This window comes from Dreissena polymorpha, chromosome 5 (genome assembly GCF_020536995.1).
Source record: "Dreissena polymorpha isolate Duluth1 chromosome 5, UMN_Dpol_1.0, whole genome shotgun sequence".
Lineage (NCBI taxonomy): Eukaryota > Metazoa > Mollusca > Bivalvia > Myida > Dreissenidae > Dreissena > Dreissena polymorpha.
The window spans coordinates 111531650-111650664 of record NC_068359.1 but is presented as its reverse complement, the minus strand read 5'-3'; the positions used below and the strand labels follow the sequence as shown (position 1 = coordinate 111650664).

The 119015-nt window shown below is 36.0% G+C and overlaps 1 protein-coding gene across 2 annotated transcripts; it reads left to right on the top strand.

The window, feature by feature from the left end:
- Positions 1 to 11794: 11794 nt before the first annotated feature.
- Positions 11795 to 110550, top strand: LOC127882247 (filamin-A-like). Of its 2 annotated transcripts, XM_052430785.1 has the most exons (32): positions 11795 to 12706; positions 23929 to 24118; positions 30524 to 30589; positions 33519 to 33732; positions 34454 to 34562; positions 37627 to 37787; positions 44741 to 44880; positions 49598 to 49727; positions 51684 to 51801; positions 53848 to 53979; positions 56957 to 57130; positions 61230 to 61331; positions 62806 to 62832; positions 63891 to 64010; positions 67159 to 67235; positions 67558 to 67657; positions 70022 to 70165; positions 71900 to 72025; positions 72668 to 72808; positions 75135 to 75239; positions 79231 to 79357; positions 80743 to 80887; positions 81641 to 81770; positions 84176 to 84409; positions 85586 to 85684; positions 88612 to 88708; positions 89646 to 89770; positions 91016 to 91072; positions 98396 to 98548; positions 102188 to 102355; positions 107584 to 107776; positions 108335 to 110550. In XM_052430785.1, exons 1-32 carry the CDS (start codon positions 12358 to 12360, stop codon positions 108402 to 108404), a joined length of 4323 nt encoding a protein of 1440 aa, XP_052286745.1. In that variant the 5' UTR covers positions 11795 to 12357; the 3' UTR covers positions 108405 to 110550. The 2 variants fall into 2 exon arrangements, with proteins under 2 accessions (XP_052286745.1, XP_052286746.1); XM_052430786.1 differs by lacking the exon at positions 62806 to 62832 and having other exon boundaries at positions 11796 to 12706.
- The last annotated feature ends 8465 nt before the right edge of the window (positions 110551 to 119015 follow it).

Sequence of the window (119015 nt, the reverse complement as noted above, 5' to 3'; positions counted from 1 at the left end):
AAAACCCTTACCCGTCTACATAATCTCTATTGGTTTGCTTAGAGGTCATAATATACTAAATAGTTTCCCTTTATAATAACAACTTTAATCGAAAATAAATGCAGCATTTTGCACATAAAACCCCCATAGCCATACCTTTTCTTAAAGGCCATTCTAAGCAGAATCTATTTATGCAAAAAAAAAAGATATGCCATGTTCAAACGAAGACATAAACTTCTTCATTTCTACACCGATTCACTTCCAATTGATACTGAATATCTCTTATGACGATACGGTCAATCTCAACTACGTATGGCCCCCATTACCAACGCTGGGGTGCCCCCTGGGTCAAACATGCGGTGTGGGGATACGCGTCGGCCTCTGACGCGCCATTTCTAGTTGTTGTTGAATTCAATATGAATTGCTTTGAATGGAATAGTGAGAACTGTCTGTGCTTCCTTAGTATGGTATTTTTTTTTATCAATAATACCAGTTTAATTTATCATCTAGTGTGAATAGCTTTTACACGAAATGCCAATTGTGTTTTGTTGTTGTTGTTTTTGAAAGATAATTGCATCTTGTTGTAAATAATGAATAAATCTTTTTTAATTGAACAATTATGAGATTTTCAATAAATAGCAAACCACTATTTTGTCATTGGATATATTTCTTAATTTAACGGGCATTGCTTTAACATTTGAGTCTGGCTCTGGGAGAATTGGACCCAATGCATGTGCCCAAAATGTTGTCTCAGATTAGCCTGTGCCGTCAGCACAAGCTAATCAGGGACAACACTTTCCGGCAGAGACTTTTTTATCGAAAAATTCCATTAAGCAAAAATTTCATGACTGATTTGCCCTGATTAATACTTGACACACATGCATTAAGATCCATTTTCACAGACCGAGGTTCAATTATGTTGTTGTTGTGTGTCGTGTGATGACTGTGGATGAAACCATCCATCAAGAAATAGCGTGTCAAAATAATCTAAATACTGAATAACCTTTTTTACAATTTTATTAGAAAATATATGTATTACATGGCATACTGGTTAAATAAATATTAGGATGAAACACACAATACATAAACATCATCTGATAACAAAATGATCCCTCCGGTCCTGTTGCTAGTGTATCCCACACATACTGCTTATGACTAGACGTATATAACTTTACCATGATCATACAATTGTTTTCAAAACAGTCTATAAACTGGTGCAAAATAAGTTAAAAACCTACATATACATGCGAGATTGCACTACTGTTATATGTAAATGCCTGGATGCACAATAAATTTAAACTGTTCGCTACCTGTCAGTTTGTTTGCCAAACTTTTTCTTACACATGTTAACTTCTTTCTTGTAAAAAAATAATATATGGAAAACATTTTTGGTAGCAAATTATATTGTTGCTAGTGTTCACCTTTTACTTATAAAAGACATAGCATAAGTGCGGAAAATCACATAACCTCATTAAATGCTAGAATTCAGGGTCCTGTCTTAACAAAGATCTTATGACACTTTTTGGTTATGACTGAATATTCAGCTTACAATAAATAGGCATTTAGAATCTGTATGATCCTAAAATAAAGGGGATGTGAATATTGAAAGGAAATAAATACAATTGACCCTTGCTCTGGGACAATGGGGTTTTATACATGTTCCTAAAGTGTGGTCGCAGATTAACTTGTACGGTCCGCACAGGCTAATCAGGGAAGACACTTTCTGGTTTTATGAGATTTTTCGTTTAAAGAAAGTATTTAAAAAAAAATCCAGTCTAGGCAGAAAGTGTTGTCTCCGATAATTGGGTGGACAACATAAGCTAATCAGGGACGACACTTCACACACATGCATAAAGCCTTATTTTTTTCTAAATCTTAATAAAATACCACTTCGGATAGTGGATACAGAGCAGCCAAATTCATAGCAATAAAACACAAAGCACACTCTATTATCATTATCAGAACATTTAGACTGGTCTCTGAAGGTTGTTCTTGAGCTGCTTGTAGCTCCACTTAATCTGATTCACCTCTGTACTGGTGTCTCTCCCGGGTCTCATCTAGCTCCTTTAACAGGTGGTCATAAGTTGTAACCAAGGACCTGCATTTACAGTAGGGAAGTGAATGCAAAACATTTGTCTTGTTAAGGTTGAAATCATCTAATATTTAGCTTGACTTATGCAAGAGCTTAGGCCTTATTAAGAAACATGAAGTATATGCAATTATATAACTGATAACTTATTATAGTTATTGGCCTTGTATTTAGGGGCAAAAACATTTTAATTCTATGACTGATACCATCAGAGTTACCGGTATAACCTTTGCAGTTTGAATCTGACTCAACTCGATACACATGATTTTCTATATTGCAGCAATGGACGGGTACATTTGGAATTTATTTTTTTAATTCGAAATTGTTTTAAATATCCTAAACTATGGAACTCAAACCATAAACCTCTTTAGAGTCAACTGCTAAAAGCATTTTTCCTCATCATTATTTATGAAGGGGGGTTTCCAGAAAAAAATTGAAAGTACAGGAAGGTCTTGTAAACAATAATTAGGAAGTATTCAATAATAAATGGCTTCTTTAAGTTTACACAGTAAAATAAGATGTATATGCATGAATATTATGAAACAATAGACATCTTTACATTATAAAAGATTTAGTGTGGTATAAACTGTAGTTCCAAAATATCTAGCACAGGCCAGGGCCTCTTTAGTGATGCCTACCTTATTACACCTGGGTATAATAGTCCAGTTCTGGCACTGCCACAGTTACTGTATTTGCTTGTCCATGCCTCCTTCTTTTACTGTCGGGTGCAAAAATTGTCTTAGCAGCACTAGTGCTACTGACAGAGGATACTGATGCAGGTGCTGGTATTGTGTACTCCTGTCACTTGTGTTGACATTCAACAATTCTGCTGCCTGCCTTAAAAGAGCAGCTGCTCTTTGCTGTTCGCTCATATCTGAAAATGTATTCATGTGCATTATTTTTTATTTATAAAAACAAGTAACCATTATGTAGAATAATGATAGATTCGAGAGATAATAACTGTTACGTAGTGAGATATTACACTTGCTGATCTAAGTTTCTACACTATTTTTCACAGAAATATGATCTTATCTGCTTTGCATCTTTATGGGAAATCTTCACTATTTTCCTACATGTACTAACATCTGTATGTGTTTGTTTGTATGGTGTTTATGCCCGTGTATTTAACTTACATTACTGCAAAGATTCACTTAATTATGCTTCCTGGGTTTCACTAGTACTAGGCTAGGGCTCTGCAGTCTCGCCAGAGGAAACTCCTATGAAAAAAATCAGCATCGCATGTGAGAATCGAACCCAGGACCCCTGAGTTACAAACCGTAAACATTAACTGGGTCACTGAGCTACACATTTTAGATGCAAAGAAAAACAAGATCGATCTGCCATTTAAGTGTATAAAAGAATTTCATTAAATGTGTCTTTTTGAAGACACCTGTTAGGTAACTGTTCAACCCGTACTGTGGTCAACTCAAACCGATTTTGGTCAACTTATACCCATTTTTTGGTCAACTTGTACCTATCCAAAGTCATCGCTTACCCAATATACAGAAATAGGTGTAAGATGGTCAACATATATTGATAATAATATAAAACAGTATGAGAAATATAATCATTTGAAATGAAAAAGAGAAACCATTTATTTCAAAAATACATAATTATTTATGTTCGTTAATGAGGTAACTGTGCATACTTATTTTCTCACGTTGCTTTCCATTTTAAGGTAGTGCACCTCTAATGGGCACATATCCAAATATAATCTAATTAATTATTTTCTTAATCAGCATCATTTCACTGAACTACATGCAAATTTGTAGGTAGGCTTTCCATGCTTTTTAAAAAAATATACCGATTTTTTCAAAACCACCCCCACGCTCGGCTTTTGTCCAGTTTATTTTCACCCCTGGGGTATATAAAAGTTCCATAATTCATTCAAATTTCCAAATATGGGCATGCAGTTGGTGTGTACAGATGCTGTAAAGGTGTTTAAAGTTTAAACAAGATGAAATAAGTATTCTTTTACAGACATTTATTTTTTACAAATTTTTATCTATGGAAGAGCACCATGGAATGTAAGTGATTTCAGCCAAGTAAAAATTGGGTCGGTTAAAAACAAAGTGTCATAAAATTCAAAATAGTATCATTTAAGTCATATTTTAAACTTAGTTTTTATAGAAACACTATATACAGCAAAAATACCAAGAACTAGACAGATTTACCGTTTACTTTTTGAAATAAAAATAAAAATGCAACATGCATGGTTCGTATTTTCAACAGTAAATCACCCAATTTCGCCATAACGTTGTTTTAATTTTAATAATTGAAAAATGTGCATAAAAATTGCAACATATTTAACAATAAATATAGCTTATATGCCATATTAAATCAAATTACGTTAGAAAATAAATAAAACGCGTCGCAAAAAAGTATGCGTCGTCGGCAGGATTCGAACCTGCGCGGGAATATCCCAAAAGATTTCTAGTCTATCGCCTTAACCACTAGGCTACGGCACCTAATAGTTGGCTCTTCAACCTTCGAAGAAATCGCGGGAAATCATTAGAGGTGCACTACCTTAATGAGCTCTATATATGAATTTCCATGCCGTATTGGGGATAAACTAGTAAAAAAAACAATTAAAATGAATAATTTGAATAAGATACAATTTTACCAACCTAGGTAAGATTTGATTAGATAAAGACAGTGTTACGAAGATATGCGATGAAAATAGTATGAAATAAATAGTTAAATTCAAACAAGCTAACAGTAAGACGTTTTGATCATCGTAACCCACCTTCGTTACAATGATACTATATGGGACGTTTGACGAGTAATTGAAAACAATATTACGTCCATTAACTTCAAATAGACCTTAATCACAAACCAAATGACAACTCAACTTTCGAAATGGGGGTTACTTGTAATCGTATGCAATTAACCTAATAAAACAGTACAATAAACAAGTAAACTTTACCTGAATAAGAACAGTGGAAAATACGTTCGAAACGACGCGGTAGAGTAATTCATCTGGTAGATCTTCCACTTCCATGTGATGTACTAATCTCACTCTGGAGCATACTCGTACATTTGTTAAATACAAGGTGATCGTGAGAGTGCAGTTAAGAGACTAAAACATTTAATATTTATAATATGTACAGTCAGGAAAGCTCAATGTTTGAATTGGAGGCCGGCCAGTCCTTCTCTGAATGACTCTGGGGTCTGTAGAACTGTGAGGAGCTTTGGTAGCTGGTTCCTTAATCGAGCTCCAGAGATAAAGAAGGAGTGGCGGTAGGTGTCTGTTCTGCAGTAAGGTATCCAGTAACGGACCACTGCACCATCCATATCTTCGAGACCACGTCCTCTTGTAGATGTGATGGATCGCCGGAAAGGATCGGTGGCTGGATTGTCGAGAAGACCGTTTGTGATCCGATACATCATCAGAAGTTTAGAGTGCTGGCGGCGGAGTTCTAGGGTAGGTAGCCCAAGGTTTGCGATCATCTGGCTAGTGCTGCTTGTAGTCCTGTAGTTGCCTGTGATGAATCGCGCTGCTCTTCGCTGTACAGCCTCTAACTCTTGAATACATGCCTGTGTGTGAGGGTCACAAGCTGCTGATGCGTAGTCGAGGACAGGTCTGACTAGTGACTTATAGCACTGCAACTTTATGTCTTTTGGGTAGCTTGAGAGGTTTCTACGGAGGAAGGCGAGAGAGTTATTGGCAGACTTAGTGCGGCTGTCCACGTGTGGTCTCCAGGAAAGATCACTGGCAAGTGTCACGCCTAAGTACTTTCCTGTCTTGACTAAGGCCAGCTGGTGCCCGTGGATGCTGTAGTCTGCTTGTGTCGGGGTTCGCTTTCTTGTGATCCTCAGTACCTCACATTTGTCTGGGTTGAAGGACATCTTCCAAGTTGTTTCCCACTCCTGGAGGGCATTGAGGTCATTCTGCAGTATCTGTGCATCCTCCAGAGACTTAATCTTTCTGTACAGAAGACTGTCATCCGCGAATAACCTTGTTGTGGATTGAACTTTGGAGGGAATGTCGTTGATGTACACCAGAAAGAGCAAGGGTCCTAACACCGAGCTTTGAGGGACACCTGATGTTACTGGTGCTGGTTTTGACTGTACACCCTCGACCTGTACCTGTTGACTTCGGTTTGAAAGGAAGCTTTTAATCCAGGTGAGAACGTTTCCACTGATGCCGTAGTGCTTTAGTTTCACAACAAGGTGTTCATGCGGAACCTTGTCGAACGCCTTACTGAAGTCCAGTAAGATGGCGTCTATCTGCTCACCGTAGTCAAGAGCTGACGAGAGGTCTTGTAGGGTCAGGAGTTGTTGCGTCTCACATGACCGGCGCTTCCTGAACCAATGCTGTGCGTCTGACAGAATGTTCAGGTCTTCCATATGCTGCATTATCTGGCTGTGCATGATGTGCTCCATGATTTTGCAGCAGACGAAGGTTAGGGAGATAGGCCTGTTGTTGGCAGGTGTGCTTTTGTCGCCCTTCTTGAATATTGGAGCCACCAATGCTTGCTTCCAGTCATCAGGCACACAGGCTTGTGACAGAGAGGCCTGAAAGATGAGGGTCAACATAGGTGAGAGTTCACTTGCCAATTCTTGAAGGAACCTTGTAGGGATGGCATCAAGTCCTGTTGCCTTGTGTGGGTTCAGATTCCGCAAGAGTTTGTGTACACCCTCATTTCCAATGTTGAAGGTTGTCATTGAAGGGTATGGTGTACCGCTCATCTTTGGGATGTTACTTGGGTCCTCTTCTGTAAACACACTTGTAAATTGCTTATTCAAGATTGCAGCCTTAGACATTGGGTCGTTATACAAGAGTTCATCATGTTTCAGGGGGGCAATACCACTGCTGTCACATCTTCTTGTTTTGATGAAGGAATACAGCATCTTATGGTTGCGATCTTCAGATACGGTATCGCTGATGTAAGTGTTGTATGCCCTTCTACACTAGTATTGGACTGTCTTTTGCAGCTGTTTATATCGAGTGAGGTCTTCTTGTTTTCCTGTATGTTTGGATCTCCAGAGGGCCCTCTTCTTTTGTCTTGATATGCGCTTGATCTTTCGATTCACCCAGGGTTGGTTGAAACGTTCAGTTGCGAGTTTGGATGGAACATGTTCTTCTATGGTGTTGATACAGAACTGCTTAAATTCATGTCAAAGAGTGCTGATGTCTGTATCCAAGTTATGTCTGTTGAGAAAGATGTCGCGAAATTTGTCAATAGTTGTTCGGGTGGTAGCAAGGTCAGCATGTTTCCAACGCAGAATCTTTCTCTGAGGTGGTTTTGCTCTGGGAACACGTGTTGAGGCCTGCACAAATACAATGCCATGATCACTGACGCCTTGGACTGTCTTGATCTTCTCTACCAGTGATGGCCTATTTGTTATGAAGAGGTCAAGGATGTTGTTACCTCTTGTTGGAAATGTTACGCACTGTTCTGCCCCCAAGTCAGCAACCATGTCAAGAAAAGTTTGGTTAATCTTGCTGGAGTACGAATAACCGTTGGTGGTATTGGTATTCCAATTGATGTCAGGCAGATTGGCGTCACCAGCAATCCATATTGTAGTGTCCGAGTTATGTTGATGTAGGTTGCTGATTACAGTTCTCATTTCTTCCATGTATGTGTGATCGCTGTTAGGTGGTCTGTATAGTGATCCGATGATCAGGGTTTGCTTGCCTGGGCATTCGAAACGTGAAGCACAGAATTCAGTCTGAGTTGTCAGTGCCATGTCAGTTCCAACTATGCTGTCCTTGACTGCTATCATCACTCCGCCATAGTGGTTGTTTGGTCTGTCACGTCTGGCAACGAAGTGGTACCCTACAGGGAGAACTTCTCTTTCAAAATAGCCGTTGTGCAATGGGCATGTTCAGGCATTTGGTATGGAACCAGGTATCACATGAGTCACAACATACAGCATTCTGGTTGTATTTGCAAGGTTTTTGGCACTCACCACAGGGGAATCTGTATGTTGGGCCTGGGTTAGGGTGGCAGTCATTAGATTGTGTGATCCTGTTGTGGAAGTAAGATTTAAGACATGGATATGCCGAATCAGCTGGTGGTCTTAGCTGGACAAGGAATAAGAAATAAGAACATGTATGAAGATTCATTTCAGGAGATGTGCTTCTTTCTCAGATTAATGTATCAATCGATGATGTCCGAAATGTTCGTCCGAAATATGTGATACTATTGACAAGACCGTTTTTTTCAGATGTTAAGCTGGTCAGAGTTATGCTTCGCTTCGTGGAACAGATGGGTGGTAGAAGTGGATGCTATCTGGTGACAAACAAATGAGTACCTGACTGAGACCCCCCCCCCCCGCTAAAATAAACCCTATTCGTTAACAGAATAGTAGATTGCGCCTCACGATCACATTGACCCTATGATATATAATACAACACCGTTATAAATATTAATCTTTTACGAAAACTACCGAAAACTACTGAAAACTCGGGTTCTCCGTCGTGTATGAATTCAGTATTACTAATGCATTCGTCTTAATGCATTCGGCTTACTTCACGTGAGCTGCTGCCTTGTGCGTATTCATTTCGCTTAGTAGAACTTACAATCAATATGCCATTTTCTAGCATTACTAAGTATTGAAATGATAATAGTTCAGGAACAAGAAGATAGCCACATGAACATTTTTACAGAAATAATGCATTTGTCATTTATTCGCAAGAATACATGATTAACATACATCGAGTAAACCATAAAAAGAAGTATGCAAGCAATATTTCACTAACTGATAGAAACAAGCATAAACACGCAAGGAAGACGCAGTTATTTTGTAACAAATAAAATAAAGCAAAATGCAATTGTCATTTAGCAGTATGCAATTGTCATTTAGCAATATGTAATTGTCATTTGGCAACATGAATGGGCTGGCAGATATTCCCTTCCATAAGGTTAGCTGTGCAGCACGTATATACAGGGGAGGCAACCATACAGATAACCAAACAACTGTAGTAATACAAGTCACCTCCCTTGATCGTTCACATGCAGTTTAATATCAACTATTTAAAAACACGTTTTTCGCATCAAATATATTTACGAGTAAATAACTGCAGATTATTGTCTTCAAAATTATCTGTTATAACATACAGTGTTAGATTTACTAAGCATTTCTTCTGGACTGCTCATATATATGTTAGTTTTTTAATTATATTATTGAAGTCGTTTGTCATTTAGTCCAATGATTTTTCGGGGAGTTGATTTGTTCTTTTATAAAAAATATTTTTTTTTCTTGCTTTTTAAGATATCGGAAAAGTATCCGTGAATACAAATTATATGTTTATTCAGCTTCACTATAAGAGTTCAAGCGCATATTGCCGCGTTTTATGATGTAATTGTTCACGGTCGCCTTTACGCATATCATCTGATATAACGCCCCAAGATGGATATTGGTAGGGCACGACGTATGTTAGTTCTTGATAGGTCACCCTGGGGTCTAACTGAAAATGCACACTATTTCAACGCTCATAGATGTCTGAATTTAATACCGTAAAAATATACATTTGTATATACAGGTATCTACTAAGAGTTAGAGTAATGTGGGTACTTATAATCAAGTCTATTATTTATACTGTTTTAAATATATACCGGTCGCCGTGGCCTAGTGGATAAGGCGTCCGCCTCGGAATCGGGGGGTCGAAGGTTCGAGCCCCATGGGGAGCGTTTGTCGAAGGATAGATGTTTGTCATGGGACTTGTTCCGAAGTGGCCGGTTCGTAAGCCGCGAGCTAGTTGAAATGAATGGTTACCAACTTCTATCCGCCTGGCGCCTGGCATTGTGATAGGAGTTGGGAGGTACATGGTATACACACAGAGGTGTCTCATAAGCCAAATTGGCTGGCCCTTTCAATAAGGGTGACACTATAATAAAAAAAGACCTTTACCTTTTTATATGGTTGAACTTTATTTACACGCCTTATGTGCATCTTAATTGAACATTTAAAAAAAAATATATTTTCCTTTGCGACAAATTTATACGCCCCGCTTTAATTATTTGATTTTTTTTTATCGAAAAGACTTTTTTATTTTCCAAACCATATTAAGCTCGATGCTGTAAGTACACTTACTGAGTTCATGCATTCCGTGTATAGTAATGTTAAATGCTAATGTTGAATTATCAATTTTATTGAAAAATAATGGAATTACTCTATACATAATTATTTAAAAAAGACATTCATGAAGTTAGTCAGCAGGAATCGCCATGTAGCATCGTTGAAATGTTTTTATTTTATAAGTTTAAACATATTAATTGCTTTTGGCAAATACAGTGTTTATACATCAAGCCCAATTCAATCAGTATTAGAAAAGGATTCAAAAGAAATAAACAATTCTTATTGAGTTTCTCTTCTTGTAGTAAAAAGTGCAATACCTTTACCTAAGATATGCCACAGTCACAACTTTACTGGACGGAAGTGAAAAATGTTGGAAGAAGATTAAGGATTGTTAATGCAAGGTACATGTGGAAGCATCTAGCATTTACTGAGCCAGTAACAGACTGACAGCCAATTCGTTGATATATTTGGTAAGATTCGTAGAAATATTTGAGGATTTTTTTCCGTCCAGAAACGCACTGACAAAAAGAAGTTATCAACGTTTAAATCGCTAGTTATACTAGAATTGTTTTTTACTTAATGTAGTGCGAAATTCATTCTCCCAAAAAAGCAGTGGTTTTAGATACAATGGATCTCACGAAGAAAAAGGCGACATCACTATTTATTTTTTCTCATAAATGTGTTCACTAAAGGGATTTTTCACAGAATTTGGCTTCATGTTTGTCATTAAATTCTTTGTTAAATGTAAACATGGGAACTAAATTTCTCAAGTAAAAAAAACAGAATAAAATTAAAGAAAGAAAATAAAGTAATCCTCAACTGGGCTCGAACCACTGATCCATGGAGTCTAGCTGTTAAACCACTCGGTGTGCACACATAGAAAATCGTGTATTTAATACTTTATATAACCAATCCTCGTAAAAACATATAATATAACGCTAAAAACAGAACTCTCCAAATAATTATTCAATCGTTTCGCGATTGTAACGCATTATAATTCTCGGGTTTTTAAATCGCCAAAAGGTGCATATAATTGATATTTTAGAGCATAAGTAATGTTCAGTATTACTGTTTCCTCGCAAATATCATAACTACAACGCAAATGTGCCAATCCGAAACAAATTTGTTTCAATTTTGTCAATTTACCAAAACATGAAACGGTCCCTTTAATTTATCAGGTCCTTGACAGCGTGAAAAAATTAAGTAAGGTGGTGTTTTTACTAAGCTTAAGTTTCAACGATTTTATGACCTCGCATGAACGAAATTTGGTATACTGTGACTTGAAGACATCAAACTGTGTTAGATGTGGGAGATACGTTTATATATACATAGTTGGGGATTTTCTGTTAAATGGGCATTGAGTTTATGGTTTCCGGTTGGCTGACCTTTGGATTTCAATACAAGTTGTTTTTAATTTATTTTTCAATCTCCTTTAACGATAAAACGAGAACGGTGGCGTTAATAATTTTGTGAAAATATCGAGGAGTTAAAAATAACCGAATACCACAGTGGAGTTAATGTGTTAGTTGTGCACATGTGTGAAAAAATATACTGCATAGATCATTAGAGGTTATTTAATTTACATCACGTAAATCTGTTCTTTAATTATAATTATAAAAAGAAATGCGTTATAATTAAAAAAATATGTTTGAACGTTACGATAAGTAAATTGGAGCAGCGCGAAAAATGTTATTTTATGAACAGTATTTTCTTAAAGAAAACGCATTTACATAAGGCTTGGTACAAATGCAAATTTAAATATCAAAAGAGCATTAAAACAACACTTTATGGCGATTAACTAGTTCTACGGCGATACCAAAGCGAACAATATAACATGTTGGGAAGTATTCAATCGGTAAAACATGTATGAATGTTTTCGATGGATTAAGTTGCAAGGTTGAAGTAGTGGTGATAAAGGGTTAGCTTTAACAACATCGACAGTTACGCTACTCCGACTCGACCGTCTTTGGATAATTGAAAGTGTTTCTTCGTTGTGGAGACTTTATCAAGGTAGATCTTGTATTTTCGGCCGGCTCAAACGCGACCGCAACCCGTCAATTAACTTCTGGATTTCTGGTGTCTAAGTGCACACTCGAAAATAATGTTTTCGACTAGTGGGCGTTTTAATTGAAAATCGCCGATCCTGTGGATCGAAATTATGAAGTGAACAGGTAAAACAGCAACGGCAGCCTAGCTGTGCATGACTAGGAACTTGTATTACTGTCTGTGATATATATAGCTTCATACAGAGCCCTTACAAAATGGACACGAGACTGATGACTTACGAGTATAGCCAAGTGCGGAAACTTCACCCCTCGAGTAACTCCGAGTGGAAACTTCATCCCTCGAGTAACTCCGAATGGGTAGAGATACAGCTTAACACGTTCAAGAACTGGGTCAATGAGAACCTTAAAGGCACCGGGCTGTCGGTGTTCGACCTGCGAACCGACTTTGGGGACGGCGTCCTCCTTGTGACGTTGGTGGAATCGCTGCAGCGCCGGAAGTTACCCGGATGTGTTCGCACGCCGCTTCATAACCACGAGAAGCTGCATAACATCACCCTGGCTCTGGACGCTATTGCCAATGATGACGTCACACTAATTAATATAGGTAAGACGTGATCACGTCACACTAATTAATATACGTCAGGCGTGGGTCATGTTTAAAGAAGCGTTTGTCGCAACAACATATTCGAAAACCGTGCAGTCAAAAGTCGTCCCAATTCTATAAGCATCTCCTTTCCAAAATTTAGAAAGCGCATGGGTTATTAAGTCTTTATTCAACGAATACTGATATCTTAGCAGTTGCTTGTTTCTAAATAAAGAACCAAACAAAACACTTGCAATGGGTAATTTGGAATTTTGATGACTTTTATAAACGAGAAATCGGACAATGTTATGTTTTCCGTTCACGGTGTTAGCAGGTGATAGGTTGTGCGATACGCTTATATATGACTATGAGTATGACAAGAATTTGACACTGAAATCTATATCTATAAAAACTATTCAACTGCGTGAAATTGGCCATTAATTAAACGTACTTTGACAGTGGTAAGTTAGTCCACTAAAACCAATCTATAGTATGAAATGCTTTTTTACAACAACAAAGATTATCAAAAAATGTTGACACAAATCATTTAAATGACTTTATTTACCATACCTGCTAAATGCTAAAAGGCTATTAATGTTTTATCAAACAATGAACGTGAAACTTCTGATCCCACCAACATCAAGTTCAATATCGATTTTGGTTATCATCAATAGCATTTGGGTTTCTTAACAGCAAAACAGTTCAACAAATGAAATAAAATACATAACACAATGTACTGCTGATTTAAAGTTAACGCTATTATAACTCATCATGTCTTGATTATAATTTAAAGTCGTTAATATGTCTGTATATAGCACGACTTTAGCAATGTCGTCTAACATGTTTTAATACAAATATGCAAATCATTCCGAAAACCAGTTTCTGGGCGCATTCGTGCATCAGATTTTCACGGTCCAGATATCGAAATAAAAAAGAAAGAAGAGAATATTTAAAGGTAAATGCAAAGAAGCGTTTGAACATTACCATGGTAGGGGGGGGGGGGGGGGGGGGGGGTGGGGGGTAGAACGGGTGGGAGTGAATGTATTTCCTGTACAGGCATAATAGTAGATCAAGATGAACAGTTGTTTATTTTGCATTTCTCAAGACATTCACTGAGATGTATGAATTTTTGTAACCCATTTATGCCTAGCGTCTAGAAAAAAGGCCTTGGCAAACAGCATTGCGCTGTTTGCTTAAAGGAATTTCTGTAAAAAAATATTCTAAATATAGAAATGAATATACTAGACATCCCTAATTTTGGAAATAAATTGATCCAATTTAGAAGGATGGGAGAGTCCACTAGGCATAAATGGGTTAAAAGGTAAATGAAACATTATCGTGGTAGGAGGGTAGAACGGGTGGGAGTGATAACCTGTACAGACATAAAAGCAGATCCAGATGAATAGTTGTTTGTTTTGCATTTCTCAAGACATTTACTGAGATGTATGAATTTTCGTTTTTAATTAATAAAAACGAACAATTTAAAACGCGTTAGAATTACCATATCTAAAGCAGTTTTCGAGTCATAACGCCTTAATTTATACGTATCAGTGGCAACATTTTCTTATTTATACCACGGCGATATCGTTACGTATACGGCGTGAGAGTGCTCACGCAGTGCATTAAGCCCGTGCTTAAAGCGAGAAATGCAAGATTGATTGATTAAAGGGACATTCATCGCACGTTATTTATGAAAGCAAAATAGTTAATCATTGCGTCAATAAATCATGTTAAATATTGTTAATGAGAAAACTCTGCGTGTGAACGTCTACACATGGCGTATTCTGGTGGTCAAAAAGGAGTTGTTTGTCGAAATAAGTCCTAAGCTTCGGATTCGGTCCATATATACATAGGGACTGAATTGGCTGGTCACTATCTTGTCGCAGGGCCCTACGTGGGTCAAAAATTTGTTTTTTACTACAAAGCAGCTACATGCCATTATATGAGTCGTGTTCTGAGAAAACTGGGCATAATGCATGTGCGTTAAGTGTCATCCCAGATTAGCCTGTGCAGTCCGCACAGGCTTATCAGGGACGACACTTTCCGCTGTTATGGTATTTTTAGTTTTAATGAAGTCCCTCCTTACCGAAAATCAAGTTTAGGCTGAACGTGTCGTCCCTGAATAGCCTGTGTGGACTGCACAGGCTAATCTGGGACGACACTTTACGCACATGCAAGTATGCCCAGTTTTCTCAGAACACGACTCATATGATCCTTGAAAAATGTTTGACTTCATTCCAAAAACATGTTAATTTTCGTCACAGTGTTTATTGAATAACGATTTTAAATAACAGTCTTTTAGAAAATGAGCTTTGATTCAGTTTCAAAAAGGTTTTCGTTTGCAACAAGAAAACTATATATCGGACAAACCACCCTTTTTGACGCAAAGCTCATTTCAAAAGTATTATTATGGAAGTATTTATCAAACCTCTTGGGGACATAAAAAATGTCAACACACGCTTTCATGAGGGTTTTATATATAAAGTGCGAGTGTTATAAAGATACATTCGAATTCAATAAACGCATATCAAAAAGAGTTCAAATGTACTTTTTGTGTCCAAAACTAACAAATCAAAAACATAAAACACACATAAAGATACATATAATTTTCATCATTTAGTTTTTTTTTCTTTTGAAAAAAAAATCACCACAATAATTGGCAATTAACGCTTGTTTGGCCGAATTGGGTATACTTATAAATATAGACATTAAATTGTTAATGTCAGTGATTTTTTTAAATAATGGAATACAGTATAGGTTTTATGGAAAATAACAATTCGAAAGATCATTGACCTTGTATTAATTCGTGATGAGTATGATTGCATTTTATGCTCATATTTTTCGTTACAGTGTACTAGTATCATAATTTTAAAATTCACGAGTTACTTGTTTCCTGTACAATTTTATGTATTTTTGTGGATACACCGTTCGTGCTTCATACACTGGCGTGCACTTTTATAAATTCTTTATAGGCCGCTTTAAACAACATGATATTTTTGCTGTGTTTTATACACGGTTGAAATTAATACAAATTAAATATTTTGTTTTCGTTGATCGCAGCCTTGTCAAGTTTCTATCGGAGCATATTTTATACGATACAAATTGCTTACCAAACCGTGTAACAGCCACTTAAATGTTCAAGGTTGATATACTTTTTAAGTATAAAACTATTGATTTGTTTGCTAGCATGTTTAAGATAGGACCTATATCTTACGTGTTGTTGTTGTTTGTTACGATTTTGCTTGTTGAAAAGAGAGATGCAAATAGACGCGATGTACTGCAATAAAATACAAATCGCTCGACTACGAACAAGCCTTTGATACAATACAGTACGATCACACACTTTCAGTATTGGCTTTGTGTTGGTGAGTGTTTATGATAATACATTATTTAAATGCACGAAACCTGTGTTTTCTTATCGGAAATCAATTAAATAATATAATAATATTAACAATCACAACATTGACTCCAGTTCGAAGTATAATATAATTTATATTAGGCTTTTATGTCATGCTTATAATCATGTATTTAGAAAAAAAGCTAAATAGTTATTTGAGGTATCTGTCTTATTCTTTGAACACTGTGTGTGAAACCAGACACAGCTACAGAACGGACCACGAAGAGGGCATATATAATCTAAAGCGTTTCACGAACAATTTATTACTCAAATGGTAACAATTTATATGAATGCGTTTATGGTAAACGTATGACCACAACTCGATATAACCCGCGTCATGCAAAAATAGGTTTTTATGTCATATGCGGCTAACGTAGCTCCAGGCTAGCCTGCTTCAGGAGCTACACTGTCCGCCAATGAGACCATGAAATATCGCATAAGTTTATACCGGACATTGTAGCTCATGATCATGACTTCGCGAAAATGCAAGCTGGTCTAGAGCTACTACGCTGGTCGCCGATGGCATAAGACCCATTTTCGCATGACGCGTCTCGTGTGTTTACAGCTTTTTCATGGAATGATATCTAAAACCGTCTTTTACACATATCTTGTCAAGTATAAACATGGTAAATAATATATCGTCATATGACTCAAAACGCATATGTCCGATCAATGCTTTTATTGTTTGCAAGACATTTCCGTCTTTTCATAAAAGATGTCGAATCTTGAAATACACAGTTTGTTATTGAGTTTATTGACATGCGCTTGTGCCGCATATATCTATTTTATAATTCCATTTGAAACGACTGATTGATAGACATGCGATTGATCAAGCCTTTTAATACAGTGTAACAGTACATACGTGGCATTAACTGCTTACATGTCTACACTTTTTGGCATACATATGTACTATGACCGATAATTATACCTTACATAATAAAAAATATAAATAAAGTGTACTTCCAATGTAAACAGAGTTATTCACAGTTTGGTAAAATGGCGATTTTCAAAATAATTATCATAGATTTAAAAAATAATGTACTTTTTAAAAGCAGTATTACACTCCTGACAAAAAGGATACACATATTGGTGTATTAGTTGATGAATATCATTCGAAATAGGTAAAATAATGAAGCGTTTGTAACGCTTTTTCTGGATAATGCATTAAGTACTGAGATAACGTAATGTTTCACATATAGTGTCACATATAGTGTGTAAAGCCTGCGTTGCGCGGTGCTAGCGCGTTGGCTTTTGCTTCCAGAGTTCCCGGGCGATTCACAGAGAAGGGATTGTTTTCTTCTTATATTATTTTCTTAGGACAATTAAAACATTTTAGAGTTATTAATTTACATATTTATTATAGATATGTAAGTGAACATATTTAATGACATAATTGAAAAAATACGAAAATATTTTAACAAGTATCATTATTAAAAACATACGAAAAGTTTTTAACAAGTATTTACATATTTGAAGACGGCACAGTGTCCTAGGCTTCATTCTTTTCCTTCAGTCTCATCTTAAACCGTGGTGTTTAACAAGTAATCACGTAAGAAAAATATTTTAAAACGGGTACTTAACAATTAAATGTCCATCTGTTCGAAAGATAAGCTTATTTTCTTTACGTCCTGAAACTACCCTGGGGGCGATGAACGGTAAAGAATGTAATGGACGAATTGTTATTACATGTAGTACTTTGACATACATGTAGAACCAAATCAGAATTTAATTGCGATCTTTCCGATCAGACGATTTTGCGTTGGTTTTGTTGTTTCAATAATTGTTATTATAGGTAGCTATAACAAAAGTGTTTTTTTAAAGCAGTTTTGCTAACAATTTTAAGTTGGTGTTTTTTTTACATCTGCTTAAAAATAAAAGAACCTCCATTTTCGTGCAGGGGTTTTGGTTTTGGTGTCTGTTCCTTTTTCGATCTTAATATTGTAACTTCGAAGCTTTACAGATGTTTAAAAAATTGAAACGATTTGAAGAAATAAGTATTAAACGACTGGTCAATGGTACTGTTCTTCAAGTTTTAAAAGTTTTAAATGAGCTACGCCAAAACGAACAAAGCAAACTACACTAAATTATGATAGTCAAGTACGGTATTAAAGTATTAAAGTATCAGCGGTCAATGATTATTAGGAGGATCCCATAAATACCAGTATAGTTGGGGGGATATGGGTTGATCTTAATCCGGCATTAAAATGTAATACATTATAAATGTCAACGCATTGACTGGAGTTACGACCTCGCTGAATAGTTGCAATAATATTGACACGATCTTAGACACTTCTTATCTTGCTTGTTTATATTGTTCATGTAGTAGTTATTTCAAATTGTCGATTATTATTCCTTTCTATGTCATAAATCACTGTTGTAGTAAACTCTGCTACGAAATACGAACATCGAGACAATATGAATAAAACTTCAGAGACGAAATTAAACACGCACAGGTTACTCCTGACCGGAACACATTTTTTAAGCTGGACGGACGGATGTACTAAATTATGAAAGATGCGATTATTTGATGACCAAAGTTTTAGTCTCAATCCGTGTAATACCAAGTGAGACTTCACAACTTATTTGATAAATTAAAAAAAGCGATAGAAACCGGCTCTCAGATATTTAGATAAGCGTTTGATAAACAGATGGCGATTTGTCAATTATACCAGTCGATAATTATAATTGTTATGCTATTTTACATTGTGCAATCGGAAAGTGCGTGACTAGAGTAACTGCAAATATCTTATGCATGATAACGCTCATTGTTTTACATTAAATCGTTTCTAAATATGAGTATATATTTGTAGGCCCGTATGCCCAATTCTGACACCAAATCATGTATCCACGCCTGGAAACATGTTACATGCTGTAAAGTACGCTTAGCCCTTAAAGAATGCAAAGGTTGGAATACCTCTTCTGAGCGTGTGAAAATTAAATAAAGTATTCGTTATACATGACACAGGGACGTAGCTTAGAGTTTATATGAAACAACATTTCTCTCTCCGCGTCTGCCAATGGATGTCATTTTAAGTAATCGTATGTTTTTGAGACAGTTGCAGTTTCTGGGTTGAATTTTCTTTTAAACAAAGTTTATTAAACTTAACTGCCTGTGCCTATCTAAATTGGGTCCACAGTTATTTAGACTTCGGCCTAAGAATTTAGATTATGAAAACACCGTCATTCTTGTTTGTTAATCAATAACATTCAGTTAAGCATTAATTCTCATTATATTAAAATGTGTAAATTCCAGTGGTGCAATTTTGGTTCTCTGTCTATTTGCAAACACAGGAACACAGTCATGTGTGCATGGATCTGAAGTATTATTTTTCAATTGAAAATCTATGAATGCGTTCGTCAACATTGGAAACAAAGCGCACAGTCTGCTTAACTATGCCCCTAAATATACAAGCCTACATTAAAAAGCACCGCTTGTTTTAAACCGTTTTTCAAACGGTATAATCGGTCGTAACTATTTTAGCAAAACTGCCAACAAAGCACAGCTCCTTGCATCTGTTAAAGTCCGTTAATGGCAATTGTCATCATAAAACTCCATTCCATTCGCCCGAGATACGGTTTTGACCAAACATTGAATGGACACACCAGTCAAGAAACTGAATTTGTAACTCCCTTTCAATGCCTTCTTCCCACTAAGCTGATAGATATAAAGTGTATCATGCGTGGTTTATAACTATCGACCTAAGAGATATACACCTTCTTTATACTTACTTTATGTTTGACTCACTCAATTTCGTTTGGGCAATTAACTTCACGCCCAACACCCAGCGAGTCGCTCAACACCCAGCGAGTGGGTTTGTGGGTGTAAAATATGTGACCAAATATTTAAAAAAAAATTGAATTTACGTCTTACCCAGGTCAAATAATGACATGTTTGTGATATTGTGTATTAAGGTTCATTGCACACAAACAGAACGAAACAAAGTTGCTTTTTGTCAAACAAAAGTGATTTGTTCAAAATAAATTTTTTTAATTTGTTATTTATCTGTTTACATGTGCTTTTGTTATGTCCGTGATCAGAGAAAGAAGCTTCATTTTAGCGTTGTTAAGAATTACATGAAATAGTTTAATTAGTTGTCAAAGAAACGTAAATATGTGTTCATGCTTTGTTAAAAAAATCTGTATTTATTCGTGTTTTGGTGTATAATCTCCTCAGTACTTGTTTATTAGTCAGTCCACAAAATCATCAACACATGTCTATTCGTTCTCTGATTTACAAACTGCAACATAGTTTGTCCGAGGGATAACCTAAAATGTATCCACGATTTGGGCATGTTTTACAAACTACACTAGTCTGTTTCATTTCATGACCAGTGTAAGAAAGTTACCAGTTTTTGCTGCAGTATTTTGAAAACTGACCGTGAAATAACCGATGTCAACGGCCGGTGGCCGCTCAATTCTTTTAAACTTGTTAATGTCTTTTAACTTCACCGTAAACACTTCGTCGCTAACTTGGCTACCGCGGTAATCATCGAAATTTAGTAAGGTAAAATAAAAATGTGAAAACTTGCCTTCTCGTATTGCCAAAATCATGGTTCGTACACATGGTATACAGACTACAACAAGATCAGTGCGATTCAGAAACATATCTTCCGTTAATATTATATACTAATTAATTGCAGTTACTATACCAATTAATTGCAGTTACCTACATGTATTTATGTTTTATAATAGCGGGCGAATCGCCATATTATGCATATAATTATGCATGCACTACGATAAAGAGCATCAACGCACTAAGAGATTCAATATAACGAGACTTGTTTTGACAAACTTAATTCGTTATAAAAGTTATTTAGTTCTTTCTTTTTTCGCTGTTGATGTTAATAATTTAGTCGAATTTAAACATCAAAGATATGCAAAAGGTGTATCTCATATCTCAACCATCGCTCTGTTTTCGTCACCTCGAATATCAAACTCATTTTTGTTGTAAATGATAGAGCTATTATCAAAACCAGTCATATTTCTACTCGAACGTCTGATGAATTTTAAGTCGCAGTATTAACTCACGGGATACACGGGCAGTTTCGCATGCCTCTTCCTTTAACGGGTCAAATTCACAAATCTATAACAAGATTCAAGACGCTCGACTAACTAAAATTATGTCAGCAATTGTCATATTGCGCTAGTTATATGCGATTGAAAATATATTTTAGGGATATATGACAATATTGTTTAACCTATGGACAATGTCTCACTATACATGACCATGTCTTTTTAAGAAATGACCATGTCTTTTTAAGAAAGGAAACACGAGATTCGCTGTGGGACAAGAATCATATTCTCTGTCCGGCCTTTTAAAGCCCATTAACAAAGTTGATGTCGCTGCCCCAGGCGGAAAATAACTAAAATTCCCAACACCGTGTGATCAGTGCATCAATCGGGGGTGATAAGCAGAGGTTGCCGTGACAATAAATGTTTACAAATTACTTCGTTAAGTATGGGTTTCTTTTTCGGTTGATGTGTGAAGCCAAGCGAAAATTTATGTAACATCATATGGTCTGTTTTAAGAAGTGGGCGTACTTAATTGTGCAGAAGAGAATGTGTTAAGCGACTATAAGTGTTCGTATCGTATTGTCTGTGCAAGCTAGGTTCTTGGCAGGTTTAACCGATATTCCCCCAAAAATGAAATGAAAACATAACTTTTGTTGTAAATAGAGAATATAAATTCAGGACATTTTGCATTGCAACACGTGTATGTGTATAGACAAAAATTCCTTAAAAAACAGGGGTTTTGAATGCGGTGTTATACTAACTGTGATCCCAATAAAATTCATCTTAAGTTGACCCGCCTTATAACAATTAGTTTAGTGTTTACCACCAAAGGAATTCACACCGAACTTCATAGTCTAGTATTGAATCTGAATGTATCACTTAATTCAAAGGTCAAAAGCACTGTGATAACAAAATCTAAGGCGGAATTTGAAATTTTGTCCAGCGCCTTGGTCACTGTCCCGAACTTAAGCGGGATCGGAGATTATCGGTAGCTAAGCAAGCGGTCCGGTTAGATCATTAGAACAGGAATATAACAGGAAGCCCCGGGTTCGAGTCCCGGACTAAATACACATTGTGCGCTACAGAGCGATTCTTACAAATATAAGGAAACTGTAATCATCATTTCGCTCCTTAACGAAAATAAAATAATAATATTTGCGTTCACGTGTTTAACATATTTTTGATTCCAATAATGTTTAATCTCGATAACATACATGATCTTATGATTTGTATCTAACTTGCTTTCATAAGAGTCGATGTTTAATCAAACAAATTGGATTTTGTTTAATGCTACAGTTTTTATTTTAAACATCGTATATTATTATGTACAAAAATCTGAGTGTTTTGTGACCTATATGATCAGTAAATAAATTACCTCCCTTGATTTTAAATTCACCATTGACAATGTAAGGGCTGTTGTCTCTTTTTTCAGAATATCAATGTGTTGAAACAGTCTCGTGAAAGCAGAATTCGATTTACGATTTAAAACTCAACATAATATTACACATAAACACCATGTAGCGTTTGGGACTGAATATGAGTTCGTTGACACAAGTTTTTCTATAAAGTTTAAAGGAAGTGCTTGTGCAATATCAATCATAAACTTGACTTTTTAACTCAAAATCAAATGATGAACATCGTCTTAAATTAATACTTTTCTCCAAGGAATAGTGGCGGTGATTATTTAGGGCTCATTTCTGGCCAAAGCTTGGCCCCTGTCCACTTCTCAAATGGTCTATATTCAGAGCGTATTTCTTTAGCAAGGGCCTATATAGGCCCCTACTACTACGAGAAAGGCCCCTTCCCCTAAGCGGATGAAGCAATTTTCCCCAAATGTCAAGCTTATTTTTCAGTTTTTTAATATTTTTTCCTCTAAAATGGAAGGCCAGGCCCTTTATCCAAATCGAGGAAAAAAGCCCTGATAGTCCTCTTTAATAACTTTAAAATTCCCGTTTCTTTGTAAGCTCTTTTTAAAAAAAGACTGCATTTTGTTAAACATGGGTACAAAATTAGAGGTATCTTTTTATATGTTCCCAGCTATTTAATCAAACCAAGTTTGATAAAAAACAATGTATTATTTGAAGCCAAATATTTGATTAATATATGAATAAGTAAAATTTAAACATAAAATCATGCTTATCAACAAAAGTTTATTTCCCCTGTCATCTTCAAATTCCTAATCTGAGGGGTCTTGCAACCTATCTACCAAAATTGGAAAAAATCGCACTGAATGATGCTGGTTGAAACCTGACTCCAATGAAAATGGTTTTGGGATTTTGAGTCAATGCACATACATGGTCATTCATTCTGCAATTATAAAATAATATAAAGTATTATACTATATGCATTGTAAATGTTACAGAAAGTGTTTTTAGGTTCTTATCTTTTTGTGTAAATTAATGTGTATTATATTCACATAATGATATATGTAGTGAGTGATAACAAATTAGTTTTGTTCATTACGATATTCTTTAATATTTATAAATTAGTTTCTGTCATTATTTGTCTAGTGTAAATTATCTTGGAAAAAAAGCAATATTCATGTTTGATTTCACTCATGTAATTTGTTTTCACCCATGTACAGTGTAACAAAATGTTTTAAAGCAACTTCTGACTGTTATATACAACTATAAGGTTACTTGTTTCCATATTCGACAAGACATTAAGTTTCGGGGAAAAAAGTTAATTTCTTAAATTAAAGCCATGATTAATTGATACAATTTGTACTGCACATGAAAAAGCAAGAAAAACTGTTTCTCTCTAAGACGCAAAATGGTAAGTTTTCCGTTATTGGTGACTCGATTGTATATTATTAATTCCTGATCATTTTTAGATAGCAGTGAGATAACCGCAGGCAACACAAAACTGATCCTGGGGTTGCTATGGCAGCTAGTGCTTCGTTACCAGATTGGGCTCACCAACTTCCAGCACAAGTCCTGGCTGTTGGCCTGGGTACAGGCAGTTATTCCTGACTGCCATGTGACCAACCTCACCACAGACTGGAACTCTGGCATCGCACTGCAGTAAGTGAGCTATGGAGCCTGGATCTGGGAAAACTGGACTTTATGCAAGTGCTTAAAGTGTCATCTCGGATTATCCTGTGCAGTCCGCACAGGCAAATAAGGACGACACTTTTTGAATACACTGGATTTTCTTTTAGAAGAGACTTCCTTCAAATGAAGAATTCCATAAAAGCTAAAAGTTTTGTCCCTGATAAGCCTGTGCTGACTGCAATTGCTTTCTAGTTTTGAGCTCATCTATTTGAAAAAAAATTATGAGCTATTGTCATCACCTTGGCGTCGGCGTCCGGTTAAGTTTCGCGTTTAGGTCCACTTTTATCATAAAGTATCAATGCTATTGCATTCAAACTTGGTACACTTACTTACTGTCATATGGGGACTGGGCAGGCAAAGTTAGATAACTCTGGCGTGCATTTTGACAGAATTATGTGCCATTTTTATACTTAGAAAATTGGAAATTTTGGTAAAGTTTTGTGTTTAGGTCCATTTTATTCCTTAAGTATCAAAGCTTTTGCTTTCATACTTGCAACACTTACTAACTATCATAAGGGGACTGTGCAGGCAAAGTTATGTAACTCTGACTGGCATTTTGACAGAATTATGTGCCCTTTTTATACTAAGAAAATTGAAAATTTTGGTTAAGTTTTGTGTTTAGGTCCATTTTAATCCTTAAGTATCAAAGCTATTGCTTTCATACTTGCAACATTTACTAACTACCATATGGGGACTGTGCAGGCAGCAACACTTACTAACTATTATATGGGGACTCTGCAGGCAATGTTATTTAACTCTGACTGGCATTTTGACAGAATTATGTGCCCTTTTTATACTTAGAAAAATTGAAAATTTGGTTTAGTTTTGTGTTTAGGTCCACTTTATTCCTAAAGTATCAAAGCTTTTGCTTTCATACTTTCAACACTTGCTAACTATCATAAGGGGACTGTGCAGGCAAAGTTATGTAATTCTGACTGGCATTTTGACAGAATTATGTGCCCTTTTTATACTAAGAAAATTGAAAATTTTGGTTAAGTTTTGTGTTTAGGTCCATTTTATTCCTTAAGTATCAAAGCTATTGCTTTCATACTTGCAACATTGACTAACTATCATATGGGGACTGTGCAGGCAGCAACACTTACTAACTATCATATGGGGACTGTGCAAACAATGTAATGTAACTCTGACTGGCATTTTGACAGAATTATGTGCCCTTTTTATACTTAGAAAATTGAAAATTTGGTTTAGTTTTGTGTTTAGGTCCACTTTATTCCTAAAGTATCAAAGCTATTGCTTTCATACTTTCAACACTTACTAACTATCATAAGGGGACTGTGCAGGCAAAGTTATGTAACTCTGACTGGCATTTTGACGGAATTATGGGCCCTTTATACTTAGAAAATTGAAAATTTGGTTAAGTTTTGTGTTTGGTCCACTTTACCCCTAAAGTATCATAGATATTGCTTTCATACTTGGAACACTCGCAAACTATCATAAGGGGACAGTAAAGGACAAGTTGCATAACTCTGGTTTTCATTTATACGGAATTATGGCCCTTTTTTGACTTAGTAACTTTGAATATGTGGTTAAATTTTGTGTTTAGATCCACTTTACTTCTAAAGTATCAAGGCTATTGCTTTTAAACTTCAAATACTTTCATGCTATCATGAGGGTACTGTACCTGGCAAGTTGAATTTCACCTAGACCTTTGAATGACCTTGACTCTCAAGCTCAAATTATTAAATTTTGCTAAAATTGCCATAACTTCTTTATTTATGATTAGATTTGATTGATACTTTGACAAAACAACTCTTACCTGACATACCACAATAAACTCCACCCAAACCATCCCCCAAGCCCCCCCCCCACCCCGAATCCCCCCCCCAAAAAAGTTTTTTTTTCTTCTTAAAGATCATCTAATAAATGACCACCACACCCTAACACTATACCCCCCCCCCCAAACCCCCCCCATTTTTTTTAAAACATGGTTAAAAAACACAAATATTTTTTTGTATTATTTTATTTTTGAAATACTGTCCAACCAGCCCACCCAAGAACCCCCCCCCCCAAAAAAAAAAAAATGCATTTTTGGAAGAAAATGTAATAAATGACCACACCCCCACACTATACACCCCCCTCCACTTCAACCCTCCTTCCTTTGTGATTGAAATTGAGATAGGTCCCTTCACCTTTAAAAAGAAAAATAGATGAGCGGTCTGCACCCGCAAGGTGGTGCTCTTGTTATGATTAGGCTTTGTGTACTCTTAAGTTTTCAGACACTCTTAAATTTTGGACACCCCAGTTTTAAGCCAAAAAAATAATTTTTAAGTGACTTTAAATTTTCTTACTGACGGGTTTTTCCCAATAATTAATACATGTAGCTCTACATTTTTTATCAGTTTATTATTCAATCCAGTATTTTATCAGAATTCTTCCATGTTGTACTTATCTGGTGACTCTGCAATAATGTGTTTTTACAACAGGATTAAGGTCATATAACATGGCAGATGAATGCCTTAAGGACCATTTTATTTGTGTTGTTGTGTAAATAGCTATGTATACCACTTACAGACAATGGTTTAGCCCAATAGCTTCAAGTGAAACAAATATAAAAGTACTGTATACATAACATCATTGTATTATAAAGGCGCTTGCAATTACTGTTTAAACAAAAGACGCTATACAGATGGCATACCATATCTGATCATCAATTCAATATATATTGTTCTAAATTATCACCTTTATTTTAAGCTCGACTATTATATATGAAATATATATAGTGGAGCTATCCTACTCACCCCGGCGTCGGCGTGAGCGTGAGTGTGAGCGTGCAAATGTTAAAGTTTGCGTAACACCTCAAATATTTCCTATGTCCCTTGACATATTGCTTAAATATTTTGCATACTTCTTGACAAACATGACCCCATCCTATAAACAAGAGCAGACAACTGTATCAAGCATTTTGTAAGAATTATGGCCCTTTTTCACTTAGAATATGCATATTATTGATAAATCTATGTTAAATTTTGCGTTACACCTCAAATATTTTCAATGTCCCTTGACATATTGCTTAAATATTTTGCATACTTCTTTACCAACATGACCCCAACCTATAAACAAGAGCAGACAACTTTATCAAGCATTTTGTAAGAATACCGGTAATGGCCCTTTTTATGTCCCCCACTATAGTAGTGGGGGACATATTGTTTTTGCCCTGTCTGTTGGTCTGTTGGTCCGTTGGTCTGTTGGTCTGTTGGTCTGTTTGCGCCAACTTTAACATTTTGCAATAACTTTTGCTATATTGAAGATAGCAACTTCATATTTGGCATGCATGTGAATCTCATAAAGCTGCACATTTTGAGTGGTGAAAGGTCAAGGTCATCATTCAAGGTCAGAGGTCAAATATATGTGGCCAAAATCACTCATTTTATGAATACTTTTGCAATATTGAAGATAGCAACTTGATATTTGGCATGCATGTGCATCTCATGGAGCTGCACATTTTGAGTGCTGATAAGTCAAGGTCAAGGTCATCCTTCAAGGTCAGAGGTCAAATATATGTGGCCCAAATCGCTTATTTCATGAATACTTTTGCAATATTGAAGATAGCAACTTGATATTTCGCATGCATGTGTATCTCATAAAGCTGCACATTTTGAGTGGTGAAAGGTCAAGGTAAAGGTCATCCTTCACAAGGTCAAGGTCATCCTTCAAGGTCAAACATCATATAGTGGGACATTGTGTTTCACAAACACATCTTGTTTCACTTAGAATATGCATATTATTGATAAATCTATGTTAAAGTTTGCGTACCACCTCAAATATTTCCAATGACCCTCGACATATTGCTTTCATATTTTGCAAACTTCTTTACCAACATGACCTCAATCTATAAACAAGAGCAGACAATTGTATCAAGCATTTTGTAGTAATTATGGCCCTTTTTTGTCTTAGTAACTGAATATTTTGTTAAATTTTGTGTTTAGATCCACTTGACTTTAAAAGTATCAAAGCTATTGCTTTCAAACTTCAAATATTTTCTTACTACCATGAGGGTACTGTACCTGGCAAGTTAATTTGACCTTGACCTTTGAATGACCTTGACTGTCAATGTCAAAAGAATAAATTTTAGTTAAATTGCCAAAACTTCTTTATTTATGATCAGATTTTATTAATACTTTGACAAAACAACACTTACCTGAATACCACAATTGATTCCACCCAAACAATGCCCCATGCCCTAACCCAGAATCCCTGCCCCCCCCCCCCAAAAAATAAATTAAAATAATAAAAAAACATTTTTTTTTCCCCTATTTTTATTTTTGATAGATCATCTAATAAATGACCCCACCCCACATTATACCCCCCTTTCCTCTCAACCCCCCCACCCAACCCAAAAGAATATTATTTCTTTGAAACATGGTTAAAAAAAAAACAATCAAATATTTATTTACTTTATTTTTGAAGGACCGTCCAAACTTCCCACCCAAGCTATTGCTATCAAACTTGAAATAAAATCTTATTAGTTTGTTTTATGTCTTTACAAATATTCAATAAATTGTGGAAAATATACCTGAACTATTACCTTCACCTTATTGAATAATTTGAACAATTTCCCCATGATGGCTTATGTTATACTGTCAAGCACTCGAATAGTCGAGCGCGCTGTCCTCTGACAGCTCTTGTTTGTCTCAAAATTTACGGACATCGTTTTTTTATGTTTCTTAATCTAAATTTTAGGACACAATTTGTATGCCCCCTTCAAAGAATTAGGACTATTTTGTTTTGCTGGATAGTAGATGACCCCTATTGATATTAGGGTATTTAGGTCCAAGGTCATTGCCACAATAAGTGTGAAAATTGTTTCTGATCAATAACTCGTAAAAGAATTGACCGATTGGCTTGATATGTCACAAGTTCATTGGCCTTGGAAAAAGATGACCCCAATTGAAATTGGGGTAACAAGTTCAAAGGTCAAGGTCACTGTGGTATTAAGTGTTAGATTGGTTTCCGTTGGATATGTCATTAAATGATTGAGTGGTTGAACTCATACTTTGCAGATGCATTGACCTTGAACTGTAGATAATCCCTATTATAATTTAGGTCAATGATCAAAGTCACTGTGACATTGAATGTGAAACTCATGTCCGATTGATAACTCGTGAGCGGATCGACTGATGGACCTGATTTAGGATTCTAACCACTGACTGCCGTCTGAGTTTATCTCAATTTCAGTCTTTTCAATAATTTTCTACTCAATGATCAACAGAAAGAGAAAGAAAGAAAATCGATTATTGCTGACTTTCAACAACGACTTATAGATTTTATTCGATCATCGTGAAATCACTAGTTATAATATTTTCATATTCTCAACCCATGTACTATAACAACAATTTAACAAAAGTGCATAATTCTGTGTCAACTAAAAACTTATTTAAGTGGCTAAGGCACACTTATTTGATAAGATTCACTCTTATGGTGAATTTTGTTGCAAAAAATCCTTCAGAAAAGCCCTGTTAGGGGGTGTGTGTATGTAGGCATCTGTAAACCAACTGCGGAGCTTTTGTTTAAATTATTTTTAAATATTTGAAAACTTAAGAGTAATTACAGTATATCAGGATTTTTTATTATGACGCAGTATTTATAACAAATAGGAATAGGGGAAATTCGAAATCTAATCAGGGCTTTTTTGGCTAATTTAATAGCAACTATTCAGTTTTATTCCAAATAACAAATGGTATCTTTTTTCCTGAATCCATTCCTAAAATTGCCATTTGATAGTTTGACATTCTGATGAAAGAGCTGTTAAGTGTAGAACTAAAGGGCTTTGAGGATGTAATGTCTATTTTACTGATATGTTTATGGATAGAATATTCTTGTGTGTTTTTAAAGTTTTATCAGTAATTATTCAAATATAATAAATTAAACAATAATCGATTTTCCCATGATCTTAAAGTAAATTGATGCTAAAATTCATAATTTGATGGATATATGTAATTTTCACAACCAAATGGGGATAAAAAGCCCTGCTACTAGTTAAAAAGTATAAACTAATATTACAGTTGACTTAATGGAAATAGCATATGATTACAAAGGCTACCAGAATGCACCTGCTTTTTTGTGTAAAATAATATAAATTATGTGTGAACTTCTAGATGAACTGTCTTCTTTGACTTTTACCATGAGAAGAATGATGGCTGTGAATTACAAAACATGTATGGATACAGTAATAATGCTGGAGGTCTTGAAACATTGGAACTTATGGTTGGAAAATAAACCATTTATTTCATTTTGATGATTACTTTATTGTGAAACTGTTTAGCAAGTTTGCTTGATACAATAATACTGATTATTCTCATTTCAGTTCCCTACAAAGTGTTCTTTATGGATTCATACTGATAATTTTCTTTTCAGTGCTCTGCTAGATTTCTGCAAAGGGGGTCTCAGTCCAGGCTGGAAGAATCTTAATCCACTGGACCGGTAAACAGTTGGTCATTAACTTCTTTTTAACCCTCTCCCCCTCAGAATCAAAGTGAAAATGGCTATGTGCAAACAGCACAAAACCAGAACAGCCTGCTAGTAACTCGTAGCCTGTTCAGGTTTTATGCTGTTTGCTGCTCATCAGTATCAGTATCTAACGGTTAGAAATGAAGCCTTTTAAACTTGACTTTAGTAAGAAAGATCTTAAATTAAATCTAACTTTCTAAGGGACTACAAATGCATCAAAATACGTATCTAAGTGGTAAAGGGTTAAATTATCATAAGGTCATGTACTAACATTGTGTACCGTAATTTAGATGGGTAGCTTTTCATGTTAGGTAAGTAACATTCAAATACGACACAGATGTTAACAAGACGACTTTATATATATATAGGATCTGGCATGAGTTGTTATATCATACCATATTTTATTAAACGAGTTCAGGAATTTTGTTAGTAAGCGAGCCTGTGGCAAGCTTACTAACGCATTTCCTGGACGAGTTTAATAAAGTATGGTAAGATTTGATAACGAGTGTCAGATCTTTTTTTATCACATGCTTTTAAATGAGCAAACATAATAATAAATCCTGAATGTTGTTTGCATTCAGTGACGTCATTTGACGTTGCAACGTCATTTCAGCAAAATAACAAAATACGATTGGTCAATAAACAAAAACTAAGCCAATGAAAACGCTTAAAAAGTATATTTCACATGTATAAGATAAAAATATATGTAATGGTTATATTACATGGGAAACAGGGTATGGCATGTGATAAAATACAGAATAGAATTTTTTTTCTTGTAATTACGTGAATAATGGAGAATGATGGGTACTTGGTAAGAAAAATTCATTACAAAGCTTGTTACACTCACTCCCAATATCAATGTACCGACCCTGTATTACACCTTAGGAGGGTTAGTAAATTATAATATGAGGTCAGTAAGAAACCATGTAACTGATACTACCTGTACATTTGAGTGGGACATAACAGCTCATCAAGACACCAAGTAATGTTTTTTCCCATTAAAAGGACTAAAGAGTGTGTCCATAAAATCAATCAAGCTAAAATAGGTTAAAACAAAATGAATACTTTCTGAAGTAGAGAACAAACTTATGAAGGACGAATTCCAGCCCTTTAATAATGTGTCAAATATGTCAATGCAACAAATTACTCCATTAAAAAAAAAACACCGAATGAGCAATTGTTTACTTACCATTATGCAATCTTAATATTGTAAAAAAAATTTGAATGCATCATTCAACATGCAGTGTTAAACATACCAACTCTTATGCAAGTGTATACATGCAGCCCAATTAATGCACGCCCTATGAATATTGCCTCAATTTGCGCAGACCACAAATCAAGGGTTCAGTGCAAAAAGTAATGTATCTCATTTACATTTCTTCATCAGCTACAATAATTTCACACTCAACTTGCAAAATATCTCACAGGACTGGTTTAAGATGCCAATATGATATATCTGAATGAAAATCATTGCACTTGAAATCAGTGACGCATGAAAGTTGCTCACTTATAACACCATAAACATTCATTCATGTAAATATTATGTAAATTGTTGGCCAAAGTTGAGTTACTTTATAACATAAATTCTAATATATCATTGTTAAGCATCACATTTTAGTAACAAGTTGCGTACAATTACTAGTAACATTAATATTTTATTGATGTTTTTAGTTATTTTGAATTAAAAAAAAAAATGAAATGCATTCACAAAATATTTAAAAGTATAAAGGCATTTAAAGTGTCAATGAGCCATGATTTTTTTTCACATAAGCATGTCATTTTATGTCATTACTTGAAGGATTTTAGCATTCAGACTATGGTCAATATATATTAGTATAAAATGATAAAATCAAGGATAGTACAAAGAAAGTAACAGTTTGTTCCAAGGATTTGACTTCATTGAATTATCTTTCATGCTAAAATCTTATACGCATTGCAAAGTTGGCTTTTCAAACTTTCATAATAAATATTGTCTTAAGTTTTTGCAGAAGGAATGTTAGAGATCCACATTTTAGCAATATCAATAAATTCATTCGTTTGTTTGTTCATTCCTTCCCTTGCTTTCTTAATACTTGCTGACCTCATGCCCACTCGCTTGCTAACACCCTTATGCATTCAGATGCACTACTATTTTCTCAATTTCAATTAATGTTTCTAACCTGTTTCCACTGTTTTATATGAACTAAATGTACACATCCCCTGGTGCTTCTCTTTGTATTGTAATCGCTTGCCAGATGACTTTGCCTAAATTAAGGATTGTCCAAATTATCATACAATGTTTTGTATGGAATAATTAAGTACTTACAATCGATGACTGTTATCAATATCTAGTAGAAAAGCCTCCTATTTTCTGGAACTGTGGCACCATTTAATTCATGGTTTAAGTTTTGTCAAACAATGGGATTTTTTATGGCAAAAAAAGTTGTTTTTCCAACTTATTTATCATGTTTTCTGTTGTATTATACGACCACCTTGAACCGCTGAAAAACTGAAAAAGACACCCATAGGTGCTTACATGATTTTATCCTGGAAATCTGTGACCAAAATTGAAAACAAACTCAATATTTGAACCATCAATATTTTATGAACATTTTTTAGTAATAAAAACCAAATACATTGACACATACATATACCTGTGCATATCAGTGCTGTTTTAAATCATATAAACAGATATTCATGTTTAGAAATGATGAACCTGTCAGTTCGGCTTCAGTTTCTTTATGAAATGTGCATTTGCAAGAAGCAATAAGATAGATAAGAATATAGTTGACACGGATATTTTTCAAGTTATAATAAAGTGATTAAAAAACCCTGAAGTACCTACCATCTATGATGAACATTTTTGTGAGTAGTTCATATCCCCGTATTGCAAAGATCCTCCTTTGAATCTGACAACTTACAGAACCAACAACTGCAGTGAAGCCATGAAGCTTGCCCGCAAACATTTCGGCATCCCCCTGGTGTTACGGCCAGAGCACCTTGCAAACAGTAACCTTGACGAACTGTCTGCTATCACCTACCTCTCATACTTCACCAAGGTTGGAGCACCCGGATACAATGCCACCTTGCAGCGAATACAGCCCCTAGTGAAGAACTATCCAGTGTTCAATTTTACTGTAAGTGTGTTTTGCCCCTAGTGAAGAACTATCCAGTGTTCAATTTTACGGTAAGTGTGTTTTGCCGCTAGTGAAGAACTATCTAGTGTTCAATTTTACTGTAAGTGTGTTTTGCCCCTAGTGAAGAACTATCCAGTGTTCAGTTTTACTGTAAGTGTGTTTTGCCCCTAGTGAAGAACTATCCAGTGTTCAATTTTACGGTAAGTATGTTTTGCCCCTAGTGAAGAATTATCCAGTGTTCAATTTTACTGTAAGTGTGATTTTGCCCCTAGTGAAGAACTATCCAGTGTTCAGTTTTACTGTAAGTGTGATTTGCCCCTAGTGAAGAACTATTCAGTGTTCAATTTTACTGTGTGTTTTGCCCCTAGTAGAGAACTATCCAGTGTTCTTTACTGTATTTTTTTTCTGCTCTATGTTTTCATTTTGCATTCATTTGTTCAGTTTTATGGTACAGAACTGTAGTTAAGAAATATATCAATTTCTATTTCACTGTATATGTTTTCTGATCTATGTTTCATTTTATATTCAGTTTTTCTTAAGTTACAAACCATGAATTATTCAATTGAATGATACTGATCTATAATCAAGAATTATCTTATGTTCAAATTTATGGTGAATGTTCCATAGTCTGAAATTATATTCGTAGTAAATATGTGAAAGATGTGAAAATTATGATATATTTAAATGAGATGTTTATGTTGTGTATATTTCCCGTCTGCAGACTGACTGGAGGGATGGGCGGGTGCTGTGTGAGCTGGTGCAGACGTTCGGAGGGTTGGTCCCCTCGTGGCCTGAACTCTCGGGAACCAACGAAACACGACTTAGAGAAGGTAAAGCTTTGTTGTGTCTTTTTCATTGTTTTTGTGTGAAAAATGAGTAACTGTTCATTAAGCAAAAGGAATACGTTTCCCAAAATGTTTGGCAGATTGTTTTTAATGGAAAATTGTGTTGACTAAGTGTATGAATCACATTAATCATATGTTTGCATTTATGTAGATATATAAATAAACACTTACTGATTACAATTTAAAGAAAATCACTATTTGCATTAATTATTTTGTTAAAATTAATTCTTTTTTCACAATTACAAATTTTTTGCCATTTGGCTGTTTTTTTTCACAATTTCAAACTTTAACTAGCATGTTATCCCAACAATATTACTCTTGGTTTTTGTACTGCATTCACACTGCATTCTAACCCCTTCTTATTTCATTGACCTAGAACGATGATGTTTAGACTTTCAATGACATTGACATTTTGACGAAACATAAAGTAGTTTACCCAACAAGGTCACTCTGTTAAAATGCTTGTGAAAAAGTGTTATGATTTTAAGTCATAATTGATTATGATTAATTGATGCAGGTACATTAGCCATTTTGGATACATTAAGGTTTTGCAATATGTTTACAAATCAAATGAAACTCTTTTCCCATATTTTCTTATAATGGTTATCCCTTATTAAAACTATATGCTTAAATCAAATGGGGCATTGAACCCTTGACATAAATTTTAAGCTGTAATTATCACAGTGCTATTAAGAAAAAACTTTTAAATACACTGCATTGTACTCGTAATTTAAATGCTTGTTTTGTTTAAATGAAGATCATTCTTTCCACAAATCATACATCACATCAAATGACTGACTGGAGAGAAAATTGGATTTGACTGATGGTTTGCAAATTATACACTGTGCTTGGTGAGGCGTTGAACAATTGTTTTAATCAGTTTCCAGTGTTTAAAGTGGTGAGACTCGAAACATTAATGCGTGTCTTTTTTAATTAAACAGCTTTTACTGTAACATTTGGGCCGTGGGCAGTGAGGTAATGATGGGATATAAAACTGCAGCAAAAATAAATGGCTTTTCTTTTTGTTTTGGAGGATTTTACTGTTCATACTTCGAATGTGAAAGCCTGAAAGTTTTCGGATTTTTAGTTAAATGGTGTTGTTTGAGTGGATATATTTAAAGACCAAAATATGAAAAAGATGAAATGTATTGGATTGATATTTTGTGTTTATTAGATAATCATGTGTTACATTAGGGTTTAAGCCTTTACAAGATTCCCAATAAAATTTCCAAAATATGTTAATGTCTCAATTTCAGTGTGTTATATAACTCAATCAGTTTTAATTATTATGTAGGAAAATAAGGATTGTGACAAGATACAAAACAGTTTTATCTGTATTACTTAGCAGTTTTTCTTTTTTCTTTTTCTAAAACTTGTTTTGATACCAGACATTTCAAACATATGTAATAAACTTCACAAATTCTATACAGTTCTATAATAACTTCTATACAAGTATAACATGAGTAAGATATAAATATAAGAGTTGCAAACTTTATCATGCAAATGACAACAAAGTATAGATTTGAAATGCATTTGAAAAAAAAGTAATATCAAATAATATTTTCCATGAAAAGTTTCAAACAAAAACATCTAGAATATTGTTGTGAGACTATAGTTTTTGGGTGTGTTTCTGCTTCGGTATGCTTTTCAGTATCAACTTCTTACAGCAACAACATTCATTTGTAAATGGATGACATTTTAAAATCGTTTGCCATGTAGGCAATGTAAACACTGTTTGCTTTGTTTATTTTTTATTGAATTTTATTAATTGCAGGCAGGAAAATTAATGGTGTAATTGATAGCATGTAACTATGTTGCTCAATAAATTGTTAAGTGTTTCTGTACAAGCGCATTGTTAGAGCTTTTAAGGTAAACTCTTAATGTAGAAAAAGTGATTTTTTTGGAAATTCTCTTTTTAATTTCTCAATCGGATTAACAGTATTAGAAAATTAACAAAAACAAAAAACAACAACACGTAAACTGTTGATAATTTGATTTAATAGCATTGATTAGTTTAAAGAGAGTGAAAGACTTCAATATGTGCGATTTTAGTGGAATTCTCTTTAGTGAACCTTCAATCCAACAAGATATGTAATATTAAGCAAAAACACATTTAAAAGTTTCACAAAAATTTTAGTGCATTAATCGGAATAACATATTTACAAGTGTTAAATTAAAGCAGTTAAATAGAGTAAAGAGATTAAAAAAAATAATCATGGAAGAAAAAAACGTTACGACTACTCCTAGAATGGATTACCAATCATACATGGACAGTGAACTCAAAGCTTACACAATGAACAAACAAGTGGTGCACCATTCACATAGCTTTAGTCACAAAACATCCGATCATGCAAGTTTTCGCAATTTTGATACATACCATCGATATATTGAAAATAATCCCCATGGTGAGACTGAAACAAATACTATTGACATAATTGATGTCTATGATGTAAATGCTCAGAACGGTTTCAAAGAACATCTGGACAAGTCAGACAGTTTTAAAATGTTAACTTTGAGATCTGAGGATGATAGATTTGTCTGGAAGCCCATGGATTCTGTTTCTTCCATGACCAATGGACAGAATAACCAGCAGTTCATGATTGTAACGAGTGTGAAACCTGACGTAGATATCCCAGACACAACTGAACGTCAAGGTCACATGACCTCTGAACAGACATATTTGGAGACGAGGAGCAAGCACCTTCAGTCGGTAAAACACGTGTATGCTTAGATCTGAGAATGGACACAGCATTTCAAAATTGACATGCAAACAGTTTAGAAGAAAGAATACTGAATTATTGGGATGCCATAAATTTTATTTGAGGGTTCAAATACATCATTGAAGTTTTTAATTAAATAATTTTCATTTATTTTATTCTACTTAATCTTAAGATGGTTATCTTTTTTTTTGAAAGACAAAAAATTAAATGTTTATGCTTACACAAGAAAAGTGCTTTTTGCATTTCATCCATTCAAATGCAGTGTTCATCTCTCTAGTCAGTCTTGTATAACCTTTGATCCCTGGCATGTTCCTTTGGGTTGTTTGTAGGAATGAATGGGGCCACTAAATTAGGGGTCCAGCCCCTTCTCTCAGCGTCCGAGATGGCCGTCGAGGGGCCAGAACACCTTGGCATTATGGCGTACGCTGCGAGGTTTTTAAGCTTAACTCCCGGAGTTATATCCTATGAACACGCTTATAAAGAAACAAAGGTAACTAGGGCTTTATTTTGAAGTTCTGAAAATGGGGCTGCGTAGAAAAAATGTTTTTTTCATCAGTTAAGTTAACACTATTATAATTTTTCCTTAAATTCAGGAATCAAAGAAACCATTAAAATTAAATTTACATTTATTAAATATGTGATATCTTAAATCTTAATTAACATATGCTGTGTTTTTTACTAGAGATCATTGTCATAGCCAGCTCGTCGTGTCGTGTTGTCTGCCATCCTTGTTGTGCTAAAACCTTAACATTTTGTTAACTTTTTGAGCATATAGGCTCTAAAATCAAAGTGCTTCCACCTACAACAATGAAATTTCATAATTATGTGACTGCACCTTGATGAGTTGTACACGCCACACCCATTTTTGGGTCACTAGGTCAAGGTCACTGTGACCTCTAAAAAAATAATTCTAACAATCTTTCATTTATTCAAAACTGCACCCGCAGGCAAGCCTTGGCACCGGTTATGCGGTGCTCTTGTTGTGTTTTTCTTCTAGAACGGGTCATTTCATTTGAAAAATACTGATTTATATTTGTGTTGCCTATTCAAACCATTTTTGTTTAAGTTTAATAGTTTTATGATCTTAACCGAACTTGACAATAATGTTAACATTTCTTCTAAGTTTGTAACTCAACTGACACTACAGAGTAAGATCCTTCATTTCAATACATTTTTATTGTTTGCAGTTTTCTGAGGCTAACAGTTTCACTTAAAGTCATATTTAAAGAGTGGCGAGCTTTAAAACCTTACTGGGCACCACAGCTCTCATGAAATCTGAAACCAAGTATTAAAGGGGCCTGATCTTCACGTTTTGGTAAATTGACAAAATTAAAAAAAGTTGTTTCAGATTCGCAAATTTTCGTTTTAGTTATGATATTTGTGAGGAAAAAATTATACTGAACATTTACCATACTCTAAAATAGCCATTATATGCATCTTTTGACGATTTTTAAAAACCTGAAAATTATAAAGCGTTGCAACGAGAAACGATTGAATAATTTGGAAAGTTCTGTTGTTGTCGTTATATTTTGGGAAACTACGAGAATTGCGTATATAAGTAAAAAAATACATCCTCTCATAGCATGAGCATAGCCCGATGGTCGAGTGGTCTAAGCAGGAGAGTTTTTACTCCAGGGGTCGGTGGTTCAAGCCCAGTTGAGGGTTACTTTTTTTCCTTTTTTAATTGTATTCTTGTTTTTTTACTGGAGATTTTTAGGATCAATGTTTAAATTTATCAATATAAAGCATTTAATGACAAACTTCAATACATGCCAAAATCTGTGAAAAGGCCCCTTCAAATTACTGATCAGAGTTAAAACATATACAACAAGAAACACATAAAAGCAGTACATAGCTTTAAAAGTTAATGGATGGGCATTTCTTAACAGTTGATGACATGCATAAAATAAGACTGGTTACGCTGCAGTGCATGAGATTATGTACAAGACTGGTTACGCTGCAGTGCATGTGATTATGTACAAGAACGCAAAGCTTGACTGGCCTTTAGCCCTGTATCACTACATTATGGATCAGTTAAAATAAGATGAACTTGATAAATGGTTAAAGAGTGTTTTGTACTTGTACATCAAAGCTATCCATATAATTCTTTTTGTTGTATGATATATTGTCAAATAACAATGTCTTAACAATTTGTATTAGCATACCTTTAGATTGATATTGATATTTTTAATTTTCGTATGTTTCATTAATTCGATAATTCATCATTGAAAGCTGTTAGTTAGTTAACCTTAGTTAATTTGCTGAAAGGTCAATGGGACAATCAGCATCACTATTAATTATGCTGACTGATTTAGTTAGCATTTTGAAGCTGCTGATAAATATATTTTCCTGAATTTTAATATCGGAAATTTTAATATCTTAATTTCATAACATTGAATTTTAATGTCTGAACTTAATCAAATTGAATTTTAATGTCTGAACTTCATAGCTTTGAATTTAAATGTCTGAACTTCAAAACATTAAATTTTATTGTTTATACTTCATTACTTAATAATTCACAGGCTTTATATTTGTGTTTGAAAGTCCATCTGTTTTTCTTTTCATTTAACAATTTTAGTTTTTTTCTTTGATGAACAGCATCGTTACTATTACCCAGGGGTAAGAAGATATAATGACAATTTTTTTAATTTAGTTTAATTTTTAGCTCGGCTGTTTTCGGAGAAAACCTGAGGTATTGTCATAGCCAGCTCGTCGTCCGCTGTCTGTGCTAAAACTTTGACATTTTGTCAAGGTTTTTAACATTGGCTCTAAAATCAAAGTGCTTCTACCCACAACTTTGAAACTTAACATGTAGCTGCACCTCGATGAGTTCTTCACGCCACACCCTTTTTTGGGTCTCTAGGTCAAAAATCAAGGTCACTGTGACCTCTAAAAAAAAACAATTCTGACAAGCTTCGCAGCCGAACGTGGCACCCGTTATGTGGTGCTCTTGTTATTAGAAATACTATATAGTTTTAATAGACTGGCCCTTGTTTTTTTGTGCCAACCCTAAATATTTGTGTGGTTTCAAGGTTAATTTTTCAGATCATTTTGCTAAATTAACTAAAATAACTAAAGGGGTTGTGATTACTTTTGCTTCATTCAATTGTAGTTGCAAAATTAACTTTCAATTAAGTTAAATTACCTACAGAAATCCAACCTACCTATCTTACTTATTTGTGTGTTTTTTGTGGAAACACATGTCTTTTGGCTGGGCCTTAGTAGTGTTTGAAATATGAATAAGTACAAACATTTAAGTTTCACTGAACAATTTTATGTCAAATAGAACATCTGCCAAACTTTTCATATTGACTGGCATTTTAACTGTGTACTCCCAAGAATAGTGGTCTTAAAATTATCATTAATTAATAATAAAAATTAACAAATAGTTATAATTTAAATTCCTTTATAATTCAAAGCTTTTGAGATTTACATAATTAATAATGAGGGTTGCATTCCATATGAATTGTTGACTTTGCCAAATTTGTTGACAAAAATATGCAAAGTTAATCATTTTGCCTAATTTTTTAGTAACACATAGATTATAAATGCAGCAGTTAATGTCACTTAGGTATTAGTAATTATATCACACATGTTTAACTGACACAATTTTTGCACAATAATGCTTATATTTCATAGTATATTTATAACACGAAACAGAAGTTTGTTAATTTGCCCAATTTTTCCCCACTGTGAATAAACATCTCTATGATAATGCTTTGAGTAATGGATATTGATCAGATTGTTCTCTGCCATGTGATAGCTACCACATTTAGTGACACATTGAGTGAGCATTCTTGTAAATATTTGACCCACATTGAAATGAAGCTATCATTTTTTGATATTTTTCGGTTGAAAACATGATAAGCTTGAAGCAGGTGCAAGATATGTTTATATCATGGGAAGATAACCCCTACCTTGTTATATGATCAACTGTACAGAAAAGATGAACTAGCGCAAAGGGATGTACCTGTTTGTTTTGAGTTATTTGCTCTTGAATATAGAGCTGACATTCATGTTCTTGAGTTATTTGCCATTGAATATAGCTGGCAGTCAAAGTATCCAATTATTTGCCCTTGAATATAGCTGACAGTCAAAGTATCCAATTATTTGCCCTTGAATATAGCTGACAGTCAAATTATCCAAATATTTTCCCTTGAATATAGCTGAAATTCACATTCTTGAGTTATTTGCCCTTGAATATAGCTGACAGTCAAAGTATACAATTATTTGCCCTTGAATATAGCTGACATTCATGTTCCTGATTAATTTGTCCTTGACTATAGCTGACATTCATGTTCCTGTGTTATTTGCTCTTGAATATAGCTGAGATTTATTTTCCTGAGTTATTTGCTCTTGAATATTATATAGCTGACTTTCATGTTCCTTAGTTATTTGCCCCTGAATATAGCTGGCATTCATGTTCCTGATTAATTTGTCCTTGACTATAGCTGACTTTCATGTTCCTGAGTTATTTGCTCTTGAATATAGCTGACTTTCATGTTCCTGAGTTATTTGCCCCTGAATATAGCTGACATTCATGTTCCTGATTAATTTGTCCTTGACTATAGCTGACTTTCATGTTCCTGAGTTATTTGCTCTTGAATATAGCTGAAATTCATGTTCCTGAGTTATTTGCCCTTGAATATAGCTGACTTTCATGTTCCTGAGTTATTTGCCCTTGAATATAGCTGACTTTCATGTTCCTGAGTTATTTGCTCTTGAATATAGCTGACTTTCATGTTCCTGAGTTATTTGCTCTTGAATATAGCTGACTTTCATGTTCCTGAGATATTTGCTCTTGAATATAGCTGACATTCATGTTCCTGTTTAATTTGCCCTTGAATATAGCTGCCATTCATGTACCTGTGTTATTTGCCCCTGAATATAGCTGACTTGCATGTTCCTGAGTTATTTTTTCTTGAATATAGCTGACTTTCATGTACCTGAGTTATTTGCTCTTGAATATAGCTGACATTCATGTACCTGAGTTATTTGCCCCTGAATATAGCTGACTTTCATGTTCCTGAGTTATTTGCTCTTGAATATAGCTGACTTTCATGTACCTGAGTTATTTGCTCTTGAATATAGCTGACTTTCATGTTCCTGAGTTATTTGCCCTTGAAATATAGCTGACTTTCATGTTCCTGAGTTATTTGCCCCTGAATATAGCTGACTTTCATGTTCCTGTTTAATTTGCCCTTGAATATAGCTGACACTCATGTACCTGTGGTATTTGCCCCTGAATATAGCTGACTTTCATGTTCCTGAGTTATTTGCTCTTGAATATAGCTGACTTTCATGAACCTGAGTTATTTGCTCTTGAATATAGCTGACTTTCACGTTCCTGAGTTATTTGCTCTTGAATATAGCTGACATTCATGTTCCTGTTTAATTTGCCCTTGAATATAGCTGACATTCATGTTCCTGTGTTATTTGCTCTTGAATATATCTGACATTTATGTTCCTGAATTATTTGCTCTTGAATATAGCTGACATTCATGTTCTTGAGTTATTTGCAATTGAATATAGCTGACAGTCAAAGTATCCAATTATTTGCCCTTGAATATAGCTGACAGTCAAAGTTTCCAATTATTTGCCCTTGAATATAGCCGACAGTCAAAGTATTCAATTATTTGCCCTTGAATATTGCTGAAATTCACATTCCTGGGTTATTTGCCTTGAATATAGCTGACAGTCAAAGTATACAATTATTTGCCCTTGAATATAGCTGACATTCATGTTCCTGATTAATTTGTCCTTGAATATAGCTGACATTCATGTTCCTGTGTTATTTGCTCTTGAATATAGCTGACATTCATGTACCTGAGTTATTTGCCCCTGAATATAGCTGACTTTCATGTTCCTGAGTTATTTGCTCTTGAATATAGCTGACATTCATGTTCCTGTTTAATTTGCCCTTGAATATAGCTGACATTCATGTTCCTGTGTTATTTGCTCTTGAATATAGCTGACATTTATGTTCCTGAATTATTTGCTCTTGAATATAGCTGACATTCATGTTCTTGAGTTATTTGCAATTGAATATAGCTGACAGTCAAAGTATCCAATTATTTGCCCTTGAATATAGCTGACAGTCAAAGTTTCCAATTATATGCCCTTGTATATAGCCGACAGTCAAAATATTCAATTATTTGCCCTTGAACATTGATGATATTCACATTCCTGGGTTATTTGCCTTGAATATAGCTGACAGTCAAAGTATACAATTATTTGCCCTTGAATATAGCTGACATTCATGTTCCTGATTAATTTGTCCTTGAATATAGCTGACATTCATGTTCCTGTGTTATTTGCTCTTGAATATAGCTGACATTCATGTTCCTGAGTTATTTGCTCTTGAATATAGCTGACATTCATGTTGCTGATTATTTTTGCCCTTGAATATAGCTGACATTCATGTTCCTGAGTTATTTGCTCTTGAATATAGCTGACTTTCATGTTCCTTAGTTATTTGCTCTTGAATATAGCTGACATTCATGTTCATGAGTTATTTGCTCTTGAATATAGCTGACTTTCATGTTCCTGAGTTATTTGCTCTTGAATATAGCTGACATTCATGTTCTTGACTTATTTGCTCTTGAATATAGCTGACTTTCATGTTCCTGAGTTATTTGCTCTTGAATATAGCTGATTTCATGTTCTTGATTAATTTGCCCTTGAATATAGCTGACATTCATGTTCCAGTGTTATTTGCCCTTGAATATAGCTGACATTCCTGTTCCTGAGTTATTTGCTCTTGAATATAGCTGACATTAATGTTCCTGAGTTATTTGCCCTTGAATATAGCTGACATTCCTGTTCCTGAGTTATTTGCCCCTGAATATAGCTGACAGTCAAAGTATCCAATTATTTGCCCTTGAATATAGCTGATATTCGTGTTCCTTAGTTATTTGCCCTTGAATGTAGCTGACTTTCATGTTCCTGAGTTATTTGCCCTTGAATATAGCTGACATTCATGTTCCTGAGTTATTTGCCCTTGAATGTAGCTGACATTCATGTTCCTGAGTAGTTTGCCCTTGAATGTAGCTGACTTTTATGTTTCTGAGTTATTTGCTCTTCAATAAAGCTGACAGTCAAAGTATCCAATTATTTTTACTTGAATATAGCTGGAATTCACATTCCTGAATTATTTGCTATTTCATATTGCTGACATTTAATTTCATGAGTTATTTTGCGTTGCATATTGCTGTCAAGTTTAATATGTGCTTAATGTATCAGCCTAGATTTCTACTTTGGTATTTACTTTTAAAAAGAGTCTTTTCTAAACAAAAATCCAGTCCAAGCGGAAAGTGATGTCCCTGATTACCCTGTGCAGACTGCACAGGCAAATCTTGGACAACACTTAACGCTGTGCATCAAGCCCAGTTTTTCACAGCATGGCTCATATATCCAGTATTTATCTCAATATTTGTTGCTTAGGTTGTTACTCTGGAGGGGTCATCAGGAACACTGAGCCATCAAAACACCATGTGGGGCTCGGCCGGTCAGCTGACCAATGGTCACCAGAATGGACGGCGGTCTAGGGACAGCTCACCCTCTAACTCTACAACCTCCGTAGGGTAGGCAGTGTTTTCATATTTGGGCTGAAAATTAAAGGTTGATTTGACTTCAGAAACTGTTTGTGACCTTGAGTATGTACATTTTCATTGCAATTATATGTGTTTTTTTAGATTTTAATGATATGATTATGCATGTATTCAGATTTTAATAATATAATTATCTAGTAAATTTGTATAATGTTTTTACTGCCACACGCAAAGCTCATTTAACTTAATACATAATTTAGAAGGGTATTTATTTAATGATTTGTTCAAGTTATTGAAAATGTGGCACATAAAATGTCAGATTTAATACTGACATTTGAAACCTTGGAATGTCCTTGGCTTACCATTAACATTAACAGGTATTTTTTTAAATTTAATACATGTAAAATTAATTAAAGGGGCCTTTTCACTGATTCGGGCATGTATTGAAGATTGTCATTTAATGCTTTATATTGATAAATTTGAACATTGGACCTTAACATCTCCAGTAAAAAAAACAAGAATACGATTAAAAAAGAAAAAAAAGTGACCCTCAACTGGGCTCGAACCACTGACTCCTGGAGAAAAAATTCATCCACTTAGACCACTCGACCATCTGCGCTCATGCTGTGAGGGGATGTATTTTTAGCTCACCTGAGCACAACGTGCTCATGGTGAGCTTTTGTGATCGCTTTTTGTCCGTCGTCCGTTGTCTGTTGTGCATTGTGCGGCGTCAACATTTGCCATTTGTTAACTCTCTAGAGGCCACATGTATTTCCAATCTTCATGACATTTGGTCAGAAGATTGGTTTTTAATGATATCTTGGATGAGTTCAAAAATGGTTACGCTTGCTTGAAAAACATGGCTTATATAGCTATATATGGCTATAGTAAAATCTTGTTAACACTCTAGAGGCCACATTTATTGTCTGATCTTCATAAAACTTGGTAAGAAGATTCATCCCAATAATATCTTGGACATGTTCGAAAATGATGCCGGTTGGTTGAAAAACATGGCCACCAGGGGGCGGGGCATTTTTCCTTATATGGCTATAGTAAAACCTTGTTAACAATCTAGAGGCCACATTTATTTTCCGATCTTCATGAAACTTGCTCAGAAGATTTGTCCCACTGATATCTTGGATGAGTTAAAAAATGGTAGGCTTTGCTTGAAAAACATGGCTGCCAAGGGGCATGACATTTTTCCATTTATGGCTATATATGGCTATAGTAAAATCTTGTTAACACTCTAGAGGCCACATTTATTTCCAATTTTCATGAAACTTGGTCAGAAGGTTCATCCCAATAATATCTTGGACGAGTTCGAAAATGATGCCGGTTGGTTGAAAAACATGGCCGCCAGGGGTGGGGCATTTTTTCTTATATGGCTATAGTAAAACCTTGTTAACACTCTAGAGGCCACATTTATTGTCCAATCTTGATGAAATATTGTCAGAAGATTTGTCTAAATGATATCTTGGATGAGTTTGAAAATGGTTATGTTTGCTTGAAAAACATGGCCGCCAAGGGGCGGGGCATTTTTCCTTATATGGCTAAAATATGTCTATAGTAAAATCTTGTTAACACTCTATACAGGCCATATTTATAGTCCGATCTTCATGAAACTCGGTCAGAAGATTCATCCCAATAATATCTTGGACAGGTTTAAAAATGATGCCGGTTGGTTGAATAACATGGCCACCACAGAGGCGGGGCTATTTTCCTTATATGGCTATGGTAAAACCATGTTAACACTCTAGAGGTCACATTTATTTTCCGATCATCATGAAACTTGGTCAGAAGATTTGTCCCAATGATATCATGGATGAGTTCAAAAATGGTTTTGGTTGTTTAAAAAAACATGGCTACCAGGGGAGGGTCATTTTTCCTTATATGGCTGTAGTAAAACCTTGTTAAACACTCTAGAGGCCACATTTATTGTCCAATCTTCATGAAATTTGGTCAGAAGATTGGTCTCAATGATATCTTGGATGAGTTCAAAAATAATTACATTTGCTTGAAAAAAAAATGGCTTCCAAGGGACGGGGCATTTTTCCTTATATGGCTTTAGTAAAATCTTGTTAACACTCTAAAGGCCGCATTTACTGTCAGATCTTTATGAAACTTGGTCAGAAGATTCATCCCGATAATATCTTGGACGAGTTGAAAAACATGGCTGCCAGAGGGCGGGGCATTTTTGTCCCCTACCGGTTTCACCTTATGGTTTGCGCTCTGTGCAGGCCTCGAAATTAACACTTGCACACTTGCAAAATGCGAGTCAAAAATACCGATTGCGAGGTAAGTTTTAAGCCACTAGTATTATTTTTTTTTGCGAGTAAATAAATAGTGAAAAGAAGTGAGTAGGTATAATGCTGCTCGACGTCATGATCGCTAAATCTTAGGTCAATTTATAGAACGCCCAAATACCCTTATGCGGAAGCGCGCACCTTGTATGTAGACTGGTATATACAGATACGCGGATGGTATTGGTACAAAGGAAATGAAACAGTCAACTAATCACACGTGTTCATTGAAGCGAAAAATAACTTGTCACTTTATTCCCACAGACGGAAATAACACAAAATATACATAATAAAAAAGATAAAGCAAAGTTAACCGTTTAGTTAGAAAAAAAAAGGATTTTAAATCCTTCTACGAAAACAGTGAATAAGTGGGAAAATTACTTAAAATAAGACTAAAACTTGTTGTAGATGAAGATGGTCAATCAACCTGATGTGGGCCCTTATGGTCCAAGGAACTGATATCTTTGTATGGTTGCAGAAATAAATTGTGTATACATGTTTAGTACTTTTATTTTGTTTAAATAGTACTAAACTGATGTCCAAGGTTTTTTATGTCCATCAACATTTGCGAGAATGTTTTTTATTTTGCGAGTTGGTATTGAAGCTGCTTGAATTTTTTGAAAGTAGAAAAAAAGTTAAATTTGAGGCCTGCTCTGTGTCCGTCTGTCTGTCTGTCTGTGAGTCTGTCTGTCACAGTTTTCTGGATCCTGGGATAACTTTAAAAGTTCTTAATATTTTTTCATGAAACTTGAAACATAGATAGATGGCAATATGGACATTATGCACTTCATTTCATTTTGTTCCTTTGTCAGAAATTCTGGTTGCTATGGCAACAAATACCGTAATTACTCTATGTTTTCGGACACTCTAAGTTTTCAGCCACCCCTTTTTTTAAAGCAAAAATAATTATTTTTTGTGACTTATTTTTCGGACACATGAGTTTTCGTCCATAATTAATGTCTCTAAGTTTTCGGACAGTATATTTTTCAGCGCTATTTTACCAAATTTCGGTCCTGTTTTCGATATCTAATGACACTTTGATCATGGGGTTTTACAACCAGATTAACATCATAAACCATGGCAGGTGCAACGGACCATTACATTTGCGTTATTGGGTAAATAACCTTGTAAACCGGTATTAGACAATGGTTTGGCCCGATAGCATAAGGGTTATGACAATTACCAGGGGTAGTGCTAATTAACAGTTCAATTATCTACTGCAATGGTACTTATAATACCCCCTTCTCAGTAAAATAACTATGACAAATACTAGTACTAAACGCTTCAAAGTGTGATGCACCCTATTGCAAGTTTTACGAACAATGGAAGGTGTAACAACAACTATCGGAAATGAACAAACACAGAATTCTTAATTTGCTTTTTTATTTCATTAATTACAGGTTCATACTAGCGAGTATCGGTACATCATATGCTCATCTTTGAACTTGTTGGTCAAAGTACACCCTTGTAGTAACTTTCTGTCAAACGAATTAAGCATTTAACATTAATTAAAATGCAGTGCAAACATATATAACTGTAATTTATACTATATGGCATGGTATTTTACAAGCGCCTTCTATAACCGATAGTCGTTGATACAATTGACACTATTTTTAGACACTTCAATTTTCGACTCTAAGTTTTTGGACACCTGTATTTTGTAAATATTTTTCATATCTAAGTTTATGGATATGAAAAAAATTAATTATTTTCAAGTGTCCGAAAACATAGAGTAATTACGGTAGACTAGAAATACTGCTGAAAATGGTGGTTTTCTGGATCCTGCGATAACTTTAACATTATGCACGTCATTTCATTTTGTTCCTTCATCAAAAATTGTGGTTGCTATGGCAACCAAAAAAAAGAGAAAAATGTGGAATTTCTGACAAATTTTGGAGCCGGTAGGGGACCATATTGCTTGACAATAGCCTTGTTCCTTATATGGCTATAGTAAAACCTTGTTAACACTCTAGAGGCCACATTTATTTTCCGATCTTTGTGAAACTTGGTCAGAAGATTTGTCCCAATAATATCTTCTTATCTCAGGTGAGCGACTTTGGGCCTTTCAGGCCCTCTTGTTTACTTTATATAAGCAATCCTCGCAGCTTCACAAAATATAACTGCAACAACAGAACTTTCCAAATTATTAAATTGTTTCGTGTTGCAACACTTAATAATTTTCAGGTTTTTAAGTCGTCAAAAGATGCATATAATGGATATTTTAGAGCATGGTTAATGTTCAGTATCACTATTTGCTCACAAATAACATATCTAAAACGAAAATTTGCGAATCTGAAACAACTTTTTATAATTTTGTCAATTAACCAAAATGTGCAATGGCCTATTTAAGCATATTCAATTTAATGGTTAACAAAGTGTGTTGGCAGATTTGCCTGGTAAATAACACTCCTGATTCCCTTGATATTATTTGACTTGTTTCTACTTTTCAGTGAGAGACGGCAGATGGAGTACACTCTGGTACGAACGCCGTCAATACGGCGCAAACAGCGCCAGCCCGTCGGGGCTACAGAGGGCGTCAAGAAGGATACCTACTCTGACGGCATCATCATCTATACCACTGTATGTACACTTATACATGTGTGTGGGCGTGTGTCTCATCAAAATTGTAAACTTACTTATATTGGCAAGATTCCATCAAAAGCCAGAGAAATGTTGTCAAAGGGAGATAATTGCTTTTACTTTTTATTGAAAACTACAAACATGTGTCCCTTCAATGCTTTATATCTTTAAAATGTTTTGTATAACAAAGCGGTAGTGTTTAATAATCATTGGTACATTGAATGGAAACTGTTCAGAGGCCTGATTTACCAAATGTCCTCATGGTTTATAGTTCACATACCACCTGAATGTGGTACTGTTTGAAATGGATGGTCTGTTCCGAACCCATGTTATCTTAAGATGATGTCATTGTCAATATTCTTGCCTTTATTTGACACTTGAAAGAAGCCTTGCTGTATGTTCCATATGACAAAGTCTATTATCATTACATTATTTATTTTCTCTGACTAAAACATGTATCAAAGCTAGTGACTTGACTTTTGTGAAATATTAAGTGACACAAGAGTGTGATTACAGGTGACATCACAGATTTTCAAGTGTGTTTCCATGTGACACAAGAGTGTGATAACAGGTGGCATCAAAGATTTTCAAGTGTGTTTCCATCATTTTGGGAATGGGGCTGGTGGGCTTTTGGGATTGAGAAAAAATGTGTCATTTTGAATAAACTTGGCAAATTGCTGTATTTCATATTTTACTAACAAGTTGAGAATGAGTGTTTTCAATAGTATCCTCTATTCCTATAACTTCGTGCAGCCCTATAAGATCGTGTACTTTTGAATGACGTAAACTTCTAAGCAACATTCGAACGCACGTGCCGGACCACTGTTCACTTTTGTAACGCGAGAATTTCCACAGCCGATAAGACAACAATCATGAGGAAAAAATAATAAATATGATATAAATGGTCCGTTTTTCTGACCTCGTTCCAAAGAAATAGCCTAAACATTGTTTAAATTCTGCACATTTCCTTCACCAGACGGCTATGTTTGTCAATGTTTTGATCGTAAAATGTTGTAAAAGTAGTTTCCCTTGGAGGCCCGTCTCGAATTTGTATTGTGCTCTCTGTACTTTGCATTACAATACGATTAAAGTATGCTGTGTATGCGGAAAATTTTACCCCCAAATGATGACACGAGACCATTCGTTAAGATCATGTCCGGCCAATTGCGATAACGGTTCTCACTGCGTCAATTTGGGATTTTGTCACAAAACAACGGTCATTAGAAGGGGTGACAGCCTTTTATGCCCCCATTGTGAATAGAATTTTATTTAGCTATTTTCCGTTAGTAAATACACTTTATCTAGACCTCTGAATACAGTTATCAAAATTCATATTTCGCTTTTATGAGGACCAGTTTTGTTAAAACCATTATTTTCAATACAGTTTATTCACGAAATTCATCTAAAACAACACATATTTAATACAAATTAACACATATTCACAAAAACATATATCGGCTATTATAAACACATCCCAGGGCCTCGCTGTGATGTCATCAAAATCGGTGCACGATCTTATAGGGTAATTCTGTGCGACGCAGACTACCATATACATGAATGTTTAAAGGTACGTAATTCCATTATTATTATTTGTCAACCAACATATTTCACTCTTTATTTGTTAAACAAAAGATAAATAATAAAGTATATATCAAGTTTAGTTATTGTCTTATGATTTTTCATGAAAGATATGCCATTGAAATTTAAGGTGCACAAACTTATAGGTTTAGAGGCTTAGTATACATTGTAAACCTTGGGTCAACGTATAGAGCTGCATAGGGAAAGTAACTAAATGATGCATTTCATTAAAAAAACACACGACTTTTTTGCACTAGCAATCGGGCCAAATAACATAAAAATATAATATAATATAAAAAAGTACTGCTATCTATTATATAATTTCCAGTCATAATGTTTATTTATGGCAGCTTGACATGCTCCTTGTTTATTGTTCAGTCCCACACAACTGTAACACCAGATGACATCAAGTTGGAGGCGCAGTCACCGACTGGGCGCCTTATCAAGATGAACGGGGACGGCATGTACCATGCACAGTTTGGAGCTGATGAAATAGGTAGGATGAAATATGAGCCTAGCTCTGGGAAAGTACGATAAAATATGAGTCTTGCTCTGGGAAAGTAGAAATGAAATATGAGCCTTGCTCTGGGAATGTAGGATGAAATATGAGTTTTGCTCTGGGAAAGTAGGATGAAATATGAGCCTTGCTCTAGGAAAGTAGGATGAAATATGAGCATTGCTCTGGGAAAGTAGGATGAAATATGAGCCTTGCTCTGGGAAAGTAGGATGAAATACCCAGTATGAGCCTTGCTCTGGGAAAGTAGGATGAAATATGAGTTTTGCTCTGGGAAAGTAGGATGAAATATGAGCCTTGCTCTAGGAAAGTAGGATAAAATATGAGTCTTGCTCTGGGAAAGTAGGATGAAATATAAGCCTTGCTCTGGGAAAGTAGGATGAAATATGAGTTTTGCTCTGGGAAAGTAGGATGAAATATGAGCCTTGCTCTAGGAAAGTAGGATGAAATATGAGCCATGCTCTGGGAAAGTAGGATGAAATATGAGCCTTGCTCTAGGAAATTAGGATGAAATATGAGCCTTGCTCTGGGAAAGTAGGATGAAATATGAGCCTTGCTCTGGGAAAGTAGCATAAAATATGAGTCTTGCTCTGGAAAAGTAGGATGAAATATGAGCCTTGCTCTAGGAAAGTAGGATGAAATATGAGCCTTGCTCTGGGAAAGTAGGATGAAATATGAGCCTTGCTCTGGTAAAGTAGGATATAATATGAGCCTTGCTCTGGGAAAGTAGGATGAAATATGAGCCTTGCTCTGGGAAAGTAGGATGAAATATGAGCCTTGCTCTGGGAAAGTAGGATGAAATATGAGCCTTGCTCTAGGAAAGTAGGATGAAATATGAGCCTTGCTCTGGGAAAGTAGGATGAAATATGAGCCTTGCTCTAGGAAATTAGGATGAAATATGAGCCTTGCTCTGGGAAAGTAGGATGAAATATGAGCCTTGCTCTGGGAAAGTAGCATAAAATATGAGTCTTGCTCTGGAAAAGTAGGATGAAATATGAGCCTTGCTCTAGGAAAGTAGGATGAAATATGAGCCTTGCTCTGGGAAAGTAGGATGAAATATGAGCCTTGCTCTGGTAAAGTAGGATATAATATGAGCCTTGCTCTGGGAAAGTAGGATGAAATATGAGCCTTGCTCTGGGAAAGTAGGATGAAATATGAGCCTTGCTCTGGGAAAGTAGGATGAAATATGAGCCTTGCTCTAGGAAAGTAGGATGAAATATGAGCCTTGCTCTGGGAAAGTAGGATGAAATATGAGCCTTGCTCTGGGAAAGTAGGATATAATATGAGCCTTGCTCTGGGAAAGTAGGATGAAATATGAGCCTTGCTCTGGGAAACTAGGATGAAATATGAGCCTTGCTCTGGGAAAGTAGGATGAAATATGAGCCTAGCTCTGGGAAAGTAGGATGAAATATGAGCCTTGCTCTAGGAAAGTAGGATGAAATATGAGCCTTGCTCTGGGAAAGTAGGATGAAATATGAGCCTTGCTCTAGGAAAGTAGGATGAAATATGAGCCTAGCTCTGGGAAAGTAGGATGAAATATGAGCCTTGCTCTGGGAAAGTAGGATGAAATATGAGCAGTTTTATCAGAGCTTGCCCATTTAGTTAAAAGTCAATTTGTTATACTTGGTATCATGAAAAATATTACAAATCTATGCTAGAAAATGTATTCTTTACCACTATACCTGAAATTAAAACACATCATAGAATATGATATCTTTTCTTCAGGATCAACGATATCATATGAAATATTTCTGGTGTAACTTCAAATGTTGATTTTATGTTTGTTCTTAAAATCTTTTCAAGGGATTATGTAAACATAATGCTTTAGTTTCTGTTGATATTTCTTATTATATAATAATGGAAGCTAGTATAAATCTGCATTAATTGATTTTTGAGAAACTTCCATTAGCACATTAGTTAACAACAGAAAGTGATCGTCTGCAAATAAATTTTATCAAAATGAAAACATCTTATATTTTTTAGAATTATGAAAGTGGCTATATAATTTTAATTATTTTTCTTTTCTAGGAGAATGGAAGGTGACCTTGACCGTGAACAACCAGCAGGTGGACAGTTGCCTGGTCAACGTGTGTGACCCCTCACAGGTCAAGGTTACAGGTCTCAAAGCCAGCATGACTGGCACACCACACAAGTTTAACAGTGAGTTGCCATAGTAACTTTTACCATATATTAAATGTGTTTTAGCTTTTAAAATGATAGTCAACATGGGTGTCAAGGGCAATTTTCCTGTGACTGGTGTCACTTCAACAGTGAGTTGCACTATAGTTACTTCTTCCATCCATAAAATATTGTGTGTGATCTCAATAAAGTTTGTGTCATAGGTCTTAAGTTCGGTTTAATATTTGCAGTAGTTCACTTTGACCTCTGTGTTACTCCTCACAGTCCAAAATCACTGGTCTGGATGCAAGTTTGACTGGCAAACCTTATTTATTTAACAAATGAGTTACCATTTACTGCTGTTGAATTCAATTGTTTGACACCTATCATATCAAGGAATGCATGAGTTGCACACCCCATAATACAATGCCTTAGTAAACTTTGTAAGGTCAATGCTTACATGATGAGAACATCTCATATGTTTAACTGTCACTTGCCATGGTAACTTTGGCCTCTTTTGCATTCAATTTTTTGTCCCTAAAGGTCAAGCCCAGCCTCAATGGCACACCCAAGTTGAACTGTGAAAAGCCATGGTGAACCTTGACCTCCATTGCATTCAGTGCTGGGGATATCTCATATGTCAGGGCCAGTAGAACTGGCAAAACATATACGTTTTAGTTAGTTAACAAAGTTAACTGTTACCTCTCTTGTATGACCTTGCACAGGCTTCAAGGTCAACATGCATTGCAAACCTCATAAGTTAACCATAAAAATCAATGACATCTGTAACAGTCATATGTTATGTGTGTTTATTTCGTACCCAGCAGGGAGGGATAGAAAATAGTCATTTTGTCAGTTAATGGGTGTTTGTCTATTAGTTTGTATGTATTTATTATTTAAGGCACAAAATTGCATTATTTTCAATGAATTAAATTGAAAATTTAAATATGGCATGTACAAGGCACCTTTTTCATCCCTATAGTGATCCACACCCAGCTGAGTTCCTTGCCCTTGAACATAGCCAATAAAATGGTGGGGGGAATTTTTGAGTAACATTTCGAAAAAAGCTCCGTTTTTATTTGCAATTATTTATTTGAAAAATAATATTTAAAAAAAAAGTACTATCATTATTATTGTTTTATTACTGCCACTTCTATGAACATAAAAAATAGTTGAATAAATTGTATCAAGGGAAGACTCACATGTTTCTTTTATTTTAATTGATTTCATTATCAGCAGTGGAAATTGTCTGCACTAAATGTAAGTTTTAGCATTGTTGTATTAAAAATAACCAAGCTTTTGCCAGAAAGATGTCTTTTAATAAACTAAAATATTTCTCAACAATTTGATTCTATTTACTTTCAATTAACCACAACATAGGTTGTAATGTGGTTCTTTCAATATTTTTTAGTTTTCTTGTTTCTAAATAGTATTTGGGTTTGTAAACAGTAACAAGCTAAATGTTTTATATTCACTAATTATTTTTATGCCACCGAAGGAGGGCATATAGTGATCTGACCATCCGTCCGTCTGTCCGTCCGTCCGTCTGTCCTCCGTCACACTTTGTGTTTAGGTTTCGCGTTTAGGTTTCGAAAAATGCTCTTAACTTCTATGCTTTGGCATGCATGTTAATCTCATGGAGCTGCACATTTTGAGTGGTGAAAGGTCAAGGTCATCCTTCAAGGTCAAAGGTCAAATATATGGCTTCAAAGTGGCGCAGAAGGGGGCATTGTGTTTCTGACAAACACATCTCTTGTTCAATAATAATTGAATTAATTCAAAGAACTTCCAATAAAACCAATAGATATGTGGTTATTTCTTATAATCCTGTACTTATTTTATTAACTGTTTTTTACATGCTTATGTTTAATAAGGGGACCAATAGTATATGTTAATTTTATAATAATATAATTAATTTATTTTTCAAGTGCGTTTGAATTACAGATTTTAGATGAAGACAAATGATGTGTCCTGAAATTAAGTATTTTGAAGTTGTTTTATCAATTTAACTATTATGTATGTGTTATTTTTTTTTAGTTGTATTCACGTTGTATTATTATTAAAATAATAATGCTTTTCTCCCCGTTTTAAGTAAATTGAAACTTAAATTCCCAATTTCATAATAATAGGTCATATTCCCCTAATAGTGAGAAAAAGCATTGAGCAATTGCTTTTCTGATTTCACTGATAATTTACTGTTAATTTTTATTCAAATGAAACTTACTGTATTTCATGGATCAGCAATTATTTTGAATGTGGTAATCTTCAATTTTGACATTTTCACTCTCTATGGGTAATCGGTCAGAGTTTACTTGTAGCTGCTGGTCATTGTAATGGTCAGCTGGCCATACTGAATGGGACAGACTGACCATCCAATTACCATTAAATAATTCATACATTCTTTTACTAACATGCTGTTATTGTCCATTATCATATCTCACTTTCTATAGTGACAAGCGGTAGAGTTTAGTATTATTACACTTTCTGGTGTTTTGGGGTTTCATAAAACTTGTAACAAATTAAGTTGGACGTATTGGTGATGCAAAACAAGTATGTAATTTTTCCTATGTCACAGAAATGTTTAATTATTATTAATTATAAATTAATACTTTGACACATATTTATGAGCCTCATTCTGTTTAAACATGGTTTTATGCATGTACTTAAAGTGTTGTCCCAGGTTTTATGCATGTACTTAAAGTGTTGTCCCAGGTTTTATGCATGTACTTAAAGTGTTGTCCCAGGTTTTATGCATGTACTTAAAGTGTTTTCCCAGGTTTTATGCATGTACTTAAAGTGTTGTCCTAGGTTTCATGCATGTACTTAAAGTGTTGTCCCAGGTTTGCAGACTGCAAAGGCTAACCTGTGACAACTACCTGTAGTAACCGTAGTAACCCCATTTTCCCAGAGCAATCCTCAAATTTGTAAATTGTCTCCCTTTTCCATAATGATAATATAGCGTGATCCCGCAATGTAACATGAAGTCAAATGCAAGAATATTTGTTTTTTTGTATTTAAGTTGACGCTTCCCAGGCTGGTAAAGGTAAACTTGAGGTAGACGTGAGCACAGAGGGCCGGTCAGTATTGTGTAGTCTTAAGGAGTCCCAGCACCAGGTGTACACAGCCAGTTTCACACCACTGTCAGCGGGCCCCTACAAAATAGCCGTCAGCTATAACAAGGCTGAGATTAGAGGTGAGTGGAGAGACAAACAGTTCTAATTGTGAGAACTTTTTTTGTTCTGGTACCAGCGTTCTTTTAGTATGGGTTTGGGTTCTTTATTATTGTGCTTGAGTTTTGGGGCCTTGAGCCTCTCTTGTAAGTGCTTTTTACCTGTGGTCCAGGTGCTCTTTTACATGGGGTCCGATGTTCTTTTACTAAGGGTCAAGTGTTCTTTTGCCTGGGATCCATATTATATTACCTTAGGTGCAGTGTCCTTTGACCTTGGGTACATGTTCTTTTACCAGGGGGGCCATTGTACTTTTACATGGTAGTGCCGAGTTTGTTTACCTTGGGTTCAGTGTCCTTTGACCTTGGGTACATGTTCTTTAAACAGGGGGCCATTGTACTTTTACCTGGGAGTCCAGAGTTATTTAACTGTGGGTCCAGTTATCTTTTCCCTAGGTTCAATTGTTCTTTAACCTGTGGTAAAGTGTTTATTTGCCTGGGTTCAGCTTTCTTTTTAATCCTAGGTCCAGTGTCCTTTCCCCTTTGGACCAGTGTTTTTCCACCTTGAGTTCGTGTTCTTTTATCTTTGGGCCAGTGTTCTTTCACTCTAGGACAGTGCTTTATGTGTTCTGACTAATAAAAGCACATAAAAAATATCTGTCTCTCTGAGTGTATCAAGTTTTTGAAATTATAAAGGCATATTGTTCATTAATTACAGTAAGGGCTGCTGATTGTTCATTAATTACAGTAAGGGCTGCTGATTGTTCATTAATTACAGTAAGGGCTGCTGATTGTTCATTAATTACAGTAAGGGCTGCTGTTTCATTAATTACAGTAAGGACTGCTGATTATTCATTAATTACAGTAAGGACTGCTGATTGTTAATTAATTACAGTAAGGGCTGCTGATTATTCATTAATTACAGTAAGGGCTGCTGATTCATTAATTACAGTAAGGACTGCTGATTATTCATTAATTACAGTAAGGACTGCTGATTGTTCATTAATTACAGTAAGGACTGCTGATTATTCATTAATTACAGTAAGGGCTGCTGATTCATTAATTACAGTAAGGACTGCTGATTATTCATTAATTACAGTAAGGACTGCTGATTGTTCATTAATTACAGTAAGGGCTGCTGATTCATTAATTACAGTTAGGGCTGCTGATTATTCATTAATTACAGTAAGGGCTGCTGATTGTTCATTAATAACAGTAAGGGCTGCTGATTATTCATTAATTACAGTAAGGGCTGCTGATTATTCATTAATTACAGTAAGGACTGCTGATTATTCATTAATTACAGTAAGGGCTGCTGATTCATTAATTACAGTAAGGACTGCTGATTATTCATTAATTACAGTAAGGACTGCTGATTGTTCATTAATTACAGTAAGGGCTGCTGATTCATTAATTACAGTAAGGGCTGCTGATTATTCGTTAATTACAGTAAGGACTGCTGATTCATTAATTACAGTAAGGACTGCTGATTATTCATTAATTACAGTAAGGACTGCTGATTGTTCATTAATTACAGTAAGGGCTGCTGATTATTCATTAATTACAGTAAGGACTGCTGATTGTTCATTAATTACAGTAAGGGCTGCTGATTCATTAATTACAGTAAGGGCTGCTGATTATTCATTAATTACAGTAAGGGCTGCTGATTGTTCATTAATAACAGTAAGGGCTGCTGATTATTCATTAATTACAGTAAGGGCTGCTGATTATTTATTAATTACAGTAAGGACTGCTGATTATTCATTAATTACAGTAAGGGCTGCTGATTCATTAATTACAGTAAGGACTGCTGATTATTCATTAATTACAGTAAGGACTGCTGATTGTTCATTAAAAACAGTAAGGGCTGTTTTTGACTGATATTGTTTGTTTGTGTGTGCAGTGTGCAGGCAAGTGTTATGCTGTGTGTTCTGTTTTCAGGGATACTCGATTACTCTGAGATATATGAAACAGGTAGACTGGTCATATGTTGGTTTAACCTCCATGCAACAATGCAGTAAATTAGTGTCTACTAATGGTGACAGATGTTGCTTTGTTGCATTGGAGTTAAATGGTATTCATTTTATATACAGTGCAGCTCTATTCAGAGAATTTAAAGAATTATTTGTTAAATTTGTTATTCATTATCACCCTGTAATTTTTCTGTGCATTTGTTTACTACATTTTTTTTGCAAATCTATATTTACAAACATTGTCTGTGATTGAAAATTTATTATTTGTCATTGTTGTTAAGACTGGTATTTAAACTATAGTTTTTACAGGCATATTTATCACTAGTGTTTCAAATATTTGTTAAAAAGTGTTTTTTTCTGCATAATTCACATATTTCATAACTATAAATTAGAGCTGCACTGCTGTTAGCAAAAACAGTTAACAGTCTAACAAAACATAATTCACTGTATGAATGTATGGTTTGTAACATTCTTAATTTCACTGATATGTGTGCTCATTACCTTAGCCCAACTTATTCCATATAACACCTGAAATATTGTAACCCAACTTTAAAACATGTATACGGGTGGCCTGATATGTTTTAGAAGTATTAGTTTTTATTAATGCAGATATATATTGTTAAGTGTACTTATTTCATTATTGTATTTTATTACAAATATAATATATAATCTTACATAATATAATATTCTTATTCATGTATTGGTTTATTTCTTTAATAGGCAGTTACTATGTTGGTATACATGCAGTAATTATTACAGGTTTACTAAAACATTTAGATTTTATTTTGCACCCTTTGCTTTAATTTTCAATAATATTTTCACTCATTATAATGTAAAAAATTATGTAACACTTAAATGATTTCCACAAAACAATCCACGCCTCTGAAAGTATTTAACACTATATAAAGCTTGAGTAAATAATGTAAATGCATTTGACTTTTGTATCTATTGAACATTTTTCAATCGGATACAACAGTCTGATTTATATCAGTTGAGCTGCTAGAACAAGTATAATAATTGTGTGCATGCTAACATATGTGTACAATAGTTAAAGAAGTGTTAATGCAAAGTATAAACATCTATGATGAATTAAATTTCAGTAGTTTTGTTAATGTCCTAAGAATATTTTTTGAATTCACCCTCATTCCAGGAACATTGTTTAACCAGGAACACATATGGTTTAACCAGGAACATATATGGTTTAACCAGGAACATACATTGTTTAACCAAGAACATAGATTGTTAAACATCGTAGTTCAGGCTCATTAGAAAAAATGGTGTTAGATCTCTAATAAGACAGGTCCCTGATTCTTGATTCTAGGTGATGTCCCAATAGATCTCTAATAAGACAGGTCCTTGATTCTTGATTCTAGGTGATGTCCCAATAGATCTCTAATAAGACAGGTCCTTGATTCTTGATTCTAGGTGATGTCCCAATAGATCTCTAATAAGACAGGTCCCTGATTCTTGATTCTAGGTGATGTCCCAATAGATCTCTAATAAGACAGGTCCTTGATTCTTGATTCTAGGTGATATCCCAATAGATCTCTAATAAGACAGGTCCTTGATTCTTGATTCTAGGTGATGTCCCAATAGATCTCTAATAAGACAGGTCCTTGATTCTTGATTCTAGGTGATGTCCCAATAGATCACTAATAAGACAGGTCCTTGATTCTTGATTCTAGGTGATGTCCCAATAGATCTCTAATAAGACAGGTCCCTGATTCTTGATTCTAGGTGATGTCCCAATAGATCTCTAATAAAACAGGTCCTTGATTCTTGATTCTAGGTGATGTCCCAATAGATCTCTAATAAGACAGGTCCCTGATTGTTGATTCTAGGTGATGTCCCAATAGATCTCTAATAAGACAGGTCCCTGATTCTTGATTCTAGGTGATGTCCCAATAGATCTCTAATAAGACAGGTCCCTGATTCTTGATTCTAGGTGATGTCCCAATAGATCTCTAATAAGACAGGTCCCTGATTGTTGATTCTAGGTGATGTCCCAATAGATCTCTAATAAGACAGGTCCCTGATTCTTGATTCTAGGTGATGTCCCAATAGATCTCTAATAAGACAGGTCCCTGATTGTTGATTCTAGGTGATGTCCCAATAGATCTCTAATAAGACAGGTCCCTGATTGTTGATTCTAGGTGATGTCCCAATAGGTCCAGGTGTAGAGGAGCTGCACAGACAGGCCGTCTTCTCCACCTCTATGAAACCCCACCACGACCACTACAAAATATCTGCTTCATGTACGTACATTTTATTTAGTACAAAAAAATGCTTCATATAGATATTCACTACAAAATAACTGCTTCATGTATTTATTCACTACAATATATCTGCTTCATGTAGGTATTGACTACAAATATCTGCTTCATGTACGTATTCACTACAAAATAACTGCTTTATGTAGGTATTCACTAAAAACTAACTGCTTCATGTAGGTATTCACTTTAAAATATCTGCTTCATGTAGGTATTCACTACAATATATCTGCTTCATGTAGGTATTCACCATGAAATATCTGCTTTATGTAAGTATTCACTACATAATAACTGCTTCATGTAGGTATTCACTACAAAATAATAACTGTTTCATGTAGGTATTCACTACAAAATAATAACTGCTTCATGTAGGTATTCACTAAAAAATAACTGCTTCATGTAGGTATTCACTTCAAAATATATGCTGGTGTAGGTAGTCACTACAAAATAACTGCTTTGTGTAGGTATTCACTACAAAATAACTGCTTGGTGTAGGTACTCACTACAAAATAACTTCTTCATGTAGATATTCACTACAAAATATATCTGCGTCATGTAGGTATTCACTACAAAATAACTCCTACATATAGGTATTCACTACAAAATATCTGGCTTATGTAGGTATTTACTACAAAATAGCTGTTTTATATAGGTATTCACTAAAAATAACTGCTTTATGTAGGTATTCACTAAAAAATATCTGCTTTGTGTATGTATTCACTACAAAATAACTGCTTCATGTAGGTATTCACTTCAAAATATCTGGTAGTGTAGGTATCAACTACAAAATGTATGCTTCATGTAGGTATTCACTACAAAATAACTGCTTCATGTAGGTATTCACTACAAAATAACTGCTTCATGTAGGTATTCACTACACAATTTATGCTTCATGGAGGTATTTACTACAAAACTACTGCTACATGTAGGTATTCACTACAAAATAACTGCTTCATGTAGGTATTCACTACAAAACTACTGCTTCATGTCTATATTCACTACAAAATAACTGCCTCATGTAAGTAATCATTACAAAATCACTACAAAATAACTGCTTCATGTAGGTATTCACTACAAAATAACTGTTTCATATAGGTATTCACTACAAAATAACTGCTACATGTAGGTATTCACTTCAAAATAACTGCTACATGTAGGTATTCACTTCAAAATAACTGCTACATGTAGGTATTCACTACAAAATAAGTGCTGCATGTACGTATTCACTACAATATATCTGCTTCATATAGGTATTCCCTACACAATATCTGCTTTATGTAGGTATTCACTACAAAAAAACTGCTTTTTGTAGGTGCACATTATTGAATAAGCACTACATGTAAGTTTTCTCTACAAAATATACGGATAAGGTCGTTCTTCTCTGCAAAATAACTTCTTCGTGATTATAAACTATGATATTTGATGTAGGTATTTACTGAAAAATAATTGCCTTATATAGATGTTAACTACAAACAGATTGATCTATGTAAGTATTAAATACAAACTGACTTTTGGTGTAGGTTTTCACTCCAAAATTACTGCTTGGTGTTAGCATTCACTTCAAAATGACTTTTACATGTTAGTATTCTGTGTACCAAAAAATCTACGTGTTTAGGTTTTCATTTCAAAATATACTGGCTTAAGTACATTTTTTCTACAATGTTACCACTTCATACATGTGTTCACTACAAAATATACTGGCTTAAGTACATTTTTTCTACCATGTTACCACTTCGTACATGTGTTCACTACAAAATATCCAGTGTAGTTGATAGTTCTTATTGATCCTCTGTCAGGGTGCAACCCTAATGTCTTTCCTTTGATACCAAAGACAGGTCCTTACCCTGGAAGTGACCTCAACAGTGTTTGTATAAGTCTATGTTGACCTTTGCTCTAATTATTGCTGATCTTCAATTCTGCCATGTATGTTAATACCCACCACCATGTAGAAAAGGGGGGAATACTGTAATTGCCATCAATGTCTGTTTGTCTTTCTGTTTGTCCATCTAGCTGGTGACCAAAAATTGTCCCGAGTATTTCATCTACAATTTTTGAACATCCGTATTTCAAACTTGCAGGAATTGTTCCTCATAATATGAAGTTTTGCATGTGCCATTGTGTTCATCCTAGGTTAAAAATTATCCAAGTTCTGCCTCATTTTCAACTTGTACATAATATAACAACATGCCCTTTGATAATTGTGGTATTCAAATTTAAATATTTAAAAAATTGAAGAAGTTGTCAACTTTTATTAGGTAGTTTGATCTCATTTGGGAAGTGCAGTGGACAATAACTGTTACTCTCGCTCCAATATTTTTAGAGTTATTGCCCTTTATTTATTTTTGTACTGAAGTTTTGTCCTTATCATATCTCGAAAACTTACAGTGGTATCAACTTGAAACTTAATAACTCTTGCTTGGTACTAAACTAACTTGGTACAAAATAGATATGACTGTCATCCATTTTTGTACCGCATGTAAATTGGCAGAAAAATCAGTTTTCCAAATAACAACTATTTATGTTTTATCCTTTAATTCTCACCAGGTGATTGGCAGATAGACTACCTGACAGGTGGCCCTATAGACCTGTACATCGGGGACACTGCAGACGTCCGTGTGTATAGCATGCAGGATGGCACAATCTGTAATACGCCACATCTCATTGGTGGGTATCTCTAAAGGGCCACATCTGATTGGTGGGTATCTGTAACGTGCCACATCTCATTGGTGGGTATCTGTAACATGCCACATCTCATTGGTGGGTATCTGTAACATGCCACATCTCATTGGTGGGTATCTGTAACATGCCACATCTCATTGGTGGGTATCTGTAACGTGCCACATCTCATTGGTGGGTATCTGTAACATGCCACATCTCATTCGTGGGTATCTGTAATGTGCCACATCTCATTGGGGGTATCTGTAATATGCCACATCTCATTGGTGGGTATGTTTAATGTGCCACATCTCATTGGTGGGTATGTGTAATGTGCGACATCTCATTGGTGGGTATGTGTAATGTGCCACATCTCATTGGTGGGTATCTGTAAAGTGCCACATCTCATTGGTGGGTATATGTAAAGTGCCACATCTCATTGGTGGGTATTTGTAAAGTGCCTTATCTTATTGGTGGGTATGTGTTAAGTGCCACATCTTATTGGTGGGTATGTGTAAAGTGCCACATCTGATTGGTGGGTATCTGTAAAGTGCTATATCTCATTGGTGGGTATCTGTAAAGTGCCACATCTGATTGGTGGGTATCTGTAAAGTGCTACATCTCATTGGTGGGTATCTGTAAAGTGCTATATCTCATTGGTGGGTATCTGTAAAGTGCTATATCTGATTGGTGGGTATCTGTAAAGTGCTACATCTCATTGGTGGGTATCTGTTATGTGCCACATCTCATTGGGGGTATCTGTAAAGTGCCACATCTCATTGGTGTGTATCTGTAAAGTGCCACATCTGATTGGTGGGTATCTGTAATATGCCACATCTCATTGGTGGGTATCTGAAATATGCCACATCTCATTGGTGGGTATGTGTAATGTGCCACATCTCATTGGTGGGTATCTGTAAAGTGCCACATCTCATTGGTGGGTATCTGTAAAGTGCCACATCTTATTGGTGGGTATCTCTAAGTGCCACATCTCATTGGTGGGTATCTGTAAAGTGTCATATCTCATTGGTGGGTATCTGTAAAGTGCTATATCTCATTGGTGGGTATCTGTAAAGTGCCACATCTCATTGGGGGTATCTGTAAAGTGCCACATCTCATTGGTGTGTATCTGTAAAGTGCCACATCTCATTGGGGGTATCTGTAAAGTGCCACATCTCATTGGTGTGTATCTGTAAAGTGCCACATTTCATTGGTGGATATCTGTAAAGTGCCACATCTCATTGGGGGTATCTGTAAAGTGCCACATCTCATTGGTGTGTATCTGTACAGTGCCACATCTCATTGGTAGGCATCTGTAAAGTGCCACATTTCATTGGTGGATATCTGTAAAGTGCCATATCTCATTTGGGGTATCTGTAAAGTGCCACATCTCATTAGTGGGTATCTGTAATGTGCCACATTTCATTGGTGGATATCTGTAAAGTGCCACATCTCATTGGTGGGTATCTGTAAAGTGTCACATTTCATTGGTGGATATCTGTAAAGTGCCACATCTCAATGGTGGGTATCTGTAAAGTGCCACATTTCATTGGTGGATATCTGTAAAGTACCACATCTCATTGGGAGTATCTGTAAAGTGCCACATCTCATTGGAGGTATCTGTAAAGTGCCACATTTCATTGGTGGGTATCTGTAATGAACCACATTTCATTGATGTGTATCTGTAAAGTGCCACATCCCATTGGTGGGTATCTGTAAAGTGCCACATCTCATTGGTGTGTATCTGTAAAGTGCCACATCTCATTGGTGTGTATCTGTAAAGTGCCACATCTCATAGGGGTTATCTGTAAAGTGCCACATCTCATTGGTGTGTATCTGTAAAGTGCCACATCTCATTGGTGTGTATATGTAAAGTGCCACATCCAATTGGTGGGTATCTGTAATATGCCACATCTCATTGGTGGGTATGTGTAATGTGCCACATCTCATTGGTGTGTATCTGTAAAGTGCCACATCTCATTGGTGTGTATCTGTAAAGTGCCACATCTCATTGGTGTGTATCTGTAAAGTGCCACATCTCATTGGTGTGTATCTGTAATGTGCCACATCCCATTGGTGGGTATCTGTCATATGCCACATCTCATTGGTGGGTATGTGTAATGTGCCACATCTCATTGGTGGGTATCTGTAAAGTGCCACATCTCATTGGTGGGTATCTGTAATATGCCACATCTTATTGTAGGGTATGTGTAATGTGCCACATCTCATTGGTGGGTATCTGTAAAGTGCCACATCTGATTGGTGGGTATCTGTAATATGCCACATCTTATTGGTGGGTATGTGTAATGTGCCACATCTCATTGGTGGGTATCTGTAAAGTGCCACATCTCATTGGTGGGTATCTGTAAAGTGCCACATCTCATTGGTGGGTATCTTTAAAGTGTCATATCTCATTGGTGGGTATCTGTTAAGTGCTATATCTCATTGGTGGGTATCTGTAAAGTGTCATATCTCATTGGTGGGTATCTGTAAAGTGCTATATCTCATTGGTGGGTATTTGTAAAGTGTCATATCTCATTGGTGGGTATCTGTAAAGTGCTATATCTCATTGGTTGGTATCTGTGAAGTGTCATATCTCATTGGTGGGTATCTGCAAAGTGCCACATCTCATTGGTGGGCTTGATTTTGTATTTGTGCGGAGTTTCCACTGTGTTGAATCCTTTCCTATCAGATACACACTTTGTCTTATAAAAAGTTCCATATGTTAAAATGGACCGAATGTCATCAGTGTGAGCACTACTTATCAAGATCAGAATCAAGGTCACCATGGCGTAGTGCAATCCAGCTAAAATAAAAAGATTAAAATTAAGATCAGAATCCTTCATTGGCCCTTTTGGTCTTCAACTCTATGTGAGATGGGTTCGGGAAATTTCTCAATGTCTTGTTGTGTCCAACATGGGTTATTTTCCTGACATACAAGTACATTTGCATGTGTCACATCGCTACTACATTTTGAGTGAGCCAAAATGATCTTTAAGTTTAAACTTATTATGATATAGTTAACATTATTATATACTTTTGCAGATAATATTATTTTTGACCTAAGTTTATGCATAGACAAGTAAGCAAAATTTGTATATCAGTAAACCTGTTCAAACTGTAATATAATAACTTATACACATATAACATCTTACAGCGGATGTGACGAACGCTCCACCAGGTGGCCAGTTGGAGGCAGAAGTCCAGTATGGAACATCTCGGTTCCCTGCAGATGTATGTAGTATTACCATACATTGAACTATGGAGAATACAAAGTCAGTGTTGAATAAAAATACAGTTTATTTATCATGGCATAGAAATTTGATATGGAGTTATTGAAATAATTAATCATAAGATTGTCTTATGAAACCATTTTGTTCTATATTTATGATAATTTTGGTATGAAGTGTTGAGGAAATGTCACCTAATTTGCTTTAAATCTGACAGCTTAAAGTAAATACAATTTTGGAAAAAATTAAAAGATCCATCAAGAATTAACAGGCTGATTTAGTCAGAATGAAATTTATTGTTATTTAATTCTTGCTAATTGTTGCAGGTGATAGCTGACAAGCCGGGTCTGTATAAGATTGTATTCAAGCCCCGCGGACCTGGCACATACAGGATATACATCATTTACAACCGTAGGATTGTCAAAGGTATGAACAGCTTTAGAGTTAGACTAGAGTCATAGTGGTGGAATGAAAGTATGAGCTGCACTCTCGTATAACAGGGCTTATTGCAAGTACCTAACATGTCTCAGACAGCACAGGCTAATCAAGGACAACACTATCTGCCTGGACTGGATTTCATTTCAAAGAGACGTTATTTAAATAAAATCTTCCATAAAATTGGAAAATGTCTTCCCTGATGAGAACAGCACATGTTAATCTGGACAACATAACACACATAAATGTCTTCCCTGATGAGAACAGCACATGTTAATCTGGACAACATTACACACATAAATGTCTTCCCTGATGAGAACAGCACATGTTAATCTGGACAACATTACACACATAAATGTCTTCCCTGATGAGAACAGCACATGTTAATCTGGACAACATTACACACATAAATGTTTTCCCTGATGAGAACAGCACATGTTAATCTGGACAACATTACACACATAAATGTCTTCCCTGATGAGAACAGCACATGTTAATCTGGACAACATTACACACATAAATGTCTTCCCTGATGAGAACAGCACATGTTAATCTGAACAACATTACACACATAAATGTCTTCCCTGATGAGAACAACACATGTTAATCTGGACAACATTACACACATAAATGTCTTCCTGATGAGAACAGGACATGTTAATCTGGACAACATTACACACAAATGTCTTCCCTGATGAGAACAGCACATGTTAATCTGGACAACATTACACACATAAATGTCTTCCCTGATGAGAACAGCACATGTTAATCTGGACAACATTACACACATAAATGTCTTCCCTGATGAGAACAGCACATGCTAATCTGGACATAATTACACACATTAATGTCTTCCCTGATGAGAACAGCACATGTTAATCAGGACAACATTACACACATAAATGTCTTCCCTGATGAGAACAGCACATGTTAATCTTAACAACATTACACACATAAATGTCTTCCCTGATGAGAACAGCACATGTAAATCTGGACAACATTACACACATAAATGTCTTCCCTGATGAGAACAGCACATGTTAATCTGGACAACATTACTCTGATGAGAACAGCACATGTTAATCTGGACAACATTAACCTGATGAGAACAGCACACGTTAATCTGGACAACATTACACACATGCAGCAGCTCAGTTATCTCAGAGAAAGGCTCATATAATTGTGTAGAATATACCTTGCCATGAATGTGAGTACCGGCATACCGGATCCACTTAGAAAGTTTGTAATGAATCTCAGCATAGGAGAAAATTACAAGAAGCTGTGTTATATGAACTTAAGAAACAAGAAGCTGTGTTCTATGTTCTTCAGAAACAAAAAACTTTGCTCTATGAACTTACGAAACCAAGAGCTGTGTTCTATGAACTTACAAAACCAGTAGCTGTGTTCTATGAACTTAAGAAACCAGTAGCTGTGTTCAATGAACTTTAGAAACCAGAAGCTGTGTTCTATGAACTTTAGAAACCAATAGCTGTGTTCGATGAACTTATGAAACCAGTAGCTGTGTTCTATGAACTTTAGAAACTGTTAGCTTTCTTTTGTTCTATAAACTTAAGAAACCAGTAGCTGTGTTCTATGAACTTTTGAAACCAGTTACTGTGTTCTATGAACTTTAGAGACCATTAGCCTTCCTGTGTTTTATAAAATTACGAAACCAGTAGCTGAGTAATATGAACTTTAGAAACTAGTTGCTGTGTTCTATAAACTTCAGAAACGTATTCAAAAACCAATAGCTGTGTTCTATGTACATCAGAAACCAGTAGCTGTGTTCTATGAACTTAAAAAACCAATAGCCTTGTTCTATGAACTTAAGAAACCAGTACCGTTAGCTGTGTTCTATGAACTTAAGAAACCAGCAGCTGTGTTCTATGAACTTTGGAAACCACTGTAGCTGTGTTATATAAACTTCAGAAACCAGTAGCTGTGTTCTTTGAACTTCAGAAACCAGTAGCTGTGTTCTATGAACTTTATTAATCCGCCTTGTATATGTCAATAAGAGAACTATCCCACTAAGACAACAGTTTTGAAGTTTTTACCAGTAAGGTATTTTTATACAAATAATAGTGTACACTTAGGAATAGATGTATTTAATTGCGTTACAGATTTATGAAGACATTTGAACATATTGAAATAGGAAAGTAATATTTTTACAATATGTTAAGACAAGAAGACCATAATAAATCCATTAAATATTGTGATATAATTTGTTGGATTAAGTAAATGCCTGTTCTTGACTTTGATTGGCTAGCTGACAGGAACAAAGTGGTCTAATTTGCTATATTTGGGGTCTGTGGGGATCTGAACCAAGTAGTAAATGATCTTGTTATCATTCTGCAGGATCCCCATTCATCCAGGAGATTGCTGAGCTGACCTCACCCTCAGCGGAGGGGCCAGGGCTACATAAGGGTGTGGTGTCAGAGCCTGCTACCTTCAAGATGGACGACCGAGGCTTCCCTGGAGAAGTGGCGGTCAATATACAAGGTCTGTCTTGTCTTGTACAGGCAATGGGTCTCTTTCCTTTTGGTTTAATTAACCACTGGTGGATGGTAAGAATGATTTCACTGCTGATAATGTTTATGCAGTTTAATTATTTCTATACTTGTTTGTAGCATGTTGAGTATATGGAAACAGAAACGAATCTTTTTTTAGCTTACCTGAGCACAACATGCTCCTGTTGCGCTATAAGGATACTGTGTCCATCATATGTCTGTGGGTCTGTAAACTTTTTGTTTAAACAATTTCTCCTAAAAGGGTGGGACAATTTTCATGAAAGTTCGCAGGAATATTAAATGGAAGATTCTTTACGAGAATTGTTCTAATCATATCGGGCTGTTGAAAAATTAGGTCAATGTGGCCCAAAAAGAGATTTTACATTTCTTAGACACAAGACACAGGGGTTAAATGATTGGTATGAGAATTGCATTGTGGTCTTGTAAGTAATATATTTTAAGTATATCCCTTGGATAAGAACTTATTCAGAAAGTACCTTTTTAAAATAATTTTGTATGAAACCACAAACCCCAAGGCGTTCATGTTTGGCATGTAGCCGGAAACCTTCATGGCCATGTCTTTCATATTTGACATTGGGTATGATGTTCAGGTCCTCTGGGAAGTTTGTTCAAATTATGACCCAGAAATTAAAAAAGTCCTTGCCTCAGGGGTCATCAGTTTAACATAGACTTTTATATGGAATCCTTTAAAAATCTTCTTGTGTGAAATTTCAAAGGCCAAGGCTTTCATACTTGGTGTGTAGGATCATCTAGATAACCTCTACAAAGTTTGTTCATATTTTGATGTAAGATTAAAACAGGCCCAAACCAGTGTCGCCAGCTTTACCAAGACTTTATAAGAAAAAGCTTTAAAAAAAATCTTCTCTGAAATGGTAAAGCTCATTGCTTTCATATTTGTCTTGTGTCTCTACACACAAATCAAATAATGCCCCTGTGGTCAACAGTCAAGTGGTGGACATCAGATTAACATTGACTAATTAACGGAAAATCTTGTGTGAAAATAACATTGCCTGTTGCTTTCATGTCTGGTATGTAGCATCATCTAGAGGTCCTCTACAAAATGTATCCAAATCATGCCCCTAGTTACAAACTGACAACACTTTAGGGGTCAGGTTTGTCATATTAACATAAAGCAAAATAAATGGTAAAATCTCTAAAACAGGCCAACAGCATTGGTATTTAGTATGTAACATCAGGTAGAAATCCTCCACAAAGTTTTTTTCAAGGAATGCCTCTTGAGTCAAAACTGGCAGCAACCCTGATGGAACATGATTAATATAGACTTATTTTGCAAAATAACATAAACAATCGTCTGTAAAATAACAAGGCCTAAAGGTTTATATATTGTGAGGTAACATGCCAGAGTTGTCCTCTACTAAGATTGTTCAATATTGGCCCCTGTAGTAAAAAGCAGCCCCAAACCAGGGGTCTAGAGTATTATACATCTGAGCTAAAATTTCTTAGGTGAGCGTTCAAAGATCCTCATGTTAAATTGTTAATTACTACTATTCACCAAATAGTTGAAGCGTACAAACAAATTCTTATCATTATGCAATATCATTGACAGATTAATACTTTAATTCATTCAAAGGAGAATGAATACACAATCACTGTACACAAAATCATTAAGACAATGATTATATTTACATTAACATTTGATTTCTGAAGATTATTTTGAAACAGAAGGGCGTGATCCCCTTTGTAGGACCTCACTTCCCGATTACCGGGCGGGTTTCACAGAACCCCGACCAGACCCACACTGTTCAGTATGTGCCGGAAGAGGTTGGTATTCATCGGATCAACATCAAACTGGACGGGAAAGACATCAAAGGTACCAATGAAAAATAACTTTGACTTCGTTACTTTATGTACTGTGATGTATAGAATGCGTATCAAGAAATAGAAGAACATGTTGTACCGAGTATACAATATAATATAATATACTGGTAATTGAATATTTACTATGACATTTTTCCATAATAGTATGATATGGGTATAAAGTAATTTAAAGGAGAGTGACTTTTTTCTGTTCAAATGATTTAATTCGAATTCATTTAAATATACAACATGAGTTGCATATAAACAAAATAAAAATACATTTATTACATTGAATTTGGGTGATTGCATATTAGGCGGGTTGTTTCTTGTTTTTCCTGTTGGTTGCCACTGACTACAAAAGAGAATGACTTCTTAAGATACAGCTCAACAATTTTCTTGGACTCATCATGCATTATTTTCCTTCAAACTGATAAAATTATGTATAAATTGTGAGGAAGGTCATAAATCATTAATTTTTCTTTGATCTTATGAAGTTAGATAATCATGAGATGTCATGAGCACAATGGAAATGGTAATAACATCATGCCATGTCAATGGTTATAACATAATATATAACAAATTCAATGATAAACACAACTGGATGACAGTAGTTAATTACTGTAAACTAAGCCCATGTTATGCTCTCCTCTTTCAGGAAGCCCGTTCCACCCCAAGATAGTTGACCCCACCAAAGTGGGTGTGTCTGGGGGGTGGGGACCAGGGGGTCAGGAAAGGATCCCGCTGTATGTAGACAAGGAGAAACACCTGCCATTTGAGGCTGTTAATGCTGGGCCAGGTTTGTACAATGATTTTATTTAAGAAATAATTTAATTTTTGTTAATTGCTGGTTATTGTGATACTTTCAAACAGTTTGGAGTTCTGATGGATAAGAATTAAACAACAAAGGCCAGAACCCGAATGGCGTTTTTACCAACATCGGTACAACAAACTGTTGTTTATTACTCCAATAATCAGCCATTGGCCATTAGTTATTTGTATTCTACAAAGAATGTATATATAATTTGTTAGCATAAAACTATATACTATTGGAATTGAAACCCTGCCTTTTTTCAGCAAACAATAAAAACACATGCAATTTATAGACTTCTAAACAACAAAACAATTAAACATTATGTCAACTTTATTAATGCACATTTATTGCATACTTTCATAACATTTGACCCCTCCATTATTTAAAGAGAACTAATTTCATTACATTTGCCTACATTGTACTTATATTACATTTCCACTACTCTGTTTTTTCAAAAGCCTTCATTTTACATGCATAACACTTGACACTTTTGTGATTTGAGGTGAGCTGACTGCACAAAATTTGCCTCCATTTGCTTGCTTATTATTTGCCCCTGCCTGTTATTTCAGGAGAGCTGACTGCATAAGATTTGCCTCCCTTTGCTAGTTTATTATTTGCCCCTGCCTGATATTTCAAGAGAGCTGACTGCATAAGATTTGCCTCCCTTTGCTAGTTTATTATTTGCACCTGCCTGATATTTTAGGAGAGCTGACTGCATAAGATTTGCCTCCCTTTGCTAGTTTATTATTTGCCCCTGCCTGATATTTTAGGAGAGCTGACTGCATAAGATTTGCCTCCCTTTGCTAGTTTATTATTTGCCCCTGCCTGTTATTTCAGGAGAGCTGACTGCATAAGATTTGCCTCCCTTTGCACCCTTATTATTTGCCGCTGTCTGTTATTTCAGGAGAGCTGACTGCATAAGATTTGCCTCCCTTTGCTCCCTTATTATTTGCCGCTGTCTGTTATTTCTGGAGAGCTGACTGCATAAGATTTGCCTTCCTTTGCTCGCTTATTATTTCCCCATGCCTGTTATTTCAAGAGAGCTGACTGCATAAAATTTGCCTCCATTTCCTCACTTATTATTTGCCCCTGCTTGTTATTTCTGGAGAGCTGACTGCATAAGATTTGCCACCCTTTGCTCCCTTATTATTTGCCCCTGTTTGTTGTTTCTGGAAAGCTGACTGCATAAGATTTGCCTCCCTTCGCTTGCTTATTATTTGCCTCTGCCTGTTATTTCAGGAGAGCTGACAGCATAAGATTTGCCCCCCTTTGCTCACTTATTATAAGCCCCTGTCTGTTATTTCAGTAGAGCTGAATGCATAAGATTTGCCACCCTTTGCAAGTTTATAATTTGCCCCTGCCTGTTATTTCAGGAGAGCTGACTTCTTAAGATTTTCCTCCCTTTTCTCGCTTATAATTTGCCCCTGCCTGTTATTTCAGAAGAGCTGACTGCATACGATTTGCCTCCCTTTGCTTGCTTATAACTTGCCCCTGCTTGTTTTTTCAGGAGCGCTGACTGCAATAGATTTGCCTCCCTTTGCTCCCTTATTATTTGCCCCTGTCTATTATTTCAGGTGAGCTGACTGCATAAGATTTGCCTCCCTTTGCTCCCTTATAATTTGCCCCTGCTTGTTATTTTAGGAGAGCTGACTGCATAAGATGTGTTTCCCTTTGCTCCCTTATCATATGCCCCTGCCTGTTATTTCAGGAGAGCTGACTGCATAAGATTTGCCTCCCTTTGCTCCCTTATTATTTGCCCCTGCCTGTTATTTCAGGAGAGCTGACTGCATAAGATTTCCCTTTCTTTGCTCCCTTATTATTTGCCCTTGTCTGTTATTTCAGGGGAGCTGACTGCATAAGATTTGCCTCCCTTTGCTCCCTTATTATTTGCCCCTGCCTGTTATTACAGGAGAGATGACTGCATAAGATTTGCCTCCCTTTGCTCTCTTATCATTTGCCCGTGCCTGTTATTTCAGGAGAGCTTACTGCATACGATTTGCCTCCCTTTGCTTCCTTATTATTTGTACCTGCTTGTTATTTCAGGGGAGCTGACTGCATAAGAATTGCCTCCCTTTGCTTGTTTATTATTCGCCCCTGCTTGTTATTTCAGGAGAGCTGACTGCATAAGATTTGCCTCTTTTTGCTCCCTTATTATTTGACCCTGCCTGTTATTTCAGGAGAGCTGACTGCATAAGATTTGCCTTCCTTTGCTCCCTTATCATATGCCCCTGCCTGTTATTTCAGGAGAGCTGACTGCATAAGATTTGCCTCCCTTTCCTCACTTATTATTTGCCCCTGCCTATTATTTTAGGAGAGCTGACTGCCAATGTGCATGGCCCCAGTGAGAAGGTCCCAGTGACAATAGACGCTCGAGGTGACGGCAAGCACACCGTCATCTTCACACCAAAACAAGAAGGTTGTATATTGTCTCATTTTCAATTTGAATTTTTCAAAATGGATGAATGACCTTACTTTGAAGAAAACTTATTGTTTTGTCCATTCAACCTTGGGTGTATCAATATAGATTATAACATAATGTCATCAACAGCTTAAAATGGTAATACAATAATAACTTTCAAAATGCTACTATGACACAACCAATCAAGTACAGATGACAAGTTTTAAAACTTTAATTATACAACATAACAATCAACACAAAGTGTATTTTTTCAAGTTAAGAAAAATAGCTACTTATAACTGGATGAAATAAAGATCTTAAGTGCCTTCCAACATACATGATGTTTTAATAATTCTAATGTGTGGCCTTTTTTCTTAATGCTTCTTTCAAACAAAGGTTATATTCATAATTTCCCTGTCATTTGTTTATTGTCTAATAGATTTAAATGTGCAATTTTGTTAATTATTTGGTTAACTCCATATGAACTTTACATAATTGTCAATTGTTACATTTTGTAAATACTTATTTGAGACGAAATAACTTTATTTGTATGTCATTTTATTAGCAGTCAATAGGCCTTTGAATACATCTGTTGAAAATCTATAGAATATTACCCATGTCATGCATAAATGCATTTTATATAAATATATTTCTCCAATGCAGCACCTGCCCAGCCTGTGCAAGTGGGCAGTATGGTGAGGCAGTATGGTGAGAATGTTCTCATTATGGTAGAGGGTAGCTCCTGACTAGACTGCACAAGTGGGCAGTATGGTGAGAATGTTCTCATGACGGTAGAGGGTAGCTCCTGACTAGACTGCACAAGTGGGCAGTATGGTGAGAATGTTCTCATTATGGTAGATGGTAGCTCCTGACTAGACTGCACAAGTGGGCAGTATGGTGAGAATGTTCTCATTATGGTAGAGGGTAGCTCCTGACTAGACTGCACAAGTGGGCAGTATGGTGAGAATGTTCTCATTACGGTAGAGGGTAGCTCCTGCCCAGCCTGCGCAAGTGGGCAGTATGGTAAGAATGTTCTCATTATGGTAGAGGGTAGCTCCTGACTAGACTGCACAAGTGGGCAGTATGGTGAGAATGTTCTCATTACGGTAGATGGTAGCTCCTGACTAGACTGTACAAGTGGGCAGTATGGTGAGAATGTTCTCATTACGGTAGATGGTAGCTCCTGACTAGACTGCACAAGTGGGCAGTATGGTGAGAATGTTCTCATTACGGTAGAGGGTAGCTCCTGACTAGACTGTACAAGTGGGCAGTATGGTGAGAATGTTCTCATTATGGTAGAGGGTAGCTCCTGACTAGACTGTGCAAGTGGGCAGTATGGTGAGAATGTTCTCATTATGGTAGAGGGTAACTCCTGAATAGACTGTGCAAGTGGGCAGTATGGTGAGAATGTTCTCATTATGGTAGAGGGTAGCTCCTGACTAGACTGTGCAAGTGGGCAGTATGTTGAGAATGTTCTCATTACGGTAGAGGGTAGCTCCTGACTAGACTGCACAAATGGGCAGTATGGTGAGAATGTTCTCATTATGGTAGAGGGTAGCTCCTGACTAGACTGTGCAAGTGGGCAGTATGGTGAGAATGTTCTCATTACGGTAGAGGGTAGCTCCTGACTAGACTGCACAAATGGGCAGTATGGTGAGAATGTTTTCATTACGGTAGACGGTAGCTCCTGACTAGACTGTGCAAGTGGGCAGTATGGTGAGAATGTTCTCATTATGGTAGAGGGTAGCTCCTGACTAGACTGCACAAGTGGGCAGTATGGTGAGAACGTTCTCATTACGGTAGACGGTTACTCCTGACTAGACTGCACAAGTGGGCAGTATGGTGAGAATGTTCTCATTATGGTAGAGGGTAGCTCCTGACTAGACTGCACAAGTGGGCAGTATGATGAGAATGTTCTCATTACGGTAGAGGGTAGCTCCTGACTAGACTTTGCAAGTGGGCAGTATGGTGAGAATGTTCTCATTATGTTAGAGGGTAGCTCCTGACTAGACTGCACAAATGAGCAGTATGGTGAGAATGTTCTCATTACGGTAGAGGGTAGCTCCTGACTAGACTTTGCAAGTGGGCAGTATGGTGAGAATGTTCTCATTATGTTAGAGGGTAGCTCCTGACTAGACTGCACAAATGAGCAGTATGGTGAGAATGTTCTCATTACGGTAGAGGGTAGCTCCTGACTAGACTGTGCAAGTGGGCAGTATGGTGAGAATGTTCTCATTATGGTAGAGGGTAGCTCCTGACTAGACTGCACAAATGAGCAGTATGGTGAGAATGTTCTCATTACGGTAGAGGGTAGCTCCTGACTAGACTGCACAAGTGGGCAGTATGGTGAGAATGTTCTCATTACGGTAGAGGGTAGCTCCTGACTAGACTGCACAAATGAGCAGTATGGTGAGAATGTTCTCATTATGGTAGAGGGTAGCTCCTGACTAGACTGTGCAAGTGGGCAGTATGTTGAGAATGTTCTCATTACGGTAGAGGGTAGCTCCTGACTAGACTGCACAAATGGGCAGTATGGTGAGAATGTTCTCATTATGGTAGAGGGTAGCTCCTGACTAGACTGTGCAAGTGGGCAGTATGGTGAGAATGTTCTCATTATGTTAGAGGGTAGCTCCTGACTAGACTGTGCAAGTGGGCAGTATGGTGAGAATGTTCTCATGACGGTAGAGGGTAGCTCCTGACTAGACTGTGCAAGTGGGCAGTATGGTGAGAATGTTCTCATTATGGTAGAGGGTAGCTCCTGACTAGACTGTACAAGTGGGCAGTATGGTGAGAATGTTCTCATTACGGTAGATGGTAGCTCCTGACTAGACTGTACAAGTGGGCAGTATGGTGAGAATGTTCTCATTACGGTAGAGGGTAGCTCCTGACTAGACTGTGCAAGTGGGCAGTATGGTGAGAATGTTCTCATTATGGTAGAGGGTAGCTCCTGACTAGACTGTGCAAGTGGGCAGTATGGTGAGAATGTTCTCATTACGGTAGAGGGTAGCTCCTGCCCAGCCTGCGCAAGTGGGCAGTATGGTGAGAATGTTCTCATTACGGTAGAGGGTAGCTCCTGACTAGACTGCACAAATGAGCAGTATGGTGAGAATGTTCTCATTATGGTAGAGGGTAGCTCCTGACTAGACTGTGCAAGTGGGCAGTATGTTGAGAATGTTCTCATTACGGTAGAGGGTAGCTCCTGACTAGACTGCACAAATTGGCAGTATGTTGAGAATGTTCTCATTATGGTAGAGGGTAGCTCCTGACTAGACTGTGCAAGTGGGCAGTATGGTGAGAATGTTCTCATTATGTTAGAGGGTAGCTCCTGACTAGACTGTGCAAGTGGGCAGTATGGTGAGAATGTTCTCATGACGGTAGAGGGTAGCTCCTGACTAGACTGTGCAAGTGGGCAGTATGGTGAGAATGTTCTCATTATGGTAGAGGGTAGCTCCTGACTAGACTGTACAAGTGGGCAGTATGGTGAGAATGTTCTCATTACGGTAGATGGTAGCTCCTGACTAGACTGTACAAGTGGGCAGTATGGTGAGAATGTTCTCATTACGGTAGAGGGTAGCTCCTGACTAGACTGTGCAAGTGGGCAGTATGGTAAGAATGTTCTCATTATGGTAGAGGGTAGCTCCTGACTAGACTGTGCAAGTGGGCAGTATGGTGAGAATGTTCTCATTACGGTAGAGGGTAGCTCCTGCCCAGCCTGCGCAAGTGGGCAGTATGGTGAGAATGTTCTCATTATGGTAGAGGGTAGCTCCTGCCCAGCCTGCGCAAGTGGGCAGTATGGTGAGAATGTTCTCATTACCGTAGAGGGTAGCTCCTGCCCAGCCTGCGCAAGGTGGCAGTATGGTGAGAATGTTCTCATTACGGTAGAGGGTAGCTCCGGACTAGACTGCACAAATGCCTTGGCCTGTTTGGAGCTAAGCTTGCCTTATATACCATAAGACCCATTTTTGTATGACGCTGGTCATATAATACCATATGAATACTATCCCTGCAGGCAAGCACTATATAGATGTGTTCTGGAACGGGTATGCATTACCCCGGTCACCGTATCAGGGGTACGCCACACAGGCCCCTGATGAGCCTGACTTCCCAGTGGAGCGCATACAGGAAGTCACGATCAGGTCAGTATTGTAGTTTGTTGTGCAGCTTGTTTTGTCTGACAAGGTTAAATAAAGTTAAATCGTTTTTGGTGACCATTGAAGAAGTTACAGTTGTGACTATTGTTGTTTGTTGTGGGCTTTATTTTGCCTTAGAGGTTACATATAGGTGATTCTCTTTAGGTGACAGTGAAACATCTTACATATGTTCAGACAATTTGAGAGCTTCTTAAGAAGTTGTGTGTTATCTTTATGAACATGTATAGAAGTATTAAAGGGCTTTCTCCCAATGGTAAGGGCGTATGATTTAAACCCATGAAATAGGGAATTTTACTCTTATATATAAAAAATATGATTGTTTGATGTATAAGTTGTGAACAATGGGTTATAAACCTTACGTAAACTAGTAAATTAAAAAAATCATAAAAACGGATGTCACAACTTCAAACCTCTTTATTTATAGACTAATAATCGTTGTTAAAAACATCAAAAATTAAAACACTCAATTGGGAGTTTTTGGACTGGATTTGGGGATTTTTTGTTTGTCTTTTGGAATATGACCCAATAAAATCAGCTGTAAATTGAGCACCATAAAAATCATGATTTAGTAAGCTAAACATGAAGTTTGCTTTCAAACAGACAGTATTGTTCAACGTTCTTTAAATATTGCAATGATTTTGGTTAGACAATACAGTGATTCATTTCTATGCAGACATACTTAACTTAAATAGTGCTTACTCATTGAGAGCAGAATTGCCTATATAATTTACTAGCTTAAAAACATAGTTTCCCCATCTTTAATGTCCATTTCATGTAGTCTGTCTTAATAATGATAAATAGTTAAGCCTTGCTACGTGAAAACAGGGCGTAATGAATATTCGTTAAGTGTTGTACTAGGTTAGCCAGGTATGATAGTTTCCACGGAAACTGGATTTTTTGCTAAGAAGATGACTTCCTTTAATAGAAAAATACAATTAAAGGGAAAAGTGTCGTCCCAGATAATCGGACTGTACAGGCTAATTTGGGATGAAATGCATTAATAAATCCAGTTTTCACAGAGAGAGGCTACTTTCGATCATCTGCAAGTATTTACCAGTGAAATATAAACTGATGGTTGGGCGATATAACTCTTTGTTTGACCAGTCACAACCAGGCATTGAATGTAAACCCGATCTCCATATCTATGGAAAAAAACAAATAACAGTATAAAAATACTCTGTCCCATATGATAACCCTATAGTCTCGATCATTCATACATAAACAATCTAAACTCTATGAGATTTTGCAAGGATTTTAACAGGGCCAACTTGGTTTATAATATAAGTGTGTTTTACCAAATTGTTGCACAGTGTTTAGTAAGTCTATTGTCATAATGAACTTGTATTAATTAACTCTCACTTAATATACAGGAAGCAATTGATGCAGCAAGACTCGTTCCGGCGGAAGGAAGACTCGTTCCATAGTTCCCAACCACCAGGAGGGTACTGGGTGTCACCTGACAACGGGCCCAACAAGATCTACATCCTGGCACCAGACAAGAGTGAGAACAATGTGGTACGTAGGATTGGCTTAATATGTGTAGATCTACATCCTGGCACCGGGCAAGCATGAGAACATTCATGTGTTATGTAGGATTTGCTTAATAGGTGTAAATCTACATCTTGGCACCGGGCAAAAATGATAACAATGTTGTATGGTGACAGCTCTTGTTTATGGTATTTTTGGTTTATAGCAAAAAATGTATATTAGGTGAAAAGTATTGACCATGATTAGCCTTGGCTGACTGCTTAAACAAATCTGGGATGACACTTTATGGATATGCATTAAGCCCAGTTTTCGCAGATCATGGCTCATGTGGTCAGTGTAGGTACTTTATTACAACCTCCACTCTATATGACCCTCCAGTTTGAGCAGTTAATTTATGTTCACTTAAGATCAAAGTATTCAGGAAGAACCAATGGGATTGAATATGAAATTATTTCTGCTACCATTCTCCCCCTACCATTGATTCAAGTAGGGCATTTTTAAGTTATGCAGGTAAAGTATATGAAAATCAGCTTCATAAGGAAAACTGTGAGTGGGTTTATTGGGATTAAATACTGTTACAAATGGTTATAATTTCAAACAAGCTTACAAACTCAGACACATTGAGTCTGGCATTGCAACTTAAAAACTTTGTAATCCCATGTTTCAAAGTATTGACCACTGAGAATGCTTGTAACATGGGACTTAAATTTTCATAAGCTTCAACGATTATTTTCAATGTTAATGGTTAAGATCAATCCTGGTTATTTATTCTTCCCCCAGGTCTCAGCTGTGAATTACCCACCTACCAGAATCCGAGTCCAGCGCCACGGCTCTGATGTGATCACTTCAAATAAAGCCAGGCACTACGCCAGTCCCAAACGAACCGGCAGCGTGTATTCCAGCAGTACTCGTAAGTCTCCACTTGTTAATCTTAGAAATGCATTACAGTTTTGGCTATACTTTATTCTAAGAGAAATGTTTTAATGTCATAAGAAATCAGACTTGTTTTTAGTTAAACTTGCTGTAATTTTGTCCCATTTGAAGAGCTAGAGGGATACATATTAATATTGATGAATCAGCATTTATATTTAGGTGCATTTGTTTTTTACAAACAGAGTTTTGAGAAAGTATTGCTTATCTTACAGCAACAGGCTTTTCAACCATTTAGACACATCATACTTATAATAAGAATTTGCATGTTTTAGGTTATCATAAGAAAGGTAACACGTGGTTTTGTAAATTACAATCAAGATTCTTTCTCCTTATGTCTAAAACACAACTTTCTGACACATTGTTTGATTTGTCAACTTTCTCTCACGAAAGCATGAAGTATGTTCCCCTACCCTCACGTATTCCTGTCCTTTTATTAACATGGTATAATGTTCCCCAACCCTCACGTATTCCTGTCCTTTTATTAACATGGTATAATGTTTCCCTACCCTCACGTATTCCTGTCCTTTTATTAACATGGTATAATGTTCCCCTACCCTCACGTATTCCTGTCCTTTTATTAACATGGTATAATGTTCCCCTACCCTCACGTATTCCTGTCCTTTTATTAACATGGTATAATGTTCCCCTACCCTCACGTATTCCTGTCCTTTTATTAACATGGTATAATGTTCCCCTACCCTCACGTATTCCTGTCCTTTTATTAACATGGTATAATGTTCCCCTACCCTCACGTATTCCTGTCCTTTTATTAACATGGTATAATGTTCCCCTACCCTCACGTATTCCTGTCCTTTTATTAACATGGTATAATGTTCCCCTACCCTCACGTATTCCTGTCCTTTTATTAACATGGTATAATGTTCCCCTACCCTCACGTATTCCTGTCCTTTTATTAACATGGTATAATGTTTCCCTACCCTCACGTATTCCTGTCCTTTTATTAACATGGTATAATGTTCCCCTACCCTCACGTATTCCTGTCCTTTTATTAACATGGTATAATGTTCCCCTACCCTCACGTATTCCTGTCCTTTTATTAACATGGTATAATGTTCCCCTACCCTCACGTATTCCTGTCCTTTTATTAACATGGTATAATGTTCCCCTACCCTCACGTATTCCTGTCCTTTTATTAACATTGTATAATGTTCCCCTACCCTCACGTATTCCTGTCCTTTTATTAACATGGTATAATGTTCCCCTACCCTCACGTATTCCTGTCCTTTTATTAACATGGTATAATGTTCCCCTACCCTCACGTATTCCTGTCCTTTTATTAACATGGTATAATGTTCCCCTACCCTCACGTATTCCTGTCCTTTTATTAACATGGTATAATGTTCCCCTACCCTCACGTATTCCTGTCCTTTTATTAACATGGTATAATGTTTCCCCAGTCTTTTAATAAGTATCATCTGATATTTCCCTCATGTAAGGTTTCGGTTAGAACAGTAGCTGTCGTTTAGATCTTCAAGCTTAGATAACACCAGAAAATAAAACACTATAGGTTTTAATATTTATAAATGTGTTGTCATTATTGTTATTTGTGTTGGTCATTTTTGTCATTTTATTAAAAGCACTTTGAAGAAGATCCTATCATCAATTTAGTTTTCTTTGTAGAAATTTCACTTTCTAACAGCGTTAACTTCTGTTTCTTCAATGTTATTAGATACTTAGAAAACTGTGTCTTTTAGAATACACAAATTTTGCATTGCAAATTTGTTTATATTTTTACCCCTCTTCATCTATTTCAATATTTATAGTCGTCTGTTTTTGGTCACTTATTTATTATTCTAATTAAATGTTTTTCATTTTCACTACAACAAATAATCCATTTGTAAATTCCCTTCAAGTTTGCCAAAGTCAGACTTTTTTTATGATGTTAGCTGTATGTCTATAGAGGTAAATATATGGTAGGCAATATTTTACATTGTTTTTCCCAGATCATGTTCTTAGATGAACAGATAGTTGATTATGGCATGGCTTGATTAGTTGATTTTGGCACACCTGTAATGCCATTCACAATGCATAATTAGTTATGTTTTAATTGCCCTTGAAACAACAATAACATCAATATTTTACTTTGTCCATTCTGGGTACATGAATTATAATGTAATAAGCACATACTAAAAAGCTGAAATATCAACTTTGATACTTGGTGAATAATATCAGCAGCATGTGTATTGTGATAAATGTATGTAATATAATTTATAAAATGGTAAAAAAGCCCTGCCATTAAAATATTTTTACAAATTACGTGAGTATACTTTGTGAATAACCACCCTACCCAAAACCCACCTTCCTGTCATATCGTGTGTATATTTGTATCTGTATGCACAACCCTCTAACTTCCCTGTACAGAGTCTGCACGATCAGAAACCACCAAACGTAAGGAGCCGGATGTGGTGATCACGCGTCTGCCACGCCCAAACAACCCTATGTACATGTACGAGGTGGATCGACAGCAGACGACATCAGAGATGTTTGAGTACCAGACTAGCCCCCAGAGCTCCTCACCTCCCTCCATGTCCCCCAACTATGTATACACCCAGCCTGTAATTAGGGCACCATCTAGTATAACTGATAGCAGTAAAGGTATACATGATGGTAGAGGGCTTTTTAGGCCACAGTTTTTATTGTCATCGATGTTATATATTTTTCATGAATGATGGTAGAGGACTTTTATAGGATCACATTATTGGTTATTGTCTTCAATGTTATATATTTTTTATGAGAAGTTAACAACAATTTTAGAATGAAATCACGTTCAATTTCCCAATCAGTTTTTGTCACTTTACAGAAAATAACATATGATTTCAGTATAGGCTTACTCCAAATGTCAGCATTACTAAAAGGAAAATTAATATTTATGACTGTTATTATTAAAGTTCTTGTGAGACAATTCATCTTAAAATACCAGTTTATCTTATGACCAGTATTTCTGTAAAATCCAAAGGTTTGGTCGTGATATATTTCATTGGTAATATACATATTTATTATGTATTTATAATTTCATTAATTAAATAAATAGTTTATGTGTTTAGTAACATTTTTTTATTTAACCCTTTGCATGCTGGGTAATTTGTCTTCTGCTAAAATGTTGTCTGCTGAATTTCTAAAATTAGCATTTTCTTCGATTTTTTTCAAAGAATTCTATCAGAATAGCAAACAGTTTGGATCCAGATGAGACGCCACGTTCTGTGGCGTCTCATCTGGATCCAAACTGTTTGCAAAGGCCTTCAAAATCCGGTTCCAGCACTCAAAGGGTTAAATGCATGAGTTACTAACCTCCTAATAATGTGTATCTGATTCCTGTATTAACCAGATGCAACCAATGTGTGAAGTGTGTGATTGTCCAGATCTAAGCATTTGTTGGGTTTGCCAGATGCACTTTAGAAATAAACAAATATTTTTGCTTTTGAGAAACAAGTCTAGTCAGTATAACAGAACGTGTTCACTGTAGTTTCTTTAGCCGTGATAAAATAGTGTTTTTTTAAGACCCAAACTGCACTTGAATGAAGTTTGGGTGCTTTTTGCAAACAGTTAAAGTACAAAATCATGGGAATCAAATTTACTTTTATCCTAGAATGGTTTCATGGTCAAAATATCCCCTAAACACAATTTGTTATTCATTATATTCGGCTTTCAATAAATTATTCATGTAAAGTGTACTTGATATATTTTGCACTAACAAACATCACATTTTATTTAATAAACATTAGTACTTTTTTTATATAATGCATATGGTACACATGCCTACTGTTTTTACAGGGGGAAGTCCAAAAGTTGTGTTGAAGGGGCGGGGCCTGAAGGAGGCGGAGCTTGATAAACCTGCCCACTTCACGATTGATGGGCAGGAGGCGGGGAACGGTAGGACATAATGATCATAATAATGTGAACACTTCTTACCAGGCATTGACAGAGATTTCATTTTAATGGCTGTTTGTTGAGCATGTGATAAAAGTTTTGACAGAATTTACAAGACACTTACATTTACTAATTTATTTAAAATAAAATTCATGCAAAATTGTGCATCTGTTGACTATAACCATTAAAATAGTTAATCCCCCAAAAATATAATTTTCAAACAAATTATTATTTATTATTTAAGATTGATTGTGTGGCTGTATTTTAATATTAATTAATTCTTGAAAGAGACAACCAACTACTTGTAGGGTACATGTAACTGGTGCACAACAGACCTTGCTTTCCTGCCTTCATGGATGTTCTCTGCATATGCTGCATCAATTTTCTTGTTGGGGTGATGAGTGATTATATAAATTTTAAATAAAAAAGCAAAAAAAAACATTGAAGATAACTAACAAATACACAAGTCAGTAAAATGAATGTTGGATTATTGTCATGAAAATTTGCCACTTTATTATGAATTTGGTAAACGAAGGCATTATCAGATTACCATTGCACATATCAAATATGCAGTGGACAAGTTAGATCAGAGTGTACGTAAAATCTTAAAAATATTGAAATATAAAACTTGTCAAAATTGAGATGTGCTATCGAAAAGTTGAATTGGTTTTTAATCTGTGTAAAATGTGCGAAATATTCTAGTATGTTATAGCATCAATATATGCAGTGTCATGCAAAAATAGGTCTTATGCCATATTTACGCGGTCTGGTCAGGGTGTTGCCTGTCTGCTGAACAGATACACAAGGTTTATTGGTCTCGTTAACAGACGGCATTCTTCCTAATCAGACTGTGCCCATATGCAGGCTGGTCTGGAGCTATGCTTGTCGCATATCGCATAAAACCCAGTTTGGCATATCACTGGCCATATTGACTTGTTACTTGACCTCAATTGCAAGCACCAGAATCACAGACGATGAGTTTCATTTTCCAATATGGCGCCAATATGAGTGCATCATTCGATGAATTTGACGACAGTGTGTTTAAGCTTGATGGTATACATTATTTTTGAGTGAATGATTCCTTTCTCACTAGAGCACAGAGTTTTCATAATACATTGTTGTAATCGCCGTTTGTTCAATGTTAGACGTCAATTGTCTGTCCTCAGTTGTCAATATGTTGGGAACATTTATTGCCCAATCTTCATGAAACATGGTCATAACATGTGTCTGAGTTATATCTTAATCCAGTTTGAAACTGGGTCATGTTGCAATAGAAAATGTCACTAGGTCCAATTCAAGATTATGGTTGTGAACACTCTTTAAGCCATTTTAATTGCTTACTCTTCATAAAACTTAGTAACAACATTAATGCCTTTGATATCTTTGCTGAGTAAAAACTGGGCGAAATGGGATCAGAAATTAGGTCACTAGGTCAAATTAAACAAAAATAATTAAAACACTAAAAGTCATATTTTTGTCAAATCTTCTTGCAATTTGCTTATAACACCTGTTCTAATTAACTTTTCAATGCTGAATGGGATATGGAAAATTGAAAAACAATTGCCTATTGAAAAACTGTTTTAAAACTCCGAGTTGAAATCTACTAGTTGTGAAACTTGCTCAGAACCTTAAACAAATATGTTATAATGTTATCTATCTGTACTGAGTTTGAAAGCGATTTTTTCAAATCATTACTGCCAGGTGTTGGGTCAGTTTAAATGTCCCTACTAGTCAATGATATGAAACCTTGTTAAAACTACCTTCTAACAGTTGAGTTCCTTGGATCTTAGGTGAGCGACTTAGGGCCGTTGACCCAGTTGATAGTGTGTGCTAACTGCTCAAATATGCGTGATACTAACAAACAAAATGTGTGCTACTCACAAATAAACTAGTCACACTGAACATTGTTGATAATAATCAGATATATACATGTATTTTTCACTTTCTGCACATGTGAAACTTTAAAGTAACTATCAATACTGACTGTTTTATCTGTGTTGCACATTTGTTTTATCCTTTAAAATGCAAACATGCACATCAAACTCAAATAAGTTAAATAATAATAAATAATAAATACTTAAGTGGTTGAAATGAGTGATATTAAAAAGTGTGATACAAGGTAAAATGAGTGATGTTAAAAAGTGTGAAACAAGTTTCAATGATCTGGTGACTAACCATATGTTTGGTGATGTATATATGAGTAACTTAATTTCACAACTGGTGGTGTCTTAGTAGGTATATTGTACATTATTCTTGTAGATCTATGTTTACATCTCCATTTAATAAATGTGCACATTTTTTTAATAATTCCCATGAAATAAATACCAAATTCAGTACAAAAAAGCTCAATGGTAATAGGATAGCCAATAAAAGTGACTTAATTTCTTTCCTGATGCATTTGCATTTATTTTTATTAAATAAAATGATAAATTAACATAATTTTTATGACTTTGTATCCATATTTTTAAGAAGTCTAATAATAAATTCAGTTTTACAAGTTCAAATAATGTTCGAAAAATGTTAACTTATTTTGGTGCTACAAGATAATTCTATGAAACTGTTTGCATCAAAAAGTTCACAAATGTTTTCATAAAAAGTATAAACTAGTTTAGGAGAGCCGACATGTGTAACTTTTTTTCTCTCCTGATGTCTTTGAATTAAAGGTGTTCTTCTAGATCTATATAAATGCCACCATTATGACTTTTTCATTGCAACAATCCACAAATAACTATAATGTTGTAAATATTGTAAGGAAATCTTTAATAAAATTAATGTTTTGAAATTCACAAATTGTACTGTTATAAAAATGTTCACTTATTATTGTTAACATAAATATTATTAGGAAAATGTTAACATGGAAAACTTCAGATAGTGTACATAGCAACATTCTGTAAGGAACATGTTCTCATAAGAACTCTCCCTTTGTTCAGGAGAGCCGGAGGTGAGGGTTCACAGTCTGCGGTCTGAGCCACCAGTCCGGATAGAGACCATAGGGCCAAAGCAGTACCACTGTACATACACACCAAGGTATATATGGTGTGATGAGTGTAGTGTGAGGTTGCTATAAACTGATTTAATGAGCATGATAACTCACTGGGCTCCATCACTAAAATCTTAAATGTCCATGTTATTTAACGTCAGTTAAGTTTTTAATAAAGATAATTCAATAAAAAAGGAAAATAAAGTTTGTATGTGAGTATTTTTTTGTGTTCATAGGTCATTTCAAAATATCTGATTCAAAAGTCACATGTTTTATCAATTGTATCTCATTCTGAAGAAACTATTAAAGCTTCAATCAAATAATTCAGAACGTGTGTGTGACGTCATGCAAAGCACATCATAAAACAGATTTATTTGCACAAAAAATGCTTAGTTGAAACAATGTTTATTTATTATTTCTTTTATTCAGTTTAGTTGTATGATAAACAGAAAAAAGGTTACCCCTACTGCCCTATTTTTTTTTTAAATATCAGACTGGGCACGAATAAAATAACTGCTGTAATTTTTTATTCTAAGCCTTATCTGATATATGACAAAACGATAGGGCAGTAACCTTTTATTCTCTATTTATCAGAATACCAGATTGCTCTTCATTGGCTGACACTTTTAAGTATATTTTAAGGACCTTTTATCCCTATTGTTTAATGAATAAGTCCCATTTTATGCACATGGGAGCCCAAAGGTATAAACATAATATATATATATTTGAGCCGCATCATGTGAAAATGAGTCATATGCCATATGCAGCCAACGAAGCATTAAGACCAGCCTACATAGTCACACAGACTGGTCAGTAGCTACGGTGTAAGGTTTAAAGTCAAGAAAGTTTCGTGGTCTTATTAGCAAACAATGTAGCTCCTGATCAGTCTGTGAAAATGGGCAGGATGTTGTTGAGCTACTCAGTCTGCATATGTCTTTAAACCCATTTTCCCATGATGTGACTCAATTAATTTGCTCTCTGCAGGGTGCCAGGGGCCTATCTACTGGACATCAAGTGGAACGGCAAACCACTCAAGTGCTGTCCTTTCAAGATTGATGTCAAGAAACCTGTCTTCCCAGACAAAGTGGGCGTCAGTGGGGACATGAAAGGTACAGTCTCAAACATTTATTTATGATTTTTGTTTCATGTCATACTTACATACACCAATGGTATATAGCAGTCACACTGTCCATCCATCTGTTTTTCCTTCCATCATTCCGTTTTCCGGAGTTTTTTTATGCACGTATTTAATACAATAAGCTGATTTTTGGTATGTGAGTCTACCTACATGACCTACATATGAAGTGTGAAATTCATTCCGGTCAATTGAATTTTTGGTGAAGTTATGGGATTGGACTTGGAAATTATCTGTATTATAACATTTTTCCTGAGTTTTTTACGCAACACAGTCAGATATTGAGCTGATTTTTGGTATTTGAGTCTACCTAAATGACTTACAGATGAAGAGTGAGTTTTGTTTTGGTCCATTTTTTTTCTAGGCTATGGGCCTTATTTTATCTAATAATGCTGCTGTGAGACTTCAAAGGGCAATAGGGGGCATACTGTTTCACAAACACAACTCTTGTTTTCTCTGCAATGTCTTTGAGAATCGATGCTTTATTTTGTATTTTTCAATACTGATTTACACAGATTTATTTGCTGCTATGTCTTATAGATTGATGTCTTAAAAAGGTTCATATGTTTGAAGAAATGTTTTCTTATTTGTCAGCTAGTTATTTCAAACTATTTTAATGGGATGGATACTCTGCTGGGGGTTTGGGGTTACATGTGCTGTTTTTAAAATGAGTGTTCTTCGAGTATGGAATATGTTACTGGTATACACCCAGTCCCAGTATGTTCTTTGAGTATGGAATATGTTACCGGTATACACCCAGTCTCAGTCATAATGTTCACACTACGCTGAGGTTGTCTAGAGGCCAACTTTTGCTTGCAGTAAGATGAACAATATCATTTTAGGGAAAATTCATTGGGGAGTGAGTCATTGCAACAAAAGAACCAAAGACAAATTAAAACTTTCATTTGATTACCAATAATTTTGAAGTTCATTGCAAATAATAAGAGTGGAAGTTGATAGTTAAAAATGCCATGGTCATAAATGGCCTTGAGTTTCCAAAGATCAAGAATGATACACGTATTAGGATGTTAACATGTCATATAACATTGCAGGCTAGAGGTATTGGATCTGTAGAATATCTATGTCCTGAAATAATAGATGCAGACTTTACCCTTTAATCTGTATCATCTGCTTGAAAATTTAGGCTAAAGATTAAAAAAACTGGCAAGTGAAAATATGATGTATAATATACTTGGACGTTGTTGTTGTTGTTTATCAGGAGTGTTGCTGGGCAAGGATATTGACCTGAAGATTGACCCCAGGGAGGCTGGACATGGTATGTATCCACTGAGTTCTTCATCTACCATGCAATAAGTACAGTCACTGCAACTTTTTATCTATCAAATGCATTATGTATCCACCGAGTTCTTCATATACCTTTCAATGAGTACAGTCACTGCAACTGTTTATCTTTCAAATGCATTATGTATCCACCGAGTTCTTCATATACCTTTCAATGAGTACAGTTACTGCAACTTTTTATCTATCAAATGCATTATGTATCAACCGAGTTCTTCATATACCATTCAATAAGTACAGTTACTGCAACTGTTTACCTATCAACTGCATTATGTATCCATTGAGTTCTTCATGTACCTTTCAATGAGTGCAGTTACTGCAACTGTTAACCAATCAACTGCAGTATGTATCCATTGAGTTCTTCATATACCTTTCAATGTCACGTACAGTTACTGCAACTGTTTACCTATCAACTGCATTATGTATCCACTGATTTCTTCATATACCTTTCAATGAGTACAGTTACTGCAACTGTTTACCTATCAACTGCATTATGTATCCATTGATTTCTTCATATACCTTTCAATGAGTACAGTTACTGCAACTGTTAACCTATCAACTGCAGTATGTATCCACTGAATTCTTCATATACCTTTCAATGAGTACAGTTACTGCAATTGTTTACCTATCAACTACATTATGTATCCATTGAGTTTTTCATATACCTTTCAATGAGTACAGTTACTGGAACTGCTTACCTATCAACTGCATTATGTATCCATTGAGTTTTTCATATACCTTTTAATGAGTACAGTTACTGGAACTGCTTACCTATCAACTGCATTATGTATCCATTGAGTTCTTCATGTACATTTCAATAAGTACAGTTACTGTTTACCTATCAACTGCATTATGTATCTATTGAGTTTTTCATATACCTTTCAATGAGTACAGTTACTGCAACTGTTTACCTATCAACTGCATTATGTATCCACTGAGTTCTTCATATACCATTCAATATGTACAGTCACTGCAACATTTTGCTTATCAAATGCATCCTAAGATTCTCTCCTTTAAGTGTATTAAATGCAAAAGTAAAAATACAGTGCCAATACCCCTGCATTAAATGTGCATTAATTTTTTAACAGAGCAAGGTGCATTTTTTTCTGAATTTTCTTGCATTATCGCTCTTAAGTGTGTTAAAAATGCATTTCTCATTTTGAAAAATACACTTTACCATGAAATAAGTACCTTCAGTGCATTTTAAGTGTGTTTAAATATATTTTCAAGAGTAGATGAATACAATTTTTTAATGAAGATGGAGAAAAAGTACAGTCAAAATACACAAGTATATTAAATGCACATTAGATGCATTATGTTATGCCTTGTCTGTATGTCCATTTTTTACGTGCCAGTTAAGAGAGCTGCTCAGTTGGTAGGCGGCAAGCCTGTAAATGTGACATTTGTGAGTCTGAATCTCAGCCTGGCAACAATTAAATATGCGTGGGTCTTAAAAATAATTCTCTGCCGCCACTAGTTCTTACTCAAGTAGAAACAGTTATGACAGTCTATTAATTGATGTAGATCCTTACGTCAGATGAAATTATCACAGTCATTTGAGGAGTACTGTAAATATAATGCACCTCTAGGAGAGAGATGTAAACCCAGACATTAGTTGCATTTTAAATATGAAAATCAAAGTGATCTGGTATAATAATAATTAAAACATGAAATGTACTCATATTCTCAAAATGTTATTCACATTTTACATTAAACTACCTATAATTTTTACAAATATATTTGCCTATAGATGTCCATACAATAAACATCAGTAAGTATCTATGTCGAGTTGATCAGATTCAATCAGAATGTACAATTTTTCATAAATACATGTATACTCATTAAATTGTTTTCAAATCCATAATTTTGTCATGACCAATAGCAATTGTCACACATGAAAGAAAAAAGTCAGTATTTGTGTATTTATAAATTCTCTTTTCAATATTTATTTTATAACTGACATATTTTACAAATCAAGGCTGCAATTTAACTTAATTGAATCTGGTCAGAGGATACTAATATGCAAATGGTGTTTTAAATAATACCAGAACATATAAAAAGTTTGTCATATACCCTTACATACAAAGTTTGAGAGGTGGTATAACAGAGTCACTCTGTTGTTTGGTTGATTAGTCCAGTCCGCATAAAATGTTATAAGTTTGTGGCGCAAACTGTTTCCTCATTTTGAGAGCAATTATATTTTTAATTCAAAGATGTCATCACTATTAAGTTTGTATATTTAAGAGATTGTTTTCATGTCCAGTGATCCACACTCTGAGTTATTTGTACTTGAACAGAGCTTACAAAGCAGTAGGGGGACATTAGTGACTTTGTGACAAAGCTCAGTCATGTTTTCCTTTATGTATGGGTGGGGTTTAACTGTGTATACACGATACAGTTATCTTTACTTTTTACCTTACCTTACGTTTTTGTATTTTATACACTATTGTTACGGAAGTGTATGAAGTAATTACATGTATTACCAAAGAATCCATTTGTGTTGAGGAATGGAGAGGATGTTGTGATGTAGTGGATAAAGGGACAATATCCAGGTTTCTTATTGTAAAATATATATATACAGTAGAATTGCAATAACTCAAGCTGGCGATTTCTCGAAAACTGGCGATTACTCGAGCATTAAAGGAAGTCCCTAATAATTTCCTTTAATTGCTATATAAAAATACCCGCAATAACTCAAACATGCGATATTCTATAACTCGAGGATGTGTGCTGGTCCCTGAAAGGCATTTAACACCTAATTAACTGGCAATTATTCGAAGACACTTTCTTGTCTGGTCGGAGTAAAAAAAATATACGAGTTGTGAAAACAACGCAATCAAGCAAACAAAATACGCTTGATTAGGTGTGAAGTTAGTCGCAGTTTGAGAAACACTGCAAATTGTCATCCTTTGAGATGCAGATAAAAGCTATACAGTTTTAATGATAATTAAATAATTACCAGCAATCGATGATTATGATAAAAAGTATGGAATAAAAGAGCGCGTAGCATATAATACATCAGAATCTCTTAATTAACTGAATGCCTTCTTGTCATTTGCGCTGCATCATGACAACACAGAAAGAAAATAGTCTTACAAATTATCAAACTCCTGAGCAATCTAGTGAAGGATCCACTTGTAGGGGATAGTTACATTGTAGATCAGGAAATATTTTTGATTATATATGTGTTATTTGTGTATGTTGATTAAATTTAATAATTGAATGATCATTCGTATAGTTTAGTTTAGTACTGTAACCTTAAGCGATTTTTACTAAACCTTTCCTTTATCAAGCACCGTCTTACATGTAAATAAGAAGTTTGCGGTCAGAAATTAAGCATCACCAACCGAAACAGTGAAAACAAATAATACCATGGATCACTCGAAACCTGCGATTACTCGAGCATCGGGGTCAGTCCCGAGTTATCTCGAGTTATCGCAGTTTTACTGTATTGTGTAAATGTTTCAGTATTATATAAATTGTGTACATATTATATATAAGTATTAAAGTTTCTGTTTGGGAGATAGGGTGGTATATGTCAGTTTTATACATGTTTTAATAACAGTTATTCACCATTATTAATAATTCATTTTCTAAAAAGCAGAGCTATGTCTTTGCAAGACTTCACCTGTCAGTATGTCTATGTGTTTGTCATAACTACAGAAGGCCTATAATATTACATATTTTAAAAAATCTGCAATTTTTAATTTTTACAGTTATTTTAAAGGATGAATACTTTATTGACAAACAGTAATTATTTTAATTATTATTGTATTTGTTTTGGTTGATAGTTTATGTGTTGCAGACATGATTTAAACATTAAGCTTCAACAACTTTATTTTTTTATCTTAAAGTACCTGTTTTTGTATATTTTTCAGATGATCTTGGTAATGAATGTATATTCCTGTATCAGTCATATAATCTACCTGTTTATGCTGTCTATGGTAGTTATTGTGGCCACATGTTACTAAATGCATGTTCCTGTGGAAACAAGCTGGGCATTTTGTACTTCCATTTTTTATAGACGAATGAAAGAATTGTTCAACAGTAATACTATAGTGTTCAAATTATCTCTAGTGAATTTAGCTGTTTATTTTTCATTAAGATTAACCCACTAATTTAAGATTTTATTATATTTTTGTGCTTCTATGTTGACTGACATAGCATTTTTAGTGCATGATTATCACATTCATTTTGTTTAAACTATATTTAATGTTTAGAGTCCAGCTGGCCTTGTGCATGCCTGCTTCTTATTTTGTAACAGAATATATATGAGCCTTGCACTGGAAAACCAAGGCTTAATGCACGTGCAAAGAGTGTCGACCCGTGCAGTCTGCACAGCCTAATTAGGGATGACACTTTCCACTTTTTTTGGATTTTTTAAAAATAAAGTATTTTATTAGCATATCTCAAATATAGGCCAAAAGTGTCGTACCTGATCAGCCTGTGAAGACTGCATAGGCAGATCAGGACATCACTTTACGCACATGCATTAAGCCCTGTTTTTGCAGAACTCTGCTCATATTGTTTATATGGGAAATTGTAAATTTATCCTTTTATTGGCTGTAGATTTGGTATATTGTTGTATGATGCATACAAAAATTATCCCATACTAAACATGTTTATTCTGCATGTACTTTGAAGTATAGCTGAATTATAAAATGTAGCACAGTGTACAGGAAGATTCAAACTATGTCAGTCTAATTTTTGTGAGAAATGGTAGTTTCGACAGGACATTTAATTCAAGATGTTTGAATTCACAATATGTGATAAAATTATGATATCATCAGCGTCATGTGATATCTAGACAATAACACACGGCAGAGCTGGGCCGGACGTCTATAATCGGCCTGCTGCCGACATAACGGCCAGAGGGCAATTATGCGGCTAGGGCTGATTTTAGACGTCCGGCCCAACTTTGCCATGTGTTATCGTTTATATCAAATATCATAAGTACTATTTTGGTCCTTCACTAAAATTTATGCAGAACCAGCTTTCCGTACTTTTATTTTTATTCAATTGATTACGCAATTTATGACGTACCTCCTGTTACGTAATTTCAATGACGAAACCACCTAGACTCTCTGGATTTTAGGACAACAATTCGGACGTGGAGGGTTTTTATTTAACAGTTAAATATTTTTGAAAGCATCAAATGATTCCAAAATGTATTTCGGATTTTGTGTTTGTCATGCATAATTGGGAGCTTCGATAGAAATAAAATTATTGTAGATCTAATCGCTTCGACATTCGATTTCGTATGGACAGTGATAAGCATTTGATGCAATTGTTTAAAAAACTGTGATTTAAAATCAAAATAGATAAACGGATGGAATAACAGAAAAAGGAATTACAAATCTGTTTTATTTTATTATTATAAGAACCGGATTTAAGTTGTCATCGAGGTATGTATGTCTTTTTTTATAAATTTTGCTGTTTCAGTGTTTGAAGAATCTTGTTAAAAAACAAATAGAGGCATCAATTAAATGTACAGATGAGTTTCAGTTTCAATCGATATTTGTATTATCCAAATTTTCAATTCTTTCGTTGAGTTGTGGCTTAATTTTATTGATCACCTTTGGCTAAGACTGAATGTGGATGCCATTTTGTTCAGTATATGCTGCGCGATACCATTCTTTTCTGATATGAAAAATCGGCCCGGCTCAGCGGGCTGATATAATTTATATTGGCCCGCTAGATACGAATAACGGCCGGCTCGCGACGTCATTTTGTTACTTTTTATAGTAACGATATGTGATATAATGGGTCTTATGGCATATGGGTCCAGATTAGCTCCAGACCTGCCTGCACAGTCCTTAAGTCTGTTCAGGAGCTTCTGTTCCACTATAATGTCATGCAAGGTTTACTTGTATCATAATTATGCAGACAGAGTAGCTCCAGACCAAATTTTGTGCATGGCATAAGACACATTTTTGTACACTATGGTTCATATTATATTTTTAGTCCCCTAACGGTGAAACCGGAGAGGGACTTATGGTTTGCGCTCTGTGTGTCTGTCATACTTTTCTGGATCCTGCGATAACTTTAAAAGTTGTTCATATTTTTTCATGAAACTTGAACCAGGGACAGATGGCAAAATGGAGATTATGCACGTCATTTCATTTTGTTGCTACTTCAAGAATTCTGGTTGCTATGGCAACAAATAAACTACAAATGTTGCTGAAAATGGTGGATCCTGGGTAGGTGGGGACTTTTATTGCTTGGCAATAGTCTTGTTATTTATGGTTTTTGTTTGCTAGGATGCTATAGTAGACATAAGTACTAGTAGATAACATCAACTTAAATCTCAATATATAGCCAATGTTTTAGATGCCCTTTCCTGTTTTAAAGCTTCTTATTTCACTTCTTGCCAGACACAATCAGTGAACAATTGTGTGGCAATGTTCAGCTTGCTGGTATGGTAGTTTGAATAGTTATGAATACAAATGTATATTAGCTACTTGTTTTGTGAGGTTCCATGTTACCTGTAAGTTGATCATAGTTTTTATTAAAAAAATGTTATATCGATAGAATATCCCTGACCTTTTAATGTTAGCAACAACACTCAGGATATGTGTCTAGTTGTGGGCAAAAGTTGTTTAATTTCTGTGAAGAAGTGTTGTCCCTGATTAGCCTGCGCTTATCAGGGACGAAACTTTCCGCTTGTGTAATTTGTTATTTAAAGAAAGTCTCTTTTTAACGACAATCCAGTCAAGGCCAAAAGTGTTGTTTTTTATTAGCCTCTGCGGACTCACAGTCTTTTCCGGGACGACACTTTACAATAAAAAACAGTTACTTACATTTTTTATAACTATCCTACATGACATTGTGAACTGATTATAAAGTATGTTTAAAGAACTTCAGGGAACTCACAATTTAGATATATCATTTGCTACAACACAAGCAGACAATAGATGATTAGTTAAAGCAAAAAACTCCATTGAGAGATAACCATGTTATCTATGTATCTATAATGTATTCAGGTGAGCTGATGTTAAATTCCATTAAAAAACTAGAAAACCTAAATAGCATTATAGTTAAGGCATCCTTCCCTGTGTTAAAAAGAGAACTCATAATAGATTGCAATAAAAGCAAACAACATTTGAGCCTTGGTCTGGGAAAACTGGGCTTAATGCATGTGCAGGAAGTGTCTTAAAACATTAGCCTGTGCAGTCTGCATTTTGTGAAAATCCAGAATATTCCAAAAGTGTATCCCTGATAAAACTGCGTTAAGTTTAGTTTTCCCATTACGTGGCTTAGTAAAGGCTTGGATGTTAAGATGTCTGGTCTGTGTTACCAGGAGAGCTGACGATAGACTGCAAGGACCCTGATGGCAAGGATGTGCCGGTCCACCTGACTGACAACTATGACGGCACGTACCAGCTCAAGGTCAGACCCGTCAAGGTCGGCAGGCACATTCTCAACATACGACTCAACAAGCAGCACGTGTTCGGTGAGCACTTCTCATAGTACTTAAGATAGATGTGCTTAATCTATGCATTGATCAGTGAGTTCTTCTCATAATACTTAAAATTGATGTGCTTAATGTATGCATTGATTCTCATAATCAACAGCACTCATCATATCACGTACAAGTAAGTGGATGATTTATGTATTGATTATCACTTTCAAGTTATTTTATGATTTAAGCATTATGATTATCACTTTAAAGTAATTTCATAATTGATTTATTAATTTTTGTTATAACAGAATTCTAAGCGGTCATCATATCATGGACAAGTTTGACTTTAAAAATGGTTCCCATTGGGTGGAAAACATAGTCGCCAGGGAGCAGGGCATTTTTCCTGATATGGCTTTAGTAAAAACTTTTTAAATATCTTTAAGTAACATTTATAGTCCAATCTTCTTGAAACTTATTCAGAATATTTATCCTAATAATATCTTAGACTTGTTTGAAAATGGTTCCCGTTGCTTGAAAAACATGGCCGCTGGTTATTTTTCCTTATATGGCTATATAATTGCTATAGTAAAACCTTGTTAACACTGACAATCTAGAGGCCACATTTATTGTCCAATCTTCATGAAACTCGGTTAGAAGATTTTTCCCAATGATATCTTGGATAAGTTTGAAAATGGTTCTGGTCTGTGGAAAAACATGGCCGCCTGGGAATGGGTCATTTTTGTCCCCTACCAGTTTCACCGGAGGGGACTTATGGTTTGCACTCTGTGTGTCTGTGAGTCTGTGATTCTGTCACACTTTTCTGGATCCTGAGATAACTTTAAAAGTTCTTAATATTTTTTCAGGAAACTTGAAACATGGATAGATGGCAATATGGACATTATGCATGTCATTTCATTTTGTTCTTACGTCAAAAATTCTGATTGCTATGACAACAAATAGACTAGAAATACTGCTGAAAATGGTGGTTTTCTGGATCCTGCGATAACTTTAAAAGTTCTATATATTTTTTTCATGAAACTTGCAACATGGATAGATGGCAATATGGACATTATGCACGTCATTTCATTTTGTTCCTACGTCATAAATTGTGGTTGCTATGGCAACCAAAAAATAATAATCTGAAAATTGTGGAATTTCTGACAATGGTGGAGCCGGTAGGGGACCATATTGCTTGACAATAGCCTTGTTCCTTATATAGCTATAGTAAAACCTTGTTAACACTCCAGAGGCCACATTTATTGTCCGATCATCATGAAACTTGGTCAGAAGATTTGTCATAATGATAACTTAAATGTTTTTGAAAATGGTTCCCGTTGCTTGAAAAACATGTCCACCAGGGGCGGGGCATTTTTTCTATATAGCTATGTATGGCAATCGTTAAAATCTAGTTAATACTTTAGAGGCCAAATTTATTGTCCGATCTTCATGAAACTTGGTCAAAAGATTTGTCCCAGTGATATCTTGGACGAGTTTGAAAATGGTTCCGGTTGGTTGAAAAACATTGCCTCCAGGGGGCGGGGAATTTATCCTTATATGTCTGTAGTAAAACCTTGTAAGCACTCTTAAAATTACATTTATGGTTCACTCTTCATGAAACTTGGTAAGAACATTTGTTCTAATGATATTTTGGGCTGCAAAAAACTGGTCAGTTTCTTTGTATCACAGGTGAGCGACTTTGGGACTTTCAGGCCCTATTGTTATTTTTTTTTCTGGTTTTTATTGAGTTTAACTTACAAAACAAAAAACAAGAATAAGGTCTTTTACTCATAGTTATGAGTAAATTTATTATTCTCTATTCTCAAAATACTATTAAAATCTCATCATCTTTATAACCCATATCATCATCATCATTATCATTATCATACAAATAATAAACCAAAGACAAAATAGGAGTGAGTGCTTGTATTTGACAGGACTTTCAACATATAAATGCAAAAAACAATTCTTCTGACGCCCGTATGTGTTGTATGTGCAATGGATATAGACCTCAACGGCACTGCTCAATTGATGAGCCTCGAGACGACTGGAAACGGTGAAACATCTTTGTTCATGTGTATAAAGAACTGAAACGACACTATTTAAATGCTGTAGGGCATGTAGTTATGAATACTTCACATGCACACGTGTGTCATGTGAAAAAAGGCAAATATATTCATAACAATAAGACGTCATGTATATATCTCAAATAAAGAGTTACTGTTTGAATAAACTGATCCCGGCCGATGCCCAAAGTGCACACAGGACGCCCCCAATGCCCATCAATCACGCTAACTTAAATATTATCAATTAACAATTGTGAAACATTAATTTGTTCAAAGAAGCTGCTAATATCTGCAAGATTCATTCATCACCACCAATCAAGAGAAGTGTACATGACTTCACGTACACCCCATACAATAATCAGTAGTAATAAACGATTCAGGTAAAACCGCGAGCGGGATACGCAACCCTACTGCCATTTTTGTTTTCTTATTTTTTCTTTTAATGGCAGGGGGACGTATGAGGACCCATGGCTCAAGACCGGTGTCTAGGTGCCTTCATCACCTCCCGAAACCTCTAATTTTAGAGAAATCTACAAATAAGCAGTTATTATTATACTGTAAACATTAAGTATTATTTAGTATAAAATGTAATTAAAACATTATCAATTTCATTGCGCAAATTAACATAACAAACAAACATCAAAAGCATCCCGCACACATCCCGGACATCAACATAAAAACAAACAAATCACTCAAACCATAAAATCCATAATGCACCTAAAAAGAATGTTGATAAATCATAAGTATTCCGAGATATATATAAATGCATATGACGAACAGCTATATTAAACCGACTTCAACATCTAACCAGTCACACCAAAATGAAAATATGAAGTAATCGTACAATAAGAATGTCTTTAAAATTAAACGTTCATTACGAAAGACAATAAAAAATAACACTGAAATTTAAACATTCTAATATTTCAATAAATATGCTGGAGGTACTATCTCCAGGAAGTGAGAGTCTCGAAAAACATGACACCCATAACTTAAAAAACCTCATTCAAACACAATATTAACTAAAAAATGAGTCAAAATAATCAAGAAAACTCAGCTGCTTCAGACTTAAATGAAAATACACCCATCGTCTTTCCCAGTAAAGGAATCGGTTTGTGCTAAGATCCCATCTCACATGGACTAAAAACTGAACTGAAAATATACTAAATATAGACTTTATAATTGCAAAATTATAAACATAAAAGCAATGTAATCAATTATTTAACCATACATTTGCTCATTAAGGGCGGGCGGGCGGGGTTATCACCCTTTCATTTTCTTGTTCCATAACGTTTGCCTGTCAAATACACCCTCGAATGGCGACTCAATAGATGTGCAAATCATATATACCCCAAAACGAAAAACTCGTGCGCTTTCGCGCTAAAACATGCACACAAAACCCGTGCATTATTCGCGCTAAACCATTACCATAATCTCTCTTCATAATAACACGTAATAAACCATACTATACCGTATTTATCAAACCGAGAATAATTTCATTTAAATTATATCTGTAATATTTTGATACATTATTCTCGTGTAAAATGGTTTCATTTGCCAAATAAATGTGGCCAAATGTTTCAAAGTAACACTCCTACAGTAAACACAAGTATTTTACATTGCGTTTCAGGAAGCCCGTATGCCATAGAGATCAAGGGTCAGGCTCCAAAAGGCCCGGTGAAGGTGTGGGGTCCGGGACTGGAGAGTGGGGTCTTTCCAGACTACCAGGGACACTTCTATGTGGACGCTACTGGGGCCGGGGGAGGGGAGCTACACGTCAGTGTCATGGGACTCAAAGGTAGGGAGGGGAGCTACTTGTCAGCGTCATGGGACTTAAAGGTAGGGAGGGGAGCTACATGTCAGTGTCATGGGACTTAAAGGTTGGGAGGAGGGGAACTACATGTCAGCGTCATGGGACTTAGAGGTAGGGAGGGGAGCTACATGTCAGTGTCATGGGACTTAAAGGTATGGAGGGGAGGTACATGTCAGTGTCATGGGACTTAAAGGTATGGAGGGGAGGTACATGTCAGTGTCATGGGACTTAAAGGTATGGAGGGGAGGTACATGTCAGTGTCATGGGACTTAAAGGTATGGAGGGGAGGTACATGTCAGTGTCATGGGACTTAAAGGTAGGGAGGAGGGGAGGTACATGTCAGTGTCATGGGACTTAAAGGTATGGAGGGGAGGTACATGTCAGTGTCATGGGACTTAAAGGTATGGAGGGGAGGTACATGTCAGTGCCATGGGACTTAAAGGTATGGAGGGGAGGTACATGTCAGTGTCATGGGACTTAAAGGTATGGAGGGGAGGTACATGTCAGCGTCATGGGACTTAAAGGTAGGGAGGGGAGGTACATGTCAGTGCCATGGGACTTAAAGGTAGGGAGGGGAGGTACATGTCAGTGTCATGGGACTTAAAGGTAGGGAGGGGAGCTACATGTCAGTGTCATGGGACTTAAAGGTAGGGAGGAGGGGAGGTACATGTCAGTGTCATGGGACTTAAAGGTAGGGAGGGGAGGTACATGTCAGTGTCATGGGACTTAAAGGTAGGGAGGAGGGGAACTACATGTCAGCGTCATGGGACTTAAAGGTATGGAGGGGAGGTACATGTCAGTGTCATGGGACTTAAAGGTATGGAGGGGAGGTACATGTCAGTGTCATGGGACTTAAAGGTAGGGAGGGGAGGTACATGTCAGTGCCATGGGACTTAAAGGTAGGGAGGGGGGGAACTACATGGCAGCGTCATAGGACTTAAAGGTATGGAGGGGAGGTACATGTCAGTGTCATGGGACTTAAAGGTAGGGAGGAGGGGAACTACATGTCAGCGTCATGGGACTTAAAGGTATGGAGGGGAGGTACATGTCAGTGTCATGGGACTTAAAGGTATGGAGGGGATGTACATGTCAGTGTCATGGGACTTAAAGGTATGGAGGGGAGGTACATGTCAGTGTCATGGGACTTAAAGGTATGGAGGGGAGGTACATGTCAGTGCCATGGGACTTAAAGGTAGGGAGGGGAGGTACATGTCAGTGTCATGGGACTTAAAGGTTTGGAGGGGAACTACATGTCAGTGTCATGGGACTTAAAGGTAGGGAGGAGGGGAACTACATGTCAGCGTCATGGGACTTAAAGGTATGGAGGGGAGGTACATGTCAGTGCCATGGGACTTAAAGGTATGGAGGGGAGGTACATGTCAGTGTCATGGGACTTAAAGGTAGGGAGGAGGGGAGGTACATGTCAGTGCCATGGGACTTAAAGGTATGGAGGGGAGGTACATGTCAGTGCCATGGGACTTAAAGGTATGGAGGGGAACTACATGTCAGTGCCATGGGACTTAAAGGTAGGGAGGGGAGGTACATGTCAGTGTCATGGGACTTAAAGGTATGGAGGGGAACTACATGTCAGCGTCATGGGACTTAAAGGTATGGAGGGGAGGTACATGTCAGTGCCATGGGACTTAAAGGTATGGAGGGGAACTACATGTCAGTGTCATGGGACTTAAAGGTAGGGAGGGGAGGTACATGTCAGTGTCATGGGACTTAAAGGTATGGAGGGGAACTACATGTCAGTGCCATGGGACTTAAAGGTATGGAGGGGAGGTACATGTCAGCGTCATGGGACTTAAAGGTAGGGAGGGGAGGTACATGTCAGTGCCATGGGACTTAAAGGTATGGAGGGGAGGTACATGTCAGTGTCATGGGACTTAAAGGTAGGGAGGGGAGGTACATGTCAGTGCCATGGGACTTAAAGGTAGGGAGGGGAACTACATGTCAGTGTCATGGGACTTAAAGGTAGGGAGGGGAGGTACATGTCAGTGCCATGGGACTTAAAGGTAGGGAGGGGAGGTACATGTCAGTGTCATGGGACTTAAAGGTATGGAGGGGAGGAACATGTCAGTGCCATGGGACTTAAAGGTAGGGAGGGGAACTACATGTCAGTGTCATGGGACTTAAAGGTAGGGAGGGGAGGTACATGTCAGTGCCATGGGACTTAAAGGTAGGGAGGGGAGGTACATGTCAGTGTCATGGGACTTAAAGGTATGGAGGGGAACTACATGTCAGTGCCATGGGACTTAAAGGTAGGGAGGGGAACTACATGTCAGTGTCATGGGACTTAAAGGTAGGGAGGGGAGGTACATGTCAGCGTCATGGGACTTAAAGGTAGAGAGGGGAGGTACATGTCAGCGTCATGGGACTTAAAGGTATGGAGGGGAGGTACATGTCAGTGTCATTGGACTTAAAGGTATGGAGGGGAACTACATGTCAGTGCCATGGGACTTAAAGGTAGGGAGGAGGGGAGGTACATGTCAGTGTCATGGGACTTAAAGGTAGGGAGGGGAGGTACATGTCAGCGTCATGGGACTTAAAGGTAGGGAGGGGAGGTACATGTCAGTGCCATGGGACTTAAAGGTAGGGAGGGGAGGTACATGTCAGCATCATGGGACTTAAAGATATGGAGGGGAGGTACATGTCAGTGTCATGGGACTTAAAGGTAGGGAGGGGAGGTACATGTCAGTGCCATGGGACTTAAAGGTATGGAGGGGAGGTACATGTCAGAGTCATGGGACTTAAAGGTAGGGAGGGGAGGTACATGTCAGCGTCATGGGACTTAAAGGTATGGAGGGGAGGTACATGCCAGTGTCATGGGACTTAAAGGTAGGGAGGGGAGGTACATGTCAGTGCCATGGGACTTAAAGGTAGGGAGGGGAACTACATGTCAGCATCATGGGACTTAAAGGTATGGAGGGGAGCAACACGTGAGTGTCATGGGACTTAAAGGTATGGAGGGGAGGTACATGTCAGCGTCATGGGACTTAAAGGTAGGGAGGGGAGGTACATGTCAGTGTCATGGGACTTAAAGGTATGGAGGGGAGGTACATGTCAGTGTCATGGGACTTAAAGGTAGGGAGGAGGGGAACTACATGTCAGCGTCATGGGACTTAAAGGTAGGGAGGGGAGGTACATGTCAGTGTCATGGGACTTAAAGGTATGGAGGGGAGGTACATGTCAGTGTCATGGGACTTAAAGGTAGGGAGGAGGGGAACTACATGTCAGCGTCATGGGACTTAAAGGTATGGAGGGGAGGTACATGTCAGTGTCATGGGACTTAAAGGTATGGAGGGGAGGTACATGTCAGTGTCATGGGACTTAAAGGTAGGGAGGGGAGGAACATGTCAGTGCCATGGGACTTAAAGGTATGGAGGGGAACTACATGTCAGTGCCATGGGACTTAAAGGTAGGGAGGGGAGGTACATGTCAGTGCCATGGGACTAAAAGGTATGAAGGGGAGGTACATGTCAGCGTCATGGGACTTAAAGGTAGGTAGGGGAGGTACATTTCAGTGTCATGGGACTTAAAGGTATGGAGGGGAGGTACATGTCAGTGTCATGGGACTTAAAGGTATGGAGGGGAGGTACATGTCAGTGCCATGGGACTTAAAGGTAGGGAGGAGAGGAGGTACATGTCAGTGTCATGGGACTTAAAGGTATGGAGGAGGGGAGGTACATGTCAGTTTCATGGGACTTAAAGATATGGAGGAGGGGAGGTACATGTCAGTGTCATGGGACTTAAAGGTAGGGAGGGGAGGTACATGTCAGTGCCATGGGACTTAAAGGTAGGGAGGGGAGGTACATTTCAGTGTCATGGGACTTAAAGGTAGGGAGGGGAACTACATGTCAGTGCCATGGGACTTAAAGGTAGGGAGGGGAGGTACATGTCAGTGTCATGGGACTTAAAGGTAGGGAGGGGAGGTACATTTCAGTGTCATGGGACTTAAAGGTATGGAGGGGAGGTACATGTCAGTGTCATGGGACTTAAAGGTATGGAGGGGAGGTACATGTCAGTGCCATGGGACTTAAAGGTAGGGAGGAGGGGAGGTACATGTCAGTGTCAATGGACTTAAAGGTAGTGAGGAGGGGAGGTACATGTCAGCGTCATGGGACTTAAAGGTATGGAGGGGAGGTACATGTCAGTGTCATGGGACTTAAAGGTATGGAGGGGAGGTACATGTCAGTGTCATGGGACTTAAAGGTATGGAGGGGAGGTACATGTCAGTGTCATGGGACTTAAAGGTATGGAGGGGAGGTACATGTAAGTGCCATGGGACTTAAATGTATGGAGGGGAGGTACATGTCAGTGTCATGGGACTTAAAGTTAGGGAGGGGAGGTACATGTCAGTGTCATGGGACTTAAAGGTAGGGAGGGGAGGTACATGTCAGTGTCATGGGACTTAAAGGTATGGAGGGGAGGTACATGTCAGTGCCATGGGACTTAAAGGTAGGGAGGAGGGGAGGTACATGTCAGTGTCATGGGACTTAAAGGTATGGAGGGGAACTACATGTCAGTGTCATGGGACTTAAAGGTATGGAGGGGAGGTGCATGTCAGTGCCATGGGACTTAAAGGTATGGAGGGGAGGTACATGTCAGTGCCATGGGACTTAAAGGTATGGAGGGGAGGTACATGTCAGCGTCATGGGACTTAAAGGTAATGTTCCTTGTAAAAACTGTGAAACAATTTCATCATACTTTGTGTTAGTTTAGTTAAGTTATATTAATTTAAGTATGATTACATCAATAGCCTTATACTTACTGAGATATCCATGGTAGAATCAGAAATTGGTTTCCTTGAGTTAGATCTAGAGAACAGGCCCATAGTGAGGATCAAACCTGCGTCCTCCAAGTCGTTAGGTAGACACTTTATTCAAGACGCTACGGTGATCTTACTTTTCATTGCTGTTTACCAAAGTAGAGCTCAGTTTCGCATTTGTATCATACTGACTTCTGACTGTTCAAGAGCATTCCAAGTAGAATGCAGTTTCACATTTGTGTCATACTGGATTATGTTCATTCAGGGGTATTCTAAGTATATATCAGTTTCACATTTGTGTCATACTGGATTATGACCATTCAGGAGTGTTCCAAGTACAGTTCAGTTTCACATTTATGTTACCAAACTATCAACATTCATGAGCGTTCAAAGTAGAGTTTAGTTTCACAATTGTGTCACACTGTATAATGACCGTTCATAGGAGCGTTCCACGTGGAGATGAAGCGAGCCAGCCAGAAGGACAAGCTGTTCAACTGCCTGTACCACCCCCTGGAGCCTGGTATCTACACCATCAACGTGCAGTGGTCTGGCCAGCACGTCACGGGCAGCCCCTTCAGGGTCCTCGTTGCAGCAAACCATATGGAACTGCTGGACTACGAGGGAAGGATTGAGAAGTAAGTGGAACTGCTGGACTACGAGGGAAGGATTGAGAAGTAAGTTGCTGGACTACGAGGGAAGGATTGAGAAGTAAGTTGCTAGACTACGAGGGAAGGATTGAGAAGTAAGTTGCTGGACTACGAGGGAAGGATTGAGAAGTAGGGGGATTTCAAATGAGCCTTGCTCTGGGAATAATGGGGCTTAATGCATATTCTAAAGTGTCATGTCAGATAAGCCTGTGCGGACTTTTTGGGAAGACTGGATTTTTGTTAAGATGAGACTTCCTTTAAACTAAATATTTATCAAAGCAAAAAGTGTCATTCTTGATTATCCTGTGTGAACTGCACAGGCTAATCTGGGAAGACACTTTAAGCACATGCATTAAGCCTTGTTTTCCCTGATCTGGGCTTAAATTTTATTTTGTTCCTACATCCAAAATTCTGGTTGTTATGGCAACCAAAAAATAATTATCTGACAATGTTGGAGCCAGTAGGGGACATATATTGCTTGGCAATAGTCTTGTTTTAATTACCAGTAGTTGCTGTTTATTCACCAAATGATATGTTCATTGTTAGGTCAAGGAATTCATCAAGGAGTTCCGAGAAGCAGTCCCCCAACATGACACAGAACACCATCATGTACTAGGCTTTAGTAGGTGTACAAACTGAGGAATGAGGAAGGAATAAAATCAAAATGCATCCTTCAGAAGAAATGAAGACCACAGCAGCTGGAAAAGCAAATGAACACATTAGGCGCAGGCTGAGGAATGAGGAAGAAATAAAATCATAATGCTTCCTTCAGAAAAAAAGGAGACCACTGCAGCTAGAAAAGATGGTTTTGTACATCACAAGCAATTATTTCATGATATTGCAACAAAAATTAAAAAAATATTTTCATTCATGCAATTCTCTATCCCATACAAACTCTCACTTCCATTGCACTCATGAACATGAAAACCTTATTTTGCTGAAATATAGTCCATTGTTTTGTATATCTCTTAGACCACACTTGAAAGAATAATGAAATATATGATGATCAGTAATTTATTATTTCCACACATTTATAATGACATTCTCATCCCAGCATTTATTGTTACTTCATACCCAATTTACTGATGAGTGAAACATGGCTTTTTTATAATGCTGCATAGAGTAGTTTTCATAGTGCCCTATTTTATTACTTGGCATAATATAAATATGTATGAGCCTGTTCCATTATATTCATTTGAATTTATAAAAAATTTATATAATTGTTACATTATATTATGATTATTGAAAATTATCAAGTTCTTTGAAAACACAAGTCTTCAAACATGTTTATCAACTATATTTGTTTGCAAGGCCCAGCTAACTGGGGTAATAAAGCAATGCATTCTCCAGCTAGAGTTAATGATTTCAGATCCCAGCTAGGGTACATAACTGTTGTGGGAATTGGTCATGAAATTATGTGACCACTCTCCATTACCTCCCATTTAAGAACATAAACTATTAATAACAGACATGAATATGGGCTATAAGTACTAGTGAACCTCTAAGATCTGGTATGACAGGTCGGGCTGCAAAGACCTCGTGAAGAGGCAAGTAGGACCTGAAAATAACTCTGATATTATACACAGATCTGCTTTGCCTCTCTTTGGAAATTGTAAGTACCGGTAGGTTCAATGGACGCCTTTGTATGTCTGTTATATTACCTTGCAGTAGGACTAGGTGATGGGGGAACATTAACACCTTAAGAAACCAAATAATTGTCAAAGTGATAAATACTAATTTGTTTGCAGGTAATATAACTTAAGAAGAAAATTCTGTCCAAATAGATAGGTAATTTGCGAGGTTTCACTAGTTTGACTTAATCTTATGTTATTTACTAAAGTGTTGTGTATTCAACATTTGAATAAGGAAGAAGATTTGAATAAGGTAGAATTTTAGTATATTTTGCTTAAGCACATCATCAATATTTTGAGCATTTAATAATTGTTGCAAAATATTTGTTCACTTTCATAGCTTATTAAAATTTATGTATTCCTTCAGGCTTTTCATGTAAACATTTATTTGTTTGGTGCTAACTCAAAATTTGAGTGTACTTTGTATTCTGTATGCATACTTTCTATGACAACAGAAGCTGTTTATATTTAGAAAAGTTTATTTCATGTACAACTTATCAGAATGCTGGCGTTATTGTCAGTATTCAATTAGTTGTAAATATTGTCAACCTTTTTTATGTCAGTTATTGTCGTTGATTTTCGCAGCATGAATTTGCATTTATTGAGCTTAAATTGGTCTTTGTCAATTAGCCTGTTTTCATGTGGGCATCTAAGGGGAATAAAAACCCATATCTTTAGTACAGCTTTTGATGATTCTTTCAATTAGGAGTGATGTCATCGAATTTGTGTGACTCGCTAATTTACTCAAAGCATACAATGTGGGTTTGTTCATGCACAAACATGAGCAAACACACAAACTTTGCATGCGTTTTGAGTGCTATTCTCTTTCACAATTTTAACAAACATTTATTTGTTCATGTATTTGAATTTTACATACATGTATTATGACTTTTTAGAGCAGTTATTTGAATTTTAGTTTTAAATATGTTGTAATGAATGTTTAGTTTGCCAAAATATATATGTAAATACACAGTTGCTTCAGTAACGTTATTTTATTATTTCAATACCTTACATAATTGACTGCAGATATATTATGCCTAAATAAGCAATATATGCATACATATTATTAATTATATATGTGAAAAGTAAATGTATATCTATATATTGTGTCAATAAATAATACTGCTTTTACCGTGGTTTCTCCAGATATCAAATTCAGTAAATTGTTCCCACTTAATTGTTTTCAGAATATGGTTGTTGTTGTTTTATACGGAAGTTGATACATGCAGTTTTACACACATAGCGTGTGGCTATGATATTAATTAGTGAAAACATCATTTTGAATGATAAATAATCATATTATAACGAAAAATTAACTTTTCTGAAGAAAAAAAAATTTCACTATCAAATATATATATAACAAGGTATGCAACTCAAAATCACCCCTAAACGGGGTGCATCGCTTTGAACAGCCATATCTTCATCAATTGTGCAGCGATTTTCACGATCTCGGTCTTATTCAACGCAGAAATGAATTTCCTTTCTGGAAATGTATATGTCTTGCAATATTTTTACAAATGCTGGGTCAACTTTTAAGAAATAACACGATACACAACACGCATGACCCAGTTGACAGTGATCATGTATTCTTTATGAATGAAATCTCCAGTTGTAAAGACACACCTCCGCATTGGACCAATGAAATCACTCGTATGTTTAAAATGTCAGTTAGTTGAAATGTATGTAAACAAAGGTTTCAAACGGCGCTGGACAGTAAGTCTTGATGCAGAATGTAACGACAAGAACGGTAATAATGTTTTTTCATACGTTTTATTGAATTATGGTATCGAACTACATGAACTTTGTAGGGAAGTTGCCCTTTACTCCGTGAAGATTTCAGTCTTAAAGACAGCATGATCACTGTCAACTGGGTCATGCGTGTTGTGTATCGTGTTATTTCTTAAAAGTTGACCCAGCATTTGTTAAAATATTGCAAGACATATACATTTCCAGAAAGGAAATTCATTTCTGCGTTGAATAAGACCGAGATCGTGAAAATCGCTGCAAAATTTATGAAGATATGGCTGTTCAAAGCGATGCACCCCGTTTTGGGCTGATTTTGAGTTGCATACCTTGTTATATATATATTTGATAGTGAAATATATTTTTTTTCAGAAAAGTGAATTTTTCGTTATAATATGATTATTTATCATTCAAAATGATGTTTTCACTAATTAATATCATAGCCACACGCTAACCACCTGTGGTTTTACATAGCTTAAAACATAAACAAGAACACAGTCCATTCGAAAATAGAATAGCCCGTGTTTATATATATATATATATTTAGGGATTATTAAGATAACAAGTCAATCCCATGCCTGAATCAAAGCTCAAAATTTACACATAAATTTCAATTATGAACGGTATGCACTTTTTGTGAAAAAAAAACAGCAATTTTTATGTCCCCACCACTACAGTGGGGGACATATTGTTTTAGCCCTGTCTGTTGGTTTGTTTGTGTGTTTGTGCAAACTTTAACATTTGCAATAACTTTTGCAATATTGAAGATAGCAATTTCATATTTGGCATGCATGTGTATCTCATGGAGCTGCACATTTTGAGTGGGGAAAGGTCAATATCATCCTTTAAGATCAAAGGTCAAATATATGGGTCAAAATCCCTCATTTAATGTACACTTGCAATATTGAAGATAGCAACTTAATATTTGGCATGCATATGTATCTCATGGAGCTGCACATTTTGAGTTGTGAAAGGTCAAGTTCATCCTTCAAGGTCAAAGGACAACTATATGGGGACATAGTGTTTCACAAACACATCGCTTGTTTATTTTTAGTTTTTGCAGCAAAACTTGGCATACTGGTTGAGTTCTTCATTAAAAGCATTACACAAGTTATTGAGAAATGTTGTAATAAGTGTTTCCGTGAGATCTGCTCTGTTTAAATTAATTTGAATTATATAAACACATAATGATAAACATAGTGTGAGTTTTGACAAATAAGTTCTGTTCATTATATACGAATGTTTATTTTGTTGATTATATCATTATAAATGAATTAAATTGTTGTGGATAAAAATCAACATTCACGTTTAACTTCACTCATGTAGTTTGTTTTCAAAAGTGCACCACAATGTTTAAACATGTCCCCTGACCTTTTTGTACAACCATTGACAGGGTGCAGATTCAATGGGGTTTTCAGGGGTTAACACACGGGCAATTTAATTGCACTGTTAAGTGCTTTATTTTGCAAAGATTTGCAAAACTCTTTAGTGAATAAAAGAAAGTTTTTGTTGCAGTTTGTGCCGATGTCTTAAGGTATCAGAATACATCCTTGAATACGTCGGAAATCGGTGACAAAATTTCACGTTGCGTGAAGCATAAGTTAACCGTGGAGTACAAATCGAATGTTGAACAAGAACACGGGCTTATTAAATAAAGTAATTCTGATGTATTTCACATTGCCATAAGCAGCATAAAAACGGTCTTTTATGCACTAGTTGAATGTCTTAATTAAAAATGTTTTCGGGCACGACGTAGTTCTTATATACACACTGTTTAACTTTTGTTGAGTGTTTGAAGATGAAGCTATGTTAAAGCTATTATGTCAAAGCATGATCAAACTTTTAACAGATAAAATTGTGTTAGAAATTAAGCTTGTTTAGGTGGAATTATATTCTTCCGCAGAATATATCTTAGTGTATGCACACGGAGAAAAAAAGAGTGGTTACGAATCCGCTTAGTGGTCGGACGAAGGCAATGACGCTTTATCATTATGAATAGAATGACGATCCTGAAGCGTTGTCGCTTACAGTTGCTTTTTTACATTTTTCTTTAAAGTGTAAAACTGCTTAACGGGTCAAATTTAACACAAACGATGAATAAATGTATTTTTATGCTCCGGGAAAATTTTCAGTTGCCAGTTTGTCCTTCCGTCCTTTTGTTACTGTTTCTCATAGCGCCTTCAATATTTTACCGATCTCTAACATATTTGGCCTATAGGTACCTTGCATAGACCTCTACCTTTTGAAGAGGTTTAAGGTCATTGGGGTCAAGGTCAAGGTCACCGAGGCTAATAATATATTTTTTTCCGTCACAATGACAATAGGTTTATTTGTACTGTAAGGCCTCCGGCCCAAAATATAAACAAACATTCAGTAATCATAAGTAGTGACATGGTATACGGTTTCTCATAGCGCCTTCAATATTTTACCGATCTCTTACATATTTGGCATGTAGGTACCTTGCAAGGACCTCTACCTTTTGATGAGGTTTGAGGTTACTGGGGTCAAGGTCACCGAGGCTAATAATAGATTTTTTCCGTCACTTTTTTTGTTACAGTTTATCATAGCGCCTTCAATATTTTACCGATCTCTTACATATTTGGCATGTAGGTATCTTGCAGGGGCCAACCTTTTGATGATAGTTGAGGTAACTGGGGTCAAAGTCAAGGTCACCGAGGCTAATAATATTTTTTTAGTTGGTTATTGCCCTTCGATAAGTAATATGACAACTCAAAAATTTGATGTTTCTGTGATAGATCACAGGAACTTATTATCCGAAGTTTATGAAACCATGCAGTATCCTTCACGGTGGGCATACCTAAATATGTCATATTGTTCCAATCCAGTGAGTTTTCAAGGAGTTATGGCCACTTGAATAATAATTAGTTTTCATACAAAGAACACATAGATTGACAAAGCGCATCATCGGGGAGCATCCACCAGTTTCGCTGATATTCTTGTTTGTTGAAGGAATAACAAACAAATAGTCCTAAAAACTTGCCACTTAACAAAATGAAATGATCAAGAAATCATCACTTCACTCCTGCTAGAAACATTCTCAGTGGATTACACACACGAATTCGTCGCATTAAAGGGAGCTTTACACAGATTTTGGCACGTATTGTAGGTTGTTATTAAATGCTGAATATTCATAAATGTTAAGATTGAATCTAAAAGCTCCAGTAAAAAAGAATAACATTAACGAAATAAAAGTTACCCTCAAATGGGCTCGAACCACTGACCCCTGGAGTAAATGTCTAACGCTTAGACGACTCGACAATTGCTGCTCATGATGTATTGTATATCTTATACAAGGTAAGTATTGATGCAAAGCATCAAAGGGCGTCGGGAATTTCAGTGTAAAAGGCACTCGATGAAGTTACATGGAACGATTTTTTTCTACTGTAAATATTAATATATTGGCCGATTATTTTAATCAAAATATAAAAAGATACTGGTATAAACATTATCTATGGTTTTGTGTTATAACCACCAAATAACCATTATCTATGATGTTGTGTTATAACCCCCTAATAACCATTATCTATGATTTTGTGTTGTAACCCCCAAATATTCCATAGTTCATTTTATTAACATTGGTTTCCTTTTTTTACTGGCATCCGTGTGCAGTTTTCATTAATGGAACAGAACTGTGTAGGTTTTTAAAAATCTGCTTCATCTCACAAAATGCGCATTGATATTGTCACCTAAAAAAGTCCATACCAAAGGGTCCATACCACCTTGAAAGTACTACGTGTCGCGCTTCCCGCTCTATATGTGGTTCTTAAAAAAACTCCGAGGAGTGCTTGACTCTAGGGAAACGGGTTGCTGGCACACAGCTCCTCCTTGATAAGCGGCTGCTTCCTTTATCACAACTCATTGCTACAATCAATTATACGTGTCGTGCTTCGCGCTCTATATGTGGTAGGGATAGTAATTAGGGCCTATGATAGACAACCATAAACAACAACAAAAATACATGCAAAATAGATGTGTTGTTTGCATGTATTTGTTAATATAAAAACACATGTATTTTTTTATAAGATATTTAAGAGATGTAAGAAATTTTAATTAACGTTGTCACCACGCGGCATCCATTAATTTTAATAAAAATGTGCAACGTTGTATTTAGGTGGCATTAAAACGCAGTATTTTTAAATTCTATTTAAGACAATATAAATATATATATATATATATATATTAAAAATATAATATTTATATAAATAAAATAAATAATATATGAAAAAAATGCTCCCTGTCTGGGAATCATACCCACCAACTTCCAATCGCTAAGCGGACACCTCATCCACTACACCACGGCGACTGTTAAATTTCACACAAAAATGTTTAATATTGATTTAAAGTTTCACCGGTTCGCGTATTTTCTCAGTCCCTGTGATCTTTTATTAGTGCCCAGTCCCTGTGTTTAGCTATTAATTAAAAGAATTAACATTGCATTATTGGCAATAAATGTTGTATTAAATATAATAGGCACTAATGCATTACTTATTTACACTAATTTACACAAAAAATCACCACTATGCAAGATATTCTTGAAACAAAAATATATACATTGATCCGTACAATAACTGCTCCTCTCATAAGCGAAAAAAATGCATTACATACTAGTCGCCGCTCTCCAGAGCGACGCCAATAAGGCATCCTCGTAGTGTCAGAAAATATAACGATAACATTAGAACTCTCCAAATTATTCAATCGTTTCGCGTTGCAACGCCTTTATAATTTCAGGTTTTTAAATCGTCAAAAAATGCATAATTGTTAATATGATAATATGTGCTACCTAATTTACGGGCAAAAGCTTATTTGATAACCACGTATCGTAATAACTATTTGGACATTATTGTGTACAAAACATTATAATTGTTTCAATTATAAAGTAAATCAGCCAAAATAAATCATATGTTTTGCTTGATGAAAAAAAGCATCTGCCAAGCTTTAACATTTAATATCTCATAATTGTGTGCTTTTTTAGCCTCTGGAATTTAAAGCTGGTTCGGTGGCTGCGGCGTAGTAGATATGGTGTCCGCTTAGTGACTTTGGGGTCTCGGAATTGATCCCTTTAGTGGAAGTGTTCTTTAGATAACCCTTAAGATGCCAAGTACTGATCCTACCCAGGAAACATGTTATTCCATCTCATGTCTCAAGTCAAAGTAAGCTGTTGATTCAATCCTAAACTGATTTAACATAATCAAAATAAAGTTATGTGCAGCGCTTCCGTTAGCTTTTAAAAGTTGGAAGTCCTGACTTCCAAGCCTAAAATTTTGGACGTCCAAGACGTAAATTTTGAAGTCCCACTTTTATTATAGAATTTTAATATACGTACATGTTCCAACTCTATCCATTACCCGATAATCCAGTATTATTACGATTGCTATTTTCAAATCCAAAATACGGACAATATTGACGTCCGCTATCGTCCGCCATTTTACGCAAGTTGAATTGTGGGATGGGGCAATTCCAATTAATCACGTGACGCGATAGGAGAGCATAGAGCACTGATCATATTAAGTAATTATGACAAATCAAAGACTGAAATTAAAATGTAATATGTACTTTATGACCGACGAAAAATACTTTATCCGAAAACGACTGTCCGAAAAAAAAATGTACGTGTTTTGCACATGAAATAATATGTGCATATCGTTTGACTGCAGAAAATGAAAACTAATTACTCATTAAATACGTAAACAATATATAATTTGGTTAACATATTGCTTTACAATATGCTTTTTCACTACTTTGCTTTGCTAATCGACACTTAAAATATTTCAAGATGGCGGACATTTGACTTAAGATTTTTGGAAACTAGCGAAGATATTTCGTCAATTGATGTCCATGTCCATACCATCTGCTAACAAATCGGAAATAAATAAAATACCGGGGAAAATCTGTACCCAACGAACATTTCCGAAATGCCGAATTCGTTCTCAAATGATCGCGCACGCGAACAAATCTTCGTGAATTGATTATTTGTCGGTTTATTTCCAAACTGTTTTCAGATTTTTGCTATTGCCAGAGCCGAGATTTCATCGCATAGGCGATCAGGCGATGGGTTAATTTTGCAGACTGGTTATTTTCAAATGCATATAAAAAAAACGTGTTATCCAAAAAATTCAGGATTTTATTATTCACGGAAAGTTACGAAAATTCTGGCAACAAATAAACATTTCTCGTGTATTTCGTGTACAGATGAAAATCATGCGAAAATTAGACTTCATGTACAACGTCACGTCATTCTTCTTCGGGGAAAACGTGAACTCAAATTTTTGATTGCTGAATAAAAACTTAGTAACGCAGAGGTCGCTAATATTATTGTATACAGCTTCACCTGGGGTCGGCGTGTATTCGGCTGCCTGAGCGCTGATTGGCTGGTGCGCTTACCAAGAAGACTTTGATTGACAGCTGGAAAAATCAATATTGGTCACTCGCTGAGAATTTCATTGAAAACAGTAGCTCTTGGGCGGAGATAACAGTCTGAATAACCCGATTTACAGTTGACATTTGTATGTGTCGTGTATTAGTAAATAGCGTACATGCGGATTATCGGACGTCCAAGGAACTTCCACCATTTGCATAATGGACATACGACTGCCGTTTTCGGGCGTAATTTACGCCCGGACGTCCACTAACGGAAGCGCTGTATGTGTCAGATCAATTTTGATTGACAGGATTATCAATGTATAATTATATGAACTGTAGGATATCTTACTTATTTTATTTTTTTTGCAATTGAAATATTTCATTAATACCGGTATCTCCCAAGGTTACAGTTCTTTTTTTGCAAACTATTGTCGCATAGTTTAAATAAGGTTTCCACTAAAAACGAACCATTTTGTAGTAATTAAAAAATCACAGTCAAAACTGCATACACTAAGTTTGTAGCTGTATGGTAAATATTTGAATGCAAACAAACATAAGGTTATATCATCCATATTTTTTTTTTTATACATTCTTTTAACACAAACAACACACACATATATTTCAGTAATCATATGAGCTTATTGTCCCCTTCTAAAGGTGAAGGGATATTGTTTTGGCACTGTCCGTCCTTCCGGCACTTTTGTGTCCGGAGCCATATCTTGGAAGTGCTTTGGTGGATTTCATTGGAACTTGGTATGAGTATATATATATACGGATAAGAGGATGATGCACACCAAATGACATTGTACACCATCTGTTTATAACGGAGTTATGGCCCTTTGTATACATTCTGTGTAAATGCAGCATGTGGGGGTATATGTCACGTCTGTGACAAAGCTCTAGTTTGGCGGGGGATGTCAATTCAACGAATTTGCTTGTTTATATGTCAGTCTGTCCAGGCTTAGAAGAAGCATGTTAATTATGTTAGTATATTCAGTCCATATATAAAACTTATATGGTAATGCATTGCGATACAATATAAATAGTGTACACTTCACATAATTTATTTGCAAATAAAAGACAAGTAACACAATCAGTAATGCTTAAACACTGTCATCAACTTACAAGAATATTTATGTATTATGTAGTTACAAAGTGATGTTTTCTTTTGAAAAACTGTTGAATGAATTCCTTATGTATCATAATCCATACAATGCATTATGAAAAACAAGAATAATACAGAATAGTATGCAGTTTATTCAAAACAATATATTATACATACAATTTTATAAATAAACAATGCTGGTTTTTTACTAGTGTATACAATATTTATCATGGGACAACAACGATAAACAGCCAATTTATTAATTTATGATGCTCGTTGCTACTGTTTATTATTACACTGTCTTACTAAATGATCACAACGTCTACGTATGGAGTTCTTTTACCAACTTGTGGTAAGTTGTTTTATT

Coding starts and splice junctions, on each gene's coding strand:
- LOC127882247 (XM_052430785.1), top strand. CDS start 12,358: ATGGACACGAGACTGATGACTTACGAGTATAGCCAAGTGCGGAAACTT. Junction 24,119..30,523: donor AACTCTGGCATCGCACTGCA/GTAAGTGAGCTA, acceptor TTTTCTTTTCAG/TGCTCTGCTAGATTTCTGCA. Junction 67,236..67,557: donor CATCTCGGTTCCCTGCAGAT/GTATGTAGTATT, acceptor TAATTGTTGCAG/GTGATAGCTGACAAGCCGGG.